This window comes from Pholcus phalangioides, unplaced genomic scaffold (assembly GCF_987345545.1).
Source record: "Pholcus phalangioides strain wild (caught in Gottingen) unplaced genomic scaffold, Ppha-v1.0 ptg000007l_1, whole genome shotgun sequence".
NCBI classification, from domain to species: domain Eukaryota; kingdom Metazoa; phylum Arthropoda; class Arachnida; order Araneae; family Pholcidae; genus Pholcus; species Pholcus phalangioides.
The window spans coordinates 12,413,924-12,518,783 of NW_028301600.1; the positions used below are offsets into that span (position 1 = coordinate 12,413,924).

General features: G+C 35.7%; 3 protein-coding genes across 3 annotated transcripts; 1 reads left to right on the forward strand and 2 right to left on the reverse strand.

The window, feature by feature from the left end:
* The first annotated feature begins 3,781 nt into the window (after positions 1-3,781).
* Positions 3,782-34,479, forward strand: LOC149084925 (zwei Ig domain protein zig-2-like). The gene is made up of 8 exons (XM_089233867.1): positions 3,782-3,999; positions 16,766-16,869; positions 17,635-17,677; positions 20,825-20,991; positions 22,340-22,580; positions 27,143-27,300; positions 27,402-27,524; positions 33,715-34,479. Exons 2-8 carry the CDS (start codon positions 16,780-16,782, stop codon positions 33,742-33,744), a joined length of 852 nt encoding a protein of 283 aa, XP_089089993.1. The 5' UTR covers positions 3,782-3,999; positions 16,766-16,779; the 3' UTR covers positions 33,745-34,479.
* A 12,390-nt stretch (positions 34,480-46,869) lies between these two features.
* On the reverse strand, positions 46,870-80,976 carry flr (actin-interacting protein 1 flr). Its single transcript, XM_089232665.1, has 16 exons — positions 80,760-80,976; positions 79,720-79,841; positions 79,537-79,627; positions 77,901-78,048; positions 76,434-76,614; positions 75,616-75,693; positions 74,842-74,919; positions 72,941-73,032; positions 71,950-72,091; positions 71,009-71,090; positions 68,450-68,603; positions 64,953-65,040; positions 64,757-64,867; positions 58,109-58,276; positions 51,694-51,844; positions 46,870-49,327 (listed from the first exon to the last, which is right to left on the reverse strand). Exons 1-16 carry the CDS (start codon positions 80,773-80,775, stop codon positions 49,221-49,223), a joined length of 1,809 nt encoding a protein of 602 aa, XP_089088791.1. The 5' UTR covers positions 80,776-80,976; the 3' UTR covers positions 46,870-49,220.
* Positions 80,977-95,240: 14,264 nt separating this feature from the next.
* On the reverse strand, positions 95,241-95,918 carry LOC149084927 (uncharacterized). Its single transcript, XM_089233824.1, has one exon. It carries the CDS (start codon positions 95,916-95,918, stop codon positions 95,241-95,243), a length of 678 nt encoding a protein of 225 aa, XP_089089950.1.
* Between the last annotated feature and the right edge of the window lie 8,942 nt (positions 95,919-104,860).

Consider the following 104,860-nt stretch of genomic DNA (forward strand, 5'->3'; position numbering starts at 1 on the left):
TTCAGACAAAAGCCTGGTAGCTCTGTGCTTACACTTTGGACAGTAGAATGCTCTACCGTATAGTATCGAACGGCCCTCACGCACCTTCTCAGTAGACGTTCACCTTTCACATCTACGGCACTTGGTACTGTGATGCTTGGTTAAAAAGCCAACTTTTTCCCAAAATCTGGTAAGTACTAGTTTGTTATACCTGTGATAGTATTTAAACTTTGATAAAAATTATTTTATAAAACTTGAAAAATGTAACCAATAAGCACATCTGTTACATTCGAGCGAACTTAACTGATCCTCCTATTGGTTGCATTTTTCAAGTTTTATAAACGAACTTTTATCAAACTTTTATAGTGTAATGCCGGCCTTACTATAGTTTGAATCACGCTCGTAAAAGATAGTTATACAGGTAAAGGCCTGTGAGTGCTAATGCGGCCTTTATCTCATCAACCTTTGATCGTAGAGGTATGATTCCAATTTAAAAAATGTTCAAAATGTGTTCAAAAATTACCCTTTATCAGTTTTCAGAGGGAACATACAGTGTGTCAGAAAATTAAAAAAAATCTAAATTTTCATACGCCCCCGTCCTCTAACTTCCAATTGAAAATTTGCAGTCCTCTCGCTCCCGAGGCTAGGGAAAAAAATTCCACGTTTCCAAGTGCAATATTCATAGAGATATTCGAATTCAAAAATCGGAGAAAGTCGGGAAAGAACAGCATAAATAAGGAAAAGGGACATTGTCCGTTAGTTTTTGCTGCTGTTTCATAACTTTTCTCCAATTTTTGAATTCGAATATCTCAATGAATATTGCAGTTAGGGATCGTGGAATTTTTTTTTCTTTTGTTGGCCTCTGGAGATACAGGGCAACAACTTCTTAATTGGAAGTTAGAGGACAAAGGGAACGTATAAAAATTTATATATTTTTTTATTTTGTTACACACGGTATGTATTTTTACTCTCAAAACTGGTTCAGGGTAATTTTTGAACGCCTTTTGAACATTTTTTAAATTGGAATCATCCTTTACGACGGACGGTTGATGACATAAAGGCCGCATTAGCACTTACAGGACACCCTGTATAATAAATTCACTTCAGTTATTCTACACGATATATCAATAATAATCCTAATATCCAGAAGTGATAAAAAAAATTTTAATTATTTTTAATTATTTGCATTATTTTTTGAAATAAAGAAATTTCAATCAAAAATTTATATAATATTTAAGCCAGAAATTCCCACCGTTCATAAGATTACAGTGTAGAAACAGAACAGTTAGAAATTTAATGGATAATAAAATTAACCTCTCTCTCTCTCTCTCTCCGGTTCAAAAATTGAACAATGGAGAATATTTTTAATTAAAACAAATTTTTGAATTCTAGTTTTCAATTTTTTAATTAAATTTTAATAAACAGTGGAACATTAACAACAATCATTTGCGTGTCATAAAAATTCCTAAAAAAAATTTTTAGCAACTTTTTTTTTCAATTTTAATCTTTTAGATAACTTATAAAAATTGCAGTATGCGAAATTTTATGAATTTAAATTTTTTCTCTAATTTTAAGAGAAATGGTTGTCTTGCTCTTTTCTTTCTTTTTTTGATCTGTGTGATTTCCGATTAAGTGAATTACTTTTTTGTAAGGAACGTGATACCCCTTAAGACCACTCCAAAGATCACTCTTTAGGAGAGTGCGGGCCACTTCATTGGTTTGAAAACGTGTCGCGGGCCTCTTAAGTGATCAGCAAATGTGCCGCGGAGCGCTTGAGGGATCTGAAACTGTCCTGCGGATCACTTAAGTGATCTTTAAATTTGCCATTGGCCGCTTGAGTGACTTGGAACTGTTACCGCTTGAGTGACTTGGACAGGTTACTCAAGTGATCTGTTACTCAACTTATCTGGAAACGTGCCGCGGGCTACTAGTGATGTACAGCAATGCCGCAGGTCACTTAAGTGATCTGGAACTGTGCCACGCGTAACTTAAATTATGCGAATCTTAACCGTGGGCTGCTTTGGTGATCTGAAACTATGCTGTAGGTCACTTAGGTGATCTGTAAATGTGCCGCGAGCTGCTTGAGGGATCTGGAAACGTGCCGCGGGCTACTAGTGATGCACAACTGCACAGCAGGTCACTAAAGTGATCTGGAAATGTGCCGATTAATTCATTTTTACATAATTAAATTTGAGGTCACGTGCAAGACCGTATTAAGTGCATAATGGGCCACCGGGCAAAGTGACTTTTTTGGGGCCCTTACCTATCTAGAAACGCCTGACTACCAATTTGCATGCTTACTCTCAAAATTTCACGAAGCCCCCCCCCCCCTCCCTGCATTTGAGTACCTTGTGACCCTGTGACGTGCCCGAGTGGCCCATGCGGCAATTGTCGGAGGCCACATCGGATGAATCCGAGGGCACATTTGGTCCGCGGGACATGGGTTGAGCACTGTACGCCTTAAGGTGACAGACTACGTTCGAAAGAGCACTTTTCTATAAAATGGTACTGGAGTGAACTTAAATAACGTTTTTTGATAGAAAGTGTTCCAAAATACGGTGAAAACAATAATAAAAAAAATTTTTGACCACACCTAATTCATTTCCTATGAAAAAGTTATTTTTATGTCAAATTTTCAGCAAAATTTGTGTAATATTTGAAACGTGACTGTGCAAAAAATTCTATGAATGGAATGTTTTGTACAGTACATTCAGATAGTAATGATGCAGATTATGAACCAAAATTTAAAGGATATTGTATAATATGCTCAAAAGTTACTCAAATCTGTTAACGTATGTGAATCTGAACGTGTGAATTTTTTGAAATTTCATCCTACGTATCGTCTATAAAACACTGTAAATAGACATATATATATGATATACCTTAGATTTTGTTTCATAACTTCCACAATATATATAGCAGAATGTTATATTAAAATTTCCTAATGATACAATGGATAGATTTTTAGAAATCATGTTTTTCAAACTCAAGTAAAATGTCAAAAACAGCACTTGTATGTAAAAACACAACACTAAGGTGAATATAACTTCGATTCTAAACGTCATATAAACAAAGCAGGGCCTGCTTTTGAATCACAACAAACAGGGCTTTCACAAAAAATGAAAAAAATCGGTATTTTCTTCCGAGAAATGACGTTTTCAACGTAGTCGGGATACCTTTAAGGCTTATTTTTTGCCTTTGTTTGGTTATTGCGTTCACCTCCATAAAAGTCTAAGAAAAGCACGTGTGTGTTATCGTCAAAGTCGGAATTGAAAGTTTTCAACACAGAAAAACAGAGCGTGTGTCGAAACAAAAGGAGAAAAATAACGGAAAACGACGACAACGTTGTTCTTTTTTGATGACCACTAATTATTTTGGCTTTCGTTTCTAGGACTCGGTCAGTATTTTTATTTTATTTCATTTATTTGCTGCAACCTGTTTCTCTCTTCATGAAATAAACAAAACCACAAAAGAGAGAGAAATGAATGATGCAACATCAATCGCTGATGACGTAACAATGATAGGGTGGGCTTTTTCCATTAAAACAACGTCGTCACCTAAATCGAAGGAGTGGCTTACGAAGGTTGGATTCCGTTTTCTCCAATCATACGAAACCGCGAAAACTCAAAAAATTTCGCGGATTCTTCTCTGGCAAATCCCCATCTTTTCCCACCATCGTCATCTTTACCCACCAACCTAACTAATAATATAACTTTTTGTATGTGTGTGTGTGTCGCTGAATGAGAAAGACGTGCCCCTTTATGTGACGCGGATATAAAAAGCTAAACCTGTCACGGAATCACCACATTTACTTGCGAAAGTTTCAATTTACGGGTGAAACGTCGATTTTCAAAGAAACGAAGCTTTTGTTTTGGTTTTTTTTCAGTGTGTTTTGAAAAACATCAACGCAACAATACAGCCGATATTTATCGAATCTTTTGTGACATATAACGTTCTGATTGCAGTTGCTACTTTCTAGTTTTTTGAGAAGAAAACTGAAAATTTCCTACATATCAAAAGGTAAGTTTATTGAAACTTTACCCTCTATGGTCACGTGCACATTTGAATATATATAGATAAAAAACCCATTATACCTTTTTCACTTTATTTTAGAAAGTACATTTTTTAGTGTCATTTCAATGCAAAATACGACGATATAAGTGCAATACTTTATATCTGGCGTTTATTCCTTGTCGGTGTGATTTTTTTTTCAGACCTGCTTTGTGTTTAGAGATTTATAAAATTATAACAAATTGAGGGAATTGGAAATAAAATTCAAGGTAAAACTATTCAACTTTGTTACGCAAGATTTTATAAAAAACGTAAAAAAAATCAAGGCAAACTATATATTTTACCCTTAATTAACAATTTTACCTACTTAAAAAACCATTCTAATTGGTTAAGTTGCTGTGTGTATGTATTGTTTTAATTAAAAAATATCAATACCTTTTTATGGGGGGTGAACCATAGAAGGTAATTAAGTAATAATTTCTGCTTGCATTGATTTTGGAAAATTACAATTTTCTATGTCGTATAATTCAAGTATTTTGAGATGTTCTTATCGATTAAGTATTTGATGCTGACCAAATGCGTTTCACCCGAACTTTCGTAATTATATATGTGTTTAAAATATGGTGGGAGAATGATAGTACATTTGGCATAATGAGGTAAGTTTAAGTTATAAACTGATAGATAGAGCAGGGTACACAGATAATTGGTCCGTGCAGTGAAGAATCCCTGGTATTTGGTAAATTCATTCATATTAAATGCTTGTATCAACTAAATGGTAACTTCTCAATGCTAAAATACAGATTATATCCTAATAGATGATTAAGAAATTTATAGAAAAATATATTTCGATTTCTTTCTAGATAAAAATGTTGAATATGTGCTGCTTCAAAATCTATCAAAATTTTACGAAAATTTTAAGTTTTGTTACTAGATATTTTCGTAGCAAAGTGAATAAATACATCGAAGTGAATATTCGCGAAAGAAACTTGCACATGTGACTTCTGTCTCTTAAACTGAATATGGTAACAATGAGTGTTATCTCTTGAAACACCGGGTAATTTATAGTTTTAATGATTTTAATACTATTTTACAAGTTTACAATCTGTTGATCAATTCTTTTCATAAATGATTGCGCGTAAACAGCCCGTTAGCCATCGCATGTACTGACACTTTTGCAGCCTTTTAAGACACGCATCTCGCTTATTCGTGATGATTAATTGGTAATACAATCACATATCATGGTAATTATAAAGCACATAATGTATATTTTTGCCATTTGACGACAAAAGTGTCAGTTGAATGATTTAACCTAAAGTATTTGGATTGAACAAGTTATGTATACACCAACTTACATTATGCGAAAACTACACATTTTAAAAGCCTAATTAATTAATCCCAGAGTTGAAGTTTTGTTTTCTATCGAATAGCGCTTATCATTTGTCGGTAAGGGTAAAAAAATATTTTTTAATTCAAAAATAATTTTCGCATTTACGATAAAAATAATTGATAACAATTTTTTTCCGTTTTCTATTGATAACCACGATCAAGGTATCGATGGGGAGGATTAGTAACAAATTCAAAGATGACGTGAAATTAATGGGATTAGTTTGAAATCAAAGCGATAGGAACCGATAAGATCAACGAAAATTCTATCGCAGCATGGGCAAATGAATGGAGCATGAATTTCAGCATTGACAAATACACTTTTGATCTAAAATACATCCCACGTTTCACCTACATACTTCCTATTCCGGATGGGACTAGACTAACTGATTTGGGAATTCGCATTGATAAATGTCTTGGGTTTCTGAACATCGTTCTTCAGTGGTCAGTAAAGCAAATAGGAAATACTCGGTTTTATACTTAAAAAACTCTCTTCGCGTTTCTCCTAGAGTGACTCTTCTGCTTTTCCGAGGATTAGTTTATCCTGGCCTGGAGTTTTTCGTACGGTTTTGGAGGACATGTTTATTGAAAGACATAGACATGGTTAAAATCGTGCAGAGAAGAGATACGCGAGCTCTTGTTAGTACACAGGGCTTGATCTATGAAGAGAAATTTGATATTTTTGAACACGTTTGCATTAAAAGAACGCAGTTGTCGGGGCGATATGATTAAGTGTTTAAAATTTCTAACAGGATGGATAAGATGGACAATGAGTTATTTATACACGGTTCAATCGTGTGCTTCGACAAGAGGGGACGCCGGTATCGATTGGATAGGCTAGGGACAACTCCAGGTTGTGGTGTCGCAGGGAGTTTTTTTTCTAACAGGGTTGTAAAAATAAATAGAATAGTTTATCATCTGCTGTTGTGAATTTTATTCCATAAAGAAACGTTTAAAAAAATACGATACAGTGGAACTTCGGTTAACGAGCAATTCGCATAACGAGCAAAAATTTGAAACAAATTGTGACTCGGTTAACGAGCGATGATTCGCATTACGAGGAAAAAATTGCGCTTTGTTTATTTATTTTGACGTTATCACAACTGAAGTGGTGTGTTTTTTTTTTTTTTTTTTTTTTTTGCTTGTGCCCACACACGTGTTATAGAATTTTGGGTAATATTCTCCCCTACAGTCTTCGGTAAGCGTGCCTCACTAGGAAAATTAACACGTGCGAGTGTGAATATTTACGATACGAAACTAGGTGTAGCATTGCAGCCATGCGTATGCACCCTTGAAGTTTTCATAAAGTTATTTTTGAAGTCTGGAGAAAACTGTGGGCCGATTGCATTATTGAAACGTGACTTTGAGGAGCTAGCTCATGAACAAGAGCCACTACTTGTAGAAGAGATTATGTGCTTGCGGAAGACCATGGACCTGAGGTGCACGAACTGGTAGTGAAAAATGTCTGGACGTTGGCGGTAGATGAAGTTATGGACCTCTTTTGCATGTACCAGCAAGAGTTTGTGGACGGTATCTCTCCTGAGGAAGAGAAGTAAGGAGAAGTCCCCACATAAAATGAGATTAGAGAGATGTGTAGAATGCGGGAATCTGTACAAAACTCTGTAGAAAAGAACCACCCAAATAAAGCTGTAGCAGTGTGCGAGCAATGAATCTGTCCAACGAACACTGCAATTTCCTATTTCCCAGAAATCCTAAAAAGGAGGCAAAAGCAAGTGTCATTGGATAAGGTTCTTTTTGAAATTCACACAAAAAAAGAATAAGTTTGCAAACAACAGTGAGTCTGTAAATCGTCCTAAACGATATATATAGTCCTCCTCTCTCTCTCTCTCTCTCGTCGTTTAGAGCAAGTTAATTTGTAAACATTATATCGTATTGTGAATGTTTAATTATGGCTACTTAATTTTTATATCATGGTCATTTTATTGTATTATTATTTTGTTTAACTATTGATTGAATGCCGTTTCTATTGGCCATTTTTATGTGAATGAATAATTGTGGAACGAATTATTCGAGTTTCCATTATTTCCTATGGGGAAGTTTGATTCGAATAACGAGCACGATGGCGGAACGAAAAAAGCTCATTAACCGAAGTTCCACTGTTATGTAGAGATAAATCGAAAAGCGATCCATACTGAGATAAGACAGCTATAACTTTTATGGGCAGTGTATTATATTTATCACATAGTATTTAGTTTTTTCGTGAAAATTGCTTTTATTTTGGATTGCTGAATTTAAGATATATTTGGCATCCATATTTTTTATGGTCATTTCTTTTTTTTTCTCAGCCTCGTTGGACGTTTTGCCTGTTGTGGGTGGCCCTTTTGCATTTGTAACAAATGGATTGGTCTAAAATATTTATGTGTACACTTATTGATTGTTTTCTGCCCCCGATAACTTATTTCGCTAATTTCTCAATATTCGGATGCTGTATTCGTGTGATTTCAACGAAGACTTCTTTCGAAAAGCTGAGTCTCCATGGTGACAGATATCCTTTCGAAACTCAATTCTTACCGTAAAACTTTAATTAAATTGGAAAACTAAAAAAAAAAAAGCGACGTTATCACTTAAATCGATGCATTTCACTTCGATCACGACGAAGATTTCACTTGAACTATCAACGGCTGGCAACCGGCAAACACACTCTGGGTATAAAAATAGTAATCGCGGAATCTGGCAATGTAATTTTTTTTATGTAATTTTGTTCTCGATTTAACCGCAACCATCAAGCCGATGTAGGTTAGTGACCGCACCAGTTGACTATGCAAATACAGTAAGCTTCGTCTATTCGCCAGCTAATATTTCGGTTTTAGGTTTTCCGAATTGCATAATCACGTTTAAATATGCAAATATAACATTCGGTGGCGTGATATAGGGTCGATGCTCCCCTTTTCGCCACATTTAGAGAGAATTTAAAATGAAATTTTTTTTTTTCAGTAAGATGACTGGTTGCAGCTTATTAAGTCATACCAACACTGTTTAGTAAATTTAATTGGCTTTTTCTTAATTATAAAATCTTGTTGCATAATATATTATAGATTATGAACTATAAATCATTATTCAATTTATTGAAATTCGTACTACTTTTGGCCACCTCCACACCAGCTTATGCTACTTCTATGTACCACTTTTGGCCATTAGAATATTATTGTTATTATTATTATTCAACAAATATTTTGAGCATTAAGCAAAAAATCAAGCACACTCTTATCTTTTATTTTTTTTAAACCTGAAATTTGAGTCAAAAAGTATGAATGCAGAGAAAAAATATTTAATTTGGTTGGTAAAATACATAGTGATATTAAATAGAAACATTAATCCCGTTCGTCGCTAAATTCATCAGAACTACCCTTGAAGTTAGTGCAGTCCATGCACATAAAAGAATACTTATCATCACTTCATCACTTGAGTCATGTTCATCTAATTGAAGCTTTTCCCCCATTTGAAGCCAGGACAAGGGAGCCTTTAGGAGATTAATAAAAAATGAAGTCTCATCGGTGTGTTACATACGGAGTAATTTAATAGTGATTTTCTAAAACGCTTGCTTTTCTACCTACCAAGGGCCTCTTTCACTTTATTAATTAAACCAATTTCTGATTTTGTCCTCTATGATATTTGCCCGTGCTTCATTTATGCACTCAGCCTTCTTGCAACTGATTTTGGGATAAAGTTTCATAAAAGAATCGTACTACTTTCTGCCTGGCTTTCCATCTTGGAATAGAGTTTCTATTCTGCAGGTCTCAACAATTTTCTGGACAAAACCAAGATGTTGTATCCCATTCTTGCAATTTCCGAAATCCACTTTTCCCCAATTGATTTTCGACCTCAAGTCTCAATACAGCTGGAGGACCAACATGGTCAGAGGAAAGTGGTGTCCGTTCTACAATGTTGTAGCGCAAAGTTGAATGATGCACTCCAAATACTCGACTATCCTTTAGTGTAGGCATTCAATTTTCAATTGCCTCAACTGCACTTGCTATTTTAGATGGAGAGCAACAAAACGTCTTTCTGACTGAAATATCGCCCGCTTTTTTTCTTAACTGGGAGCCATTAGTATGTAAAATAGAGAAACAATATGTAAAATGAACTGCTTTCATTTTATCCAGATACTCTTAAATAAATTTAACAAATAAAAAACCCGTAATAATTAATCATGTGGCCAAAAGTGGGACATATAGTGTACCAGTTTTGGCTACTTGCATGGCCAAAAATGGTACGTATAGTAAATTTTGGACACCAGTTTTGGCCACCTACCATTAATTATTAAAAATAACTAATTTAGATATGAAATTAAAATAGGAAGAAAGCTTACCTTCCAAAACCTAGTGATGATAATTATTTTTAGAAGAAAAGCATTTCTGAATGCCTGATGATAAACTTTGTAAAACCTTGCTCCTAAACAAAGAACTTAACACTTGTGAGCACATAGTACAGGTTTGTGCATTTACTCTTGCAAGTCACAGGTTATGAATAAATTAACCAATGAGATTGTAACCCATCAGATAATCCAATGCTATTGAGACAACCATAGTTTTTTATGGGCACAATATTTATGTTTTATCGTACTTATTGGTTTTTTATTGTTCTTATTGGGTCGCTGTATTTTTAATGTAGTTTAGATATGTATTCGACATCCATATTTTTTATGGGCATCTTTTCCAGCCACCTCGTTGGGCATTTTGTTTGTGGTAGCCTTTGTATTTGTATAAATGATAAAATAGTGTTTGTTGAGGGTATAAGAATGCATCTTATTGGTTAATATCAAATCACAGGCTAAATACTGGACAACTTGGTCTATCGTGGCCAAAATTGCTAGTGACCAAAAGTGGTGCACTTACCCTAGCGTATAAAATTCAGAAAACCATCTAAGTTGAGCTACCTAATTTCGAAGAAAGAAGATTCAAATACTGTCTGAGGTTCCCGGTGTGAACAAATTATCTGGATGTATGCATTGCGTTGTGTTGACTAAAAATAACAAGGCCTAATTTAACAACTACCGATTTCAGTGCCTTATTAGCTACCGGTTAAATTTCCGTTTAACATCCGCCTGGACAACAAAAACAACAGGGGAAAGTTTTTTGTTAAGCAGCAACTGGTAAAAGAATAAAAATCAATAAAATCTTGGAGTGACAGCTTGAAATCTCGTGAATTAACGTCGAGGAAATGCAACTGAAAACAAGAGACGGAAAGGAAAACAAACTTCCACGAAAGCATGTCTCTTGACTCTTATTTCCATTTACGTAGCTTTAACGAGCAATAAAATTTAACAACACGGGTTATTTATAATTGAAGTTTTCCTGTTCTGTGATCCATCCACAGCCATAAATATTCGTCAAATCTACAAAAATTTGAGAACGTCTTAGTAAAGAGATATAAAAGGAAAATATTAAGAGTTAAATTAGTAACAAAATTTAGTACTAGAGGGCGTTTCCGTGTATAAAAAGTTGTTCCACACATACTGATTTTTTGCATTGAGGCACCTATCTACTAACGAATCATATATAGAAGCGTATTCAAACAAACATCTTCAGCATAATCATTTTTATACATATATTTCTTCACGATGTATATGTTACTGCCAAAGTCCGAAGTGCGGCCAATTCACGAAGTGGACGAGAATTTTGGTCAAAGTCCGATTTTCAGAAATGATTCGGGCTTTGACAGGCCGATTCGTGAAGTGGCAGGAGATCACTGGCCAAAGTTCAATTTGCTGATGTAAGACGGTTCAATAGGAGCGAAATCCATCTTTTCTATTGCCAACGTATGATACATGGCTATACAGGGTGATTCAAAAAAGATGGGAAATACTTTAAGGTGATAGTACACACCAATACAAACAATTGTCATCAAAGAAGGCATGATCTAACATGAAACGCAAACGCACTAGCATGTTTCAAAACGGCCACTCCGCAAACGTTAAAACGTTATTCCTGTTGAAATTTATCGGGAGAAAAAGAACACCATGCCTGCAAATGTAACCTGGGGAAGAGGAACAAACCGTACGCAAATCTGGGTCACAGTGAGTAAAAAGGCTGTGAAGTTATTCCAGAGTTCAATCGTTCTAACAGTTGTAACGTACGGGATAATGGCGCACTTTAGTAATATTGAAAAAGCAGACATGCATTTCATTTACGGAGTTGCAAACGGAAGTAACACAGTGGCAGCACGAATGTACGGTGAGCGTTTTCCCCTCGTGCGGTAGCCCGATCCGAAAACATTTTCGCGCTTGCATCGGCAGCCGTGCGAAACCGGATCCTTTCTTGCTTCCAGGGTCTGATGCAGGTTCGTACAAGGACTGCCAGAACAGCAGGTGTGGAAGACGAGATTTTTTGGAGATGGTGGCAGATCAGCCAACTACAAGCGCACGAGCTATGGGCCGTAGCCTTGGTGTGCTCGGTTTTACTATGCTGCGCCCCGTAGCACGTTTGCATTTCATTTTAGACCATGCATTCTTTGAAGAAAATTGTTGGTTTTTGTGTGTACTACCACCTCTTAAAGTTTTCCCCCATCTTTTCTGAATCATCCTGTATATAGTAGCTCTATTGGATTAGCTGCACGTGACGAAAGGGGAAAAAAGAGGAATTTGAATGAAAAAACTATTTATATAATAATATAAACATAGTTTTTTTTTTCTGTCAAATTCAAGAAAAAAAATATTACCGCATCGTGGCTGCGGTTCGAAGGGCTGCAATAGCTGACATGAACATAATTATCACGAAAAAATACGCCGACTGTGATGACCCCGAATCATGTCTTTTGTTATCGGACTTTGACCGAGGAACTGGCTGGCCAAAGCCCGAGATCCAAGCATTTTCTAATTGCGATCTGGCCGGCCACTTCGTCAACCGGCCTATTTAGGACCTTGGCAGTGGCATTTAATTACTTGGAACGTGCATTTATTTAGCCACTGAAGCTCTTTCAACAAAATGTTGATTCCACAACAAAATTACCAAACGGGTCAAAATGTCAATGCCTTGGAACAAGTGTTGGTGCAAGATGCAACTCCTCTACACATATTCGAGAACGTTAAATAGCCCCCTTGAAGAGGCCATTGTTTCTGCGAAAGTATAAACAGTACCACTTTCTTGATTTTAGCTTGCCCAATTCCTATACATCAATATGTGATTTTTTTGGCTCTGGTGCATTCTGAAAGCCCTGGTCTGCAATCACGATGCAACATGATAACAACAAAAAGATAACATGTTGCGCGCAAGCGTAGCATTTCAAAGCATTCGACTGTTGAACATGATGGAGTAATACGATTTAAGATAGTATCCAATAACGGTTATTATTATGTTGAACCCCTAAATGATAGCACGAAATATATTTCACTGTGAAATGAGTCATCTCATGTGATAAAAGGTATTATTTTCTTCGAAATGTCGTGGTTTTATATTTACAATAGTTACATTTTCATTCTTAACATAAATTTAAGAGGGCTTTTTTCAGCGAAATCTTTCTTTTCTTGTTCGTTTGGAATCGTGATGAATACCAATCCACAGATACGTGTATTTCTTATTCATCCCAATGTCCGATGCCATCCGTTTGCATTAATGGCCAGATAATCTTAGAAGATCTTTTCTCGTCGAAAGAAAATAATTCTGTCCATTATCGGATTATCCTCGCCTTCGCAATATGAACTTTCTTTGGTATTAATCCGACTATGAGAGTCGATATGTGATTGTTTTCTTGATCAGTCTTATGTGAGACGGTGACAATTCAATCTCACGTTAAATATTTGACGTGAAAGTAAACAACATCAATGGTTATCATAATCTACACTTCTATCATCACAAATTTCGCAGTAATACCAAAAATTTAAGTTTTCCATATCTATTCCAGTTTAACGTAATGGCATCATCTGGAAATCGTCCACGGAGGCGGATTTAGCCGCTGTGGAAGGGTGTACCAGACCTCCACCAACTTCTGAAGACTCCGAAGAGCCCCTACTTCACACTTTTTTCTCCTTTAAGGGGCCCAATGTTTTCCTCTGCTTTCGGGGCCTCAACCGACCTTAATCCACATCTGATCCTCCGTACACATAAACTAAAACAGAAAACTGAAGTTTTGAGGATAAATAAACGGTTAATAATTCCATTTGTGTATCCATATAAGAAGTATTACGAAGAAACACCACCTATCAGGGAAATTTCAACTACATAATTTCTTTGCATCCAAATAAATTGCTCGATGGGATTGTGAGCAAATTCGCAGATGACGTGAAGCTTATGGGGGTTAGTCAGGAATCAAAGCGAAGGGGAGCGGCTCCAGACGAACTTGAATATGATTGCAGCATTGCTAACCATTAGAGCATGGCCTTTAGCGTTGACAAGTGCATGGTCACTCATTTTGGTTCGAACAACCCACGGTTCTCTTACGAGTTGAATGGTGTTATTATTCCGGATAGGTTCTAGGGTCACCGATTCGGGAATTTTCATTGACGAGCTGCTTAGGTTTTCTGAACATTGTTCAGCGGTGTTCATAAAAGCGAATAGAATGCTCGGTTTTATTTTAAAAAAGGTGTCTTCACGTTCCCTTAAAGTCATTCTTCCGCTTTTTCGAGACTTAGTTCGTCCTGGACTGGAGTATGCTGTAAGATTTTGGAAACCATAAACCTACAGAGGGACAAGGACTTAGTTGCAGGTGTGCAGAGAAGAGCTACACGTGTCTTTGGTGGCACACACGGGGATTGAGTTATGAAGAAAGACTTGATTTTTTGAATATGTTTACATTGAAAGAACGCAAGGTATCGGGGGCGGGAGGGGGGAGGGGGGGAATAGTTGAATTGTTCAAAATTTTCAACTGGATGGATAAAATGGACCATGAGTTATTAATGCATCGTCAATCAACTGCTTCGACAAGGAGACACCAGTATCGATTGGTAAGAGGGAACTCTAGGTTGTGGTATCACAGGGAGTTTTTATCTTATAGGGTTGTGAATAAATGGAACAGCTTAACTCCCCGAGTTTTGAATTCTAACACGATTGACACGTTTGAAAAGAAATACGATAAAAATATTGGGATAAATTGAGAAGCTTGTATTGATAAATACTTAGATGAGATAACCATAATTTTTAATGATCAGTATGTATATTTATATTTTATCATAATTACTGTTTTTTTATTGCTCTTATTGGTTTGCGGTATTTTTGATATAGTTTCAAATATCAGCTATATTCGACAACTATATTTTCTATGAGCATCTTTTTTTCAGCCACCTCGTTGGCATTCTGCCTGTTGTGGAGTTTGTATAAAATTCTAATATATGCATTTCGCTGCAAATCGAATGCTTGCCCAGTTTGTAAAACGTTTATACATTTTTGGAAAGTCTAGTGACTTTTTGGCTATCCTGTATGTGCGTATACATACTATAATAAAGCCTAAAATTAATCATTGTATTGAATGCAAAAGTACAACTGTCATATTTGAACCTAAACCTATAAGATATTCTTACTACAGATATTCTCCTACAGCGTAAACGCCTTCTTTGATAATAAATATATAAAAAAAGTGCCCCGGTATCTACATGTAGGTCGAAAGAATATTTTCCTCATTTGAGATTCACCATGACAAATGTTTCATTCAGCCCTAAAAAGTATGTTCAAAATTACGTGTTCAAGATTCAATTAATTTATGCATAAACAAAAAGTTTAATTTCATCTGAAATAGGAATTTATATATTTTCGGGAAACCCTTTTTTTTCTCAAATTTCTTTCCAACAGTTGCAATTCTGATCACGTCAAAACAGTAGGAAATATTTTAGTTCTATTGAAATTCAGAAGAAAAAAAATAAACATCTAACGCACAATGCATTGTCAAATTTCTTTTTTCGTACACATCCGCAAAAATTTTACTCTGCTATCAGCTAACTGTGAAACAAAAATAATTATTTAGTTTATTTTTATAGATGCGGCAGAGATAAAATAACCGTAAACATCACGTGTGCATTCTTTAATGTATGCAAATAATTTCTTTGAAGCTGATGCATTCTAAACAAATATCTATTTCATATTTTGATAAAAGTTTTAACAATTTTGTTTTTTATTACAGTTTAAAATCGTATAAACTTTGCGGAACAAGAACCCTTGCTTTAAGTGGACGAAAAATATTCAAAGAACCATATCTGTACGACCCATGGTTTTCAATTAAAATGTGAAACAAAATGCATGACGTCAAATCCGGTGGATAATTGGTAACGCCTACTATTTGCAACATAGCGGCTTGCGCAAGTGGTTGAGCGAACCTGGCCAGAAAAACAGGTCAAGAACCTGTTTTAACAAGTCGATTCGGACGTGACGTCAGAAATTTTGTTTCCCGTTTTATCCATCAACTATATTGAATATGGAAAAGTTAATCAACTTTGCCAAAGAATATTAAGAAGAAACCAACGAATAAGGCAAATACACGAAAATACAAAAATCCTAATGCATTTCGACACCAATTGGTGCGTCTTCAGCGGAAAAATATTTAACCACTAGTCACGCTGACCGAGTTTCCCACTTGGGTTGAATACCAAATCTTAACTCTCGGTTGCTCAGCGGAAAAAGTACGTCTGTTCACTTCAAACGTCGTGGTCAGTATGAAGCTGTGAGCCTGCGTGAGATACTAATGCAGTGTCCTGATTGGGTGCTTGCGGAATAGTGCTCTCTCTCTCTACCCGATTGCCTATTCGAATTTTCTTAAAATTCCCGTTCGAAATGAATTTAAGCCATGGTGTTGAGATCGGCGGTGTAGATTTATTATCGTTTACTAGTATATTTTTCAAGGCCCGAATATATGTCTTCGTTCTGAATCAACTGTGGACTTGGTAAAAAATTCTCGCTTTTTGAAATTTGAATCTATGGCCCTCTTCCCAACAGTGAGTGGCGATGGTCAATCTTTTACATTCCTGATTCTTAACACAGCGATCGAGTTGATTTAATCTTGCTTTTATGGGTCTCCTTGTCTGCACTGTATAACCAAGAGGGCAATTCCTCGTGCCGGTTTCAAGAATTTTCTACTTATTTCGTCAACGATCTTAGTGTTGAACGCCCTGTCTTTCGCAATTGGTCTGAAGGTTTCAAGTTCATGGTCTAATGTGCTCCGATTTGGAACATATGTAAAATGCTCTCGCTACATAATAACATCAACTATTGGTCGTAGAGATACAGATCTTTGGACACGTTTTATCTACTCGTAGCGATGATTCTTGTTGTTATCTTTACGGTTGTGATTTAATTACCTTTTAATATGCCGTTTGCCCACCCTGTGTGGCACTTTATTAGCACAAAATCCTGTTCTTTCAAGTGGCATAGCTTTTTTTGTTCATTTCATGGAAAATGTGGTTTATATTTTATCTTTTATTTATCGTTTATATTTTATCTTTCTATTTCAGGTCCTTAATATCATATGATTATAATGTATGTACTTCTATTAGCTGTCATTATACCATCGGTATTATGTAGACACATTAGTTCTGATGAGAATTTAGCCAGACAGGTAATAACCAGTTGTTTGACATTTACTAATATGGTTTATATGTTAAACCAAAGTGCCATATTACTACTAATATGCCACTTTGTTCGTTCATCAATCACGTTGATTACACATACTCATAATAATTAGAAATATTGGAAGAAAGAATTTATTTTGAGGCAGTAAAATGTTTCCTGTACTGAATTCAGTATGGTGTACCAACCAAAAATGGTCGGTGTCTCAGTAAAGCCGGTAAAGGAAAGAACGGGTAATGCATTTTAAAGGGTTTTGATCATCACTTTGAGTATTGATGTTTTCTCCACACTCACACACTGCTATGTTTTTTCGGTAGTTTTACTACTGCGACAATCTCTTGAACCAACTTGCGCTTGAAACATCGTAATACACTGCTATTTTTACACTGTATGTACTGGCACTCGCAAGGAGAGTTTTGTGGTTCAAATTCCCCTCTTCCTCTTGAGAAAATCTGAAGTAGCAACTGGATGTACACTCACGCCGCATTTGAATGTCACCCTTGCACATTTTCAATCTCTATAATACAGTAATTCATATTCGCATTGTCTGCTATATGAATTTCTAACATTGCTGCAACAGTATTTTTCGACTTATTGCTCTGAAAACACGAAGAGGGAGACATGCTACGCTGCTGTTCGAAACTTCTTTTTTTGAATGCAACATAAATATTATAGTTTTCAGTTGGTTTTTTGAACAATAATTAATTAATTTTGTTAAGATTTCACTCTCTTACTGGAATATATCTATTTGCAGGTATTCAGTTCAAGATCTCTTCCCATACGGGTACAAAGAAATGGTAGGTTTTTTTTTTCATCGTGTAATATACACAGTCGAGTCACAGCATTGTGAATACCCCCCTATTTTTCACACTGATAAAGTAAGTCAAGAGTTGCTAGCTGGCTTCATGTGAATAAGAGTATAAGGTGAGATGTGTGCATTTTAAAAATGTATCAATTCTTATTGTCACAGATTATACAAGCAATTCATAATATTTTCGAAAAAGAATGATGACGGTTCTCCAGCCAAAAAAATCGCAGTATTTCAGCAGCTTTTTGAAATGTTACGTTCGCGTGGAGCTGTCGTTAAACTTTACTGTAACTAGGTAAACGGGTCCACTGCGAATAACAAAAGCGGAGACAGTGGAGCAACAAGTGGTATTGATGTAGCAAACATCGACTACGAAGGTTCGGTATGGCTGACTGACACATTGCAGTTGAGCAATCCACTGTCTAAATGAGTCAAAGAGCTATCAGACTTTTGTCCAAATTGATAGTATATCGGACGCTGTTGCAGATGGTGCTCCAAAGCAGGTTGATAACAACTATACATTTGGTAGCAAAGTTTATTCGGTGCAAACGACTTCAATTTTCAAGGCAGTATCCAAATCGGTCCATTTATTTATTTATTCAATATTGCTTGGACGAGGCCTACACAAGAAAATGCGGTGGTGAAATATGACAAAGGTGATGGTTGATGTTACAAGTAAAATCGGAAATCGTAGTACAATCAACAATATTGGATGGAGGTTGTTCCGATCGGTATAGTTCAAGGGAAGAAACTAGATTTGAAACAGTCTGTGAAAGCAAAAATGGGTTTCAGTTTTTGGGGATGGTTAAGTCTATTAAGTTTTGGGAATGGAGCTACCTGATTGGTACAAACGATCAATCAGGTAGCTCCATTCCGCAAGGGTCCAGTCAGGACGCAGTATTACTGTCACACGCAGGCTCTCAGCTTCATTCTGACCACGACGTTTGAAGTTAACAGACGTACTTTTTTTCCGCTGTGTAACCGAGAGTTGAGATTTGGTATTCGACCCAAGTGGGATACTCGGTCAGCATGATAGTGGTTAAATATTTTTTTTCCTTTGATCGAAATGCATTTTAAATTTTGTACTTTTCATGTATTTGCCTTATTCGTTGATGACTACTCTTCCTCGAAAAGTTGATCTACTCTTCCATGGTTAAGTCTATCGGAAAAATGTGAAGGTTTAATTAGAATATGGAAAGTGTCGATGTATTAAAAATGCAATGGAGGATTTGGAAAGTAGAATTAATCGAGAGATGAGTCTATGAGAGGAAAGCAGTTGGATATTGTGTTGACACTTGAGCTCAGTAATGGAGACAGAAGATCAGCAGTTAAAAATAAATGGGTTGACTAATATTTTGAATACATGCTAACTTGTCTATATTAGTTTGCGTATGAGGTCCACGTTTCACAGACTGGGAGGAAAGTTTTTGGAGAAATTTTTGAAAAATATGATCAACGTGAAGGTTCCAGCGGAGGTCGGCAGAGATTATTACACCCAGGTATTTGCAATATCTAGAAGGGTTCTGCTGTCTGCTTAGCCAAGTTTCAAGCTGCGGGGAATAGGTGATGGATCTTCGAGAACAAAACTCGATTATCATTGCTGAAAGGAAATAAGCTTGTGATCGCAACATTACTTCTAAGACTGATAATCGATTAAAATTTCACAACTGGTTAATCAAAATTTTTTAATCGAATTTTAATCAAATATTTTTCGTAACTATATGTATTAATTGATGCTATAAAAATGTAATTTATTCATTTCACGAACCTATTCGCAAGATGTAAACAAGTATAGAAATAGACTAAGAAATAAAGGCTGCCACTTGAAGCAATTTAATATTCGATGCTGAACATATGGGTTTTTGTTAAAACCTGGAATTTCTTCGTTTGGATCTTGTGGGGGTTTTTTCAATCGATTATTTTAGGTTTGTCACTGATTTCGAAACTTCTTTTGATCATACTCTTATTTGTTTTCCTTCAAACTCCTCCCAAATGGTGCCTGCGAGGAGAGGAACTGATATATACTTCAAGAATACAAACAACTACTGTTCATAGTGGAGACAATAAATTTTGTTCTTGCCTTCTAAAACTTCCATCTAACTCAATTTGAAACTGAAATTATCACAATTTTTTGTTGAATAGACTTATTTCCGATGACGAAAAGTTTGATCAAAATATTGAATCAAATGTTTTTAAATGATTACTTATCGAAAATGTTATATATTGGTACAATAATTTAGGACATTTAATCGTTTTCGTTGAATAAATCAAGTCGAATTACTCATTTTTTACTCAAATTTTAATCGAACTTCAATTGGATTGATTGAGTTGAATAATTCAACTAAAATTGTTAACTGCAATTAACAATTGGTCAATTAATCGGACCAGCCCTACTTCTAGCCCGAATGGCGTGGTGGTATGATGCTCGTCTACCACCTTGACGGTTGCTGTCATGGTCCCAGTTTCAAACTCGAGGGAGGATATAAAGAAGGTATTTTCCCTAACGAGCTTGAGACGACCACCGATAGACAGCACCTTTATTTCCAACCCATCTCATTAATGGCAGTAAATTACAATATAGCGATAGGACCAGAGTTGGTGTAGTAGCCCTACTTCTAACCAATGTTGTGCACCATTTCCGGGTGGCTGGATACTGTACTTCTGAAAGTCACTTTTAACCGTTATGGTTCATCTTTGCAGATCATGTACATCGATAAATATTGATTGTTATCATCGTGGCGTTTCATAATACAACATGTCATGTGGCTCTGAAAGGTCCGAAAATTGTTGCAAGACATGATCGAAATTTGTGAGTATTTTCCTGTTCCGCTACCTCTTCGAACTTGCACCTAATCGAGCATATTCAGGAATACTAATGGTTAATCAACATCTTCTGAACTACAGCTAATGAATAAACTGCATGTAGTCTCTTTGATTGCAGATACACGTGGTAACCTTCCAGCATCTTATTATGTCACTTCCGGGTCATCTGGCTATGTCAAAACTGCACAAAACTGTTATTCCGCTTCTAATCACTTTGATGTGACTCGACATTGTTTATGTTCAATGATACAAAATGCTTTTATGTATCCATTTCGTTTGAATGTTTGCATGTATGCGTTTTTATTTAATCCAGATGAAGAAACCAGGAAAAGGGAATTGGCTCCGACTCTAAAAATAAAAAATGCTCCACCAAAGCTTTTGGAAGTTGGATTTACGGAAAGTGTCACTTTAGAATGTGAAGCTGGCGGGAACCCTCCACCAACTATACATTGGCTGAAAGACGGCAAACGCATCCCTCAGGTGATTTGCTAAAAAAAATACTATTGCAGTTTGAAAACTGTACATGTTAATGTAGTGTTATGTTAATTATTAAAAAAGAAAAAAATACGAACGAGATAAACTATACTAGAAACTGGCTGTTTATGGTTCCGGAAAACGTCTGAAGTGGGATATAAAGCGACGCCATCTTGCATGAAACAGAAACTAAAATTAAATTTAGTGATACAACTCGTTTTCCAGCATAGCTTTGACAGCAGAATCTGTTTTTAATGTTCAAAGCCATTAACTTTGATTTGACTATCGAAGATTCTTCTAAGCTTCTCTGATTTAAATTTAAGCTTTTCTTAATGTTTCAGAAAATAATCAATAGGACTTTTCGGTTTGTTTGATAGCAAGTTTTTACAAGAACCATTGTTTATTTGAGTAAACCATCTTGGAAATTCATTTCAACATAGTCAAACTTGCACGGAATCTATTACCAACAAATCACGTAGTCGAATAACAAAGTATTGCTATCTAGTGCGTATTTCAAAACAACATACCGCGTCGACGCTCGTTATAACTACTCCATTATAACTACATCGTTCCGTCGAAAACGCATATTTTATCGGGTGATCGTTCTATTGAAAGGAAAACATAATAGGATGATGGTTATATGGAAAAATTCGTTACTTATCGGTACCAATCATTGTAACGGAACGGTCACTATAACACAAGGTCGTTGTAACGGACGCCGTCTGTAGTTGGTTAATTATTAAACACTCTATTCCAATACAGTTTTTCATTTTTAACAATCATCAAAAGCAAATATTTCCTATTTTTAATAGATTAATTATATAAAATGATCGAAAATATATTTTAAACCAATATGATTTCGGGAAAACATTCTAATTACGTTTGATCTGTTGTCATGAATATATTAATTTTAGAGTTGTTTAAACCTTTAAGCGGCAATGACGAGAGATATCTCACCTCGATAAAGGTCTCTTATTTTAGCATTGGCAAGCCCAAATATTTTGTGAAGAGGATTTCTCGATGGAAAACTTTTTGCTATACCCCTTAATTTGCACCAGCTGAAAATCGGAAGAGAGCCTACTTCACTAAAAATGATATGGCATTTCGAAGGGGGTTTAGTGATTTCTAATTGCCGCTTAAAGGGTTAACGGTGATGTCGAAACTCATGAGAATTAATTTCTATGATTCCATTAGGCATGGAATAAATTTTTGTAGACGTAAATTCGAAAAATTGTCTCGAGTTTTGTAAATTGGTTATAATGAAGTTTTTGATGAACTATCGGATTCTTATTTACTTTTAGAAATGGGTTTCGAAATGAATGATTATAGTAAAGCAATCTTTTTTTCATAACAGAGTGTATACGATGTAATACATCCTGACTCAGAAGATACTGCTGCCGTTACACTACCTCCACTGGGACTCAGCTTTACTCGTTCTCGCTTATTTGTGGATTGTGTTGGTACCAGGGACGAGGGCACTTACACTTGCGTAGCGGAGAACGCTTTCCACAGAGAAAGTCAAAGCACTCAAATGTCAGTCTCCGATTCTCCTCAACAGGAACCAACCGCTTTGTGCTTATCTAAAAAATCATTTGGTAATTATTGCAAATTAATTTTTATTCATATGGTTAACACATTCTGAAATCTCAAAATGAGATTAAAACCCTTTGGAGAAAGTCGCTTGACCATTTCTACACCCTTGTGGCTCCGTGTGCACTTCCCAAGAACTCTGCTGCCACTCGATAAATGAAATAAATCAGTAAATTTGATTTGAAAAAAAGGCCACGGGGCTCTGGCATAGATATCGTATAATAAAAAGGACTCCGCGAGTCAATAAAGTTTGAGAACCGCTGCAGCTCCAGGACAATAAAGTTAATAAATAGATCTGATAAATAAATTGAAAGAAGTGGCCTACGGATGGGACTCCACCATATGAATTATAGAGTAAAAACGAGTAAAAAAGGTTCTATACGCTATAATGACGTCTGAACTCTTCCTTAATACTCTTCCACTATTGCTAATATACAAACACTCTCTATTATATACAATAATTATTAATACAAACTGATTTATTTTCTTCCCTCCAGCCACATTGTCGTAACCAGGAAAAACTGCTCAAGAAAATCGATGGATGAACATTATAATTCTTTTTCTTAGTCTTAAAAAGTAATAATAATAATAATTACGGAAACATGAAAATACGGATGAAGGATAAGAATTATCAAAATATGTTCGGACTCCCCTGAAATAACAATAATCGTACCATTGGAGAGATCCTACGAAACTCGTTTACTCTTCTCCGGAGAAGAGAATAGCTATTAAGTGATTGTTATTGCATCAAGCGCCAAATATCATTCCTTCTACACGCGCGACTAAGGTAATATTTTGTATAAAATCCTCATTCAGAAAAAAAATACGCAAAACACACACCCCTATATCAGGGATGGGCAACAGCTGGCCCGCGAGGTGATTTTGTGCGCCCTCGACAAGGTAAAAATAAATTAATAAATTAAAATTAATAAATTAAAATTAATAAATTAAAATTAATAAATTAAAATTAATAAATTAAAATTAATAAATTACAAGGTGTTGAATCAAATTTGTGATCATTATTTCAGGGGAAAATTACTTATATTCATAATTGTTAGTACGAAAATAAATTACTGCGTTATCGCCATACTGCCTTTTCAAACACAAATTGCTGCACGTGGGCTATTTATTATTATTTTTTTTCCTATTTTTTTCTGCCACCTCGATTGCAAAATTGCCTATTTTGTCAAAATAATAATTGAAGAAAAATTGGAATGAATGTGTTATTTGTAAAGTTCAAACTGCGAACGAATTGTGTGAAATCAGGGCCGTAACTAGATGGGGGCAACTGCCCCTAGTGGCAAAATTTGGGGAGCGGCACTTTCAGGTAGAAACAAAGAACACCGTTATATATATATATTGAATTTTAAAATTTTGGGGGCGGCAAAGATCTTAGTTACGGCCCTGGTTGAAATAATTTGCAGAAGAAACTAATTTTTGATGCATTAACGTCTGGAAACATCTGGCTAACAAGTTCATTGTTCATATGGTTGCAATGAAATTGCTTATGAAGATGAAAGGGAATACAATGACTGCAGTGACTAAATTGCCCGTGTTTTATCTTACTACTTATAGCGTATGCAAATGTGCGAGTTTCTCGGGTCTTTGATTTTACTGGTACACCAGAGTGACACCCGTAATGCGTCTCGCGACGCTGCAGCTGATCTTTATGTTGACCCTTGAACAGAAAGAAGTTGGCCACCACTGGTCTAGCACAACGAGGAATGTCACCAACCAGCCATGTAGAGATTCAGAGATTAATGCTTCTCCGTTTTCAGAAATTATCGTGTAACTGTGTGGAAGTTTCTTGGTCAACGGCCCGTAACATCAACCCACCATCAAATATGACACATTTTGCTCAAATTCTGCGTAGCTTAGTCGGTTGAAGTTTCGAGGTGCCATTAATTTGGCGTCCAGAACACCAAATACGCATTTAGATACAACAGGCAACTTGTCCAACGAGAGGGGGGAATAATGTAAAAGAAAGTGTTTATAACAAAACTTTATGAACAATTAGTGTTATAGACAAAGATGGACTTGAAAGTCTAGTGGGGGGGGGGGGAAGGGGCGAGCGATGATGATTGCTTGGGGGATGATGATGATGATGATGATGATGATGACGATGACGATGATGATGATGTTAATTCATATATACTCATGTACATTGGATGTCTTCTCCCCTTTGACGCTGGGGGGAGGGGGCAATCCCTCCTACCCCCTGTATTTCCACCCATGATTAGTGTGGAAAGGCTAGTGGTTAGAAACATAGTAAATTATTTCCGCGGGATAGCTGTTGGCCGCCTCTGGCGTATAACAAATCTGCAAGTTTTCTGGGTCATTTTATTAATGCGAGACGATCTCCCCGTTAAAAAGTCTCGCCGCAGAGAACAACAAGCCTACAAACGGTATAAATATTCAATCACTACACTTCAGTCACTTCGGTTTTTAAATATAGATGGCGGCACTGAAAAATCAGACGCAACACTAGATACGCACTCAGAATGTTAGGTACACACACTTACAGTTCCGACCGGCCCAACTCACTAAATAGTAATCTATCAGTACTGCCCATGGCGATAGAGCTGAATTATGCTCGGTTTGAAAGAAAGAAAGAAAAGTCATTTTACTCTAGTGCGGCTTATACTCCGTAATGAAACCTCTAATGCCGCTCGCGACGCTGTAGCTGACCGTTATGCTGGCCCTTGAACAGAAAGAAATTGGCCACCCCTGAGATAAAAGATCTTAGACCTGGTGTTTCATCATCGAACTTGTTTGCATATTATGAATTTGTTTGGCGTCACCTTCCAGGTCCTCAATCATGTTCATAAAACACGCACAAAAAATGTATGCTTCTATTTACTATTTTACGAGATCAATCAATCAATCACATATTGCTGTCCCGCCCCTAGAGGCATACACGAGATATGCAATTGAAACAAATAGTTTTACTTCTATTGATCAGAAATCCCTCACGCCATCATCAGTAGGTTACGCATAAAAACCTTTAATGGGAAACTATATAATAGTCTTAAATTTTCAGCTTAAAGCTTTCGACCCGTTCACGTACAGGTTTTCGGTAACAAATTTGAATGTCAAATCTCTGTTTGACGTGTTGAGACGATAAATCTGGTAACCTTGTCCTAAACTAACCGCACGTTAGAAAAAAGGGAGAAGAAATTAAAGGAAAAATAGAAGAAATGAAAGGAAAAATAGAAGAAATGAAAGGAAAAATTAATACAAAAGTAGAAACTGTATAATATAGATAAAGTTGATAAAAGAGTATACAGTAGAGATTTCTCTTTTCACCCTCACCCTACGTGTGTGTTCTCTTTCTCTTTCTCTTACATGTAAATAGTAGAAAGGCACATTATATATGGAGGGAGGGAAACTAACATTAGTGTAGGCAAAAACGGGGAGGATAAAAACAACTTCGGTTCACAGGGTTACAATAAAGCTTCGTAGGGGTGAGGAGAGAGGGGAAAGAAAATACAGAGAGGTGAACATTGAATTTATTCCACTGGTGTTAAATATTTGGTGACGAAATATTTCGTCCGTGATCGTAAAGGGGATTAATAATAACTAAAACTAGGATTTTTATGACCTAAAACCGACGGAATATGCTCAATAAAACATGCATTTATGACCTAAAAACACTTAGAATATGCCGCAAAAACCTAAAATACGCCTTTATAAATAGATTGGACATATTAGAGGAAATTACAAAAAACTGCCAGTCATTGCCAAAAACGATGCCAAATGTAAGTAAAATTGTCAATTATTGCTAATATGGTCAGAAAAATTGCCAATGTGGGGAAATGAAGCTAGTAAAGAGTGAGCTTGGGAAAAAAATTCCGTCTTCATTGTTTTGCTGAAATATGCCAAATAATGCCTAAACTATGAAAATATGTCTTAAATTCTGAAAATTATAAAAACAAATGTCTCAAAATTACTGAAAATCACGAAAAAATGCTCTATCGCGAAAAAATAGCAAAAATACATACATGCGAAATAATAAAAATTTATAGAGATATAGATGGCTTCTTTCTCAGCCAGAGATATCAAGGAAACAGTTATTTTCCGGATATTATGCTGAGGTGAGCTCGGAAAGAAAAGTCATTACGTCTCCGCCGGGACTCGGAACCCAGGCCCCTGGGAAATCGAGTCCCGGCGGAGACGTAATGACTTTTCTTTCCGAGCTCACCTCAGCATAATATCCGGAAAATAACTGTTTCCTTGATATCTCTGGCTGAGAAAGAAGCCATCTATATCTCTCTAAACCGTCCCACCCGGGGGCCATTTCCTGAAGTTAAGAGAGGCTACTAATGCCTCTACTTCAGCGCCTCACGACACAGTGCGTGAAATCAGGAAGGCAGATTCATGTGTCTCCAGTGGTGTAGATGGCAGCATGCTTGCCCGGTATGCAAGAGGCCTGGGTTCGAGTCCCGGCGGAGACGTAATGACTTTTCTTTCCGAGCTCACCTCAGCATAATATCCGGAAAATAACTGTTTCCTTAATAAAAATTTATGTTTAACTAAACGTTTAAATTTGCAACGTTTTATTTGGTAGGTGCACCAGCAAGAATTCATATGTGGACTCATAACCGTTTGGAACTGATTGGAAATGACGTCCAACTTTTTTGCCGTTCAAATGGTGAGCCTCAACCTAAAATCACATGGATCGGGCCAGATGAACTACCCATAATAAATGATTCAGAAAAGTACCAGGTAAGCACCGGTTCTGTGTGGATGTTTTTCATCTACGTTACTACCAACATACAGTTTTATGCCAATAATATCCGAAATGACAAGAGTCTTTCCATCATCAGGTGTTGGACAATGGAGATTTAGTGATTAGAAGCATTGAATGGACAGACATGGGCATCTACACGTGTGAAGTGAAAAATTTGCACGGATCGGACTTCACGGGAACATTTCTGTACCCAGCCAAGGTAACTGTTTTGTATTGCAATCATTTACATACAGGGTGTCCCTGAATTCTAACGCCAGAATGAGATAGAAGTGATAGTACACGTCAAGGAAAAAAAAATTCCCCAATTAGAGCCGCCCTTAGGGGTCTGCGACACCGGTCCCTGCATTTACGGTGATGATTTCTTTCATAAATTTTGAATTTTCATCAATTTTGGAATTCTGCATTGTCATATGCATAGTAATGATTCTGGAATAGTTTTTTTCTTTCATAGATTCTGAATTTTTACCATGTCTGGAATTGTTTTTTTTAATAAATTCTGAATTTTCATCAATTCTGAACTTTCATCAATTCTGCATTTCTGAGAATTTTCATCCATATTCTGAAACTATTTGTTTCATTTATTCTAAAAATTTTCACCAATTTTAAAATATATTTCTTTCATTTATTCTAAATTTTCACTAATTCTGAAATTCTGAATTTTGATCAATTCTGGAATTATATCTTCATTTATTCTAAATTTTCATTAATTCTGCAATTCTGAAAATTTTCATCAATTCTGAAAAACTGTTTCTTTCATTTATTCTAAAATTTCATGAATTCTAAAATTATTTCTTGTATTTATTCCGGATTTTCATTTTCTGATTCTTCTCTCTCTCGCAGAATAAAAAAATCGGGGCTAAAGGACCCTGTCATTATTTTCGCACAGGGCCCCGCATCTGGTAAGGGCGGCATCGCTTCCAATGAAACTCTGGGCCACAACCCACTTATTCGAGAGGGGGGGCCAAGTGCATTATGCCACTTCAGAAGTCGTCAAAAAATATGGTAATATTGTCACATCATGGCAAGAGACAGAGAAATTTCTTTCTTCGACTTACCAGCAATAACAAAGGAAAAATAATGTTCCCCCTTTTTTCACTGTAATGTAGGGTGACCATACATCCCGCATTTGCTGGGATTGTCCCGACTTTTTTTGCAAATATATCGTGGTTTTTCACGTATTTTCAACGAAGCCGACTTGACCTCTATTCTTCAAATCAACGATTAAAATTATCTTCCCAATTCAGAAATTACATTACGATAATTACGACAACAAATAAGAATATTTATTTCACATATTTTTTTTTTTTTTTAATATATATAAATCAAATTTATTGTTAAAAACTTGTCGTATTTTTTTTTTTAATTCACTACAATTTGAAGTGGCGCTTCATTTTCCTCGATTAGCGACTTTTCTGGGATTTTAGCGCGAGTTGGCAATTTTTCTTACTTTCGGCATCATTTTTGGCGATAATTAGCAATGTCCCGTATTTCGAAGCAGTTCAAATTATTTTTGGGGTCCCTTAGCCCCGATTTTTTACATTCTGTGGGACCGGGGAATCGGCATCCAAACACATTCATAGATTTTTACAAAATATATACAGATGCATAAACCATCTATACAAAAAAATACAGACAAAATTAAATGTAAATTAACAAAAAAAAATTCATGAAAATTTCGAACTGTGAAAATTTTAAATTGATGGTAGAAATAATTCCACAACCAATTAAAATTAGGGCCCAATGAAAGAGATTGTCTGAAAAGTAATAAATTCAAAATCGATGAATGAAAAACATGAAAAATAAGTGACAGCACCCATGAAAATTGAGAATAAATAAAAGAAATAATTCCAGAACTAATTAAAATTAGAATTCCAAAAGTGATCAAAATTCAAAATGCCAGAATTGATGAAAATTGAGAATTCTAGGATTGATGAAAATTGAGAATTCTAGAATTGATGAAAATTGAGAATTCTAGAATTGATGAAAATTGAGAATTCTAGAATTGATGAAAATTGGAAATTCTAGAATTGATGAAAATTGAGAATTCCGGAATTGATGAAATTCAGGAAAATTCAGAATTTTAAAACTGATGAAAATTCAGAATTTTAAAACTGATGAAAATTCAGAATTTTAAAACTGATGAAAATTCAGAATTTTAAAACTGATGAAAATTCAGAATTTTAAAACTGATGAAAATTCAGAATTTTAAAACTGATGAAAATTCAGAATTTTAAAACTGATGAAAATTCAGAATTTTAAAACTGATGAAAATTCAGAATTTTAAAACTGATGAAAATTCAGAATTTTAAAACTGATGAAAATTCAGAATTTTAAAACTGATGAAAATTCAGAATTTTTAAAGAAATTCTACCGTTAGTATGGGGCCTCCTAAACCTAGGGCCCGGTGCGACCGCCCCTGTTGCACACCCCTAACGGCGGCTCTGCTTGGGTGACGAGCCGGTGAGGCCTGTGCTTGGAAATATGAGTGTTGGACTGATTTTCTAGAACTTCTACTAAGATGAAGTCGTCTCGTTGGAGAAAAAGTCATATTCTAGTAGTACAAAGGTTTCCAACAAAGAAAACTTCTCGCAGAACCCTTTATACAGGGTGTTCTGTTAATGGACCGACAAACTCAGAGGGTTGTTAGTAGGCATCAAGAGGGAAAAAAATTGCAATGGAACATGGTGTCGCAAACCACACTGAGAGGGTGAAAATCGCGAAAAACGTATGCAGGTTTTGACGTCACGCTGGAACGACAAAAAGCACAATAATAACTACTAAAAGATTTAGTTGATTAATTATTACAAGAGTTGTTTGAAGTGGTGGCCGCTGACGTCATTGCACAGTCTACAATGACGTAAAAACGATTCCCAGACGCGCTCGACGATAGCGGGTATGCTTTTGGTGTCGACCGCAGCGACGACAATCCGCGCTATGAGATCCTCCGGTGTGTTCACAGGCGTCTCATAAACGAGTGATTTAAGGTGAACCCATAGAAAACAACAAATTTATGAAAATGGAAATTAATTTAAGAAGTAATTCCAGAACTTATTGAAAGGGATAATTCGTCATTTATTATAGATTCAAAATTGATGAAAAATTATAGCAAAAATTAAGGAATCAAAAATAATGCAGTCAACAAAAAAAATCAATTAATGAGACAAATAGTTTCAGAATCGATGAAAATTCAGCATTTATGAAAGACGTAATTACATAACTACTGAAAGCTTATAATTTTGGAGCCCTCTGTGGTATCAGAGCGGGTGTTCACAGTATTTTGTAAAACCGTTCTGAGCTTAGTATTCAGAATTCGAAATCAGATATATAAAGGTAGGGCCGAGCACTCACGGAATGCGTATACACTTGCGACATCTCTTGATCCCCAGTAATTTGGTATAGATGAGTGATGTGAAAATCATGCATTAATGAAAATGAAATTTAATTTAAGTAACTCTCCAGAACTTATTGAAAGTGATAATTCGGCATTTACTATAAATTCAAAATCGATGAAAAATTACAGACAAAAACTTACATTACATTACAGGATGAAAATTTACATTAGCAAAAATTAGGGAATAAAATAATTGCAGTTAACAAAAACAAACTTGCATCATTTCGCAACTTTTTCGAAAGTTCATTAGAGTTCCAAAAACATTAAACGCCCGTTTAACCTGTAAATGATACTAGGAATCAAAAGTAAAAAAAAACACATTTCAGCTAGCACAATCTAGTTTGGAAGATTCTAACTGGGTTAGAAGTAGGATTTAACATTTAAAAACCTAGAAGTTACACTTCTATCGCGTGAAATTCCAGCCGCCTCCGAATTCATTGTAATCAAAAGCAAACTTCAATTCAGACGTTCTACATACCTTAAAAGAAAATAGAGGAAGAGAGGGTAGGGGGATATATCTATATATATAGAGAGAGAGAGAGTTTATACACCAATTTGTCATCAGCAACATACAGGTGTTTTGAAAGCACATGCCAGGAAGGAGAGGGTTCGATTGTAATTTGTGCGTAATTCATTCTTTGTGCATTATGATTGGATAAACAGGTGGTTTCAGAAACGGTATTATACACAGCGTTTCTCAACCTTTCTGAATCCAAGGACCAGTAAAATATTTGAGACAATTCGACGGACCTCTAACTTACAGAATGAGTAGCGTGACAATGCATCTCTACTTTTACGGGATATTCCTGTTCTTTTGTCCGTTCCGATTTCATGCAATTGTCCCGTTTTTTTCCACGCGAAGCTTATTCGAATTTGTGATCTTTACTTAAAATGGTGTGTGAATGAAGATAACTTTCATTAAATATAAATTATACTATGATAATTTTGCTAAAAATATAAATACTCATCTCTCTTAGATCTTACATATTTTGTCACATTGATTCATAATTTTCAGCCATTTCAGCAAGAATTGGTAGTTTTACCGACTTATGGCAACGTTTTTGGTAATAATTGGCATTGTCTCGTATTTTGCCGTATTTCAGATCAGTTTCTCATAATGAAAGTGATCCCCAGTGATAATGATTTTTTTTTCCATGAAATGCATTTTCGTTTTCTGCGATTTGCTGCAGTCCTTTATTTCCCGACTCTTCAACAATTTTAGCAAATTTGTCATAAGTTCAATTTTTTTTCATTACAACTTACTTCATATTTAATGTTACGATTTTCAGCATTTTCTTCGATTAGATGTGGTTACCCTAAGTATGAAGGTCTAATTTTTATTTGAACCTATAAGTATGTTACTAATATCAATAGAAACATTTTTCATTTAGTTAGAATTAAAATAAAGTCAATTCGAGATAAGTCGAACTCCGATAACTCGAATATTTCTTTAAGTCGAAGTTTTCGCTCAGCCCCCCGAACATTTCCGTATTTTAGTGCTAAAATCTTTCCTTAACTCGAAATTTTCTTCCTTGAAGTCGAAGTTTTCGGGAATGAGAAAAATTCAAAAAATAGCATTTAGTAATAAAATTCAGCATTTAGTAATAAAATTCAGCATTTAGCAATAGAATTTAGCATTCAGCAAAAAAATTCAGCATTTAGCAATAGAATTTAGCATTCAGCAAAAAAATTCAGCATTTAGCAATAGAATTTAGCATTCAGCAAAAAAATTCAGCATTTAGCAATAGAATTTAGCATTCAGCAAAAAAATTCAATCAATAGAATTTTAGCACGTTCATTTGTCTGATAGCAAAAAATGAATGACTGTCTCAAGAAAGAGAGAGAGATAGTCAAAAATCACTGCATTTTTTGGCAGAAAATAGTGTTGTATACACTTTATTTCTGAATCTTTTTATTTATACGAATATCATGTGTATGCGCCGGTTTCCATAATGCAGTATATGTACGTCTTGTTTGTTTCTTAATATTCTCATTCACTAATGAAAATACCAGTAAATTAGTTTTGAAAATTAAAAAATTTAAAAAACTTGAATCTCCAATAGTTTGACATGTTTTACTATTACGGTAATCGTGGATGGCGCTGTTATTTTAATATTTGTTTTCACTCTGAAATCGGAATTTCCAATAATTCGAACTAACGACACCTTGAAGGTTTTTTTGTCGGCTGTTGCATATTCAACTTATCGAGATTTGACTGTAATCAAGTCTGCCTGTGGACCAGCAGACCATAAGTTGAGAAACGTTGGTATAATACATTAGGTTATTGATAGGCCAGTCGAGAGTCGATCGAAATCTATTTCAGCCAATTCCTGATCGTGTATACTTTCCCCTTCACAATTTCAATAAAACCGGAAAGGGTTGTGTTTTGTGCTTGGCAGTGGATAAAAAAAAATATGTCCGAACACACGCACGCACAAAGAGAGGTATTCCCATGACTATCAGACCACTTAACACACAAAGACAGAAATTTCCAAAAAGTACGGGATTCAACTAATTACACCGAGTCCTCTAATCAAAGATCAGCGAAAGATCGTTTCTACGGAAAGTGGTTCCAGTGGTGTTCCACCATCCTGAAAATATTTCAGAGGATATATTCACGTGAAATGTTATCCTGTAACAATTCTATGCAATCTTATATTTATCAAAATGTTGCAATGAAGCAAACAAAAATGAGTGGTTTTTATGGAAGTATCAATAAAGGTGAATTATAACTCATATTTGTTTTCCACATTCCATCGCTTCTCCAATTTACGAACTTAATACTGATTTTACGAACTAATTATCAAGTTCGCGAACGGGTTCATAAAAACTAGAGCGTGGACTGTACTAACTTCAAAAAGCAACCAAATTTGTTGTTTCAACTACGATTTTATTTGGTTATTCGTCGAAGTTTTGATAGTTGATTGTTTCAGGGTGATATTTTAATCATTTTAATGTGATTTAGATACATATTGATGGATTCTTTTTATTATTGTAGCCCAGCAAAAGTAAAGATTCTGAAGAATAAGCGTTTTGAAGAGTCACACTTCACAGCATTCCTTATGTATCTGCAAAACCCAGCAACTAAATGTTTTTCGCCCAATATTGTTCAATTGTCGTCTCCCCTTCAAAATCTGTTAAATTGTTCACTTGTGCTTCAATATTAGCTTCACAAAAAGAGGAACAAATGCAGCAAGAAGCTACACAATCATAAGTGAAAGTCCTTCAAAAAACCTCGTAAGCTCTTCATACCAAAGATAGAGATAAAAACTTCTTTTTTTTTTAACTCATTTCTTATTTTTACATGAAACTGATTTGCAAGTTTTCCATTCTGGGACTTTTCTTTTCTCGAAGTTATCTCATTTTGACTGTATATATACATTGAGCTCATTTTTTTTTATTATGCTATTGAGAAAATGCTGCATGGCTGAGCCAAGGCGATATATCACAGGAAAAGAACATCGAATTTCGCGCTTTTCCTTTTCTATATTCAATTAAAATTACTTACAAGCAGTTATACAAGGAAACATTTTTATAGCTCGATTTTGCTATAGTGATTGAAATAAATGGTTGCTTTACTATATAAGTGCTCTGTATATATAATTTTCATTTCGATCTCAGAGCACAGAGCTGAAAGTTTGCAACAAATCAACTTTTAATTATAATACTCTTCTAATTGTAGTAATTACCTCATGGTTTTTTTTTCCACAAAATTCACTTAAATCGACATTTGATCAGAACAGAATCTGTGTATCTTCAGCTGCTCATGGAAATAATTTAATATCATTAATTTATATTTATTTATATTTAAATATAATTATTAATAATATATTTTAAATTAATATAATTAATTTAATATTACTTTAATAATTCCAATAATTATCTAAATTACAAGTGACAGAAGTTGTCTTGCGTGCAAATTGGCAATTAATCAATCGAAATATGTTGTTGTGCAGTACAATATATCTATGTACAGTTGCACCATATAAAACTGACAACTCGATTAAATTTAACTTCAACAAATACAAATACAAATATACAAATACATCACAACTTCGTATCAATACTGAAATTATCATCGACAGCAGTGAGTTTTAGTTCTTATTAGAGGCCTTTTTACAAATATTTATCCTTGTTTCGCAACAAAGAAATTCCGCCTGAAAAATTATTTGAGATACTTTTATATATATTTAGTAGTTACACACGAGACATAATTACTTTTGTCTTCAAATTCATAGACCACCATCAACTATATAGGCCTATATATTTTATATACCTATATATAACCATCATTATTTCACTGTCATCTTATTTTTTCATTGCAGTGCTGATAGGGCTGGGAATCGATTAAAACTTTTAAGTGATTAATCAAAAGATTGCAATCAATTAAGTTGATTAGTAGAAGTTTAATCGAATATTTTCAAATGCTAATCATTTATAGCAAACGTAGTACATTGGTAATTACCGTATTTTAGCGTGTAATGGGGGTTTCTTATACACGTGGATGGCATTACAGATATTAACAAATTATACTCAATTCCTAGCAATTTACGATGAGAGTGACTGAACTAGTGATGAACTAGAGCAGTGTTTCCCAAAGTGGGCAATATTGCCCCCTGGTGGGTGATGGAATGGTCCAAGGGGGCGATAAAACCTACTTATTTAACATTGGATCCTATGGGTTTACTTGAGTTTGGGGGGCGATGAGAGGAAAAAATTTCTGATGAAGGGGGCGATGGAACAAAAAGTTTGGGAGACTATGAACTAGAGCATGTAGCTGATTGTGATGTATTTCAGATGGCACAGTGATGAGGAATTTAATTTCTTATTTTAATTTATTTTTTATTTTTTGAGGTTTCTATTGATGAATAAAAAATATCTTTTCTTCTTTAATATTCTAAAATAAAAAATAACTGAAAACATTTTTCCAAATTTTAAGCCCAAAAAATCAGGGGGTTTTTTATGCACGAGGGTTCCTTATACACGTTAAAGTACGGTATATAGTTTATATTAATAGATGCTATAAAAATCTGAGTTTGAAACTGAAATTACGATATCACTAGTTTCCGTTGAATTTACTTGTATTTCCTCGTGTTGAAAAATTTGATCAAAATATTTTTAAATATGGTTACTTATCTGAAATATTATATATAGGAACATATAATTCACGAGACATTTAATTGGTTGATGATAAAATAAATCAAGTTAATATCAAATAAATCAAGTTAATATCAAATAAATCAAGTTAATATCAAATAAATCAAGTTAATATCAAATAAATCAAGTTAATATCAAATAAATCAAGTTAATATCAAATAAATCAAGTTAATATCAAATAAATCAAGTTAATATCAAATAAATCAAGTTAATATCAAATAAATCAAGTTAACTGATAAACTTTCAATAAAAAATTTAATCGGATTGATCGAGTCGATTAAGTCAACTAAAATTTTTAACTGCGATTAACAAGTTTCCGATTAACACGTTCAGTGTAAAGTCAAGGTTATATCCTACAACTAGCATTTTAGTCAGTCCTATAACAAAATGCGTTGCCCGTGACGCCCTGTTGGCGTCAACCGTCGGCTGGAATGAGACAATGGTGACGCTAGTGGTGTCTCCCACAGTGAGCGTGTTAACCGACCCGCTTAATCGATTAATCGGACCAGCCCTACATATATATAATAGTTGAATAATCCAATATTTTAATATAACTTGGAAAATATGTTTTTATTTAAGAGGGGAAAGGGAGTGAAGTAGGGTTCACATCACCGATTTTTCGCCCAAAGCATATAGTGTTTCTCTTTGTAATCTCATTAATCACCAAATAGAATTCCAATAGATACTGTCATCCATCGTGATTGAAACTTCAAAATCAAAATACCAAATTTATTTAGCAGTTTTAGGCCAAAAATGTAAGGAAATTAAACATGCGTAATTTCCTCAATTGCAGATATAGGGATATATTTTTGTTCATTTTCAAATATATTATGCAATCCAACACGCCCTATCGAGAAAATTTATGTATGACAATACTGTGATTAAGAGTTCAATTTATATCTATAAGCTTCTTGATGTAACAAAGCTTTCAATTATCTAGTCAAAAGATGCTAGTACGTGCTTGTGCGAATTTATTGAAAATTGTATGCTTTCGTTTCATTAATGTTAAATTATTATATTGTGACTAGTCTTCTTAATATTGTGGGCTAGTCTTTCATATTGTAATGCGAGTGTTCATTGAAAATGAAAAAATATTTCATCTTGGTTATCATTTCATTATATATATAGGGTGCAGCATAGCTACCAACGCGCACCGCATTTTACTGGCGAACCCTTGATCCTAGAGGCATACTTTCCAATTAGAAAAAGTATCCAAATAACGTGTAGAACTCAGATGCAGCATTCATGTTGCAAGGGGTTGTATTGTTATCAATAAGCCCATAAGTTTAGGCAATAAAAATGGTCAAAATAGGCAAACAAAAACACACTAAAAAAGCCTCAAATACGCACTAAGAGAAGGCATTTATAATTTATGGAAAAAGGGAAAACTAACCAAAAGCCACGATATTAGGATCCGAAAACTGGCTAAAAATTTGATTACACTTTCTGAAATCTCTCTACTGTGTCAATGATCAAAGCGGCTCGAGTGGCTCACTTGCCGCCCGGGTATGAAGCATCACGTGCCACTAAAGACGACCGTGGTGGAAGACTGAAAGAGCTTTAGCCCAGGGGGATAGAGGATAAACCTGATTTTTTTTATTCGTCCAAAGCAGCATGCCATTGTTACTCGAGCGAATCGTGTTTGGCCATATGTCCCGCTTTAATTGAAAATTATTCTGCGTTTTTGGTCTACAGTTATTTCACCGTTCTTAACAGATAAATTTTTACACATCACAGCTCTTATTGATGAGCCACCATATTTTCTTTCCTTTTTGGGGTTGATGTGTGTTCTCAAACCTTTAATTAATATAAAGTTGAGCCTTATTAACGCCAAAATACCTACTCCAAGGTTTCCTAGCCCCCTCAACAAGGCAGAGAATAGGGGAGTAAAAGGTTCTCTTGCTCCAGGCCCTGGACAAGTAAGAACCAAACTTTCTTTCTCTGCCTTTATTTGACCACCATCAGACCAGAACATGGACACCGCTCTTTCTCCCAAGAGGACTTAAGCAGTTGGATAGACCATGCTAGGAGAACTTTTCAGCACGGTCCTGCAGGAATTCTCACAAGCAACTGCAACACCACTCAAAAAACTAAATTGAGAGGAGGAAATAAAAAAATAAAAATAAAAAACTGTTAAAAACACAGACAGATGCAAAATTCAAAGGCATGATACGGAACATTGATAAGAAAGTGCCCACTATTTACAACAACCCAGTGGGAACCTAAAAACTGCTTTTATTTGATCGCTCCCGAAAAAAAAAATACTGGGCACCAAAATGCACTCTTTCCCAGTATGATGGAGTCCATTTCTGTTTCTGGCACTACTGCCCAGGCCCTGTTTATTCCCTTAAGCAGGCCGTAACTAGGGGGCAACTGCCCCGGGCGGAAAATTTTTGGGGGCTAACAGTTTTAAGTAGGAACAAAAAATACCGTTATAAAATTATCGAATTTTAAAGTTGTAGGGGCGGCAAAATAATGTTTACCCCGGCGGCGAAAATCTTAGTTACGGCCCTGCTTAAAGTTATCCCAACATCGCTGTTTTCCAGGTATGGCTCAAAAGAGTGACTTGATGTCTAGTGAATTTTCATTATTCTAAAATTTTAAAAGTTTATGTATCTACACAAAGGCCTAGACTGTCGCCCCTTACGACAGGCCGCCAGGGTGCGCCGCACCTCTTGCACTTTCGCTTAAGCGTCCCCTGTCAATGATTAAATATTGCAGCTGCATCATTAGCCAAGCTAAATTGATATTATCTTGTCAATAAATAGTGTTTGTGTTCCCTCAAAATTAGGTTGATTCATTATCTGAAAGTTCGATTGAATCGAATACAGTACTTAAAATGCAATTTTCCGTCATGCCAAAATAGTGCTAGCTGAAACTAAAGAATAATTACATGATACGTTTTCATATGGTATATTTGAAAAAAATATTTTCATAGCAACATATTTTTCTCATCATTTTCAAATACAGTATTGAGCTTTGTAACAGATTTGCATCTATTTGAGAAAAGATCTCTCAAATTCTGGAAATGATTTTTGCGTTTCGAAAATAACTTCCCATGGTCGTTTGAAATGCGTTTATTTTAAGTTGCAAAAAATAAATAAAATCAGAACAACATGGACTCCAGGGCTAGAGCTCTGTCAGCTCCCGCGTCACCATGTTGGAGTCATGGCATCAACTGATGGGCCATCGGTCAGCTGTTCATCTACAATGCTGTGCAATGCGTGAGTAAGGCATGTTATGGTGTATATATGTATATAGAAAAACAAACTTTTCTAAATTATTACCGTAATAATAGGGTTGAAGATTTTAAAACTAAAAATTCTGTTGAAGTTCTCAATGCTGAAAATATGTAAGTGCTGCAGAATATATGGCCTCTCTAAAATTTACGAATAAACATATAAAATATCGAAATAGGGGCATTTACGCAGAAAAAATTCAAAAAAGGCATTTTTACAAAAAAAAAAGTTTGAAACTAGACAAGAAAAAACATTTATGGCATTTTTCATGAACTTTCGGGAGCTAAAAAACGTGTCTTACCTTCACATTTATGCTGGGTTTTTTTTCCTAACTCTTCTCCGATTTTTGAATTCAAATATCTCTTAACATACGTACACACGCATATACATACAACACGACACATATACGAAAAACATACATGGTCCACTTTTGTTGCACCTAAGGGATCAGTGCGATCCGTCCAAGGCAAACTATATAAAATGTTTATATGTTGGTGGCAAACACGCATATAAATCAGAGTGAATAACGTATCCTTAAACATGGTTTTCACAATCAATCCAATCACGTGTCAATTTCAAGTTTACTACAATTTTAAAATAGTTTCTGAAGCTAATTATTTTCCATTTAAAGTATAGAAGTTGTATGTTATTGGTTATTTATATAGTGGATAATGGATTTCCTAAAAGAGTTTAAATTTTTATCATTTTTTTTAAATCACGATTTAAGTTATTGTAGTTTCTGGGGGCGAGATAATGAAAATGAACATATATCTCAATGAATATTGCACTTGGAAGCGTGGAATTTTTTTTTCTGGCATCAGGAGAGGCAGGATAACAACTTTCTCATTGGGTTTTCATGCACAGTGTGTACATATAAAAAGCTAATTTTTTTTATTGTAATAACTATACAACCCCTTGCAACATGAATGATGCATCTGAGGTCTACACGTTATTTTAATCCTTTTTTTTATTTGAAAGTATACCTCTAGGATCAACAGGTTTGCCTGTGAAATGTGGTGCGTGCTGATAGCTATGAACCTTGTATTTATATCAGTTCCGTAATTTCTTTTCTTTCAAACCATTTGTTGAACCAAGATACTGAAATTTAATTAATATAATTGTTTCTGTACAAAATGTTTTGATGCTGATGCCTTTATGGTTGATTTAATGATCATTAACAAAATTATTGTAATTTCGAAACCAAACTTATCATGTAAATTATAGGTATATTGTAACAGCTTTTTTTACTTTTTATTGAAAAAACTTTATTTGTTTTTCTCATTTCAAAATCGTATGTATATATTTGACCGAATGTAGTTTTTCTCATCAGTAGAATGCTATATATTCATGTCCCATTCAGATGGTAAAGTTATGTAATAAAATGTGTCACATTCCCCAAGTTTCCAATGAGTCAAATTTTACTGAATGGAAATGAGTTTGCACGTTAAATTCTACATTCAGCATAAAAAAGCACTTATTTAAAAGAAATATGGATGTCAAATATAACTAAACTACGGCAACCCGAAAACGAGCAATTATCAAGAAACCGAGACACACGTGGTACTTAGCAGCACAAAAGCACGCTATTTTCGAAAATATCGTGCTTTCGTGCTGTTTACAAGGAAAGGGTCTAAATATTTGAATTTGTTTTTCTTTTTTGAGTGGCTCATAATAATTCCGCCGGATATTTTTATGTTTTTTTTGCACATTTAAATAAGTAGAATTAATGGAAATTTTTCGAATCTTTTATAGTTTGACAGTTTTGGACCCTTTCCTTGTTAAGTAAGATGTATATCTCAGGCCTGATAATTATGATGAAATATACAAATACAACAACGCCACAACAGGCAAACTGCCCAACGAGGTGGCTGACTTAAGAACATCATGGATCCCCGAGCCACTTTTTGGAGGCCCTACCTACTACTGCTACACCACACATGCACCCCGCCCACAACCTCCCCGGAACCCCCAACTAATCGGTACATGCGGGAATGTGCGTGTACGTGTAATGAAACCTGACGTGAAGTTTTTTTTGTTTCTCTGTAATGCTTGTTATGTGTAGTGCTGCCATCTGCCACCAGTTTTTCTAACTATGAGTGAAGTGATATGATTGAATGATTTATCGTTGTAGGACTGTTGCTCTCTGTGGCGAGACTTTTTAACGGGGAGATCGGCTCGTATTTGCGCCTTGAAGTTGGGAACCACAGAAAACCAACTTCAGCCGACCACCACTGTGGAGTTCGAACCCGGATCCTTGCATCGCGAGTCCGTCACTATAACCACTCGACCACCACAGCGGCATGATGTGATGCACTACCCCATAAAAAATATGGTTGCTTTGTCTAAGTAGGATATCTTCTCGCTTTATCCCAATATGAATATCGTATTTCTTTTTAAAAGTGTTTAATTGTGGTAGAATCCACGATACCTGAGGGCTATTCCATTTATTTGCAGCCGTGTGTTAGAGGAAAATTCCCTGCGACACCATGACCTGGAGTTGTCCCTTACTAATTGATACTGTGTCCCCTTGTCAAAACACTCGATTGACGGTCAATCCTATCCATCCTATTGAAAATTTTAAACACTTCGATCATAGCCCTGCTTTCGATCACTACCTGCGTTCTTCCAATGTAAACAAATTCAAAAAGTCTCTTGCCTTGTGCGCCGACAAGAGCGTGCATAGCTGTTCTCCGCACCCCCTCCACCATATCGCTATGTACCCTTTAAAAGTCTCTAAAACCTTACGGCATACTTCAGTCCAGTACAAACTTAAACATGAAAAAGTGGAAGGATTACTTGAGGAGAATGCGAAGACACCTTTTTTCAAGAATAAAACCAATCATTCTATTCGGTTTTTTGACCACCACTGAATAATGTTCAGAAAACCCAAGTCGCTCGTCAATGAGAATTCCCAAATTAGTGAACCTAGTTGCATCAGGGAATAATATTACCATTCAACTCGTAATTGAAACTTGGGAATTGAATGGAACTTTGGTAAGTGAAACGAACCATAATGAGAGACCATACACTTGTCAGCGCTGCAACTCATTCTCCATTCATATGGCCATCCTGCCATCTTATTTAATTATGTCTGGAGCAATTGCCTATCACTTTGATTCCTAACTACACCCATTGATTTAACGTCTTCTGCGAATTTTCTCACAATCCCATCGATATCCTGATCGAATTTAACGATAAAATATGACGAAAGCATGGGACAAAGGGCACTTCCTTGAGTGACTCTAGTTGTGACACCTGTAATATTAGAAAATTTCATGTTGACCATAACCCGCTGTGACCCATTTCGTAACCATGATTGTATCCAATAAAACAAGTTGCCCCAATACCATTCTCATTAAGAGTTTACCATGTTGCACCCGACTGAATGCTTTCTGCAAACCGATTCCCGACGTTTTGCCTTTGCGTCAGTCACATGATGGTAGAAGGAAAAGAGATTGGTTACACACGACTTTCCCTTTTTGAACCCATGCTGGTTTTTCGCTAATACATCATTTTCGTCCATCCACTTCACCAGTTGTCTTTTGATGATAATTTCGAAAATTTTCGAGAGGGAGCTCGTCAAACTCACTGGACAATAATTTGACACGGCTTCTCTACTATCCCTTTAGAACATTGTAACTACATTAACACGCTTAAATTTTCATGGAATGATACCCTCAGCAACACTACGCTTGTAAATCTGTGCAACTGGCCCCAACAGTTCAGTAGCGCATTCCCTAAGGACACAATAAATATAATTTTGTCCTGGTGCTTTGTTAGCTCATGCATTTTTAAGAAGTTTTAGGACTTCCACATCGTCGATTTAAATATCTATTACCTTATGAAACACCCGTACTATGGATATTGTCCTCTCCATTAAAAACTGACGCGAAAAAGTCATTGAATGCACTACACATACTTTACACTGCTCTCTACCCTAGACCAGTGTTTCTTAACCTTTTTTTGCCCGTGGCCCCCTTTGAGCCATATTTTTTTCTCGTGGCTCCCCTGTCTTACCCAGAGTTTTCTACTCTCATCTAGAAGCAAGACACTTTATACGCATTGAAATGATTTTTTTCAGTGAATTTATACTGAACGAAAATTTTGCAAAGAAAATTGGCCTCCAAACCAGTAGCCTAGAATTTACTGATCTCCCCGCTAGTCCGACGAGTTCTATCAGGACCATCTCAATATCATGGGGCCCCCTCCTTAGGCAAAGTGATGCTATGGTAGTCCCATACTTTAGCTGGAAATAAACAGCCTACATATTTCCTATTTATTTTCAAAATGAATTGTACTATACAAAATATCATAAGGTAGGGTCACTTATGGGCATGAGGCCCCTCACAAGAGTGGGACTGACAGAGCTACAGCCCGGGGCCTAATATTGTTTTCATCATTTTTTTTTTTCATACAATAAATTTCATATAGGGAAGGGGTCTGAAAAACCCCATCCTAGGGAACTTGTTGCAAAATGTAGGCGGTGAGGCCTGGGTGGGTTCATGCCCTAGTTTTATGGGTGGTTTTGTTGGATTCTCTCTCTCACTGTAAGTGTTAGTCACTAATATAAAAACTTTATTTCTTCACACCTTAATTTTTCTTCTCAGCTCTCCAAACCACCTGTCATGGCCCCCTTGAAGTATCCCAGTACCACAAGGGGGGCCATATGGCCCCCGGTTGAGAACCACTGCCCTAGACCTTTCTATCGAGAGAGGGAGGCAACTGTACCCTTACCCTCCAAAAAAGAATATGCCGAAATCTGCGACGTACGTCACACAACAGTCAGTGCTACTGCAGAAAAATCTGGTAAAATTTCAAGAAAAGTGTAGAAAACACTATTGTGAATTTTTACCGCGCGACATTTCTAGTCAACCCAAAACATGCTGTAGGGTCCCTTACATTCATTAATGACATACTTGAAAAATTATTTCAGTCAGTGCCAATGTTACCTGCCAATCTTGATTCAATTTCGTTCTTCTATCCTTAATCATTTTCTTCAACGTCCTTTTTTCAGTAAATGCACCCTCTTCCCCTTTTATACTCTCAAAATGCCCTTTTATTATCAAGGTACTGTTCCCGCACGTCGTCCGTGAACCAGAGAGGACGAGAGGAGCAGATTTTTAGTTGCCTTCGAATAAATGGTATAACGTCATGCAAAACAAAGTAGGCTATAGTTTTGCCCTAAATGCCTATCATTAACTTACCACACTTATTGATTCCAACCAGTCTTTGAACATCACCGCTAACCTTTCTCTCAATAGGTCAAAGTTGGTCCTTCGAAAACAGGGAACCATTCTTTTGTTATTAGATTCACCAGCGAAAAAGCTACAAACAAAGCTAACAAAAGGATGATCACTAAAAGAAAAGTTTTCTTCAACCGATAAATGCTCAACAAGATCCTCGAAACAAGTGAGAATCAAGTCCAAAATTGAAGTACCCCGAGGGACTTCTGACCCGCCGATACACAAAATTATCGAGCACCAACTTAAGAAAGCGTCTCTTATATTGATCTCTAGCCGATAGTTTTTCCCACTCGATACCGGGTAATTCAGAAATCCCTCAATGTAGCAACCCTCTTATGCTTAAACATAGGAAATTTCATCATGAAGCTTGGAGATATACACTCATGTCCATAAATAAAGGATAATGCCAGCTCCAGCAAATAAAGGTTCAGAAACAAAACAACCGTTACTTATTCATAAAGCCCATTTATTAAACAAAAGATAAAGAACAAAAACGATGGTGTATGTATGATACCATTCATAAAAACTACGATTTTTGCTCCCTGGAGCAATTGTAAAAAATATCTCCTTTACAAAAACTTACTATTACATGGTTGGTATGATGGTTAATACATTGCATGTCTCCCATGCGATGAAATACAGTCCGTACAACGCCTAGGCATGCTGACGACTTTCCTTTCCGTGTTCACCTCAGCATAATATCCAGAAAGTCTATTTCCTTGATGTATTGAGCTAAGAAAAACTCGACTCGATCTTTCCCCCTCCCCAACAGCCCTCGAAACCTTGGAAATCACTACACACCCTGTTCCCAAGTTCCCTTAACCATAGAATCCTCAATAACTTCACCAATATCATTCCCCCCCCCCCCCAACAAACAATTGATTTGAAACAATGTTTCTCAAATGAAAACCCCAGATCCTAAAATTCAGTTTTTCAACATCTTCTAGTATCAGATCCAGGAAAGCAAGAAAATATGCAATACTAAAGCATTTTGAAAAAATATAGTAAAAATCGGTAATTTTTTAAGTCTGCCGATAATACTGATAACAAACTGCCTGAAGCTTTCATCAAATGCGAATTCAGTAAAAGTTTGAATATTCATTTTTCCTTCCAAAAATGGACTAGATATTTGAGAAATATTTTGGAACGCTAAACAATATTTTATAAAATTCTTAAGAGCTACTAGCTGAGTCAGGAGCCTGTCCCTTCAGTACACATATACAGGGTGCATAGCAAACAGGGCGTATGACATTACTAGCGAACTATTGATCTTAGAGACAATTCTAATTACAAAATGTTTCCAAATAACGTGTAATACTCAGATATGCCCTTCACATTTCAAAGGGTTGTATAGTTATTAAAATAAAATTTACAATTGAATCTAAATGTGCAAAACATGGGCAGAGATGGGGGGGGGGGGCCAACCCCAGCGTCAAAGGTGGAGTCGACTGATCTAATGCATATATGAATTATCTTGCTCCCCCAGCAATAATGACCGTGCCCCCCCCCCCCCAGACTTTTAAGTCTATCTCCGCCTATGGTGCAAAACAGTGCTTTGGGTATCAAGTCTGGACAGCTCTATGTGCGCGCGCACGCTTTGATTGAAAATACTCTTTAGAACTCTGGTTTTACACAATCTGAGCTAAAAAATTTTAATAGGTAAAAATAAATTAGTTTAATTAGTTTATTAACAGATGCTGCATGAGTTTTTATATGGAATAAATTTTGGGCAGATCAGAAAATTTAAAATATCAAAATTGATGTTTTTTCTCAATTATGATTCAAAACATAAAACATTTTAATCTACATAAAAACGCTTTGTTATTTAACATATCGGGTAAAAAACTTTCACAACCTTGATACGTCTTGACTGTTTTAATACAGAGTTGGTTTCTGAGGACAAAAATCTAACCCTGATCCCCTATCACACATACTTTGAATAAACAGCTCTTCCACTTGGCAAATTAAACACAGGTAGCGAGTAGTTTAGATAAATAAACCATAAAATTATATTTTATATGGTCTAGATTCATTTTATTTGAAAAAAATTACAAATTATAATTGTTTTATTTTTGTAATAAATTAATGTTTAAGAACAAAACATTGAATATGCAAAAAGTATGTTTTTTTTTTTATGATATATACCTATTGAGTTCAAAACATCCAAAAGCATCCATTTAGATTTTTGACAGTTTGAACCAGTTTTTGGGTCATTTCTTTGTCATTTCAAAAACCCAACCCTGATAGAGAGCTAACTAAAAATTTCCCTTTTTTACTAGAAGGCAAAAACATTGATGTAGAACAAAGAATTTATCCCATTAATATCTATACAAATAATTCTTCCTGCATATTACATTGAAGTTGAAAAACAAACGTTACTTAGAAAGATTTCTTTTATTACATTCAGGGAAAAAATATCAAACACACACTTCATTGAAAGAACGCCAAATATTGAATCATAAAGTAGATAAATATAACTTATTTTTGTACAAAAAAAAGACTGAAACACAGAAATGAATAACATTGTTTAAGTATGATAAAATTTATCAAATTTTGATGCTGAATAGGAGAATCACATTCTAATGTGGGGCTCTGAAACAAATTGCATCAAGTTTTATATTTATTTTACAATTAGGGGAATGTGACTAAATATTTCCAATTAGTAGTTACAAAATCAGAACATACAAAAATAGTTTCTATTTACAGAATTATCAATGGCTTTACCAACCCATTAATGCAACCATATCTCCCTTAAATTGCATGACAAAACATTTTATCAGTTTAACCATTGAACAGTACCAAATACTTGTTTGACTGAGTCACCAGCCTAATAAAATTGTAATATATAAATACATGCAACTCTGAATCAACTATTTTTAATAATAAATAACACCCTATCAGGATCTATATATTTAAGGGAGCTTAAACACATTCACCTTTAATGTTACTTCAAGGGGAAAAAAATCTAACACACCTATTTGACAAAGTAATGTTAATGTTTTTAATTTTTAATTATTAACATAAAATTTTAATTAAATTTAAATGAATTTTTCAATAGCTTATTTTATGTATAAATTATGAATATCTGTAATACAAAAGAATTTTTATTGCACAGACAAAAAATGATAAAGGATTTAAAAATATTAAAAGATTCAGTATTTAGGTACATAAAAAATAACCAAAATTAAAATATTTTAAATCTATGCAAGCAAACAAGTTTTAAACCACATCTTTGAATGGTTTCTATATGGTTGCTTTATTTATGTCACTTTCACAAGCAATACCACATAAATATTTTATTTTGAACATTATATATGAATAAAGTAAATACACATCGAACTGAATTATACCAAACCTTCTCCCCTCCTCCAACGCTTTCAATTTCCACCCCCCCCCCAATAAATTCTATTGTAGATTTTTGTTTTCACATTTGTAATAACAATGTAAAGATTTGAGTTTCAATGCAAATAAATTTGCCTTTTAGAGTAAAACTATTTGAGAACTTATTTTGATTACTGATTGAAAATAAAATTACTCAAGTAGAAAACTAGTAACAAAGCATTAAAAATTTTAAAAAATTGAAAAATTAATCATATGTACAATATTTTTTTTCAATCTTATTAAAAAAGTATTGCTGTTTTTACTGTTTATAAATTTTTGGCACTCAGCTTTTTTTCACAAATTAATTTTTATTCCTTGATTCATTAATACCTAATGAAAAGGCATAAAAAAACATTCCCAGAAAAACAGTGCTTGTTATAATTTATATAAAATTGTATTAGAAAAGCAAACTAAGTTATTCTCACACTATTCAAAATGGCTTAGACCAACAAAATTAAATAAAAGCGATAGCAAAAACAGTTAACAATTTCTAAGAAAATAAGTTTTTAGCATTAAAAAAACAAAGCTTATGAATTCTAGTTGGTCGCTCACATGCTTTCGTATTTTTTTGTCACTCACATACTTGCCATTCCGCCTTTCCTCCATTACGTACTGAAGGTTACAAATCATAAAAATTTATTATTTTATTATACAGACAGCAGATGAAGCCCTTAATAAAACATAGAAAATCATCAAAACACAATCGTGGGATAAATATAAAATGAAAATTTTTTTTCACAGCACCTTTCTTACAACAAGTTTACACCACATAAAATGACCAGAACCAATATCAAAAGTAAGCTAACCAAATCTTTCATTTATTGGAAACCGGGAACTATAACCATATGGAAAATTAACAATTATTTTTGAGGGCATCTACTAATTTTCAAAAAAGGAAAGTCATCTTCAGACTCTTAGTTCAACAATATACCTCAATAATAGAAATTTGTTTGTTTCAAAAAAGATCTTTTGAGATGTTTAATCAATTTTTATAAACTTAATTTCAGACAAACTTTACATTCAATTGCAAGATACTTGAATAATGAGTTCTATTGGAATAAGGGTACTACTGGGGGATTAACATAAGGGCTGTGGCAAAAGCTCCAAATTTTAAGTTCTATTCTCCCAGTATGAGGATATTCTATAAAATATATAATTATGAAAAGAAACATTACACAAAAATAAAAAAAAAACAAATTCCAATTTTTGAACCCATTTTTCAATGACTTCCTTGACTTAGTAGATACCTTTTGGCCTTTTAGATTTATGAAATGAAAACAACAAAAAAGAAAAATTATGCAAACTATAAATTTTCACAAAAAATTTGGTACAAAATCCAGACTTCATGGTTTATGCTTAAATGTGAAAGATTTTCATGCGTTAACACAGATATGGTTATTTTCATACTGACAGTGCTTTCTGATTAAGATGCACAAAATAAAAATGAATAGGAAGCCTGAGTGAGCAAAACTTTGATATCCTGTCTAATATGTAATGTCCCAAATCTTGACATTGCTATCTTGACCAGTTGAAACTATTGAATTATTGTCTAACCATCCAACTCTTGTGATTTGGCTTTGAGGATGGGCCTCTGGAAAGAAAAAAACCTCAATACAGTACAAAAAAATACAGGGTCTTTATAATTAAAGTTACACTTTGAAATGGCCATAAAAGGAAAACTACTGAACAAAACAAAATGTTATCAAACTTGGTAATAGTTTACAGGTCATAGGATTCAATTTTAGGCAAAAAAGTTCAAAAACTCACCACCAGCAGAGAATGGTGCTGTATGCAATATTGTTGAACGAAATAAGGCATGAAGACATCAGTTTAAAATGTTTTTCATTGTTTCTAACAAGAAACTGTTTGTGGAGTTATACCAAACAGCAATGGTTGCATGGCTTATGCCAGGGGGGATGCAAATTAGTATTAAAAAAATTTGTTTTACACATTTGATTTTTCAGCTGTAAAATTTAGCCTCCTCGTCAGAGCTCTCGTTATGAGTCGACGATGTCTGTATCCATGCAAGACCATGCTTTGCTCGTTAAGTGTTATTATGAATGTGGTAGCAATGAGCAACATGCTTTGCAAAAGTATCTTACCATAAGATGAATACACCGAACGCCAATGACACCGCAGGGTTTGAGGGAAATGATGGCAATGGTTTAGAAACGATTAAAAACATTTTAAAATGATGTCCCCATGTTTTATTTCGTTTAGCAATATTGCATACAACATTATTCCCCACTGGTGGCGAGTGGTTTTTTTGCAGAAAATTGAATCCCATGATCTCCTGTAAACTATTACCAAGTTTGATAACATTTTGTTCAGTAGTTTTCCTTTTATAGCCATTTCAAAGTGGAACTTTAATTATAAAGACCCTGCATAAACCCTTAAATAAGGGAACAAATGTCAGATTTAAATCATACTCAGTCCAAAATCATTCAATGTTACTGATATAGTTGAACTTTGTTAAGATGAAAACAAAGAAACAACAAAATTTGCAATTAAATATCAACAAAAATTTGAGAAAGTTCAGTTTTCTTTCTCTCTTCAAGAGTTATACCAAGGATCTACAACTACCACTATATAGCCACACACGATCCTCAAACATTCTTCTAAAAAAACCCTTCCAACAGAAGATAAACAGAGAGAAGTAAACCTTTTCACCACCTCCCTTTCTCCCTATTTATAAGCTTTTCTAATTCACAAAAGATTGTGCTTGCATTTTGACTTTTATCACTTTCAATGACTGACAGACTCCGATCTTTCACTGCCAAGTTGACTAGAACTTATATTCCAAGCTTGTTTCAAGCACAATGGACAAAGCAAATGAAAATAATCATGTTAAAAATGTTCAGATTAGTGGAAAAGTGCAACAGGCACATAAACAAAGCCATGAAATTAAGCAGAGATAAAAATTAAGAATCAATTCAACTGTTAGCAACACCAGTGGGGGAGAAAAAAGGCATCTTCATGTAAAATTTTCTTGAAGAATCAGCTACTGTGAACTAAGAAACAATCTAAAATCGGCATACAGTTCAATTGAAAATATTACAGTGAAATGGTCTAAACAATTATGAAAATAAAGATTAGCACGAATGTTCTATAATTTATTACCTGACAAGAGCAAAAAATTGAAAAATTCACTTATAACAAGAAGTCTTTCATAATGACAATTTTCCCTGTAACTGTGTGTATTCAATTTTTTCCCCTAAAAATCATAAAAGAAGCCATATATGCTAGAATAGTTACTCCACTGGTTGATATGCTCAGTTAAGTCCGACGGGAAAACCCTACACAAGCTTCACACAAACAATAGCTTTTTATAACTCAGCATTGTAGAAAATGCCACACATCATAAAAAATTGCTACATAATTTGAAGTCAATGAACAGGCAAGATAGATTAGCTTCTAGATTTAAAATAACTTGTCAAATGATTCAAGATGTATTAATCTGCTTTCATGCAATTTATTACACCCATGTCCAATGATTTAAGGAGTTTTAAAGTGATGTGATGCACCAAACCCAAATTATTTAAATTGCAATTTTTACAGTGAATATGTGTAACCCTATTAGTCACTTAACAGAAGACTATAGGCCTACTGTAGTTTTACCCTCATTTTTTTTAATAATCAAGAAAGTCTGAACACTTGCAGTGATTTTTTGGAATATTCAGAGAGGGAAATATCCTGATTATAATCATGGGGTTATAATGTTAACAATTATTAAAATTTCGGAATCAGCACTTCTACTTCAGTTCATAAGTTGCTTATGAAAAGCAAAATTTCATAAAAATATTATCAAGAATCAAGTAAATATTTTCCTGATATTGCAGGTTCACAGGGATAGGAAAAAGTTATAACCAATATTTCATTACACACAAAAAAATTTATTTATAAATGGTCTCAACTTGATAGGCATTTAATGAGCAAAACTGTCACAAATATGCTTACTTTTAATGGTTATGTGCTTTGAAGGGTTTTCTACATGCCATACAATTATATTAGTATCCAAACTTCCCGTTGCTAGATGAAGTGAATCCGGAGACCATCCAATGCTATTAACTCTTGCTGTGTGAAAACACCAATCCAGATCATGGGCAGGCTGCAAAATTAAATTTCATTAGCAAAATTCAAACAGTTATATTAATCTAATTGCTCACTATCAAAAAGATGCACAATTTTTTTTATTTTTGTTAAATGTACATAAGTATAGATAGCTTATCTATTTATCCCAATTTGTTTATCATACTTCTTTTTAAACATGTCAATTATGTTAGAATTCACGACCCCTGGAGGTAAGCTATTCCATTTATCAACAGCCCTATTAGAGAAAAACTCCCTGCTACACTACAACCTGGAGTTGTTCCTAACCAAACGATGCTGGTGTCCCCTTGTTGAAGCAATTGATTGACTGTGTAGTAATAACTCATGGTCCATCCTATCCACCCCATTGAAAATTTTAAACACTTTGATCATATCCCCAGACACCCGCATTCTTCCAATGTAAACATATTCAAGAAATCAAGTCCCTCTTCATGGCTCAAGCCTTATGTACTGCTGTAGGTGTTGATCTCCAAAACCATTAGGCATACTCCAGTCCAGGACAAACTAAGTGTCAGTAAAGTGGAAGAATAACTTTAGGAGAACATGAAGAGACCTTTTTAACATATTAGCACCCCCAGCTATTTTTCCTAAAACTTATATAAATTTTATACCTAATGTTATTAATAGTTATATAATATTATTACTACTAATATTAATGTCATTTTAGGATATAGCCTATTACAATTAAGCATACATCATTTTTGAATTACATAAAAGTAAAAATGAGAGTGAGTAGGGTATTTACCATTGATGGATTTTACCACTTTCAAAGAAAGAGAAGACACCATTTCTGTCATTTATATTTAACACCAAAACCGCGGAATGAGTCACTTTGACCCAAATCAAACTTCATTTTCATTTATCTCAAAAACTCAAGCTCAGATGAGAAAGAAATTTCGTGACTTTTCATGATATCATGTGAATATTAATTCACGAAAATTTTATTCTCTTCACATTTCGTGTTTCAGAGCTATAAGCACTTATACCTAGAACCGCGGCTTGGGTCATTTTGACCCAATATACTATTCTATAGGAAAAGGGGGGGGTGTAGAATTTTCTCGGAAGTGGTTACCCCTTTCTAAAATGTATTTCTAAATGAAGATAGTGAAGAATAAAGGTGTTTCACGATCAAGGCCAATTTATTGTCCGAGGAGATTATATTTTTTTTCAATGAAGGAACGGCAAGTAGAGCTAAATATTTTTTCCTTTGTAAATTTGAATACCTGGTATTCTGACGGGACTCAAGAAAGGTTTTGGGAAAGTAGAAGCTTAACTCTAGAAAAAACATGCAGCGGAAATTTCTGTAGGCAAATGATGTCAAAAAAAAAATTCGGGCTTGTGCCAAGTATGTTTCGAACAAATTTACAAACCTTGGAAAGGATCAGCGTACAACAAATCACTCTCTTTCAGAGCACATAGTGGTGCAACTAATCAAGAAATTTGAGAAAAATTGCAGAAATGCCTCAACTGACACCTTTCACTACACTGAAGTTAGCTCAAATGCTAAAATCCAAAAATACGAGCTTAGTAGGGAGGATGAGACGAAACCAAAAAAAAAGAGTTATCTAACGCAATGAACATAGCGAAACTACAGTTGTATGAAACATCGCTATTGGAATACAATGATTTCATAATGAAAATTTATCAAGGAAGATATTTATCGAAACTTATCTCGAAAAAATTTGTCAAAAAGATAAAAATGTTTTATTACTCAGCACACTTCATCTGACAGTCGATATCGGCAGTGGAAGCCCCAAAAAGACTCCAGAAATTTCACACTACCGTTCAACACAATTTGCCGTAGTTGTAACTGATCAAATGACCAGAAAATATTCAGTGAATATTATATGTTTTGACGGTTGCAAAACGGAGTGACCTGTCCACATTTTCTACAACATCCTAGATCTCACTATAAAAAAATTTCCGTATTTTGTATAAAGCACTACTAAAGGCCAGAACTGTTTTTCGAACGCAGTTTCTCTAAAATCTTATTGAAGAGCTACGTTCATCATACATATTGCCCTTGTGCAAGAGGAAACATTCGTGGGCTCTTGAACATGTAACTGTTCGTGAGCCATCAAAAAAAAGTAAATAAACGAGTCTGATAGTCAAGTAACATCAAAATGTGGAAACAAAACTTAATTCTTGCATGGGTTGTGCAACTTCAACATACCATAGCTGCTAACTTTTGAAAATGAAAATTCGGGACATTTTCGCACGAACCCGTATTTTATGCTAAAACCACTCCCTAATAAATATGAAAGGGATTTTTCCAAATAAAATAGGGATTTTAAACACATAAAAGTTAAAGCGTAAGGAATAAAATCCCTACTCAAAAACTGAAGTCAAACTAAAATAGGGATTTTACACACATGGAAGTTAAACCTTTGGGAATAAAATCCCTACGCAAAAACAAGTGAAATTAGAGGCCAAAACTTCAAAATGGTGATCTAAAAAAATAAATAAATATTGTGTTCAATCAGAAACGCTGTGAACGAACATTCTGCACGCATGACCCCAAAATCATCGGAAGATGAAGGAAAAAAAAAACGTCAATTTTTGAAGAAGACTGACTTTTTGTGACACTTGCTCTTGATGTTTTTTTTTTCATTTCACATGAGTGATGATTGGCAGTCTTTCCATGACAGATGTTAATGCCCGTAACACAGCTTGTACAAAAAGGAAAAGTCTGCCCTTTTCTGGAACATTTGATGAAAGGAAATTCATTGGAATAAGTATCTTTAAAATTGATTAAATATGTTTTTGCTTATCAGTATTCATGTTTTGTTATATCGCACGTCATTATAATCTTCAATTATTATCCAGGACTATTGGCTGCTAAGCCATTTCCCTGCACGATAAGACAAACAACTTTCTTGTTACCATCAGAGGGTTTGCAAAATGGGAAATTTCCCCATTTACAACGTTTGACGCCATTTCGAAAGGAGAAAAAAAAAGGGCTTCATGCCCCACAAGAAATTCCTTAGGGATTGTTTTCATAAGCAGGGATTTTTTTTGAAATTAAGTACAGAATTTTTAGGGACAATTGGGGATTTTTTGTGATTTTCGTAAAAATTCGGAAGATTTAGGAACTTTTCAGGAGGTCGAGGGATGAAGCTAAAATTCGGGAAGATTCCCGGAAAATTCGGGAGACTTGGCAGCTATGACATACTGTGAATGTGCAAGAATAATGAAAAAAAATTGCTCCAAACTGCTTATCATAAATTCCACTTATCAGTAAGAAATCAATACTGATATCACAGAATCATGTTAGACTTTCTTATACTTAATTTGACGTGCTTATTTTACATCTTTCTCATATTGTGGGATTACTGAAAACGTTTGTAATAAAAAGTGTAAATAATGTATACTAAATCTTACTTTTAATGAATTACATCATTTTTTAGCTAATTTTGAAGCCCATTTTATACTCATAAGTAAATATTGTTTCCCGTTATGAATATACACAATTAAACAACATTGAATGAATGTAAGGAAAAACACAGGAATCTTAACGAAATTCCTGTTTTTCACTATGAAATAAAGTTTCTTCATGGTGTGGTTCAATTTGACCCAGTCCGCAGTTCTAGTGTTAAAAAATTTATCTACTCATTCTTTATTTTTTTGGAAGAAAATATACATAATTTAGGTCATAATTTTTATGACTTAACTCTTTTTAAATTAAGACATACGTTTTCAGAACTTTTCTCATGGTTCACCGGTTATATAAGTTATATATATATATGTAATGAACCAATACTTTATTGCGGGGCTTGACAAACCCTAGGCAGCAGGTCTCCATGGCAACTAAAAAATCGACATTGGTGCCAAAAAATATTCTGTGCATGATTACTCATACACATAGTTACTCGTACTTTTTTTAGCTCAAGCAAAAAATTGTGCTTGGCTCCCAAAATATTTGCTTAGCGCTTAGATTTTTTCTTGATTTGTCAGGACCTGCTTCTATTGGTAGAAGAACAGTCTGGTAGTATTTAGCCAGGGTTCGTAAATATTACAATATTTTGATATATATCTGATATTTGATAAAATGGTCAACCGACTGTTTATTATAGATGGTTTAAGCATGAATAAATTAAAAAGAACATTTCATCTAACCTGAACACTTCTTTTGCTGTTTATTAATAAAACAATATTTTAAATCTCATCTCTTACTCTCACATCTGATATTTTCCATATATATATACATATATAATATATATTATGAAAATGGTTTGATATTTATTTGAAAGGGTTTGATATTTTCATTTGACAAGGGTTTGATATTTTCAGTCTCGCATTTCCATTTGAGAAGCATTTGATATTTCCATTTGAGAAGGGTTTGATATTTTCATTTGGCACAGGCAAAATATTTACAATATTTTCAGTTGAGAAGGGCTTGATACTTTCAGTTCAAACATCAAATCATTCTCAATTGAAAATATCAAACCCCTTTCAGCTGAAAATATCAAACCCTTCTCAGATGAAAAAATATCAAACCCTTCTCAGATGAAAAAATATCAAACCCTTCTCAGATGAAAAAATATCAAACCCTTGTCAACTGAAAATATCAATGCATTATAGCAACTGAAAATATTAAACCATTCCAGATTGAATACATCTATTTTTGAACAAATCTATTTCTTTACTGATTAGCCAATTTCTGATTGAAAAACCAACTATAAAGCTTTCATGAAATCATGAAACTTTCTACTGATATATGAAAATGGAGCAGAAATATTTAAAGTGTCGTCAATATTGCATAATATTTTATGGTTTATCCTCTTCTCTGGTAGCCAACTGTAGAGATCCAACTCTATGCATATACAGTAAAACCTCCACTAATGGCCACCTCTGAACAATGGTAATCTCTGAATAATGGGCACATTTTGTTGGAACCAAACTTGTCCCCATAGACTTAATATTACAAGAAACCTCCGAACAATGATTTCCAAATAACGGCCACTCTGGGCATGGAGTTGGGAAAAAAATATGCAACCGCTATCAGAAAAATTTTCAAGGTGATTTTTAAGTGATTTTTCCGCTTTCCGAACTTTATGGGGGGGGGGGAAAAGATTATGTATGCTTTCTTTTCTTGGGTACAAATGCCAAATGAGTATATTGAAGGCAGTGGAGAGGAAAAAATCTTGAGATAATATAGGGGACAACAGAAGAGATCTGTAGTCAGCACTCTAATGACTAGAACGATATGCAAGTTCACGGCACTCCCTAGTCCAAGGGATGGCTCCATCCAAAAGAAATGGTGCTTGCAAATGAGAATAGAAATGTGCAGGATATTAATATTTTGAGAGGGATGTATCAATCTTTTTTAACAAGAACGTATGTCAGTGCATAGGTCTTCAGCTATCGGATTGAACTCAAGAATGCCCTGGAAAGGTCTAGTTCATAGTTTCCCAAACTTTTTGCTCTATCTCCCCCTTCAACATTTTTTTGTTCTCATCGCCCCAAACTCAAGCCAACCCATAGGATTCTATACTAAACCCATAGCTTCTACTGCCCCTTGGATCACTCAATCACCCCAGAGGGTGATATTACCCAATTTGGGAAACACTGGTCTAGTTGAAGGTCCAGTGTGAATAGAGAACTATATGGGATTGCTGACACATCATCTTGGTCCATATCAGTTTTTCCTGTTTGTTGTGTTCTACTTAAGCATTGCAAGCCTGAATTTTAGAATGTCATAATAGTGCTGAAGATTAATTAATCAGTTATTTTATCAAAATATAATCATATATTTCAATATATTCAATTACATAACTATCGTAATCAGTTACAGAATGGATTGTCATTTCATATGCTATGTACATGGATCAAATTTTAGTTGTTTTTTTTCTAGGAATAAAACTACCTCTCCCAATAATTGCCACATTTTCACGGACCTGTTAGTGGCCATTGTTGAGAAATTTTACCGTATTATAAAATGCACTAATAATTATTAATTAAATAAAAATATTATTCTTTATAAATAAATTAAAAAGTTACGTATTAAAAAATATGAGGCTATCATCATCAACACATAAAGGCAAATTAAATTTACCTGGTTTTTACCATTTTTATTATGTTATTTACCAGTAAATACCTAGTTTTTACTTGTAAAAACCCATCCCTGAGAGAGTCAGGGTTTTAAAACTGAGTTTTTCCAATTTCTGATTATACACCTATAATTATTTGGAATATTTAAACTCTGATAATAAGTATGCCTTAGATAAATAAATAGTAAAATGTTAAGACAGTCATATCTTACTTGATATGTCAAAGCATTGTACAATACAACTTTACGATTCGCATCTGAGGCAGCAAGATACATGCCATTTGGTGAATATGACACATCAGTAATAGCTCCAGTATGATTCATTGATGCCTTCTCACTTAATGTGTCACCATTAAGAAGATATATGTGTACACAGCTATCCTATAAAGAAAAAAACTTTCATATTGAAGCGCACAAGGCTTTCTTGGCAATCATTTAAAGTAAAATTCAAAGTTTTCTGGTTTTTTGGCCGACGTGAGTTAAGTTTTGTCTTTCGACGTTTGGATGTCAAACATTTTCAAGAAATAAAATCTTACGTAATGGCAGAAGAAATGCTACTGCTTACACCTTCTGCCTGCCTGCGTCTGGATGTCACACTATCCTGTTCCCAAGGGCTCTGGATAGTGTGAGGGTGCTAATCTCATCATTTTTAAGACAGGAAACCAAGCACTGTTAAGCTTCATTCTCTCTTCATTGCTGTTGATGCAGTTCTTGTGCTTTTGAATCTTGATAACTTCCCTAAAAATGCATGGAAAACATCTCATGCTGTTGGATAGCACTTGGATGTTCGCGAAGAGAATTTTGTGATCCTTAGTCAGGGCATGCTTTGCTACGGCTGAATTGTCAACCTGACCCAGTCTATAATTTAATTTGTGCTTGACTAATCTGGTCGATATCAATCTTTTTGTAGTGCCTATAAACACTTCTCCACAACTGCACAGAAAAGATAAACCCCAGCTGTTTTCAGTCCATCCCGTTGATCTTTGTCCACAATTAGACATTCACTTAGCTTTTTGGTTGGCTCAAAGATGGTCTTGATGCCATATTTACTCAAGTGTCATCCGATTCTGTCCATAACTCGACGAATGTAAGGCAGAAATGCTTTTTCGGTTGCAGGTTCTTCTACTTTTTGTGAGGCGTTCTTTGAATGAATGGCCCTCATTACATCCCCTGTATAGTATCCATTGGCCTGGAAGGTCCTAATCGGGTGTAATTTTTCTTCATCAAAATTTTCTGGCTCATTCTTTCTGCCCTTTCTACCAGAGCTTTGATCATCCCTTGCTTCTGAGTAGGATGGAGATTAAACTCCTGGTGCAGGTATCTGTCCTCGTGCATCTCTTTACGATATACAGTATGCCCCAGTCTATTACATTTCCTTGTGACCAGAACATCTAGAAACGGAAGAGTCCTCTTTTTTCTCAATTGTGAATTTGATGTTAGGAAGTACACACTGCTCAGATGTGAACTAAGAATATATATTCAAGTTTTTCCTTTTCATGACCCCATATTACAAATGTGTCATCCACATACCAAAATCAGGTTGATGGCTGGTATTGTGCTGTCGTCAAAGCTTGGGACTCAAATCTTACCATACAAAAGTTAGCTATGACCCGGGCTGCGAGAAGAGGTAAGTAATAGCAGGGGTCTGTCCAGCCGGAATTTGGGTCCGGAAAACGGACCCTTCACAAAATTCCGGGGCTAAAAAACGGACCCTTCACAAAATTCTGGGGCTAAAAAACGGACCCTTCACAAAATTCCGGGGCTAAAAAAAAGGATGTTTCACAAAATTTGGAGGATAATAAACGGATCCATCACAAAATTCCAGAAAACGAACCCTTCATGAAAATTACGTCGTAAAAAACGAACTTTTGCGACTGCTGTGAGACAAAATTCTTATCAGTTATGACCCTAGTTGTAATAGAAAGCCATTGATCTTTTTTTTTAAGCATGTATTGTTGGCCCAACACCACCACCCCCTCCCCCATAGATGAGTAATCTTATCTATAGAAGTTGTTGGTTGGATACCGGAAAACATGACCTTGAAAAGGCGATCGGAGAAAGAGCGTGACCTTGAGAGGGCTTTCCTTGTTTCTAGTCTTCTGGTTAGGACATCCCACTGGTTGACCACGGATTGACCGCGTCCGATATTTTATCGCGCAACCTATGCCATTATACAAACGCTTTAGCCCCGCACTTCTCCTCAAATGGTCTTTGAATCACAACAACAATCATCAACAATTGTAGAATTGGATTTTTTGTGCACGTTTTTTTTCCTGTATTGCGCTTTCATTTTTGAAAATTTAATATGAAGCGTGGTCGACCACCAACAGGTGGAAATTCAAGGAATAGTGATTACTACATTAAAAAAATACGGCCAACTGACGTTAGGGGATGCAGCTCCATAACATCGTTTTTTAAACGAGGATCTGAAAACGTCACCAAAAAGACGTCAGATACAGATAATTCCAATTGTGCTAACCCGGAAAAAATTACTGAAACATTGCTTCCTTCATCGGTTTCGAACCACGCTGTCGAAACCTTGGAAACGGCGCGATACATTACCGATTTATCGGAGGCGCCTAAAGACATTACCGATTTATCAGAAGCGCTGAAAGACATTTCGGATTCTTCGAAAGACATTGCCGATTCGTCGGAAGACAATTCCGTTTCTTCGAAAGACATTACCGATTCGTCGAAAGCGGTGGAAGACATTGCTGATTTATCGGAAGCGCTGAAAGATGCTACGAATTCGTCGGTAGAGCCGGATTTTAAGAAAATTTCATCTACAGAAGCTAGAAAAATGGGTCTAAAAGTACCGAATTTGTTGAACATCGCACGTTTTGAGAAGCTTCACAGTTGGCTATGTTACAGCATTTCTGCATCTGGCTTTCTTTGCAAAATATGTTCTACATTTTTTGATAAGGGACCCTGGATTGACCAAGGGGGTGCAATTTGATGATCACCCAACACGATGTGTCAACAAGCATATATATAGCCAGAAACACAAACAAGCTGTGAGTGCATCAAAAACTAGGAAAATGATAATAAAAATGAAATAAAATAGGAAAATGAGGTTGCTGTTTAATTAGTATTACTTTCACTGCTATTTTGAACGTTTTCACAAAAATAAGGTACATTTTCACAAAAATAAGGTACATTTTCACAAAAACAGGACCCTGTGCAAAAAGTCTGGACAGACCCCTGAATAGCCTTTTTCCTGCTGCTACGCAAGATTTTATTTCTTGAAAATGTTCGCCACCCATGCAAACGAAACGTTGAAAGAATTTTACGTCACATTGGCCAGAAAACTTTGAATTTTACTTTTCATATTGTTCATCTACATAAAAAAAATTTCATTTCCAAAATCATGCTCAAAGATACATGCCAGTTTGTATTTAAATATCTCAAAATTTGTTCCTATAATTAAAATTTCACAAGTTCATATTTATGATTCATTACAAATTTTACAATAGTGAGAAAAACATACAAAAAAGAAAAAATATTTGAGTCACAGTAGATATATTATTAGTTACCAAAGTATTCAGACCAAAGAGCATATAACAAGAGCTGCCTCATGAGACAATGGAGTCTGTACAAGCTGATGTCACATGTGACATCATTAGCCTGCAGAACAGAGTGTGCCCGCTTTACTACCTTGTTAATTACGGTAGTTTGCACAATCGCTGTACTGTGCTCAATTTACTGAATTATTTACAAAATTACCATTCCGATTACTTTCATTAGTATATATCTCTTTATTTAAACATCCATTTATAGACATGCCAACTTTTGGAATCTAGAAAAGGAGATTCTCCTGAAAGGTGGGTACCTCTGCAAACCAGATCAAAAAAAAATTTCAAAAAATTAAAAAAAAATTTTCATCAATTAAAGAAAAAGTTTCACCCCCCTTTCCCCAGGCAGGTTCTGCATTGCCCTGAGCAAAATATAATTCAATGTCATTCTTTCCATGCAGAATAGAGAAATCACATCCACATACTGCACATAAAACATGAGTTTTCTTTTGTGGATGCTATCAGTGATTAATAATCTTGGCAGGCCCGTCATTTAGGGGGACAACCTGGCATTTGAAAATACTCATTGACGTCACGACTTGAAGCTCATGGAAAATCCAATTTTCAGCCAAAAAAAATCTGGAGAAATTTTTAACAAATTTGGAGAGCGGGCGCAAGATGAAAAATCTGGAGTCTCCCGCCTAAATCCAGAGAGTTGGCAGGTCTGCATTCAAAATAAAAAATTTCCCATTGCTTATGAAGCAACTTCCCTAAGAGTATTTTTTTCAATCCATTCCAGTTAAATCACGTACGCTAGTTAAGTTTTATTGGGTTGATTGAAAGCCAACACAACACAGATAATTTCAATTATCTTTTGAACTTCCCAATAATTTATCTTTATTTTCATTTGAATTAGATGTAGCTTTAAGAAGTGTTGACTTTGTCGTTACCAATAAAACTGCAACATAAAAACATGGGAAGCCAGTGGTGTCTGAGTCAGGCGTGCTGTAAGGTGCTCAAGCACCCATGGTAATTTATAGTATGGGTCTGAGCACCTAACTAAATTGATTCAGAGAAATATAAATTTCCTATGTAAAATCAAGACAAGCACCCACAAGTTCCAAACACTTCCAATGCCATTTGGGAAGCTCATTTGATCATTTTTGTCACACCATGGTCATTTTCTGTACGAGGGCTAATTAGACCGGGACCTACAATTTATTGTCGATTCTGAATGGCAGGCTTTTTTTTATACTCATCGAGAGGTTGGTGAGCTAACCCCTCGATGGGGACTCCCTGCTGTAGCAATTTTTTGTGATCATTTTGCTGTTTCAGTTGTACCCCTGTGTCAGGAAAGTTTTCTGACAAGGATGAACCGGGTATTGAACACGCAACACCTCTAAACATCCTTTGATACTTTAGGCGAGTATCTTATCAACCTGGGCTTGCTCCTTTGGGAAGCAACTGTAAAAAAAATTCCTAATATACAATGTTTGAAGTTATTTCGAATGAGGATATCAAAAGACATTTTTTCTTATCAACTATTTCTTAGATTTTATTTATTTCTTAGCTTGCAGATTATAAAATATCAAAAATACTACATGTGCACTACCTGGAACGCTAAAACCAGAATCGGATCAAGGTCTGTTTGGACACAGGCGAAAATATTGAGGCCCTTTTAAGGAAGAAAAAAGTGTAAAGTTGGAGTTTTTCGAGACCTTTCACAAGTCAGGGGCACGCATTCATACATCTGCCGTCAAATCCACCTTTGACTAAAATAATGATCACACCGTAAATGAGAAATCTCTTAATTGTATGCTGATGTGTGCTATAAAAAAGTAACAGGGCTATGATGTCACACAGCACCTCCAAGACCATGCCCACTGAGACAAGATGGCAAGCGCAACATCAGAGATGAAACAGATGAGCTTACTATATATAGCCCTGATTCAGACTGCTGGGTTTTCTAAAAATTTGGAATGTTTAGTAACATATCAATGAAATTACAAACCATTTGTAAAAGTAAAAATGTATTTTCACAGAGTTAAGAAACACACAGTAAAGTCATATTATGTGACCACCAACCAGGATATAAGCTGGATAAAAAAAATTTCGCAAAAAAGCAAAAATGGGGGCAAAAGCTTCAGCAAAATGCTAATGTAATGATTGATGGTTGGATGTCTACTTGTTTTGCACCTCCTGTATGCATTTTTGCGAAAGTGGCTGCTACTACTTTTGCATTCTACTATTTTCTTTCGCATTTTGCGAAAAATGCGACTGTAGCTCAAACCCTGCCACCAACTAATTCATAAAAACTCGTGCAGTCCGCACCACAGCAAGAAGCAAAACACTAAGGTGCTGAAAGAGTGTAACATTTAATCTAAACACAGATACTGTATTTCATTCAAATGGTTTCTGGAAAGTGTGTGGCAGATCTATAAAGGTAAGGATGATCGAGTTAGGTCCAAATATACTTGATTGAGTTCAAGTCTAAAGAAATGAAAGTCCAGAGAAATACTTGGAAGTCGAGTGATGCCCTTACTTCAATTTCAAGCATTTTAGGGGAAAGACCATACACATCCATTGATCAAAGTATGGGTGACTAGACAATGGCACATTTCTCAGACAATAGTACTGTAATCATCAGCTTCTATACTTTCAGCAATGGTTACAGTGTCTTGATTTCAGACCTTTGTTCTCACATATAACAGCAGCCACCCATTCCAAACAATAGAATGAGACTCATCTGAGGCAGCAGCCTTTTGCTAATCAGGTCTACTTTTGATATCTCTTTACAAATTACAGCTGTTTGTACCGAAACAACTTTATAACTACCCATCTGTTTTGTAATGCCATGTGATGCAGAATTTACTACTGACATTTCATACAAGAGTTTGGTATCACCTTGGTTCATTTGGACAGTAAATTGCTAAACTGTAGCGAGTCAGTCATCTCTCATGCACCTTCTCAATAGGCGTTCACTTTTCACATCAACAGCAATTGATACTTAACTGTCTCTACTTCAGTTAATCACCGTGGTGCTATTTGTTTAATTATAGTACACTTAAAAACCACATGAATTCATTAACAAAACACCATTAATGTCAAAAATAAGAGTTGGTCACAATAATGTGGTTTGACTATGTATTTAGTATCGCTAATATGAAAATAAAAATTTTTTTAATGAAATTAAATATTTTTTAATGAAAATGACATTTGAATGAATTCATTTTCTAAACAGGATCAGCAAAGGAGAGAGATTTCTAAACTCACTGAAGTTTTATTCACTGGTTCACAATTAAAATTATTTAAGTTACATCACATGCATTTAAAATACTGCAGCCCATACTTGTGTTCCTCCAACAGCTACATCTGATTCCTGTGGATGAAGACTAATACAGCTAGGCTCAAAGTCAGCAGGTATTGATGCAGCTTTATTTCCATTGCGAATTATTGTAATCTATGGGATAAAACAGCTTTAGTTCTAGCTAAGGGAAAAACATTGGTTTCTAGAAAATACTGCAGAGAATTTATAAATTACATACTTCTTTCAAACTAGCAACCAAAACAATGTCTCCATTATTTCCAGCAACAACACCTCTTGGCTGAGAGTCAAATTTTAAATCCACAGTCCTTAAATACACAGAATTTTAAATTTTTAATTGTATTTGTACCATGTATGATTCAGCAACTTAAACTGCAAATGCAATATTAAAAAAACCATGATACCTAGGATAGACATATACAAAGAAGTTTAAATCCTATCAGGCCATTTAACACTATATATACAGGGTGCTCGGAAATTGCTTCAACAAAATAAGAGGATAATAACACACATCAAGACAAACAATATTTACAATGAAACCTGGGGCCTTACTTTTCAAAACTGAAAAAGTTTGGAAGACTGGTCTAGAGCGTTGTTTGAATTTTTGTCATCTATATTTCAATATGTGAATGAAGTGTAATGATTGAATATTTGCACTGTCGTAGGCCTGTTGCTTTTTAATGGGGGAAAACCTAGGGCTGCATTCCATTCAGTGCCAGAAAAGAGATTTTAAAACACATCCAACAAGCACAAGTCATTACTGCTGATGCCATTTTTGTCCTGCTGGAGAAGTACAAATCTGATGAAGAACTGGCATACATTACACCACCATGGCTCAAAACATCCTCAATGCTAAATATCACTAGCAGTGATGTGGCCCCTGCAATCACACTGGGCTCTTCTTGTGGAGGAGCGGGGCACTTGAAATCATTTGTGTATAAGACATCTGTGGACTCCGCGGAATATCTAGCCCAGAGAATCGTTGAAACAGAGAAAAACACTATGCCAGGAGACTACTACTTAACCATACATGCACCACATACACATTACTCTGCGGAATTTCCAACAAATCAGCACATGCCGGAATGATCATTATGATCATTTTTGTTGCACCATGGTCATTTTCATCATACGAGGGCTAATTAGACCGGGACTTACAATTTATTGCTGATTCCGAATGGCAGGCTTTTTTTATACTCAGAGAGGTTGGTGCACTAACCCCTCGATGGGGGAACTCCCTGCGGTAGCAATTTTTCTGCAGTCATGTCGCCGTTTCTGTCGCACCCTGTGTCAGATGCCGGAATGCATGTTCCGAGTGCATGTGTGGCCCTAACGCATTTATGTTGTGGAGTTGTGCTTGTTTCGTGTTCATCCTGCTATCTGTCTTCCATTTTCTGAAGTAAAGACAAAAATGCTCGAATTTTCATGCTATGTAGTTGTTGTAGATGTACTTGCTCTCTGCAGAGAGACTTTTTCAAAAGAAAGACCGGCTTGCATTTGCGCCTCGAAGCTGGAAAACCACCTTCAGCCAACCACCACTGTGCCGACAATGGGGTTCAAACCTGGGTCCCCAGGAAAGGAGTCCAGCATAATGCCCCACTTAGCACAGCAGCTAAAGAGACTGCAAGAGAGTGCACCAGTTTTTCCTTTGCTGGTGTAAATTGTATGATGACACCCTTGGACACCATTTTAAACATCTACTTAGAGTCTTTCTCTGATCTGAATGGGATTGTGCAACTTGTTTTCATATAAATTCCTTTTTCTTCCCTGTTGAAAGTTCAACTTAGACATTAAAATTTAAGCTTTTCTGACAATCAGAGTAGAATGCAGTTCTAGGTTTCATAATAAATATTGTTCATTTTTATATGGGTACTATCAACTCTTATTCTGCTGAAACAACTTTCAAACATACACACCCTGTATATTAAATTCCAATTCACCCTTAGTTTTTCGCAACAGTATTGAATGTTTAAAATATTTATCAAAACACTTTCCAGCATATTGACAGATTGGCCAAGCATATATTCAGGGCCGGATTAACCATTAAGCAAAATAAGCACGTGCTTAGGACACCAGGGAAAAAAGGGGCACCACAAAAAGTTATCAAATGCACATTTTTTTTCAGCATCAGCATTGAGCAAAAATCCTAGAATTTTCAATTGATTGTATAGTTGAAGACCTTATCAAAAGTATAGCAGAAATGCACAAAAACTAATAATATTGCAAACTAGAAATCGTGTTGATGCTGAGTTTTTGGAATGAGATTCCAATCAATTTCCATAAAGTAAGCTTGGGCCTTCTTAAACAGCTTATGGAAACCCTTGGACAAACTGATTTTTCGGAGCCCCCAGTCAAGCTAAAATTATCTGCCCACCAATTTGTCGCAAATTGCAAACAGATCTAATTGTCATGAGGTCCTCGGGCTGTATCCGGCTGAGACCCAAACACTAAGAGTAATCCAAGTTCTACAGAATAAGGACGTGAGCTTAAAAAAAAAAAAAATTCAAATCTTTATGAGTCATTAAGTGGATCCACTGCATGGTTTCAGGAACGATGCAATGGATATCTGCAATGAATGGGGTGCAAATGGGTGATAATGAATTTAGGAGCCTTATTTTATCATTAATTATTATTACCTGTGCTGGACAGGTTCGGCACCCCTGTGGCGTATAAGCCACACCAGTAAAATAATTCCGAAAATTTGCTGGTTTTTCCAGCTGGATGAAATGCGTCAAAAATAATGGTTTTCACTGCGAATCATTCTATACTACGCTCATAATTTGAAAATTTTACATGAAAACTTTTTCTAATTTTTCCTCTTTCACCCCAATTTAGTATTCCGTGCGTCTGCATAGGCTACAGCCAGCCTTTTGTGGTTTGATCTAGAGCCCTAGAATATAGGTATAAAATCACCTTAGTTCCATCTACCGTAGAAGTAAAAGAAATGCTTCTACAGATGTAGATTACAACTCGAAAATGCATCAGAAAGAAAAGGTACCAATGACCACTGTTCACCAAAAAATAAGGTACCTGTGAACATAGGTGCCGGAACCTAGGGGCTGAGGCCATTTGAGCCGCCGCCGCCCCCCCCCGCCAATAATTTCTGAAAAAACAATGAAATGCACCTTCCCTCTCCTATGTGCATGCTTGAGTCCTGTATATACGGGACAACAAGCAACTTTCAGCCCCCCCCCCCCCTCCAATGTCTTCATGTCAGTGCATGAAGTGAGCAATATTGGACATGCTAAGATTCAGTGGTTGCTTTTGAAGCCGGTTTATGAAATCCTAACAAGCACAGTAGGTAAGAAATTTTTTTTAATTTTTTCAAAAGAGTTTGAAGAAAAAAAATCTAAAATCTAATATGTCTTTTAGAAAAATATAAAAGAAAAATTCGAGAAGAAAAAACTGGAGACATTATATTATCTGCTTTAGATTACTTGTGAAATATATAAAATTTCTTTTTAATTTATACATTCAATGTCGAAGAGTAAAATAAACTTGTGGGGACCGGGTGGTACCAAAACCATTCAAGTGCTTAGGGCCTTCAAGCTTCTTAATCCGGCCTTGCATATATTGTTTGGTTAAATCTGGAAGCACAAATTGTTCCATAAACTGTTTGCTTATGAAAAAGTTAACAATTGAAGAAATTTCTCCTGATGACATACATTGTTATGTGTCTAAAATACGTCATAAATTATGAACAATTAAAAAACTTACTCAAACTGGTTTGTGGCATAACTTATTGATTTCACAGTATCATCCAAAGCACATGTATACATAGAGATACTATTAGAAGACATATCTTGCACTTGGTTACCATGTCCAACGCCTTTCACTCTGTCCTGATCTCCAGTGGCAACATCCCAAAAAGGTGGTTAGTCAAGGAATCGTCAAAAAAAAAAAATTGCTTTCCAAAAAAAAAAAACATTAATGCTAATATGATTTTTTAATATCTTGAAATATTCCAAAGGATAAGAAAGCTCCCTTTACTTTTACAAAAATCTTTAATTTTTTTATGCTACAGGTTGAGGAGCTGGCGAGTATAAATTAAGAACAGTGTTTTATCTGGATAGAAAAAATAGAGTAAAAATAAAATTAGCAGAGATATCCGGTTTTTAATGAAAGGAACACAAGTTTTCCCATATGTCGTCGACAAAGCAAATTACTGGGTTTCCACCAATGCACGTTATATAGAAAAGTGGTTAATGTGAAGCAAAATAAAAATATCAATTGTATTGGAATAGGAGCAAAGCCTTTGTTAACACAGGAACATAAATCAAACAGACTGCATCAGACAAAAACAATGGCATGTTCTACCAAATGAAAGACAGTTGTATTTTCAGATGGAAAAAAATTTTACTCGGATGGCCCCCAACACAGTTACGCCACATTTCACGATTTAGCCGAAAATCCTAGGAATTTTTCACCAGACTGATCGATGTGGAGTTGTAGTGTGGGTGTCTTTTGGATAGGATATAGAACCTGACATTTTTAAATCCATCAATGAATTAATTTGGATATCAGTCAATGCTATATGATAATCTGTTACCGTTTGAACTATTATCATCAACCACCCCACATTCTCGTCTACCTGGTCTTCTGGGAGTAAAAAATCTGACCTAAGCCTGTCGTAAACCTCTCAGATCCCCTCCTATTCAGGTGAATCCCATCCCAATGAAGCCACTATCACTGAAACCAGGAAGCTCCAGAAATGTGAACCCAAGAGAGAAGCCAATGTCCTTCAGGCCCAAGTTGAAATGCTGTATCCTACTCCTAAATGCCCTAATACCCCTTGACATTACTGGAATCTCTGCCGCATTTGAATCCCAGAGCGGATAACAGTAAGTCCCAGTACTCTGACAGACTCACCAATATTCGCTCCTGATTTGTTCTCGCCCCAATATTTTCCTCCCATGGGGACCTTTCGCCTACTAACGCCCCTTATATAATCTATTATTAATAAGGGGATTAATCTATTAATGAGATAAGTGCATTATTTAATCCCCTTATATAATGCACTTATCTTCCCCCCCCCCAGAAGAATGCAGCGCTAGAAACCCCAGTAGTCCTTAAACATCTTGCTCTTTAACCATAGAATCTGCGAATCCTCCTAGCAAAACTACAATTCTGCTTTACTTGTTTCAAGTAGTCTGAAAAATTCTCCATAAAGCATAAATCAGACAAATTTGCTACTCAATCTAGATGCGAGAGTTCCTCTCAATGCTCATCATGCCCATCTCCAGACACTTGTCTAAACTGCCAATAAACTAATTTGACATTACTGTATGCCACCAAGATATATTCAGGTACTTCATTTGTGTTCTTTTGAACATCTAAATGCAATTGGGCCTACTTTTTTCCGTTTCTCTTTTTTTGAAACTCATCCTCAACAAGTGAATCAGGCAAACTTTTACACAAACTTCATGCTTCAGATAATCTGGACCAATAACTTTCGCAAATAATAAAAAATGTGTCCATGGGATATACTAATCTTCAACTGCAATACAGTAAAAAACCACTCTTAATGGCCACTTCTCAGATGTGTGATCACCCCTCTTATGGCCAAATAATATAATTTCCCTCTTTAAATTTCTTTAATAACACAGCTCCCTCTTTTACAGACAAACTTTTCTATCCTATAGATGTCTGCAAGAAAAAGGGTTTTACTGGATGAACCTTTACATGTGTTAATGAACAAGAAAGACTTTCTGAATATTAATGCAGATATAAATTTAAAAAGAAGAGTCAGCTATCTTCAAAGGGGATTGCACTGTCTTGCAATCTGAGCAAGTGCAATAGCCAATGTACCACACACACACACACGAACACTCTTTTACATATATATATAACACACAGAATATCAGGATGTGCTGAGTAGAGACATAGTATATATAGACTCCCTTAACTCAAAGGCCTCCTCCCCCCCCCCCAAGATGACAACAGTAGGATTATGCGAGACATATTGTGGGCATTGATAAGAACCATCTCTCTAATTACTGAATGGGTTGGATTTCTTTTTTCCTGGAAAGTTCATGGTGTATTCAACATATTAAAAAACATAGGATACAATAACTATGGAAATGAGAAATTATTTTACCCTAACAGTGAAAACAGACATTTTCTAAGATTCAACATTTGTCGGCGATGTTTAGAGTTTTATAATTATCTAGCATTATAATATTCTTATAGAACATAAAACAATTGAAATTTGAAAATTCAAGACAAAAATGTTAGTTCAACAATAACTACATCTATAAATCTACTTTTCAAGGATATTAATGAAGCCATCGTGACTGCCAGTATATAATGTTGTTTTCTCTGGAGAAATACCCAATGCTGTGATTGATTTGTTATGGCCCTATAACGAGATCACAATTTAATGGAATGAAGTTCATACTTTTTAGACTTATTGTATTAAATGTGTAGAATGCCATTGTTTAGCATCACATAATTACAATTTTTAAGACCAGCGGGGTATTTTAAAAATTTACTAACTACTGAAATAGAAATCACTAATTAAGTGATTTTTTTATGTTGTGATTACAGATTTGTATACATGATTTTACTTATAGCTATATTTCAAATTATTTGGCAAAAAAAAGAAAATATATATCTTATCAGTAGCCAATTTTTACGCTCTTTTGCCCAGGCCTTTAGGTAAACAATGAAGCCTATAGTCAACAGAATAATGTAGGTAAAGGAAATTGCCAAGACAGATCCATAGCTTTCGAATAAGAATTGGCTCTGAGGGCTGTAGTCCAAAATGGGTTCAGCACTGGGAGAGAACGTCTGCTCTGGCAGATGCAAGGCAAACCTGGATTAGCGCTACGAACATATTCTATGAAGAGAAAGTACTTTGAGGATTTGGTATAGCCAACAGCCAACTCAGAACTGGCTTGAACTAAGGGAATTTGATGGTCTGTCAACAAAGAATCACAAAAACCGGTCAATAGTGTTGACGTAGTGTGATTTATACCGTGTTCTGAATTTCAAAGTAAAGAAATTCATCCACGTAAACGGAAGGAGTATCTATGATTATCATGTCTATAAATGTGTGCTAAGAATATAAAAGTTTAGGATTTCCTGTTATAGAATGATGCCTTTTAATAAAAGACCATATACTCAATACGGCATAATTTTCACTTTACATAATAAACGCCAGGTATTTCTACTAGTTTTTTTATGAAATGCAAATAATAAATTATACAACCCCTTACTTTAACAACACGGAGAGGAGTTGCTGGATTATTAACGTCTAAGTAGTTTATAAAGCCAGATAATGACACTGACAGCATGTTCTGCCCTTGACATAAACAACTGACTTGTTGATCCAACACATCTTTACCCATGTTAAATGTCCTATATAGTGAAATAATTTTAATAAACATGATCAGTATTGTAAATGGAACAAAAACAAAAAACTTCTATAACTCCAGTTCATTCACATACCGTGCCATAAGAAAATAAGCCAAATTTTTAATTTAAATGTAACAGATCAAGGTGAGGCATGCGTTATTTCATCATGCCATTGTGAAATAAGTAAAGTTAGACTGACAAGGAAAGGGTCCAAAGGTGTCCTCAAAAAATTGAAAAAATTTAAGTATATTCATCTAACCCAGAAAAGCATAAAAACAAAAAATAAGCAACGGAATACAATGATTAAAGCTACGAAAAATTAAAAAATAGCTACTCATCTTTCGCATTTCTTTGCGAATATCTATATAAAAAAACTTGTTTCGCTCTGTTCTTTTTCCCTCTAGAAACTTACGTTTCTCTTTTTTTCTCTCTTTCTATGTATGCTGTATCTAATCTTGTGTTGTTTGAATGACGTTGCTTTAAGATTTTAGGGTTGTGGGATTTTCAATTTAATTCTTGGCCGCTATTGGCATTCAAAATATTAATATTTGAATTTTTTTTACAAGTGACCCATAATAATTCCACCAGATATTTTTATATTTTTGTGCATATTTAAATGTGAGTAGAATTAGTCAATTTTTTCAAAAACTTTCTGAGGATGACACCTCTGAACCCTTTCTTTGTGAGTTATTATTCAAATCACTGAAGTAGTATGCTATGTTATAACTCTTAACAGCTTGTTATCAAAGATTACCCTATTGCCCTCATATCAATTTTAAATATTTGAGCCACAACATTCATTTTCTAATCATTTTACACACAGCATAAATGAAATAAATATTGCATACGTACGTGACTACAGAAAGTGTTTCCACATCCCAAAGTTTGCATGTTTTGTCTCCAGATGCAGACAAAATTTTTGTAGAATCTGGTACCCAAGCAACCTAGAATAAAATGAATCTACAGGGTGATTCAAAAATAATCTGATTTTACAAAAATATAACTTGAAACACATAAATTGTACTGTTTAATAGTGAACGAGTATGAAGATACAAAGGTTAAATTTTTATTCCCACACATTTATTAATCAAAAAAGTGTTTTGAAATATACAATATCTTCATAACGTATTTTAGAACAATGAGTGTGCCAAAGAAAATATGGAGCATAGTCACTGCCCCTTCAGAACAGCCCCTAAGGTCTGCTGATCTTTTACTCTTTGTAACTTTTTCTTTTGGGGTTTCGTTAAAGACACTGGGTACATGCCTCCACAGCCAACTTCTTTGGTTCAAGAACCAAATTACCACCACTTTTATGAACATCAGTACTGACATGTTGTATCAGGGATGAATTGAACTACTGTATAGAAGTGTGCCGCATAATGTGTGTGAGAAAGGTGGACACATGCAACACTTATAAGTAGTGGGAAAAAAATTGAAATGCCTCCAGTGCTTACGATACTTTTTGAAATATATTACTTTCAAGTTAGGAAAAATGTTTCTATAAACTATCTATTAAAAAATCTATTAACTGCCTTCCATGCAATTTTGTCCAGTGATTTAAAATATGGTGGAATTTCACTTATATGACATTCCAAAGGCCTCATCCAATGAGGGGTTAAAATCACAGTAGTGTAAGTCTATGAATCCTCATTTTGAAAAAAAGGTTTTACTAGAATTCTTGTCATAGGTTCCCATGTTAAAAATTTTGTGATTTCACAATGTAGTGATGAAATATTGAAGCTGAGACTTGATTCATTTTTTTAACAGCTTCACGATTCTAGATTACATTTCTGGACTTGAGTCAAAATTGTTGAAAAAGTAACTTACACCACTAGGATGTATGCTTCCTTCTGATTTTCTGCAGGTGTAAACAAGAGGCTTAGAGAAAAGATTTCCATTGAGAAATAAACTTTACAAAATCTGGGTTTGTCAATTCAGAAATAATGGGCTTTCACAAGGAAGTAAGATATCTCGCCAAAATGCTGCTTAAAGGGTTAAAAGTTTACTAGAAGAAAGAAGTGATACTCTGTACATGTTTCTTATTAGTAGACCTGTAACTTTCCAAATATTTTCAATGCTCTACAGCAGTGTCGCTCTCCTGATGGTCGATAGAAGCTACAAGTATAACATAGGATCTATGGGTTTGCACGAGTTGGAGGGAGGGGGGATGAGAGAAAAAATTCTGAAGGGGGTGATGGAACAAAAGTTTGGAAAACTAAGCTCTACAGTAATAATGCTATAGACAATATAGGGAAAATTGTACAAATGTAAAGGAAAGCATAGGTTGGTAATTTTAATACAATTAGGCGAAGTCACCGTTCAGAGATGTTTTATGATTGGATTTTGGTCTACCCTTCGGAGATGCCTACTTTTTCTAACCACGAAGGGTGTTTCCCCTGAATAGGTTCTACACTATTTCAATATTTTTTCAAACATTTAATTGTTTTTTCTTTTTTGAAAATTCTCTCTCAAAAACCTATATATACAAATGGGGTAAGATTAATCTCTTCCATTCTGCAGGTTGATGTACCTTGTACCTCATTGAAGGGGGGGTTAAAGCTAATTCTCTTAAGATTTACACTATTAGATCTAGGCCAGAGAGTGAATACACACCCAGACTTGTTGGAACTCAAAGTACTTCCACCATCTACTCAGATACTGTACTAAGCAACTATTAATCCCCATTAAAAATCAAGTTTTAACTTCACAGGTCTCTTCTAAAACATTTTCAGTATAAATAATTAAAAACATACACTGTAAATGCCTCCTCCATGAGCTGGAGATCCAAATTCACCAACCTTTGAATAGTCATTTGCATTGTATAGAAACATCTGAAAAAAAGTAGTTAAAATGAAATTGAAACATTACCAAATCAATGCATAGTTGCTAACCCTGAAGAATGAAAATTAGGTAGATTTTTGTGCCAAATTTTGGGAAGTTTTTAGTTTTTCTGGGTTTGCTTTTTATCCAAAGTAATTAGAGACAAAATTATTCAACATTATATTTCATACATTGGCCAATTTTACAAAAATTTGACATTGTGCCAGCAATTCAATTATCACCAATATTAGGTTTGATTACCTGTCATTATTAGAGCCAAATCAAAATCTGGCAAAAAAAACTGAACAATTCTATTCAAATTGGGACATATGGCCATCAAAAATACAAGTCATGTTTGACTGTCAAGAAGCAAATTCAATGTCGGCTATTTAGGAAATTCCATCTTTTCCTTGCAAAAAATTAAACATTTTACCATATAATTCAGTACAATTGTAACATTACACATTTGGCATTGCTTTGAAAGAAAAATAGTTGAAAGATCTTTTCCAGGTAAATTCTTTGAGTTTTTTTCTCTGAAGTGTAGAGATTTTTTTGCAATTATTTGGAAGATATACAATTTTTCAAGAGTTTGGAATATAGGGTACAAATACAGACTCTCCCAGAAAATTTAAGACTTGTCAGCTATATTTATTTATTCAAAAATGTTTTTATTGAATAAAAATTTTTGAAAATCCCTGAAAACTCACCTTTCCATCGAAGCCTCCACTGGCAAACAAGTCACCATGAGATGCATATCTTACTGATTGTACAAAGCGATTATGATCCTAAAAATATATATAACAATAAATTAAAAATATTAAAAAATTTCAATGTTATAAAAAATAGCATTAGATACTGAAAAAATTCATCAGAACAGTAATTATTTACTGAGAAAATACAATACATACAATTATAAAGACTTCGTTTATTGGATAATTTGCGTAGCTTTTCTCCCAAATAAAAACCCGTAATGAAAAACCTAGATGTAGGCTCTTTTTTTGTCGTCTTTAGAACAAACTATATATGTTTTACCATCTTAGTTTTTTACAGCATTAAAGATTACCTACTATAGCTCATTCAATTTTTATGGGGTTTCAATTATAACAATATGAAAGTTATTAATCTGAAGAATAAGTTGTGCTCAATGGCGTTACAATTCATATTGCGTCTTTTTCAGAGGGTTAAACCATAAATTCAGTAATAAGCAATTGGCTACAGATAAAAAGGAGATATTCTTTCAGAGGGCTAGGTTATAAACAAAAGTGATTCCCATATTACGTTTTAAAAACTGAAGAGACTCGTTATATTTCCTCAATGCTACGCTGAACATTATCACATACAGCGATTTTTAATTTTTCCATCTTAACACACATACTTACACTAATAAAGTTCTATTACACATCTAGAAATGCATCCAGTACATGTTTTATATTATTAAACATTTTTCATTTTTATGTTGCACACTTCCTTCAGCACTGCATTATACCAGTTGAAAATCTTTGATATAACTAACAATTAGGCTTACATTTAATGTAGTTATGAACTTGAATGGTGGTCCTTCATAAATACCAACTGAGTTATCTTCACTTCCTGTAATTATACGGAATGGTCGTTTGGGCCGAAAATCACAAGAATTGATAAGACCACTGTGACCGGCGATTTCCCCTACAGATGTTCCAGTTTCAGCCATAAAGACATGGCCAAATCTAGTACAAAGAAAAGAATATAAATTACATACATACCTGGCAATATTCTTCAAATACATACAATCAATTACCAATCATTAAATAAATGAAGCAGTAGTAAAAACCATAGATTTCATGACAACTTTCGTAGCAGCTGTACAACATCCACAATAAGAAAATCACCCAATTGTCATTATCTCATTGACAAATCGGGCCTCATTGTGAAAATAAAGTCAAGTAAACAATGAAAAATCATAGATGCTTTATCACAGTTTTTAAAGATTTGAAGTTAGATATAATTTAAACAATTATAACAACAGTTTTGAGCAAATGAATCAAAGAATAAAAAATGTGGTGTGGTCAGGGATCTACGAAAAAGCACATTGAATACCTGAGCACTTGTAGCATATATGCCAGCTCCTAAATTCAAACTGGTTGGCCACAACATATTCAATGAAACAGATTTATTGATAATAAAGTGCATAATGAGTGTGCATGTTTTTACTCACTGGTCATTAAATTTTAAAGTGCTGTCATCTCTGATTCTCTAATTTGCTTCATTCAAATCATGTCAAAAGAAGTTCTTTCAACATTTGTAAAACAGGAATTTTGTGATTATCAAACCAATACGGACTAAAAGAAATGCCATCATTATATATTTCCCTTTTATTTATTTATTTTTTTTGCAGTTACAAAATGTGTCACTAAATTTATGCCAAATTAAAACAATTTCAGAGGTTAAGTGTTATGCATTTCTTAAGTTTTATATCAACAAATATAAGTAATTTGTACAGTTTTTAAAATTTTATGAATTTTCTCATCTTAAAATTCAATGCATATAAAATAGGTTATTAGATATGCATTCTAATTTTATACGTTTACTAATAAGACAGAGATATAGTAGTTCATAATAAACATGTGAATTTATGTAATGAAGCTTTCCTGAAACACTATTCCAACCATGATCTGATGTAACACTACTCATTACTAGATCATGATAGACGGTAGCAAGAGGGGAAAAAAAAAGAAAAAGTTATGGAGGTTTTTCTTGGAATTTGAAAAGAACGCATCCCCGGGACGCGTGAACCAAATTTTTATGCATCCTTTTCTGAAATTCTAGATATTTGACATGCTAGACCTATAGCACGTCAGTGATATCTGTTCATCTGAGTACAAATAGTTTTTCATTTTATCTCATCATGAACATCATTAAAACTAAAACTTCATAGCTATATAATCAGACTTTATCATAAAAAATTACAGTAATTTCTTATATTTATCAGATGGGAATAGCCGGAATTACATACCGCTCTCTTCCTTCCCCAACAACTACAATTCTTTGATTATCAGAAGACCATGCAAGATCCTTGATTGGACCAACAAAGGGCTGGAACTCATTTTTCAGAATATGCTCTTTATTAACTGTGTCCCAAATTCTGACTTTACCGCTCTGATCTGTGAGGGAAAAGAGAAAAACTATTTTTATAACATCGAACACAAGTACATAGTGACACCTCAGATTATAAGTGTTGACTCGATAAATGAGCAATGAGGTTTAATACATTCACATTATTACAATCAGAGTTTTTCCCACACTGTGGACAAAGACCATTTAAACAAGTTCAAGGGTGTAAGCCTTTGTGAGGGCTCTTTTTATTATTTTAATGAACTACCAAATGAGAAATACATGCTTATTAATGAAACCCTTCAACATTACTTTTCACTCAGCCAAATGTTCTCAGTAATATTGTGTTGCTGAACTTTTTCACCTTGAGCTAAGTTTTGACATTTTTGAACCCGGGTTAATCCAGTTACCGGATAATCTGTCCCAGGATAGTCGAGGTTCTACTGTATAACCTATGTCATAACCAATGTCAGAATTCCAGCTACTCAGCATATTAGTCAGATTTTATTGGCCAATTCACAAAGTTGCCAGGAACTGGACAACCACTTTGTGAAGAACCTAGACTACCACTACTTAACTGTACATGCACCTGGTACACATTCCTCTGCAGAATTTCTAATGAATTGACCATGTAAGGAACATGTTATGCGTATATGTGTGGCCCTAGCATTTATGTTGTCGAAGTTATGCTTGTTTTGTGTTACATTGGTACTGCCATCTGTCTTCCATATTTTGATGTAAAAATTATAAATACTTGAATTTTCATGTTATGTAAGTATTGTGTTGAAGGTTGAATTGCTTTCTGCTGAGACTTTTTCCAAAGAGCCCAGACTGTGAACATTGGCCATAACATAAATGAAGTAATTAGAGATTAACCCCTTTGAGTACAAGCTGTTGGTAATAAATCTGAATGATTTGCATCAGACATATGGGGGATAAATGAGGAAGCCTTGTTCCACATTAAAAGAAGAAAGAAAAAACTAAGAGTGGGGAAGAACAGTAGAGATATATTGGGAAAGTATTTGTACAGAGTGCCTTGCTTTTTTCACCCTCACCAAAAAGCTTGTTTTTTTAGTTTTTACTTGTTCTCATTCTCATTTCGATGTACAGTAAATAATAGAAGGATTAATTCTGAGAAAGACACATTATGTGTCTGAGCGGGAGGATGCCATAGAGAACGGGGGGGGGGGGGAGATAAAGCTGAAGCTAACTGCCACCATCGTTATCTCAGTTGCTTGTTATCAGCTGATCACTATCTCGTTGAGATATCGCGATGGTGGTGAGAGAGAAAAGAGGGGGGGGTGAAAACAAATTTTTTCATAGTTACAATAAACCTTCACGATCAGGAAAAAGGGGTTAAAGAAAGTCAGCTGGATTGAATTAATTCCACTGCCGTTTGGATAAAATATTACGTCCCTGACCATAATGAATTTGATCTAAATATCTGATCAGTTCAATGAATTATTTTTTTTTACCTGGATATAAATTTTAATACATTCAAAGTGAAGTTAAACTATGAATTCAGAAAATATGCTTACCAGCAGAAGCAATATAAAAGCCACTAGGTGAATATTTTGCAACTGTTGTCTGAACTGAATGTTCTGTGTAAATATCTGCAATGGCAGGATTCTATAAAAAATTAAGAATATATAAAACTTAAAATTTCAATTTCAATTCTTTTGAAAAATAGTCAAATTAATTAAAGGTTTGATTGTACTTACATTAATGTCCCGAATAATGACACTATTACCATTGGTATAAAGAAATGTTTTGCCTTTCGGATCACCACCTAAAACCAATGGCATACCCCGCTGGGTTCTGGGTAGAGTGGCCCAAATCATGCCTGAAAAGAAACAAATTAATGAAATATTAAGTCTGACTACAGGGACAAAAGTATTTTATGGCCCAGTGCAAACCCAGTTTTGCAGCCTTAAAAAATTAGTATTCCCCATCCAGCCAGTGTCCCTGATGCACGCTAGGTTTACATTGACACCAGAGAATGATTATCAAACTAATATTTCATGAATATACAAAAACCCATTAGGTAATAAATTTTGATACTAATGTCTATTGCCCAGTGAAAAAAATGCAAATGTGCCACCAGAACCACCATCCTGGCATCACCTTTGAGAAATAAGAGTTTCTCGAAAAATACTTTGAGACTGAGAGGTGAAAATGCATTGATTCAATACATTAAATGCAGGGATTTTTTTTATTCTTCGAGTTTTAAAAAATAGTTTCCTGAAAGAGGTGTGATTGTAGTTCAAGGAATTCCAATTTGCCCTGGTTCCTCAGTTGCATGATCTGGCCACCTTATTTTTCACACCACACAGCATCTGTGGTACTTTTAATTGAAACTACATAAGGAAAAGCTAGTATCAAGTAATTATTGCATGCTATCAACAGAAGAACCACATTGTTTAACATTTAAAAAAAAATGGAGAATTAAAAAATGAGTAACACTCTGGCACTAGAACATTTTCGCACATGTGGGCGTACATACCGCAAATCCGGGGAAAAACCGGCAATTCAGAAAAAAAACAAAATTTTCGTACGTTTTTTTTTTTAAATAACTAGAACGGAGTAAATAAACATGTTTTTTCACACAAATACATCAAAAATTGACATGGAAATTGATAGTTTCTTTTTAAATGACAAACATAAACACGTGAAGGATGACAGCTAATCTCAAATTTCAAAAAACCAGTGACATGGAACGCCTTTCAAATGATTTTTCTATTGAATAATAAATTTTGCTTACGATTAGAAAAAGACATGATTGTCAAGAGCTCAAGACGTTGTTTCCCTTATAAGTACAAAAATGGGTCGGCGAATGCCGTTCTAACAACAACACCTATATTTGTCTCTAATGTCGGCTCCAACTAGAGAAACCTCTCAGCCTCGATTCAATAACACCGACAAACTCAATGAGCTGAACCGCAACCGCGATTGCTTCCGTCTGTAATTCAGAAGCGTCTCCTGAAAAAAGATGGGCGGTCCGCTCATGAACCGTCTAGAAGAGCGGCTCATTTCAAAGAGTGAGTGAGCGACGGTTCTTGAAAAAAGAACCGCGGGTCCTACACTTCCATTGCACACGGGCCGTTAAATCCCAAAAGGCACAGTGATACATGGAGGAATGAATTTGGGTTATTCTTTCCTCCATGACAGTGATACGATTGACTGGTGAGGGAGTGACGTAGGCATGAACTGACTTATTAGTTTGTTATATTTGGCAAGAAATCATACTTTTCCATCTTCGAAACAAGTCGCCAAGATGACTTTGTGTTGCTATCTTTTAAGACGGAACTCTGTCGGGAAACCTTATGACCATGTACTCTGTATTTTACGGGACAAAATCACATTGACCTCTGAGAAAATTTAAAATTTCCCGTTATCACGTCATTTCTAGTAAAAGTACGCATTTTGTGGGTTTTCGTCTCTGAGAGAGAAGTTTTTATCGAATCGTGAATTTTTAAGTCTAGTGAAAATTTCACATGATAAAATTTCACACCGTTTTGGGTGCATTCAATACCATTGTGCTGTTGTTACATTACGCATGCTGAACCCATGGCACAAGAAACTCCCAAGAGCAGGACACCATATCTACAGACAAAATGTTAGAAAACCCGTATTCTGTTTCCTGATTGGTCGATTTCGAAGAGGTGGTCAGGTACGACCATCTATCGTTGGCGAAAAAATAATATCGTTAGCAAACATTGCTAGCGAAAATACCGTTAACTTCTGACTGGGATTATTTGAAGCGGAATAACAAAAATTGAAAAGAAAAGCCCCCCATTTTCCCCTTCATTGGATTTTTTGTGAATTGAATATTAATTTCAAGAAATAATCAGTCACTGGAGCGGAAATTTTTGGCAATTTTTTTCATTTCATCTTATTTTTTATTGTGTAAAATGGCAAAAATACGTGGATATGCAAATGACAGAACAGAGGATGCGCTACGCTTGAAAAACAAAAACGCGTATCGTGATAAAGTTACACGTTTCTGTCGACCGAAAAAATGGCCCTATTCACAAAAAAACCTGCTCCTAAATTACAGAAAAGATACTAGACATTTGAAAATAATCTATTCCATTTATTGCAATACAAAATGTCAGCAAGGCCGGGATTACACTATAAAAGTTTGATAAAATCCCTTCTATAAAACTTGACAAACTCAGCCAATAAGCTTACCGGTTATATTTGCACAAATGTAACCTATGATCTTTATTGGTTGGATTTTTTAAGTTTTATAAAAGGAATTTTGTCAAACTTAAATAGTGTGATACCGGCCTAACATAATATTTCAAAGTTTTTCATTTTGTATACCTGCATATGAAAGCTAAAAAAATAATTCTCAAGCTTGGATTCTTTTATAAAAGTTGTATAAATGTTATTTTATAAAACTTTAAAATGCAACCAATAAGCTTATGAGTTACATTCGTTCAAATGTCACCGATAAGGTTATTGGTTGCATTTTCAAGTTTTATAAAAGTTTCAAAAAAGTTGTTTTATAAAACTTGAAAAATTTAACCAATATGCGTATGGGTCACACTCGAGCGAGTAAAAACAAAATAAATTTGGATTCTTGGTGTTAAGAAAAAATAAATTTTCGTAATAAAATTTCCCCGACTTTTCCTGTCAAATTTTCAAAAACTTCCAGGTAGTTTTTTAATCGAAAATTTAATAGAAATAAATTATAAAAAACTAACTATATTTATTGCAAAATTAATTATTATTGATTATCGCATACCGTTATGATCGTAGCTTATTAATTATTCCATTTTTTATACGCACATTCATGCTTTTCAAATACACTTAGGCCCTCCTCACACGGGGAAACTAAAGTTCGGCAACTGATAAGAGAAACCGTCTCCCGAAGACCAGTACGTATATCGCTGTAGACGCCCTCACACGAGGAAATTAGCGTCTTGGCGACGAAATATCGAACGCGACTCGGTCACTTGGCGACTGACATGCTAGTCGCCGCCAACTTTTGTTGAAGAAACTAGAGAAACTGCCTTTGGCATTCCTTCATATTTTCGTCATGCGAGTTTGGACTCATATTGAAAAACAATCCAGAGTATATATATAATAAATTATCAGTTGAAACGATATAATGAAATTTCTTCAGAATTTCAGTTCACAGGTAAATACACGATTTCTTTATTTAAACTGATATTATTTTGAAATTATAATGAAATCAGGGGCGTCGGAATTGTTTCGAAACTGTGGGTGCTCGTCTTTAGTTTTATATCGGAAAGTTTAATTTCTTAATCAATTCTGGGGTGCTCGGATCCATGCCACAAATTACCGTGGGTGCTTGAGCTTGCATCCCTGGCTCTGACGCCACTGAATGAAATGGTAAACCAGGACTGTCATTTCAACTTTTTTCGGGGGGGGGGGGGGCAAAGAACATATACTCACTGTATGTACGTATATATACTATTTATAGTGAATTTTTGAAAGCCGGGGGGCAATAGCCCCCTGATCCCCCTAGATGACGGGTCCGTGGTAAACACATGGGCCCACCCGGGCACTCCCCCGCGGGGGCGATTTCAAAAGAAGATGGAGCATCACAAAAATTATATCTGGTAAAAAATTTCAGGAATAACCAAATGAATTTGCCAAGTAGGATCTCAGAAAAAAAAAATACATGACTGGGAGCCCCTATGTTGCTCTTAAGACGGCCCTGGATAAGAACCTGCAGAAAATTTCAAAATACTGTCTACTTTTACATGTACCTAAACAAGCACGTGTTCCATAGGGATGGTCCCTGATTTTCCCCCTTGCTTGGAATGTCTGTAATCTACGTCACGTACACGCACATCTGTGTGTGGGAGTATTCGGGGAAAATCATTCCCTGAAACATGAACAACAATTCACGTGTTGTTTGTCTCTAGTTTTGCCTATAGTTTGTTTTTTGTTCTCTGGGAACCAGCTTTCGTCGTTTCATCTCATGAAACTACTTAAAATTCTGCGTGACAATATGTTAATTAATAAGCAATAAAAATATATTAAATCCAACATGTATAGGTACTGAAAGGCGCATTTATAGAGGAAAAACAGACATTTTATTGGGAATTTTTTTTCCGAATGAAACATGAAATTATACTAAAAAATTATCTAATTTTTACCATTTTATTGTCATTTCAAAATGTTATCAATTTAAATAATGAAATTTTATATTTACCTGTGAGCTGAAATTCTGTAGCAATTTCACATATAATAGAAATTATTTTTCTTATTTATTTGTTTCGATTTTTCCTAACCCGGTTAACATGATAGTACCGGAAGATAAGAAGGAAAACTAATAGACTGTGCTGTTTTTACTCAGTTTCCCGGGCTTTGAATATTTTTTTAGTAGCGCCGTGTGAGGGAGAACAGGCAACTCGACTCGTTCTAGTCAACTCAACTCTCAAGTTGAAGCAACTAGAGCTCGATTTTAGTTTCCCCGTGTGAGGAGGGCCTTAATGTGGAAAATTGGAACATAATCAAGGAATGCAAGATTTCTCTTTTCGGTAATGTCACTGTCTGAAAATTACCTTAAAAATTTCTTCAACATCCTGGAATTATTATAGGATGAGTGGGACATCACTAATTTCAACACCCACAAGATTTAAGCCTTCAGTTTTGTTTGATTTGATATAATTTGTCAAAGATATGTAGTTGGTTTCACTACGTCAACAATTCTTTAAGGTTGGCTTATACGCTCGGTATTCGCGCTGAACCGAAAGGTTTAGTAATCTCTCTCTCTCTCTGGGGTTTTTTACAAAACTCCTCTGATTTCACATGCTTGGCATGGTTGTGAATAGCTTACCCCTCCATATTTCTCGAAGATATATATATATATATATATATGTATATATGAACTATGATAGTTGTGGAGGGCCTGGATCTTATAGCCATTACAGAATCTTGGGCGTCTCTACGTCGCCAAATTGCATGATGAAATTTCCTACATGTGTAAGCGTAAGAGGGTTCTCATACTGTAGAACCTTTCATCTGGAAATCAGTATGAAAGAGACTTTCTTAAGTTAGGGCTCGAAAATTTTTTGTATCAGCATGTATCAGAAGCCACTAGGGGTACTGCTATTTTGGATTTAGTTCTTACTAGTTCTGAGGATCTAGTTAAACATGTTTCGGTGGGGGGAAGAGTTTTCTTCCAGTGATCATCGTATCGTCAGATTTCACTGTAACTTTTCCTCGGGTAAGGTTGATAACAAAAGACTGGTTCCTTGTTTTCGGAGAACTAACTTTGATGTTTTGAGAAGAAGATTAGCGGAAGTTTTCAAAGACCGGTTGGAATCAGTAGGGGCGGTAAGTCAATGGGAAGAATTTAGTACGAAGCTGTCCTCTGTTTTGCATGACCTCATACCCTTTGTTCGAAAAAAGCATGTTTGTGCATCGCACCCTCTATGGTTCACGGATAGCGTGCGGAACAACTTTATCTTGAAAAGAAGAGAGCATTCAGAAAGTATAAAAGTGGACGAGGTGAGCTATCATTGTTTACTGATAAAAGAAGACTGTTGAAGAAAGCGATAAGGGATAGTAAAAAGGAAGTTGAATCTAGGTTCTCAGATAACATTGGCTCTGACCCAAAATCATTTTTTCGATACGTCAATAATGGATGTAAGGGGACAGTTGGCCCCTCTCAATAGGAGGCTCTAGGGTAGAGAGAAATGTAGGCATGTGTAGTGCTTTCAATGACTTTTTCGCGTCGGTTTTTAATGGAGATAATGATATTCGATATACGGATGTTGCATGGGGTAATAAAACCCTCAACGATATTCAAATATAAGACGTGGAGGTCCTAAATCTTCTAAGAAATGTATGTGCAAGCAAAGCACCAGGACCAGATGATATCTATCCCAGGGTCCTCAGGGAATGTGCTAATGAATTGTTGGGGCCAGTGGCACAGATATACAGGAGTAGTGTTGCTGAGGGTATCGTCCCAAGAGATTGGAAACTTGCTAACGTTGTTCCGATATTTAAGAAGGGTAGTAAAGAAGCGGTGTCAAATTATCGTCCAGTGAGTTTGACGAGCTCCCTCTCGAAAATTTTGGAAATTATCATCAAAAGGCAGTTTGTGAAGTGGATAATGTATTGTCGGATAATCAGCATGGGTTCAGGAAGGGGAAGTCGTGTGTAACTAACCTCCTTTGCTTCTATGATTACGTGACTAAGGCTTTGGGTAAGAGCAAAAATGTCGACGTTGTTTACTTTGATTTCCAGAAGGCATTCGATCGGGTCCAACATGGCAAACTCTTGAAGCGTTTACACGAGATTGGAATAGTGGGCAACTTGCTGAATTGGATAGAATCGTGGTTAAGAGATAGGTCGCAACGAGTTATAGTGAACGGGGAATTCTCTGGTTGGACAGACGTCACAAGTGGAGTTCCTCAAGGAAGTGTCCTTGGCCCCACAATTTTTTCACTTTTTCGACAAACTCGATCAGGGTATCGATGGGATTACTAGCGAATTCGCAGATGATGTGAAGCTAATGGGGGTAATCGGGAATGAAAGCGATAAGGAGTTGCTCCAGACCAACTTAAACAGGATTGCAGCATGGGCAAATGAATGGAGCATGACGTTTAGCGTAGATAAGTGCATGGTCGCTCATTTTGGTTCGAACAACCCACGGTTCTCTTACGAGTTAAATGGTGTCACTATCCCGGATTCAACTAGGGTCACCGATTTGGGAATTCTCATTGACGAGCGACTTAGGTTTTCTGAACATTGTTCAGCGGTGGTCAAAAAAGCGAATAGAATGCTTGGTCTCATTTTCAAAAAGGTCTCTTCGCGTTCTCCTAAAGTCATTCTTCCGCTTGTTCGAGGCTCAGTTCGTCCTGGACGGGAGTATGCTGTAAGGTTTTGGAGACCATACCTACAGAGGGACATGGACTTGGTTGAAGGGGTGCAGAGAAGAGCTACGCGTGTCCTTATTGGTACACAGAGCTTGAGTTATGAAGAGAGACATCATTTTTTGAATATGTTCACATTGGATGAACGCAGGTGTCGAGGAGATATGATCAAAGTGTTCAAAATTTTCAATGGGATGGATAGGATGGACCATGAACTTTTAGTACACCGCCAATCGACTGCTTTCACAAGGGGACACCAGTATCGATTGGTGAGGGACAATGCAAGGTTATGGTGTCGCAGGGAATTTTTCTCTAATAGGGTTGTAAACAAATGGAATAGCTTACCCCTGTAGGTAGTAAATTGTAACACAATGGACACGTTCAAAAAGAAATACGATAAACATGTTGGGGTAAATCGAGAAGCTATCCATACTTGGAATAAGACAACCATAAGTATTCTTTATGGGCATTGTATAATATTTTATCATGTGTATATATTGTTTATAATTTTGTTAATTGGGTTGCTGTATTTTTTAAATATATGACATCCATACTTTTATGGGCATCTTTCTCTCAGCCACCTCGTTGGGCATTTTGCCTGTTGTGGCGTTGTATTTGTATTTGTATAAGATAGTTTCTGATAGTTTCCTAACCAAACCTAAAAAACAGAACAGACAATAAATGTGCACAACCATTATGTGCACAGAAAGATTCTCGAGAAAAAATAAAATAGTATAATGCAGGTCTTCAACTTTCATACACGGCGGGTATAATTATACATGTAATGTAATCATATGTAGTTACATGTTATGAAAGAAGGAAGAAATACTGCAGCATTTTTTTCTTCCTTCTTTCATAAATTCTGGAATTATTGTTTTCAGTGAGAGAGAGAGATTCCGAAATTATTTCTTTAATTTTCTAGAATTAATCATTTTTCAATATTTTCACCCATTTTCTGAAAATAATCGACGGGTTACGACAAAAATCTCCAAGGGCCAAGTGTGGTCCACAGGCCACACGTTGAAGATCCCTGGTATAACTGAAAATCTAATACAGTACTTACAAGGCCGTAGCGAGAGGGGGACTTGATGTCTGCTCCCCCCACGAAATGTGAGAAAATTACTGAAAAGGGGAAAAAGATGGCTAAATCTATTGTTCGACCGTTTGCTCCCCCCCCCCCCGAACGAAAATTTTTTGTTACGGGCCTGAGCATTTACCACAGCGGTTTCTTTTTTTGTCACATCTTTTGCTTTGAAAACAACAGTTTTCCCTCCACGTCATTTCTGATCACTTTATAACAGAGTGATTACTAGGAAAATCCTACATTGCGATTAATGAGATTTGGCTCTGAGAAAGACCTTTTGTTAAATTAATAAAATTGATCGTAAGATTAAAACTTGAAGGATAAAAATCGAAAAGGGGGGGAGGTAAAAGATATATGAAGAATGATGCAATAGCATGTGAAAAGGGAAACTAGCTAAGCAAAAGAAAAGTAGCCAAACAGCAAGCGCTATGGCAACCTTCGTTTCGACCAATCCAGGCACAGAATCTGGACTCTCGAACATTTTGTCTGTAGATGTGGTGAACTTGCTTTCGCGAACGCTGTGAAAAGAACCGTGATGGCTCATGAGTGAAATGTGCTCTTTCGCTCCTTTAGCTCATATTGGCTACTCGGCGGGACATGAGACCCGTGAACCGCCGGATGTTTACGGGAGCCGTTTCCGGTTGAAACAGGCTCGCAGTCAGAAATATCGTTTGGGGGGGGGGGGGTGATGAACAATAGATTTGGCCATCTTTTTCCCTTATTTCAGTCATTTTCTCACATTTCGGAAGGGAAACCAAGCAACGTATAAACAAATCCTACTTTTCTAGCAACATTATAGTAGCCACTAGAAGAAAACTTACAAAGGCGCCTTTCTGAAATACTTGACGAAATTCAAATTTGGCGAAGTTGAGTGGTGTTTTTTTTTTTTCTCTATCGTTTTATTTTCGCACGTGGTTTCAGGCGGTTTTTTTGATTCCTCAAATTTCATTGTTTTATTTTATTAATTTCAAAAAAAGCTCAAATTATATTATTTAATATTGATTATATTTAGAGATACGTAAATTTCGCAAAAACAAAGTTTAAAATCAGAAATTTTGCATTTATTCGCAATAACGAATTCCAAATGAAAAAATTTCACATTCGTTCACAAAAAAATACATACTCTCGATTAAATAAAGCATAGTTCAAATCAGAGAGATTTCGCATTTAAAAAACTGGCCTTCGTCAAACGTGTTAAAGTACTTGATTGACATCTAACATTGTAGTACAGTCAAATCCAGTTTTAACAAACTTCAAGAGACAGGAGAAATCCCTTTGCTATAACGAAATTTCGTTATAAAGGAATTCCAGGTTTTTGCATTGTTTCTATGTATACTTATCTGGAGCATTAGAAAAATGTTCGTTAAAACGAGGTTTTCACTGTAACAGTATTCGTTAAAACGGGATTCGACCATAGGCGTAAAGTTATTTAAAATGTTGGGGGACTCGGGCTCAATATAATGAAACTTCCTTTATACGACGCGTCGTATAAAACAGGTTTATACGCTCAAACAGGTAAAAACGTCGTGTAAATGCAAAATCATTTTACTGAAATTTTTTTGACAATGCTCCCTCCTCCTTCTCCAGCCATAGCCCTTTTTTGCAAAAACAATTTAAAAAATTTAATGATTTTAATTCAAAATCATTGGTTCTATGTCTGAGGAAAAAAATGGGTATGTGGTGAGATTCGATTTGTATTTTATCTCACAGATGGCGGCACTTGTAAAGCCGACGCCATCCTATTGTCACGCGGGGAAAATCGGCAGAAGCGATCGAATCATCAAGCGCTCAACATGTCGCTCCCGTAGATTTTTATTTTGTCTTATGTTTCGTGTTGCAAATAAATAATTATTTTAAGAAATTAATCAATTATCCTGAATCCTTCGTTTTATACAAATCACGCAACCTCATAACCGAAAGGTAGGCTGTGTGCCGCGGATAATGACCGCAAGTTTTGGCAGTAAGAGAAGAGCAGGTCTAGACATAATGTGAGTGCCCAAAAAACTTCCTAAAACAGTGGTTCTCAAACTTTTTTCAAACCGCGGCCAAATGAATCAAATTTCTATGAGTCTACGACCCACCTTATTACAGTTTACTCGTTCATAAGGTAATAAATATTTAATAAACAACCAATTCCAGTTTCATTGCGTGCAAATTAATTGGTTAATTAATTAAAACAATTCACACACACAAATGATTAATTAATTTAAATCCTTTTAACATAACATAATTTATTTGTCCCCAGTCAATTTTAATAATACTATACAAATTAGAGTTTACAATTAAATTACATATTTTACAATATTTGAAAGAAAATGCAAAGAGAAAGAAAAAAATGTTTGAAAGGACACGGTAGAAAATAGTTAATTCATAATATGGTGAAGAAAGCTGGGACAGGGAAGAGAGCAATCGCTAAAAGCTAGTAAAATGCTCTCGACCCTATGACATCTTTGCTCTTGCGATACACGTAAATCTTCTTATTTCTTTTGACCTGAAAGAAAGATAAAAAGAACGAAGTATATCGGCCAAATAGGTGCAAATATAATTATTTATTAAATTAAAAAAATGAATTATGGCAACCCAAAGCTGATATAAGAGAATTTCATTCTACGCGGTTTTTTTTCACTTTAATTCAATGGCAAATTTTTAATAATACAAAGAAAAAGCTAGACAAAAATAACAATTAAAATAAATAGCATCTACACTTGATGTTAACGATCCATATAACCAAATCGAATTATTGTTTCACTTAAATTTACCTGTCGAAATTATTTATTATTTGATATAGAAAATTTGATATCAGGATAAATTAATTTTTCATTGCGTAATATTTGTTTAAATTTCATTTATTGTCTTCCCATTCATTAATTTGTTAATGTGACATTGCTATTGCAGTACTTTACTAACCACAGTTAATGAAACAGAAGGAAAGTTGCTTTCACCAACAAAGGAGTTTATCTGAGTTTCTGTGAAAAGTTCATAATTGTTTGTATAATTAGTTCAGAAGAAGGAGCCAGCAAAAAGAATTAATTTTTTAAGAAAGACCAAGCAAGTCACTTTACAAGGGTCGTTGATGGGGGGGGGGGGGGGGGAGATAAAAAAAGTGTGGATAAAGTAGAGGTGCTGATAAGGACACGAATGGGAGACCCATGCCGATTACAAAATCCGGTAATGTCCCTTCAACAGTTTGGTTATGGAGAACAGGTGTTAGAAAAAAAGAGGGAAAAAAACCAGAATGTATAAAGGGAGAAACATTTACAAAGATTACAAACACATTACAAAGATTGGATTAAAAAAGAAAATAGTTTTTGACGAGAGGAGAGGGAGGGGGTGAAGGAAAAGAAAACCTCTTATCAGTGATAACAAGTGCTTTTGTACATATGTACAGACGAGCACGCGCGAACTGTTCATTCCAAGGGATTTTCATCCAGAAGATGGTTAAATACAGTCATTTTGAACAATGCTAAGGATTTATTTCGAACACTCATTGGCAAAGAATTCCAAAATGTGAATACCCCGGAAGAAAACCGTATTTTTCTTGAAATTAGTTCTTGCTGTAGGGGTCGGGATACAGTTTCTAGAGGAGAATCTTGTTGGATATCCGTGTGCAGTGATAGGAAAAGAGGGAATATGTGTTAGTTTATGTAGTGATTCATACATTATTATAGCTAATCGATATTTTACCAAGCTATCTAACGGAAGAATTCGCCATAGTTTAAAAAGAGGAGCCGTGTGCTTTTGGGTTATGAGGTTGCGTGATTTGGATAAAATGATGGATTCAGGATAATTGATTAATTTCTTAAAATAATTATTTATTTACAACACGAAACATAAGACGAAATAAAAAATCTACGGAGCGACATGTTAAGCTCTTGATGGTTTGATCGCTTCTCTTGCGATTTCCCGCGCGACAATCCAATGGCGTCGGCTTTACAAGTGCCGCCATCTGTGAGATAAAATACAAATCGAATCTCACCACATGAGTTTCCCCCCAGTGAAGGAACATGGTGAGAGAACGATAAATGAGATACAAAATGAAAATGTGATACAAAATGTACAATTAAATGCAGAAAATTCAATAAGCTGTACAAAATATATATCGGATGCATAATATAAATGAGATGCATGAAATACAAGATGCAAAAAAATATTATGATGCACAATTCGAAACAAAATTAATTTCGGTTATCAGCCTAGGACTGAATTTGACTTTTCTGCCAGACCTAGTGACATATGGTTGTACTGGCACAGTGTCATTTTTCTTTTCTTCGAGCTTGTTTTTGTCAAGTTCCACACAGACATCGTTAAAGATAAATGCGGGTTTCACTCTGTCAAGTGAAACACAGGTCTTTCTCCCATTTACATTTAAAGTGATATTTTTTTCATTACGAGAAATCACTTCATGGGGTCCAGTATATGGTTGTGTCAAAGGTGGTGTGATCTTGTCAATTCGAAGAAACACATGTGAGCAAGTTTGCAGTTGAGGATGCACATAAATTTTGGATTGACCATGAGGTGATGTTTTGCATGGTTTGATACTATTCATACGCTCTCTGAGCTGTTGTACGTATGTGTATGTTGATGAGAGCTGACCGGGTGTATCCGTGCAGAGATCTGCAGGTAATCTCAAAGATGTACCAAAAACTAACTCTGCACTAGAGGCTTTGATATCCGGCTTGACGGCTGCCCTGAGACCAAGTAAGATGGCTGGCAATGTGACGGTCCACTTTGGATTCTCATGTGCCTTCAATGAGCTTTTTAAGACACGGTGGAACCGTTCGACCATGCCATTGGCCTGTGGATGGTAAGCAGTGGTACGAATCCTGCTAGTGCCAAGCAGGTTGATCAGTTCTCTGAAGAGTGATGATTCGAACTGCCGTCCTTGATCGGTTGTTATGGTTGATGGACATCCATAACGGGAAATCCAACCATCGAACAAGGCACGACAAACTGTGTCTGCTGTGATGTCTGCTACAGGTATGACTTCCGGCCATCTGGTGTAGCGATCAATTACTGTTAAACAGTATGTCTTTCCTTCTGAAGGAGGCAGAGGTCCAACCAGATCGATATGAATATGAGAAAATCTTGCATCGGGTGTTGCAAAGGTGCCTAAAGGTGTTTTGGTATGCTTATGAACCTTTGAGCGTTGGCACTCATTGCAACACTTTACCCAATCTTTGATGTTCCTTCTCATGTTAGGCCAAACGTATCTTGCAGATATTAGCTGAGTAGATGATGTTACACCTGCATGAGCAAGATTGTGGAAATGATGAAAAATAGTCTTGCGGAAGCTCGCTGGAACAAATGGTCTTGGTGAGCCTGTAGACACATCACATACCAGTTCTGTTGCGGTAAATGGACTTGGCATTGACTTGAAAGTCAGTGAACTAGAGTTGTCTTGCTGTAACTGTTTTAATTCAGGATCCTCTCGTTGAGCAGTTGCAAAAAGGTCAAAATCCAGGAATGGTGATTTGGAAATCAAGTTGATTACTATTCTTGAAAGAGCGTCAGCTACCACATTATCTGCACCTTTAGTATGACGAACATCAGTGCTGAATTGCGAGATGAAGTCGAGGTGTCGCCATTGACGTGGGCTGCATTTATCAGGATTTTGCTTGAAGGCGAAGACAAGAGGTTTCTGATCTGTGAAAATTATGAACTCACGGCCGTCTAGCATGTGCCGGAATCTTTTGACAGCAGTGTACATTGCTAACAGTTCTCGGTCGTAAGTGGAGAACTTCTGTTGACTCTTTGTCAGTTTCATGGACAGGAATGCAATGGGTTCCCATCCTTTTCCATTTGATTGCATTAGCGAACCACCGACTGCTAAATCACTGGCGTCAACCCAAAGACTTAGCTTGGCACCAGGAATTGGATGGTGAAGTAATGTTGCACCCGCTAAAGCTTGCTTCGCATCGATGAATGCTTGCTCGGCTGGATCAGTCCACTGAAGGATATCAGCTGGCTTGGTTTGAGTAGCTCTTTTGGATTTCTTTTTGTTTTTTATTCCCTCCAAAAACTTGTGTAGAGGTGTTAAGATGTGTGCAGCTCTGGGCACAAAACGACGATAAAAGTTGAAGAGACCAAGAAAACGTCGTAATTGAGTGATGGTGTTTGGCTTAGGAAAGTTCAGGATGCAATCAACACGATCTGTTAAAGGCTCGATGCCAGATCCAGAAACTTTGTAACCCAAAAATTCAATTGATGAAACACCAAATACACATTTAGAGGGCTTGATGCTGAGGCCATATATTTGCAGACGTTCGAATAACAACCTTAGATGTTCGATGTGCTCCTCTGGTGATTCCGAGGCTACCAGTATGTCATCAACAAAGGCATATACAAATGGAAGTCCACGAGTGACCTCGTCAATAAACCTTTGGAATGTGGCTGCAGCGTTGCAAAGGCCAAATTGCATTCGAGTGCTCTCGAATAACCCAAACGGTGTGATAATAGCACTTTTATGGACATCTTCCGGATGTATAGGAATCTGATGATAGGCCCTAATGAGATCTATATGGGAAAAGATTTTACTACCATGCAATTCAGATGTAAAGTCCAGAACATTTGGAACACCGGTCTTTCACAGTCTGTGCATTTAAAGCTCGGTAATCACCAACTGGACGCCATTCATCACTGTCCTTTTTCGGGACCAAGTGCAGAGGTGATGCATAGCAGCTGTTAGATGGTCGTAAATGGCCGAGGTCAAGCATCTGCTGAAATTCTTGCTTCACGATTTTCAATCGATCAGGAGCTAGACGTCTTGGTTTGGCATGCACAGGTGGACCAACAGTCTCAATATGATGCACGACAGAGTGTTTCACAGGTTGTCCTGGTTGTGGTGGTTTGATGATGTCGGGAAACTTGCTGAGAAGGCTGTGGTAGATGGTGTCACCTTCGATGAGTTTGATTGAGTGAACTTCTGCAATGTGAAGATCACAGTCAGTATTGAGTTTTGTTGTCCTATCCAGCAAACATCGTCGTCGGAGATCCGGAACAAGATCAAAGTTGAACAGAAAGTCTGCCCCAATGATGGGTGTGGAAACATTAGCCAGTAGGAAAGTCCAAGTGAAATTACGACGGAGATTGAAATCTAATGTCACCCTCTTTTGACCATAAACACTAATGGATGAAGCATTAGCAGCAGAGAGCTTCATAGTGGCGTCGCAGCGTCGTTGTGATGGTGATGCTGGAAGGATAGAAACATCGGATCCAGTGTCAATCAGGAATCGAATTTTGGAATTTCTGTCCATGGTAAAAAGGCGACAAGATGCCTGTGGCAAGGAGCATGTCGCGATTACTCCTCGCCCGCCCCGTTTTTTTGAAACTTGCACGGCGACTCGCACTTTTTGGCGTTGTTGCCGAATTTGTTGTGATACCAGCAGTTTTCCGATCGTGGATGCGGACTGCGCGCACGTGAGGTACGTTGGCGAGAGTTGCTACGCGAACGCAGGACGTTTTTCAACTCGCGGCGTAACTGAGCCACTTCGTCCCGAAGTTGCGCGACGGAATCCGGCTGTTGCGGTTTCTCAACTGCGTCAACATGCTGAGGGTTCACTTCATGAATTTTGTCGGCGAGTTGAGCAGCTTTCTCGAGAACGAGTGGAGTGACAGCAGCGAGAATGGACTGAGTTGATGCCGGTAGGTGTTGGAGAAAAAGTTCCATCAGCAATTCGTCGGAGACAGAATGCGATTCCGCTCGTCGTCGCAATTCGCGGAGAATGTCGGATGGTTTCCGATCTCCCAATGACCCGCATGTTAAGAGCTTTCGAAGTTGAGTGGACGACGACTCGCTCGACCGTTTAATCAGTTCCGATTTCAGCCTTTCATACGGATCCGTGGCCGGCGGATTAACGAGAATGTCCCGGACAAGAGCCGCACTTTCCGGAGGCAGATTCGCGACAACATAGTTGTACTTTGTGACAGATTCGGTTATCGGTTTCGGAACAGCGAGAGCGAAAGTGCTTTCACACATGATAAACCACAGCGCTGGATCATGGTGGTTAAAAAGTGGTACCTGAACGGCACTTACTTCCATGATGAAAATCCAGGAAAAGTGATGTCAAGTTCCGGAAAGCGAAAGTTCACTCACGGGAAACGCCAGTAGATTGCCTCGTGCTGCAGTGAAGAAACTGGAACTTGTTTGAAGTCCGCGGTCACCATACTTTGGGTTATGAGGTTGCGTGATTTGGATAAAATGATGGATTCAGGATAATTGATTAATTTCTTAAAATAATTATTTATTTACAACACGAAACATAAGACGAAATAAAAAATCTACGGAGCGACATGTTAAGCTCTTGATGGTTTGATCGCTTCTCTTGCGATTTCCCGCGCGACAATCCAATGGCGTCGGCTTTACAAGTGCCGCCATCTGTGAGATAAAATACAAATCGAATCTCACCACATGCTCATTAAATGAGGCAAAGCTCATTACCCTCAATATTTTCTTTTAAGCAATTATCAGGGGTTGTAGAGATGTTTGAGTGGCAGATGACCATACTTCCAAACAATAAGTTAATTTAGAGAAAAAAAGTGAAAAATATAACATGCGTATTACATAAAAAGGTACGAAGTGCTTTGCTTTCGAAAATATGTATATATAGGAGTTTAATGATTTGCTGACTTCTAGTATATGGTTAGACCATGAAAGATGCTCATCAATTAAAACTCCGAGGTATTTAACCGAAACGACAAATTTTAACTCCTCCTGTTTGAATTTTATTGGCAATGACACAGTGTCCAACGGCTCTTGCCAAGGTCTGAAAAGTATGCAAACTGATTTAGAAGTATTGAGTTGTAGTTTATTCACTGATAGCCAGGTGCTTAATATGTTCATATCGTAGTTGATTTCATCTATGATTTGAGAAATTTGATTTCCTGAATGTAAAAGGGCCATGTCATCTGCATACGTAAATACTTTGCAATTTCTGAATATTTTATAGATGTCATTGACATAGATCAGAAATAAAAGTGGTCCGAGGCAAGAACCCTGAGGCACCCCGCAAATGACGTTGTTGACACTAGAGTTGTACGCTCCGATATTTACAAATTGTTTCCTGTTTGAGAGGTAACTCTTAAACAACTTTAATGCTACACCACGAATTCCATAGAGAGCGAGTTTTTTTAGTAAAATTTCGTGGTTTACGAAATCAAATGCTTTCTTAAAGTCTAAGAATATTCCGTACGTGAAATTACCATCATCTATAGCGCATCGCACTGTGTCAATGAACCATATAAGTGCAGTTTTAGTTGACATATTTTTACGAAATCCAAATTGTTTTTCATATATGGAGCAATTGTTTTCTAGAAAATTCGAAATTCTATTGTACATCACTTTTTCAATGATTTTACTCAATGTTGGCAAAATTGAAATGGGACGATAGTTTAGGGTATCAGTTCGATCACTCTTTTTAAATAATGGAATTACTTTTGCAATTTTTAGCTGATCTGGTCAAATTCCGCTTTCAAAGATCAAATTTATTAGATATAAGAGAAAAATTTTAAAAAATTCTATATTTTCTCTCACAATACGTATACTTATCTTATCGAAACCAACAGAAGATTTAGAGCTGAGTTTTGATATTATTCTGTTCAGTTCATCAGCAGTAACTGGGTGCAGGAACAAAGAATTTGCGACAGATGTTATATTATAATTTACAAAAATTTCGTTATTAACAGCAGGTGACATATCAGTGTTTTGATTACAGAATGCATGATTCAGTGTTTCTGCAATCTCTAGAGTATTAATTGATTCTGATACAGACCCTAAAATTTTTAGGCTCGGGATCACAGTAGATTGTTTGGTATTCTTATCTAAAACTTGATTAATTATTTTCCATGTTTCTGAAATATTTACATTAGATTTTAAAAATTGATCTTCAAAATACTTTCTTTTGGCATTTCGTAAAGTAGATGTCAGTATATTTCTATAGGTTTTATATTTTTCTCTTAATTGAATGTTGAAAGGATTGGATTTTAATCTACTATAAAGCCTGTCTTTGTTTTTAATAGACTTGAGAAGTGAGCTAGAGACACAGGGTTGTTTGGGGATGCTGTACTTTTTAATTCTAACTTTTTTTATTTCTGCTTCTTTCAGTATATCATCAAAATGTTTAGAAAAGATTTGATAAGCAGCGTTAGGATCATTGCATGCAAATATATCGGAGACCCAAGGTGGATCAGATAATAATAAATTTAGTTTGCTATGATCATAACGAGCGTGGATTTCTTTAAGGCTATCAATATTATTTTTAAAATTATCAAGATAAATAAAGATCGGATGATGATCTGTTATATCAGAGTCTATAATGCCCACTGTAGATATTTGTTTCTTTGTTCTAATAAAAATATGATCCAAAGCTGATGATTTTCTAGTGGCATTGGTTATAACATGTTCTAGTCCGTAAGACAATAAAATATTATTGTAATCTGAACAAACTTTGTTATTAGCTAATAAATTTATGCTGATATCACCACAAACTAATATTTCGGTAGACTTTGTGGACAGCGAGTTTAAAACAGAATCAAGTGACTAAAAATCTGTTCACATTAGAGCTAGGAGGTCGATAAATTGATCCAATTATTAAGCTGTCCTTTGAATTATTAGAATTTACTTCAATCCATATTGATTCACATTCATCGATAACTATTTCTGATTTGCATTTGTAATTCAACTTATTATGCACGTACATTCCAGATCCACCATGTGAGCTATCTTTTCTAGGTGAAATTAATAGTTCAAAATCTTTAATACCCAAGTAATTACATTCTACTTTATTAGTGACCCTGATTTCACTCAACGCGATAATTTTAAAAGGTGTTTTGCAGCACGTCAAAATTTCAGATAATGAGTCGAAGTTCTTTTTAAGGCTTCGTATATTTGCATGAAACCATGATAATTCGCCGCGTTTGTTGTTGTATAATGGATAAATTTCCTCAGTGCTAAAATTTCTACAATTAATTAACCGCGAAGAGTTTGTACTATTCATTTTTTTATTACGTTTTAAATTTAACTGAAAAAAAATTCTATGAGATCAGAAAAAATTCGGAATAATACTTATCTTTCAAAAACCTTGTCTTTCGTAGACCTCCTTTATATCGTATTTAGAGCATAGTTGGAACACTCTGCTCTCCTCGTCCTTTCGGGTGTAGATAGCTCCATTCTTCGTCCATAGGAAGCGCCAATCGTGAGTCTTCTTTGCTGCCAGGGCCAGGGTGTAGATCTCTTGCATCCTTGGTGTCAGGTGTTCACCGAAATATAGCCTTGTTGCTTCTCCTGGAAATCCAAGATCCTTTGTTGTAGACTGCCTCTTTTTCGCCTTGGTTAGTATCTGCTCCTTGTGCCGATGGTTGACAAAACGGACTATAATTGGTCGACTTTTGCCTTTGTCTTTTCTGCTTCCGAGACGGTGACTTGCTTCGATGTTGCTTTTGTCTACTGTAACTTCCATCTTCTCCGCAAGTTTCAACACAATCTCGTCCGTATCCTCTCCCTTTCCTTCAGGAACATTTCGTATGACGAGGCTATTTCTTCGTGCATAGGCATCCATGTGTTCAAGCTTATCTTCCAACATTTGGTTTTGGCGCCAAATCATTTCGTTCTCCTCCCATAGTTTCCTATTCTCGTCTTGTAATTTGCTGATAGTTAGTTTCAGCTCCTCAAATTTCTCGCTCATGAATTTGACACTTTCTGATAGATCACTCAGTGAATTCAAGCATTCTAGTTTTCCACTGATGGTATCCAACGTAGTCAGCTTAGCCTCAATTCGGTCAACGGCAGACAGCTTATTCTCCATAGCGGAAATCCGCTTATCAAGTTCGGCGCAGGAGGGTGCCATTTCTTCGATCGGTGCAAAAGAATGGAGAAGAAAAACGTGCGTCTTATCTCAACGAAGTCTCAGTGGGGAAAAAAAGAGATTAATTTAAGAGATTAATTAATTGAAAACCCTTTTTAATCAAATGATGAGTTGAATTCATTATTATTTTACGGTCTTAACGGACTATCGGAACTTTTCTCCTTTTTGGTACTGTAGTACAGAAGTCAAAATAGGTACTTATAAGCCATAATTTATCGAAGTTTTTGTTCCATCGCTCTTCTCTTCAGAAATATTTTTCTCTCATCGCCCCCAACTCAAGCGTACCCATAGGGTCCTGTTGTACCGCAGCTTCTATCGCCTCCCCGGACAATTCCATCGCCCACAGGGGGTTATATTGCCCCACTTTGCGCGACACTGGTATAAACGAAGCGTTTCATCAGCAACTGCGGCAACATCCTTATTGGAAAATATAATTGATCAGAAAGCAATTGAAAGGTCTTAATATTCAATTTCATAGAATAATTTTACATAGTTTTCAATTACGAAGTTTTCATCTGAAGTGGGAAATGAAAATCTTGCCATACATTTAAATTTATTTGTGCTAAGTTACTTCGACGCAGCACCTATAAATTAGCACGTTTTGTTAATAATTCAGTTTAAAATATATTTTATTATCGAATTTTGTATTTAATAGAAAGAAGGTAGAAAGGCTAGAAAGAAGGTGATGATACAAAAAAAAATTCGACATTGTAACTCACCATCAAAGTCGGCTGAAGAGCAGAAAATTGTCAAATTTTGGGTGAAACACTCGTTGCGGCACATTCGCGATAGATGCTCATGTAAATTGTACAACTTTATAAATTTAAAAACCAAGCACGCCATTTTTTTACTCTAAAATTGGAAAACTTTTCTCTAAATTCGTAACAAAAATTTAAAATTTGTAATCCTATACGACACTGGAAAAAAATCACAACGAAGACTCGCAACGTCATTCACTGCGTTCGTGCAAAGAAAACACTATATCACTAATCATGTGCACCTTGATGATCGATTTAAAACACAATATTTTATGTATGCAGCAGGTACTTCACTGATTAGTCGCTGACATTTGTCATGCATATGTAAATTACTTCGTTCATTTCTGAAAACAGGTTAATACGTCCTTCATTGTTCGGCTTGGCCACTGGCGAGTAGCACAGATGTAAACATATGTGTCTGGATCCCCTGTCCTACTGAAGCGCCCTTTGCTTCCCTGAAGCAAAGCAAGAAAACATCCATACAACCAAAAATTTAGAGAAAGAGAGGTGTTGGGGGAGCTCTTTTCCACACAGGAATGCCTCTTTATTGGAGGCTAAAGACTATCAATAGTTAGAACAAAATAGGCCCTCCCTAGGAGGAAAAAAAATTCAAAACGTATAAACGGCAAAAGGGGATTTTTCCAAAGTGGGTTTCTTCTTTTTTTCCCCTTATCATTCGTCTGGTGATTCAAGCTAATACAGCCCCACTGAGCTACATAGAAATTGGAGTGAAGACTCCCTATACAATAACAAGGATGTACGCGAGCTGACGCGGGGAATACAAAAGTGGGCGCGACGGAACGAAGTAGGCAAAACATTGCCGATTTCAGCATCTAAACTATGGGGAAACTTTCACCTTCAGTACTTTTCCCGTTGTTTTCATATTATTTCATTAGTATAGCTGCCCATCTGCTCATACACAAATGGTGATATCGTGTTCTGCATATAATTGCACTAACCGATGGGGAAAATTAAAGGAAGATGGAAATAAACTTCGATTTCATAGGTTAAGTGCACGTAGTTTTATATTGAAAGATGCATTGATTTTTATACTACAATTGTAAAATTAAACGCATGTAGTTTTATTTTGTGGTGTTCTTATAAAAAAATGACTAAAAGAGCTAAACTGGTAAGAACATACAACGCCACCTAGTGTTGAGTAAGGGGAACTCAAGAGTTCGATCCCGGACATCAAGAAGATAACATGTATATATGTTCTGCTCCTTCTGCTTTATAAATTCTTCCTATCTATATATGTATGTAGTCTAACGTAATAATAAATGCTCATCAAAATAAATACCTGTGTGTTATCCACTCGGCTCACAAAAGTTTTAAAGAAACACATCAAGTGGCGACGAGGCCCATCTTAAAAGTTGGATAGAGTATTTACTCAAACACTGCAAAAGGTAGGAGAAAAAGTTTTCCATAAATCTCTGACGATGGAAAATTTAGTTGAAGAGTTAATAAGACAGAATCAAGCTCTAATGGAAGCACTCAAAGAGCAACGAGGCTCAACGTCAACAAACCGCCAAGTTACAGTTAGGTTTGATAAAGACGATGAAGCTTCAGAGACTTTCAATTCGTTTATACAGTAGAACGTTTCGAGGCGTTTTTAGACATTCATTTAGACATTCAAAATGTCCCAGAAGAAAAACGTGCTAGTCTTAATTTCTAGCATTTCTGCAAAGCTCTACAACTTGTTGAAAAATTTATTGTCTCATCAACAATCCATCGAAGAAATAATTCGCTATTTTTTAGAAAATGTTATGAAGAACCATTTGAATCCTAAAGCATTGATTATACCGAGTAGGCACATATTTATAAGCAGAACGAAGGCGAAAGCATCAGTTCGTATATAGCCAAATTGCGATATCTCGCAATCGCGTGCGACTATAAACAAGAGATGCTGAAAAACAAGCTTCGGTATGTTTTCGTTAGTGGGCTCCGAGATACAACGATCCTCGATCGTCTATTTGAGGAAGACGACATCGAGCTAGACACAACAATAAAGATTGCACTGGCGATGGGGAAAGCTGTTGAGGGGCGAATGAGATCATTGGGTAGCCAGCAGAAATGAATGTAGTGAAAGCGGGGAAAGGGAAAACGAAATCGCCCATTCAAAACAGAAACTACTCTGCCGGGCTGTCAAATATCTGCCGTGTATACGATGCACAGGGACAAATCACGATAAAGACTCCTGCATATTTATTGCTAGCAAATGTCGCTTCTGTAAAAAAATTGGACATATAGCCAAAATTGGACATAAAGCCTGCTACGCGGCAAAGAAGACTCAATCGATACCTTACAAGCAGAAACATATTTCAGTTGAAGAAAACGAAAATTATGTTTCCATGTTCTAGAAGGTGTTGGTACAGTCCATTCCGATTAAAGCGATCACATCAAGACTCGGGGTTTCTGAGAACAGCCGGATGATATGTACAAGGTGATCTTAATTAAAGTTCCCGTACTTTGAGTAGTTTTTCTCAAAAACTGGTTATCTGAATGCAACCAAATTTTCAACCACCATGTGAAAAAGTAACGATTTTTTATTGAATTTTCCTTTTTCCCATGAACCATATACAGTCAAACCTCGTTAGTGCGTCACACGGGTAACACGTCACTCCGCTTATCGGGTCACTTTTCAGAAATCCCAATTGTCCTCTATGGTGTGTGTTCTAATGTTATTAAACTCCTGATAACGCGTCACCCCACTCCGCTTAATGGGTCACTTTTTGTGAAAGCACTCTTTCGAAAATTACCATTGAAATCGGAAACTTCGTACAATATGCACAAATTCAACGTTCACTCTTATACCGTCAAAGAACTAACTGGCATTTCAAGCCACGGAAGCCTCCATCTCCACCCCCTCCTGTCACCTTTCACTGCAGGATTGTTCACAGATTCTTTCAATATTGGGCTATTTCTTATTTGGGAATGGTTCAGCTGGAATTTTTTTTTTCTTCGCAAGTTTCGGTTTTTGGTCAGCTTTGCTGAAAAGGTGTACGAGGCAGAAATCTGCAGTTTTTTTCTTTTTTTAGAGAGGAAAAAAAAAAACGTTTTTGTGTGCTTTTTCTTTGACGTTTTAAACAAATCCTAGCTGGAGGATTGTCGAGAATCTCTAACTCTGTGATCATCCTACTGTCAGAATGTTCTCCAAATTAAAAAGAAAGTTTGTTCACGTTTAAAGACAAAGCAGCACTACAGTAGTGGAATATGAAAATCGACCTATAAAGAAAATTCGTATTGGGACTGGACAGCACAACAAAGACAGACACTTCCAACAATTTATATCTTTTTTGGAGAAAAGGCTTACCTCCTGAACTCCCCCCCCCCAATTCCACACAAATAAAACTTGTCAGTAGTTTTTCAGTAAAAAATAAATTTTTTTTCGAACTCAAAGAATATTTATTTTCATTTATAATGTTCCAAAAGAATTAAACTGCCATACAAGACGACAATACTTTTGTTTCTATAAACATGCGGAAAAATTTGCAAATTTTTAAAAATCAAAAAAGGTAATATTTTGTGTTGTTCAAATGCGTAATTATGTAGCAAATAAAAATTAATTAATTGAGAAAAACACGAGTAATCAATTTTCATGACTACCCGTTTGAATAACTAAAATTTGGTTTTTATGCATGAATACATCAATAGGGAAACAGGAATCTGTGCTGCCATGGCTTACTTTCGGCCGTATTCACTTACACAGTTTAAACTGCAATCGAGGGTGCAGGTGAAGGGATTGAAGATCGAAATATATATATATCTAATATATATATTAGATTGCAGTAGCTTCGCGTCTATAATTGACGAACTGGTTCCTGAGGAAAGCCGATTTCATTTTGCTGTCTTGCAATTTGGATCCGGGAGGCGTAATTCCATACCGTACATAAGATTTTTTAACATAGGATGTGCTTCATTGGCTAAGATCACTATTACGTCTCACCCGATCGTAACTTCGGGCCTCGATGTAATGCGCATGCACGAGTTATTGGCGCGCGTCTCTCCGGCGACTGTTGGTTGGTGCCAATATATTTCCTAGCAACGTTTAATGATAGATATACCTAATTTTACCTGCGATCGGTATGTGCTAGTCGGTATATTGTGGGTTCGAATCCATCAAAAACCCGCGCGAATTTTTTTTAATAGTGTTACCAACGGTCAGTTTTTGGAACATCTTGTATTAACTTATCAGTTTTGCCATATTTCCGGTTGTGGTGAGAACAGAGTTGATATTTTCAGTCCGGGGCCCCCTTTAACGCCCGCGCCGAACGAAGTTCGGCCTACAGAGTGATTTACTA

Bases quoted from the DNA above. Each gene is read 5' to 3' on its own strand.
- LOC149084925 (XM_089233867.1), top strand. From the start codon at position 16,780: ATGATTATAATGTATGTACTTCTATTAGCTGTCATTATACCATCGGTA. The intron at 16,870-17,634 runs GTAATAACCAGT...ATCTATTTGCAG, and splicing joins ATGAGAATTTAGCCAGACAG to GTATTCAGTTCAAGATCTCT. The intron at 27,301-27,401 runs GTAAGCACCGGT...TTCCATCATCAG, and splicing joins ATGATTCAGAAAAGTACCAG to GTGTTGGACAATGGAGATTT.
- flr (XM_089232665.1), bottom strand. The intron at 79,628-79,719 runs GTAAGTACAATC...AATTTTTTATAG, and splicing joins TCATTATTCGGGACATTAAT to AATCCTGCCATTGCAGATAT. The intron at 49,328-51,693 runs GTAAGCATATTT...TTTTCTTTCCAG, and splicing joins AAAGCACATAACCATTAAAA to AGGCCCATCCTCAAAGCCAA.
- LOC149084927 (XM_089233824.1), bottom strand. From the start codon at position 95,918: ATGTGTGAAAGCACTTTCGCTCTCGCTGTTCCGAAACCGATAACCGAA.